Source organism: Rhipicephalus microplus, chromosome 6, assembly GCF_043290135.1.
Source record: "Rhipicephalus microplus isolate Deutch F79 chromosome 6, USDA_Rmic, whole genome shotgun sequence".
NCBI lineage: Eukaryota > Metazoa > Arthropoda > Arachnida > Ixodida > Ixodidae > Rhipicephalus > Rhipicephalus microplus.
This window is the reverse complement of record NC_134705.1, coordinates 189392989-189498883: the sequence shown is the minus strand read 5'-3', so window position 1 is coordinate 189498883 and position 105895 is coordinate 189392989. Positions and strand designations below refer to the sequence as shown.

General features: G+C 47.8%; 1 protein-coding gene across 2 annotated transcripts; it reads right to left on the bottom strand.

Moving 5' to 3' along the window:
- Nucleotides 1–4666: 4666 nt before the first annotated feature.
- Nucleotides 4667–94738, bottom strand: LOC142765747 (uncharacterized). Of its 2 annotated transcripts, none has more exons than XM_075867296.1 (2): nucleotides 94448–94738; nucleotides 4667–8469 (listed from the first exon to the last, which is right to left on the bottom strand). In XM_075867296.1, the coding sequence occupies exon 2, from the start codon at nucleotides 8433–8435 to the stop codon at nucleotides 7773–7775; it is 663 nt and encodes a 220-aa protein (XP_075723411.1). In that variant the 5' UTR covers nucleotides 8436–8469; nucleotides 94448–94738; the 3' UTR covers nucleotides 4667–7772. The 2 variants fall into 2 exon arrangements, with proteins under 2 accessions (XP_075723411.1, XP_075723412.1); XM_075867297.1 differs by lacking the exon at nucleotides 94448–94738 and adding an exon at nucleotides 15192–15565.
- Nucleotides 94739–105895: the final 11157 nt, after the last annotated feature.

The window sequence follows — 105895 nt, the reverse complement described above, 5'->3', positions numbered from 1 at the left end:
CGAGATCGGGTTGCCTTAGAACGCGTAGTTATAAAGCAAGATTCAGTAAAGAAGAAGAACAATGCACATGCTGCGGGAAAGATAAGGAAACGGCGGAGCATGTTCTGATTGAATGTGGAGATATCCACCCAGGTGTACGTTTGGGCACGAGCCTACAGGAAGCCTTGGGTTTTAGGGACAACAATGGAAAGCTGAACACACCCGCGATTGAAATAAGTAAGAGACGGTTAGAGTATTGGTGGCAGAAAATTAGAGAGAAAGGACAAAAATAAATATTGGAAAAATAAAATATGGACAGTGTGCCGTAAATGGCAGAGAACTTAAGCTGAAAATTTACCTTTTTTTCCATTAAGATAGAATTTATCAAAGTAGAGGCATTAGGCCAACATAAAAAAAGAAAAAAAGGTTTTTTTTTTTTTTTTTGTCGAGCCTGGTGGCATACTTGTCACCACCCCGTTATAAAGGGGACGCTCATAGCATCCATCCATCCATTCCATCCAGCTCGCGCCTCGCTTGCTGCAGCAACAGGCGCACACCGCTACGCCGCGGTTTTCCCGTCGCGCGCAAATTTGGTTTGGCGTGCTCGATGTAAAACTGTGCTTGGCCCATTGTGTTTTCTGCTTGCCCTTGATGTTTTTTCTGGCACAATAGTCTCTTCTTAACGTATACGCATAATCCAATGCAATGTAGACGGTTTCTAGACCGTCATAAACGCAAGCGTGCATAGGCCGCGTCGTCTGCTGTTATTATGGGATTGGTGCGGCATCTGGCGGCGAGCGCCAAAACTATAAGGGACGGATGGCGCGTATGTATTTAGCGCTAATGCGCGGGCACAAAAAAATATAGGAGGCTATGATACGAGTTATATTGCCAACAAATACATGAACGCATGCGGCCTTCACATCTCAAAGGCCGCGTGCTATTTATTGCGTCTTGCGTTAAAGCCGCTCGATGGCAGCAGTTGCTAAGCCACCGATAGGCGCGGGAAAACTGAACAACGTAAATTGCGACCTTCGGCGGTGATGTTCCGTACTACGCCGAAGGATACTAGTTCACTGTATTCATGGCACTGCGGCCGAACGCTCGCTAAACCTTTCGAAAACCAAGGAGGTTACGCCCAGCGAGTATGACGTAGCAAACTTTTTCAGTCAGATAGTGCTCAATGTACATGCCAATGGCTGCTAATGGGAAATGAGAGGCGGAGAATTCGGCTTTTACTTTCTTACGGCTTGCGCTTCGTATCTACTTCCCATTTTTAACCACCTCGAGTTCATTCATGGTATATACAAGTTCATTGTATTCATGGCACTGCGACTCAACGCTCGCTAAACCTTTCTAAAGCTAAGGAGGTTACACTCAGCGAGTATAACGTAGCAACCCTTTCTTGTCAGAGAGTGCTCAATGTACATGCCAATGGCTGCTAATGGTGATCGCAGCCTGCGCGTTAAATAAAAGCCGAATGCTCCTGTCTCTCATTCCCCATTAGCAGCTATTGACATGTACATTGAGCACTATTTTTTATTGTTCAACAACGCACAGAAGAAGTCTCTCACCGGCACCACCTTGGAGGTCAAAATGTTATACTTGTCACATTCTACGGGGGACGAATGGGTGCCGATATAAGGAGCTTCGCCCCTAAAAAATAGAGGGACTGTAGGACGATTTGCTCACTCCCGACATATGGACCAGATTTCGATACATGAAGCTTGTGGGGAGTTTTGCGATGAGTATGATTAAATCACTCTGATGAGAAAACGTCATCACTCCACTTTGATATTGTTCATTGATTTTTAAGCATGTTGTCATTTAAATTCGACTCCCCATAGTTGAAAACAGCACGAAATAAACACGGGCGAGAATTCACACAGAACCAGGGTACTTCCGGTTCGAGGCCTCGCCTCTCCGCTGGTTCAGGGTGTGTGCTGTTCGTGGTGGTCCAGGTTGTGTGCTGTTCATCTGGCACGCGTTTGAAACCGTTTCTCTAGTGGCTGTGTTCTTGAATTTTCTCGCAAACGGATACAGTATATTTCGCATTTTAAAGAACAAAGCGAGAAGTGGAAAGTTGTCAAACACGGGCAACAGTGAGACTGCGAGGTGTCTCGTGTCGAATCTCGAACGCAGCATGCGAATGTAGATATTTCGCCAAAATTCAATAATATTTCGCCAGTATCGCTTGACTTATTATCTTCCAGGACAAACGGTGCCCATCTCTGAAATTACTCACACGCGTATGGGCGTAGGCAGAATTTTTTTTTTTCAGGATGGGCACCACCTTGATTTCGGGGGGGGGGGGGGGGGGACACCAGCACGGTGGGCCATCCTCTGACTTCACCACTGCACACGAGCGCATGGTGCCACATCTCAACATACGTACAGGGCGGCGTCAAAAGTTCCCAGCCCACGCTATCATAGGGATACATGGCATTCGACCATTTCAGTGACTACATATAGGCGGAGCAGCGGAAGGTCGAAATGGCGGACAAGACGGCGATGTCGCGAGCGTTTGCGTCAGCGACGCAGAGCGTGAAAACGCGTTCATTGGTTCATCACTACTGAGAGACCGAACTGCGCCGCAGTTTTACCACCATGTGACAGCTTCCGAGCACGGCCACGTGGCGCCGCCTGCATCGCTGGAATGACCAAATAGCGGCCTGGGAACTCTTCACCACCCCTGTACATTCCCAAATCGCAAAAGTACGTGTCAGATCAAGTGCGCCGATTCCGTATTCTTGTAATTGCATATATCGCATTTTCTCTTTTTTTGTTACACTTGTGGTAAACTGATGAGGACGTAAACGGTCAACAAAAATAAACAAACAACCACTCGTTTAAGTATTTCAGGACGCGATGCGATCGACGTTGCTTTTGAAACAAGAAGTTCCGTGTAATAGAGTCTTTAGTATTTCAGACTTGTAAGCGCGATAGTGTCGACACCTACTAGTAAAACTTCAAAGACAAATCTACATCGAGTGAGCAGGACTTCAGGCGCATGGAAACAGGACGTGAGAGTATACGCGGCGGAACGACATCTCACTTAAAGTAAGTTCAGAGGCGCAAAATAAAAAACCAGAAAATTGCTAGAGTTGTTTACTTTCAAAGTAACAAATATTTTACAAATTACGTTCGTTATGTCGACCCCGAGATTACATCTTTGCAACAGAAATAAATAATTTTAGAAATTCGCAACAAGAAAACAGACTGGACGAATATTTCAAAGCACTATGATGTGGTGGTAACAACTTCATTAATAACTCCGGCAAATTCGTGGCCTGGGCCTAGGCCGCCCCCGTGGAGGACCGGAGACCCTTTTTCCTCGCCTTCTCGCGGTCTTGCTGGATAACCCGCAGTTGATCCTGGAGGTTGGAGCTGCGCAGCCGTCCACCTAGCCTCATCTGGGGAGACTGGACAGAAAATCTTTTCATGTCCAAAAACATGCGCAAAACACCCTTCGCTGCAAAACAACGTGCTCGTGTGTGGAGGTGCATGCCACTTGAATGAAGAAGCGGGGTACCTGGAAGGTTCATGGCGTCCTTTGGCAATTAAAAGCGCGCGAAGTTTGCTTGCGCGCGTTTTTTGAGACGTCAAGGTCAACTGACTAGGTGGTAGCGCGCGTACCAGCCATTCAGCGCGGCGAGAGTGATCCAGTGTGGCGTCGCGAAAGAGAGGGCGAAAAAAAAAAAGAGAGAGAGAAGGTCGAGGGCGCGGCGAGAATGTGGCGGCGTCGATAAAACAGTGCTCCTACCACTGATCTCCACTAGGGAGATCAGTGGTAGGAGCACTGTTTTATCTACGTTAGGAGCCACTCATCTTCAGGCTCCAACTTTTATAACCTAGGGGTTTTACACTCGGCATGGTTGTGGCGCCCTCTCTCGCGTCCGGCTGGAGTCAGCCGTATGTTTGCGAAAAGTTGTAGCGGTTTTGCGTTGGTTATTGAGATTAATTATTGGCTATTTCTGTTAATTATATTATTTGAGAACTTGCCAGTTCGTTTTAACCCGGGTTTGAGCACTGATAGCGTTTGAATGCCCTGTACTGAGCAGCTCACTGTGAGCGTGATCACCCCAAATGATTGATTGATTGATTTGTGGGGTTTAACGTCCCAAAACCACCATTTGATTATGAGAGACGCCGTAGTGGAGGGCTCCGGAAATTTCGACCACCTGGGGTTCTTTAACGTGCACCCAAATCTGAGCACACGGGCCTATACAACATTTCCGCCTCCATCGGAAACGCAGCCGCCGCAGCCGGGATTCGAGCCCGCGACCTGCGGGTCAGCAGCCGAGTACCTTAGCCACTAGACCACCACGGCGGGGCGAGATTAATTATTGGCTATTTCTGTTCATTATATTATTTTAGAGCTTGCTCGTTCATTTTAACCCAGGTTTGAGCACTGATTGCGTTTTAATGGCCTGTACTGAGCACTTTACTGTGAGCATGGTCACCCCAAATGAGGTGTATGAATGAACGAGAAGCCGCACTCCAGCAGGGGCGTAGGCAGAATTTTTTTTTTTTTTGGGGGGGGGGGGGGGGGGCTCGTTGAAAAGCGTCATTTTTCGCTCTGTATGTCAAGGCGAATACATTTCGGGGGCGAGAGGAGGGGGCGATGTGCCAGCCCTTGGCAACGCCACTGGGACACCTCAAGTGAAAAAGTAAGCAGTACAGAACGTTCTCAGGTATAACACTTTATTAGACGTGCTGCGTTGCATCAAGCACCTGTCAGCCAGAGTATCGAGCACCAAGTGCGACAGATGACGGTCGAAGACTAGAAAACCACTCGTCTATGTACAAAGTCAGAAGCGTTTTTTTTTCTACTGCTGTTCGTGCACACGTGTGTAAAAATATCATTCTAGCCGAGAGAACATTTGTGCGTGTGAGAGAGGGAAACAGCTGTTGCATTCTCGTCCGCTTCCCACGTTTGGCGTCATATGAAAAGACAATAAACAATATAGAGAAATAAAAATGAATACCACGATGCGCAGATAGCAGACGCGGACAAAATAAAATAAAATCACGAGACTAATACTACTAACGTGTGTTTAAAAAAAATGTTCAACCATTTGGAGCACGATGTACTTTACTATGAATGAGCTGTCTCGGCACAATGGCTTCGCAATAACCTAATAAAAATTCCTCCGATTTAAGGTTTCAAAACCATGTTGTGATTACTAGAGACGCCGTAGCAAAGGGCACCGTATATTTCGACCACCCGGTGTTCTCGTCTACCAAAATTTAGGCACACAAGTCCCGAGCATTTTCACCTACATTAAAAAAAAAAAAATCAGAATTAGCGTTCTAATTGCGCACGACTGCATGTCACGTTCATGCACGGAAGCCACGCAGATATTCGTGGCTTCAGACAAACATCATTTTGGTTGTGGAGTTGTAATACGTCTCCGATTGTGAGATGATTTATAACGAATACAATATAGTTGATCTTCATTTAGGTAACAAGTATAGCAAAGGCGTAGCCAGAATTTTTTTTTGAGGGGGGGGGGGGTCAATCAATTTTTACTTGTGTTTGTTGCGGGTGTATGTATGCGTATATATATATATATATATATATATATATATGCAAGACGGGTAGGACTGTAGGACAGATAGACGGAGACGGATAGACTGTAGAACGGATAGGACGGGTAGGAACAGTAAGGACTTTCCTCGAAATCACGTAGCATATGGAACTCTAAAAAATGAAAAAAAAAAAACACAGAAACGAACAGTTCGATGAGGCTTAAAATGTCCTACTTGTCTGGCGTCAACGACACGGCATAAAAAAACAAAAGAAACCGATACAGGTGATTCACAATGAACATCCCCAGTCAGTTGGAAGCCTACACAGAACTTCGCGACTTGCTTGCCAAATGACATCTGGCATTCCTTCGATACAAAAGCGAGATTCTATGATGAATTTCGCCTTACACACCCAATATAGTACCACAATGACGTAGTTATGAGTACGGACCTTTGGTTCCCTTATCGAAGACCCGCATGTCTTAAACGCACCATAACCACTTGCGGTCCTAAATAGCCACTGCTGAGTTTCGATACTGCATCCCATATGGACGTACGCGATTATGGATTAAATATGGCCGGAGTTGGCGCACCAGGATCACGTTTAGATTATGAAACACGCAGTGAAGATATAGCCCAGATGAAGCTTCACAACCTAGAGTTATGCAATGCATACTAGAGTAACAGCACGTGCACGAAAATCAAAGATTTTTGCTTTTTTTCCCACATCGATTTCCGGCCTGGAGTCGAACCCAAAACCTCGTTGAAGGACGTCGTGATATTCGTTAGCCACCAATATAATTATAATGACGGATACAGCATAGTCACACTTTGTTTACATTAGGGTGGAATGTACTTGTAACACGTTAATTCGTGCGTAAAATCAGCGAAATATGGGGAATATAATAAGGGCTCGTTTGCCTTGTTATAGACGACACAACTTGATTGAACCAACAGACATCTTACTCATAAATACATTCACCAGACATCGAACAACAAGAGACGGCAAAAAAACATCCGGTTAACGGTGGGATGTAGTCAGTAACAACCGAGCGCTAGAGCATACCATGATCCACGGTGCACTTCGTCAATGAGTCGTCAGCTCGTGCGTGAATCCGCCTGTACGTGGAGCTATACCATGAGCCAGACGTGACGACCCAGTTGCGCATGCGCAAGATTCTTAACGCAGCAATGATAAGCGGAGATCTCGCGCCCGAGTAGTTGGCTGAGAGGTGGTACCGGGTAGGAGTTTCACCGGTAGGCGGAGTCACACTAGTGCGGAACGCGACATCCAAGTAGTGGACCGGGGAAAGCTACAAACGGCGATACGTCTACGACGTGGCGAGAACATGAGGTCCCTATACTGCAGTGTAGGAACTAACGTCATGTCGCGCTCTTCATGCATTGATGAACGCATTGGCATATTCTTTCCGCGAAACTATAGCATACACGCGCAGAAAATATAAACTGATTCATACGCGGTAGATGTGATTTCACCATGAATGACACATGGCGCGCACTGCGCACAGTTTCCCAAAATACATTTTTTTAAAGACAAAAAAAACTATAGTAAGCATACTACAGCATTGAGGCATATTTGGCACTGACGCATGCACCGATCGATCACTGTTTTCTTTCTAACACTGAATCGATAAGACGCATCAATATCAAGTCCGGCCACATGACCATGTGCGATGTCGCTTTATCTCTTCAGACGATCGTCCATAGTGAGAATGCTGCTACAGTTCCAGTCACAGACGCGAATCACCGACTTTTGATATAAACATTCACACACGATCAGGCCGGCTACAGCATCCAGGTGACGTAACAATGACGTCAGCTTAAAACTCATGCGGTAAGTCCTGAATACACCGTTGCTCAAACGTAAAACTCCACTGGGTACTTAGAGGGACGTTCACAAAGGTACCAACATAAAACACATCCACTATTGCCGAGCCAACGAATCTCGTTAGGTCCCCACAAAAGGGTGACGTTGCAGTCTGACACAGACCATTCGTCCTTCACTGCTCGGAAATGTGACGTCGCAAAGAGGCGCCACCTAGGTATCATGTTCCGGCGCCACAAGGGTACTGACGTCACAGAATCACGGATCAGCCATAGTATCCTCTACTGGTAGCAGTGCAGCATTGGAAGCGACGTCACAAAGTCACAAATGATACGGCAGTCGTGTTTCGGAGAAATGACGTAATAGCTTCGCCCCGTCGACCATTCGTCCTTCATCGCTGACGGTGCAAGTGACGTCACGAAGTCGCATCGGCCGCCAGGCAGCGGCACCTGTGCACCCGCTGCAGCGTCCTCTTGCGGAGAGCTGGCTTTTGACCGGGACACACGAACGTCACACGCACCGGCCGGAACTTTACAGGCTTGCAGGCGGCGCACGACACGAACGCCCCTACACCGCCGCGTCCGATGCCGATCGCTTTCAGGGACGTGCCGTTGTTGTCGTCGTCCGAGGCGCCAGCAACGGCGACGTTGTAGCCGTGCGGAACGTAAAAGGACTTGCACTGTCCGTAGCAGTAGCGGTTGCGCAGCAACGCCGAATGGCAGCCTCGTTCCCAGACGCGCTGCATCAGAGGCGCCGTGCGACACCAGTCGCGTCGGGGTCTCTGGTCGTCGACGACCTCCTGTTTCTTGTTGTGCTGTCGTCGATGGTGGTGGTTCTTGCGGAAGTCCCCGACCAAGATGGCGCGACCCAGGACGAGTCCCGGACCGCCGTCGGAGCGCAGCACCCGCTCGACGGGCGATCCGTTGCCGAAGGTGTGCTGCAACTGCTGCAGCCGCGTGCGCCGAGGGTGGTGCGCCGACGCCGGCGAAGATGCGGCCGTTGATTGGCGAGGAGCGGGCGATGACGTCATAAGGGGCACGCTGGCAAAGAAGAGCAGCAGCCGCTCTGCAATCCGCATTGTTTTCGCTGTTTCCGGGTGGTGCCGCGTAAGCCTGCGGATGAAGTCAAATAATAAAATAGGTTTCAGTCAAACAAAAGGGGTATAACGGACGACTGACATAAAGTTTAAATCTATCTATCTATCTATCTATCTATCTATCTATCTATCTATCTATCTATCTATCTATCTATCTATCTATCTATCTATCTATCTATCTATCTATCTATCTATCTATCTATCTATCTATCTGTCTGTCTATCTATCTATCTATCTATCTATCTATCTATCTATCTATCTATCTATCTATCTATCTATCTGTCTGTCTGTCTGTCTGTCTGTCTGTCTGTCTGTCTGTCTGTCTGTCTGTCTGTCTGTCTTGTCCACGTCGTGATGGCACGCTAGCTTCGACCACAATGTTGAATCAAGCCCGATTGGGCTTTCAGTGTTTCGAAATATCGCTGGTGAAAGCTGCTCTAGTAGGTAGGTTTTTTGTTTGTTCTCGTTCCATTTGTCCATAACCGTACTTCACGAAACCATGATGACGTAAATTACACTACGCTGCTAAAGTTGGCGCGCCAATGTGCGCTGTGTCGCAGGATGGCGTGGTAGCGTCCACGTCAGCGTTCCTTCGTACGAAAGAAAGCTGGTAAGCGTGTACACCACGCTACTGTTTCGCCCGGGAATTCGGTCTAATTTAATTTTTCCGCAATTATTACCAGTGCCCGCTTCGAAATCTCGGTGCTGGATTTTTTTCGCACGAATAATTTCATTTCCCCCTTTTAACATGACCGCCGGCCTCCACAACTTAAGCATTCTAATTCCCTTATTTAGCGTTCTAGATGATGTTATTGGCCATTTTAATGACTTCTACGGAAATGTTTAGAGCACAGTGTATTTCCGCAATTTTTTTTTTTGAATTTCCGCTCACATTCCTTAACCATTCTGCGGGTGACAAGAGCCTTCGCCTGTCACTAACGCACTGCGTTGTGCCCCGCCACGGTGGTCTAGTGGCTAAGGTACTCGGCTGCTGACCCGCAGGTCGCGGGATCGAATCTCGGCTGTGGCGGCTGCATATCCGATGGAGGCGGAAATGTTGTAGGCCCGTGCACTAAGATTTTGGGTTCACGTTAAAGAACCCCGGTGGTCTAAATTTCCGGAGCCCTCCTCTACGGCGTCTCTCATAATCATATCGTGGTTTTGGGACGTTAAACCCCACAAATCAATCAATCAACGCACTGCGTTGAGTCTCGAAAAAAATGGTTGACGAGCTGGCACGAGACGCGAGCATGCGCAGTGGGTGTGTAGACGACACCGGCTACGCCGGACTTGCGAGTAGGTGAGGCTAGAAAATGCTGATCGACTGGTCTGTGAGGCTTAACGTTCCAAAACCATACCATACATACGACTGTGAGAGACGATTGTGAGATACATACGATTGAGGGCTCCGGAAATTTCGGCCACCTGGGGTTCTTTAACGTGCACCCAAATCCGAGAACACGGGCGTAGAGCATTTTCGCCTTCATCGAAAATGCAGCCGCCGCAGCCGGGATTCGATCCACCAACCTGCCACTATATTATTCTCCGCAATTAAAAAGCGGTTAACGATTTACAGCGCTCAATATCATACTATGAAAGAGGATAATGCCGTCCCAGTCAACGAACGTGTGCGTGCTCAGAACAAATGTTACACAATTCAGAGTACAAAGTACCCTATACTAGGGGGAAGGGGGGAGTTAAAAATATATTTAAAAAAAGTGTTCAACGACTTCGAGTACTTCGTACTTAACCATGGGAGAGCAGTGCACCGTCCCTAGCTAAAACCAATGGCGTACATTCCAAGAGCGCCTGTGTGTTTAGAAAAAAGTTTATTCTATCATGGGACGCAACAAACCTATGGAACGAGCGTCTGTACAACAAGTACAATAAGAAACAAATTCCAAAGCACAACAAACATGACACATTTAAACAAAAGTGTCCAAGTCCGTAGGGTGCCCATAGTCCATGGTACATACGCTACATGTATACACTAATCTCAATATGGACAGTGTACATGATGATATATGTGCATAATTTACAAGACTTGGTGAAGATGTTAGGAAATATGTACAACAGGTGTCAATATTCGTAAAAATTACATAACTTACAGCGTTAGAATGAAGAGAATATATACTAGAGAACTGACACCCATGCGGGGCATACTCAAACACATAGAAATAGTAAACACATAAGAATTACATGCACTAATCAGACATTGACAGGAGAGCGCCTGTGTTTAGAAAAAAGGGGTAACGATTTAGAGTACTTGGTACTCTATTATGGGAGAGCATGAAGCCGTCGCGTGGGTGTGAGCTCTATATTATGACAAACAGCTCTTCTCCAACATGAATTTACTAGCAATGGGGGCGTAAGCACCAAGTACTAAACACTGACATTTGATTGCACCTCACAAAGATACGCTGATAACGCCAGGTTTTAGGCCTCGAACTACAAGTCACGGCGTGTTTGGTGAAATATTCTGAAATCAGCTATGAGCCAAACGAAATATTTTAAACGGGAGCGTTGAATTTTTAGTTTCAAACGTGCCTGGAATTCACGTTGGTACAGAAAGAAGGAAGAAAAATAACATTTCGCAGGGATACCTGATACCTATACTAGTATAAACCAAAACCCAACGACAGGAATGTGTGTGCCACATGGGCAGAGAGGCAACCCACAGCAACCAAACCTCAACGAAATGGCTCACGATCGAGCGCGAGGACTGACCCACCGCGACGATCAATCAGCCACCGAAGAGCTGGGCCCAGACGTACAGTCTAATGATCCTTTACTCACATTTCACGAAATTACCTCCTACCGGAACGATAGAAGCCAATACCCTTTACCACATGCAAAGCTCGAAGACTCGCTCGCTCCATGGATTTCGTGCCGACCGGTTGTGCCCACGAGATCTCCAACGAAAGCGCAGCTATGGCCGGCTGGGCTCCCCCTACGCCATCTCCTGCCGCCGACAAGAACTCTCGCCGAATGGTGTGGTGGTGGTGGTAGTGGTTAGAATGAAGAGGAAAAAGGCACCTAATTTCTGTCTGCCTTCAGGCGACACGGCGCAGTGCCTTATAGGGTTGGGGGGAAGGAGGGATAAAAAGAATAGAAGGAAAATAGACGGAGAAGAAGACAGCCAACGAGAGGAAAAAAGAAGGAGATAGGAAAGTGGGGATCCGGTCGTAGCAGTCCAAGGGCGGGGTGCCACAATGCGAGAGCTGCACGGCGTCAGGAGACCGCGGAGGGCGAACCAGTCGGCGGGAGCTACGCTGAAGTCGGAGATCGCGAGGGCACAACCGTCCAGCTTGAAATCCTGCGAGCGAATCCCGAATGGTGTCCCGTCCTCGGACTCCTGCGACCGTGTCCATCTTTCCTATCTCCTCTTTCCTTAAGTCGTTTTTTGTCGTTCGCTGTCCCTGCGCCTCGCTCTCTCCTTCCCCATCTCTATCTCTATACCTAGCTGTATTCCTATCCTTTTGATCCCTACTTACCCCATCTCTCGTGAGCTACTGTTGAGGTGTCGCACTCTGATGCAGACAGTTACGGGGCTCACTTTTCTCTTTTTTTTTCTCTTTATGAATCACATAAGAAAGAAGAAAGCTCGAACGCGCGCAAGAGGTAGCGTTTCGCATGCTACAAACGAGCCGTACCCATCACGGGGCCGACTCAGCCGTTACAACTCAGACATAGGTTCACAATGCCCATGGACTGCTCAGAAGTGTTCACTCGAACACATTCTCTGGCAATGTCCCGCATTACCTCGAGGACCTCTCACCAGTGAGTCCGACTGGGAGGAGGCACTCAGGAGCCCCCGTCTTAGAAACCGACAAAAGACAGTCCAGAGGGCCCAAGAACTGGCGGAACTCCACCGCGTTTTCGCCCCGACTCGGACGTCGCCTACAGGTAGCGGCTGCTGGAATGTCCCTTGTGGACACCCTGGTGGCCTGAACTCCTCAGGAACTTTGAATAATGTTCTTGACTGACTGACTGACTGTAATGCGCGATCAGTGCACGACGTCACAAAAATGAAACGGATGCAATTGGACGGCCATTTCCACACGTTTCCTTAGAGTGGGGCAGCGACGGTAGGGGGCGGAGCTTCCGTGTATTCTGTACGTTGTAACTTACTGTATAGGAGGCATGTCTACTGAGTCCATCATGACGAATGTAAGAAAAAAAAAAAAACTAAGGAAAACCACGTGAACTACATTCTAGGCTCTAATGTGAATGGTATATGCATACAAACAATGCATCCAATCATTCAGGGTGCGAGCGAAGAAAGGCAAAAAAAAAACGAACAGCTTGCAGTAAACTTCTCCGACGCCTGGTGCGACAAAAAAGCAATCAATTGTCGGAGCAGTCAATTGATCTATTTGGCAATGTATAATCGCTTGTCAGAGGCCAGTGTGATGTGAAACTGCCCTTCCTATAGTGGGTATACACAGTCCTTACAAACGTGTGCGTCTTGTATCGTGAAAAAAGCCGCTGTTAAACAAAACATTTTGTATCGCGATAAGAAACTCTCTTATTTTCAAGTAGACAGCTTGAACTCCGGAATGGTGTTTAAGCTATTTACTTGAAAATATAATGGGCAAGCCAAATTTAAGTCATAAAGAATAAAAAGAATTTGGACGAAATTCGAAAACGAACCAATCCGGTGCGAATATTTGAAAATCGTTGACTTTTTAAAAAAAGCTTTTCGGCACAACCAGCGCATCGATTGACGTTGCATCTATACGATTCACATGCTTCATGACAGAATGACGTGACGTCAAACTGCGACTTTTTCGTGACTTCGTTGCTACGAAAACGATGGGTGCACATGATGATATGGGACTTGAGTGCCTAACATGTACTTACTACTTGTACCGTGCCCACCTGCTTGGACCTGTGAAGGTCTGCAGTATGCATTAAATAAAAATAAAAAAATAAAAATAAATATGTTGACCGAACGTCCGGATTTGCTGTTAATCATTTTCATAGAGCTCGGTATATAGGAAAACTTCGTTTGCTGTGTTTTCAGAAAGCCAGAAACGCTGATTTACTCGCTTTGCGGTAGCTTAATGACGTCATTGCCGTGCAACCACGTGACTAGGTCACTTGAGTGCGGTGGTAACGCTTATCAACAAAGCCGGTTCAGTCGCAATGCACATTGGTGAAATACTCGAGTGAGTATTAAATGTCGTTGCAATAGTTTGAACTATTGCTGAAGGTGTAGGTCCATAATCCAACCTAACCCGTGCACTGTGCCCAATTTTTAAAGTACGAGTAGCCGCCACGTTGTTCTAGTGCCTTAGTGCTCTACTGTTCAACGGAAGGTTGCGGGGTCGAATCCTGGCTGCAGCGGCGGCATTTCGATAAACGCAGAAAGCTAGAAGTCCGTGTGCTCATATTAAGGTGCCCGTTAAAAATTTCCCTTCGTCGAAATTTTGGAACCGTCTATCATAAGCTAATCGCTGTTTTGTGGACGTAAGACCCGTGTAATTAAAAAAATTCTCCGTCAGATCATACGAACAATGTTTTAGCTATAATAAACGCCTGATGAAGCTAAGGAGCTTTTGTTTATCATTATAATTTACCTGCAGTGCTTGCCCCGCCGTTGCCCCGCCGTGGTGGTCTAGTGGCTAAAATACTTGGCTGCTGACCCGCAGGTCGCGGGATCAAATCCCGGCTGTGGCGGCTGCATTTTCGATGGAGGCGGAAATGTTGTAGGCCCGTGTACTCAGATTTGGGTGCACGTTAAAGAACCCCAGGTGGTCAAAATTTCCGGAGCCCTCCACTACGGCGTCTCTCATAATGAAATAGTGATTTTGGGATGTTAAACCCCACAAATCAATCAAACCTGCAGTGCTTACGCCAGGATTTGAAGTCGGAATCGTAATCGGTGAAACTTATGATGCGAGCTATGCACGATATGCTTTTAGAATGTCCATGACTGCGACACCGCAAATTACGCAATTCGCGGAACGTGATAAGCTTATCTGTTCACGCGACCTTCAGTGAGTGCACCATTTCTATTACTTGCGTAGAAGTAGTATAGCAGTTCTAGTAGTGGTATAAGGTCCTGTGAAGTGTTAAAAAGACACCTTATTCCTTTGGTATAGCGTTCTCCGTTCGTTGGTAATTACAAATACCATCGCTAATAAAGCAAATAATAGAATGCTAACAAAATTTCTAATTGACAGAGATAATCTTAGCAGTTTGCTTTTATATACGATGTCCCCATTGATCAAACTATACATCAACTGCTCAACAAAGGTCTGAGGAGTTGCACTGACCTCAGCACGCAGATTAGTTTGTTCTAGCACCCCACATTGTGCAATATGCACCTGCTGTCACGGCCTCAAAAGTTTAGATATATCCAGGCTCGTAGTTTGGCAAGACCACAGTTGAAACCACTTCAGAATGCACACTAAAGCAAATCAAGCAAACTACAAAACAGGATAGTTCTAGTTACAAACAATAATGGAAACGACACAGTGACCTGCGTCACAGAGGTTTACTGCTTTTTGGTTTTTTAAGGGAATTATATTGCGTATGGTTGCGTATTGCATATTATACTGCGATGTGTCTGCACTCTGTCAAGTGTCTCCTCGGTCTGTTATTAATTTGTGCTGTCATACCTATAAACTATGCTTCACCAACAAGCCTGCCAGCAACTGTGACGGAAGATCACATTTTCTTTTTTGACAAGAAGTGAATAGCGGCGAAAATATTGTGCGCGAAACCACTCACCACAGAAGTCGTGTCGGGCGTCACTTCGGTGCTACTCTTGACAGTTTCACATCTTGTGTGCTGGTCCTAGTACCACGCAACTCTCCCACAACGGCAGCAGAACACACACTGATCAATCCAATAGTTACTGTTGTAGCTCGAAGTTACCACACGTCACAACGCCAATAATTGGGCAAACAGAAAGAAATGTTTGCAGGGAAAGGAAACCAACGCTGATAGATTGCCAAGTAGAGAGCCAACTAAAGGCGAAGCGAGGCTGGGAGCATCAGCATCTCATCTTCTTGAACAACAGTTTTTCCCAGAAGTAGGCCGGCCAACACACGGCGAACGCTGCGAATCGAATGGAGCAGACGACGCGGCAAAGTGCGGCGCGTCTCGTCGTCTGCTCGCTCGTGGATCAACCAATACCATCGTGGCGCCCCGAAGGAGAGGGGTCGCGTGGCGCCCTCTCCGAGAGGGCGTGGCGAAGTCGCCGCCGACGTTCAAGTTCACTTGGCGCCAGTCGGCCAAATGGCGTCGTCTACCTTGGCGTGGCGCGGCCCGCCGTCTCCCACGGGCCGTTCAAAACCCCGTTGCAAATCAAAAACGCTTTCTTGCGCCCCCCTCCCTCTACCTCCCTCCTCACAGCGGGGGATCAGTCGCACACCTTCTCTATCCACTATTACCTTCTCTTTCTTGAATCCCTCTTCCTCCATCGCTACGTGTATCTTTCGATGATTCTATGCTTGTCAAGGAAGGAGGAGCAGGGGGAGAAGGGGGATTGCCTGTTTTTTTTTTTTTTTGTACGTTACTGCGTTCTGCAAGCAGGCGTACCTGTGAGGATCTCTTCTTTTGTTGTTGATGCTGTTGTTGTTGTGACGCGCTTATTTCGCGGTCATTTCTGTTGCGCTCTTTTGTAGATGCTCTGTTACCCTCTCTCGCTTCATTTCCCGAGTTCCTTCCTGGACGGCCCCCAATTAGTTGCGTGCAGTAAAGGCGACAATGCTCCCTGCGACACCAATTCATTGACCTCATACCATGGACCTCTGTGCTTTCTCGATACAGGTAACTTCAAGTATTGCAGTAGCAGAGTAAAAGCGACCATAACCTGCTTCAACAGTGCCCTCTTAAATTAATTAAAACAATCATTGAACATTATTTCTCGTTATTTAACGTTACACGCATTTTATTGGTTTCAGCAAGAGCCCTCTGGACACAGTCACACTGATTTCGCACACTGTCTACAATATTGAACCGCCGTAGCAACACAACAATTGAGATGACTTTTTTTTTTTTTTAACTGCCGACGTTTTTAGGGCGGATTAGGCAAACGAAAAGGGAGCAATTGGAATTCCGTTGCCCCCAGTCGCTTCCTCGTGGTTTTGCTTTGTTAGTACGGTGGTCAGCTAGCGAGTTAGTTTTCGACGAGGCTGAAGAACGGAAGAACTGCCGTTTACCTGTGCAAGAAAAGACGCGATGTTGAGAGTAGTCTAAATACGCGTACAATAAATGAATAAATAAATAATAATAAAATAGCTATGATCGTGGCGAAATTGGAAGGGAAAGCGAGAGAAGTGATTGAGTACTTCTTGGCAGGTGATGTTTCTTGCAGCTTCCCCGATGAAACTGACAGAAAAACGAACGAAGACCGTACGACTGGAAATGAAGTTAACTGTCAGCAGCAGCAGCCCATTCCGTTAAACAGCACTGACTAAAAAGATGTAGAGACACGTAGGGAAGGGTGCTCCAACCTCACTAGCACGGAAACCGGAGGTGGGGGGGGGGGGGGGCTGAAACTTGCATTGTGCGCTGTTGTTTCCGACAGCAAAATCTTCCCTCTTCAAAAGCACCATCACTTTGCAGACATGTTTTTAAGAAGCCGTGCCTAAAATAGATTACTTTACCGCGTAGAGATGCACCTTTGATGTCTCCGATGTTGGGTAAGAAAGTTCAGCGCCTCGGTAAATTTCGTCGGTGATTCTGACACCGCTGGCAAGCCAGACAACTCGTTTCAGGCAGCAACGAGGTAAATACGAACCTTAAATTCATGTGATGCGTATTGTGAACTGGTGGCGAGTAGTGTTTACCCATTTTTCTTTCTTTTCTCGTGCATTGACGTTTGTAGTGTAATGCGAAGACGACATGACACGAAGACAAGCAGATGCTCTAAGGTGCTCCATCTCATACAAATAAATAAATAAATAAATTCGAAGTAGAAAGGACGAGCTTGGCCTAACTAGATTCAAAAAATTAAGTTGTTAATATGTCTAAGATTTACTTAATAAATCCAGATATTAGCAGTAGCTTGTCCTGTCTACTTCTACTGGTCTTCTTCTACACGTATACGGTCCCTTCGTGTGTTTGATGAGGTGTCTATACGATTATGTCATAAACGTCAAAAATTACTTGAATGTTAATATACCCCCCCCCCCTTCCCCACCGGTTTATGTATGGGCGTAGCTTACGGGGCAATCCTTGCGTTTCATGCGGCGCCCCGAATCGTGAAAAGTGCCGATTATTGTAATCAATCGCATTTTCTCGTAATTTTGTAATATAACCGATTACGCTACCGATTACTTCGGGTGATTTAAATTACATACTCTTGTAGTCAACTGCCGGTAACAAATTACTTATTTTCAAAATTGAGTTGCGATCATTCTGCTACGGTTGTTCTCACGGGAAAACAAGTGCGACCGTTCCGTAGTGGAACCTATAGGGGAACCCCGTTCCTTGTAAGACGGGGATTCCCTAGGCAGCCTTTTTTCTCACCCTTTCTTTGGCCTTGTCTGTACCATGCGTCGCTGTTGCAGCGCGTCAGCGCATATGTCCTTCTGACGCGGCACCACGTGCTCTTTTCTCTCCTAAGAGAGAGGGAACGGCACTGTGTCAGAAAGCCACGCGATGAAGGAGGAGGAATAAATGAGGAAGGACCACGCGATGATGTGCTGCAAAAGCTACATGGGGTTAAAGTCATGACAACACGCACCTGTTGCAGAGCGTCAGCGCGTCGAATTCTTACGCAGTGGCGCGCCGTCTCCCTATTAGGAGCGAGAAGCCACATGCCCTCTCTCCATATGGCGCGTCACTGCGTCAGAATTCCACGCGCCGCCATCTCCCTATTAGGAGCGAGCAGCCACATGCCCTCTCTCCATATGGCGCGGCAGTGCGTCATAATTCGACACGCCGCCATCTCCCTATTAGGAGCGAGGAGCCACATGCCCTCTCTCCATATGGCGCGTCACTGCGTCAGAATTCCACGCGCCGCCATCTCCTTATTAGGAGCGAGCAGCCACATGCCCTCTCTCCATATGGCGCAGCACTGCGTCAGAATTTGCCGCGCCACCATCTTCTATTAGGAGCGAGCAGCCACATGCCCTCTCTTCATTAGGCGTGGCACTGCGTCAGAATTCCACGCGCCGCCATCTCCCTATTAGGAGCGAGCAACCACATGCCCTCTCTCCATATGGCGCGGCACTGCGTCAGAATTTGCCGCGCCGCCATCTTCTATTAGGAGCGAGCAGCCACATACCCTCTCTCCATAAGGCATGGCACTGCGTCAGAATTCCACGCGCCGCCATCTCCCTATTAGGAGCGAGCAGCCACATGGCCTCTCTCCATGTGGCACGTCACTGCGTCAGAATTCCATGCGCCGCCATCTCCCTATTAGGAGCGAGCAGCCACATGCCCTCTCTCCATATGGCGTGGCACTGCGTCAGAATTTGACGCGCCGCCATCTTCTATTAGGAGCGAGCAACCACATGCCCTCTCTCCATAAGGCGTGGCACTGCGTCAGAATTCGACGCTCCGCCATCTTCTATTAGGAGCGAGCAACCACATGCCCTCTCTCCACATGGCGCGTCACTGCGTCAGAATTCCACGCGCCGCCGTCTCCCTATTAGGAGCGAGCAGCAAAACGCCCTCTCTCCATAAGGCGTGGCACTGCGTCAGAATTCGACGCTCCGCCATCTTCTATTAGGAGCGAGCAACCACATGCCTTCTCTCCACATGGCGCGTCACTGCGTCAGAATTCCACGTGCCGCCATCTCTCTATTAGGAGCGAGCAGCCACATGCCCTCTCTCCATAAGGCGTGGCACTGCGTCAGAATTCGACGCTCCGCCATCTTCTATTAGGAGCGAGCAACCACATGCCCTCTCTCCACATGGCGCGTCACTGCGTCAGAATTCCACGCGCCGCCATCTCCCTATTAGGAGCGAGCAGCCACATGACCTGTCTCCATATGGCGTGGCACTGCGTCAGAATTCGACGCTCCGCCATCTACCTATTAGGAGCGAGCAGCCACGTGCCCTCTGTCCACATGGCGCGTCACTGCGTCAGAATTCCACGCGCCGCCATCTCCCTATTAGGAGCGAGCAGCCACATGCCCTCTCTCCATATGGCGTGGCACTGCGTCAGAATTTGACGCGCCGCCATCTTCTATTAGGAGCGAGCAACCACATGCCCTCTCTCCATAAGGCATGGCACTGCGTCAGAATTCGACGTTCCGCCATCTGCCTATTAGGAGCGAGCAGCCACGTGCCCTCTCTCCACATGGCGCGTCCCTGCGTCAGAATTTGACGCACTGCCATCTCCCTATTAGGAGCGAGCAGCAAAACGCCCTCTTTCCATATGGCGCGGCAGTGCGTCAGAAGTCTACGCGCCACCATCTTTCTATTCGGAGCGAGCAGCCACATGCCCTCCCTCCATATGGCGTGGCACTGCGTCAGAATTTGACGCGCCGCCATCTTCTATTAGGAGCGAGCAACCACATGCCCTCTCTCCATAAGGCGTGGCACTGCGTCAGAATTCGACGCTCCGCCATCTTCTATTAGGAGCGAGCAACCACATGCCTTCTCTCCACATGGCGCGTCACTGCGTCAGAATTCCCCGTGCCGCCATCTCTCTATTAGGAGCGAGCAGCCACATGCCCTCTCTCCATATGGCGTGGCACTGCGTCAGAATTTGACGTGCCGCCATCTTCTATTAGGAGCGAGCAACCACATGCCCTCTCTCCATAAGGCGTGGCACTGCGTCAGAATTCGACGCTCCACCATCTACCTATTAGGAGCGAGCAGCCACGTGCCCCCTCTCCACATGGCGCGTCACTGCGTCAGAATTCCACGCGCCGCCATCTCCCTATTAGGAGCGAGCAGCCACATGCCCTCTCTCCATATGGCGTGGCACTGCGTCAGAATTTGACGTGCCGCCATCTTCTATTAGGAGCGAGCAACCACATGCCCTCTCTCCATAAGGCGTGGCACTGCGTCAGAATTCGACGCTCCACCATCTACCTATTAGGAGCGAGCAACCACATGCCTTCTCTCCACATGGCGCGTCACTGCGTCAGAATTCCCCGTGCCGCCATCTCTCTATTAGGAGCGAGCAGCCACATGCCCTCTCTCCATATGGCGTGGCACTGCGTCAGAATTTGACGTGCCGCCATCTTCTATTAGGAGCGAGCAACCACATGCCCTCTCTCCATAAGGCGTGGCACTGCGTCAGAATTCGACGCTCCACCATCTACCTATTAGGAGCGAGCAGCCACGTGCCCCCTCTCCACATGGCGCGTCACTGCGTCAGAATTCCACGCGCCGCCATCTCCCTATTAGGAGCGAGCAGCCACACGCCCTCTCTCCATAAGGCGCGGCACTGCTTCAGAATTCGACGCGCCGCCATGTCCCTATTAGGAGCGAGGAGCCACATGCCCTCCCTCCATATGGCGTGGCAGTGCGTCAGAATTCGACGCACCACCGTCTCCCTATTAGGAGCGAGCAGTCACATGCCATGAAGAGAGGGCATGTGGCTGATCGCTCCTAATAGGGAGATGGCGACGCGTTGAATTCTGGTGCAGTGCCGTGCCATCTGGGTCAGAAATCCCCCCCGCCGACGCGCTGCCCCGGGTACGTGTGGTTAGGTCTTCAGGCCTATCCACATGTATCCGTTGCAGTGCGTTAGTGGAGAAATTTATTGCATGGAGATAAAATGCCCGCGACCACATCGTCAGCAGTTGAGCACCCCAACCCCTGGATCTCCCCCCCCCCCCAGCTCCCGAATTCGATTACAGTACTATTGAAAAATGCCGAGCAGAAAATACAAAGAAACGCGAATAAGTTGGGGGGGCGGTTAAGTTAAAAGGTGTGCGCAGTAAATGAAACGCTGCGATAATGGAGGTGAGCTTAGTCAATAAAATGAATTCGGTGAGCTCAAAATCGACACCATGGGCCGAAAAAGTGGCTTAAAATGACATGACTAAAATGAATTTAAAACATTAGGTGACCTTTCACCAGTTCGTAGTTGTTGATGTATAACGTTGTTAGAATTTTTTAACCTCCTATCTTATGTGAGGCCCACAGGACGGCTTTAGGCTCTCCCATAGTCGAGTACCAAGTACTTGAAATCATTAACCACTTTTTCCAAACGCACCTCCTTTTTTAATCTGGGACGGCTTTATGCCCTCCTATAATAGAGTACCAAGTACTCAAAATCGTTCACCACTTTTTCAGACACAGATATTAGTGAAAATGATGTTTGTTTAAACAAACAGATAACGCGTATCGCGTCGGAATCGTCCAGTGAAGATGTACCCTGACTGGCTGTTCTGCTCCACTCATGTTGGCTTGTGAACTCATTCACGGCGTAATTTTACGGGTGAAGGTATATTGAACAAAATTCTTGCCGCCAAGATTTTCAGCCAGATCGATGCGTTTTTCACAAATCGTCGTGTCTAGCGGCAGTGCCGTGAACTAGGGGATGTGACGTTGGGTGACGCCAGACTCACCGGAAACTGGCAAGCCAACAATGCCAGCCATCGCCCGCGTCTCTCGGCTCGCTCATATTCGGCTTCGGTAACCGTTAAGAACAGTAACAGCCGCGAACAATGCTTCCGTCTGCCGCAAAGCACCAGCGCTTTTGTGGAGGGAATGAGTGGGATGAGGGATTGATGATATGTGGGGTTTAACGTCCCAAAACTACCATATGATTTTGAGAGACCCCGTAGTGGAGGGCTCCCAAAATTTCGACCACCTGGGGTTCTTTAACGTGCACCCAAAGCTGAGCACACGGGCCTACAACATTTCCACCTCCATCAGAAATGCAGCTGCCGCAGCCGGGATTCGATCCCGCGACCTGCGGGTCAGCAGCCGAGTACTTTAGCCACTGGACCACCGCGGCGGGCCAGTGGGATGAGAGGAGATGCGGAGAAAAGGGAGAGGAGGACAAGAACACGTGCAACCTGCATGCGCCTCGGTGAGTTTGATGTCACTGCTCGCGCTCGCGAGCAGCTGTCGCGCGCTCAAAATCCATCAAAAATACAAACAAATATTCAAAAATACGGGAAATAAACTCCGTTTATCAGAACAGTGGCATCTTCCGAGTGGCATTTCAAAGTTTTGTCAGTTTTTTAAATTTTTGTCCAGTATCCCTTTAAGCGTCTACGATGTATGTAGTAGTAGTAAAAGTAGTCCACGATGTATGTAGTAGTAGTAGAACTGGTGGTATTAGTAGTAGTAGTCGTTGGAAGCCACCTCTCGTTTAGTTCTTCGAATGTCCGCTGGATGGCGGTACTTCTGTATGATGAATGAGACTGAGACTTTAAGCGGGTAGACTTAACTGGAAGGAGGTTATCTGAATGGTGGCTAAAGTCAAGGCACGAGTGAAAATCAAACCCTTCACTGCAAAGTACGAATACTCAAACTCACTTTTTAAAGAAAAAAAATAAATGTAGTTTTTGGTTCATTAAGTAATAAGGCTTGGTGGCGCTAGCCACCGCCCGATCTAAAGGGTACAGCCATATCCATCCATCCGTCCATCCATCTAATACATGATGAAAAGATGCGAGATGGCGGTATTTGGAGTGTTCACTAGATGGATGGACGGACAGACAGACATATCCACGGACGGACGGAAGCGCGGACGGCCTGACGGACGCTTCGCCCCACTCATCATCATTCACTCCGTTGATATGCTGGGATTTTTTTTGTCAATACGGCCTCATCGAGTGGGAGGCCGACGGGACGGCCTTATGCTCTCCCATAGTCGAGTACAAAGTACTCTAAATTCTTAACAACTTTTTTTTCTAAACACATCGGTTAGCCTATTGTCCTCTCGTAGAGATGAACGTAAATTGCGCTCTGAAGCCAATTCAATTCCATTCGAATGCACATGTCTTCTTCCACCGAGTTTCAGTGCCGGGATAGCATTCTCCCATAGAAGAGTGCATCGCACTCAACTATGCGATACGATTATGGCGCATAGCTGAGTTCAGTGCTTCGGAAATTGCGAATATCTGGTATTTTGCAGAGTGCCTTGACATCGCACAATAGATAGGCATTTAGCGATTTGGCCTCCATCGAGAACCAGACGACATCGTCGCTTGGTCAGCAGTGGGCCGATCTCGGAAGCGCAGTAGCTATACGGAGGGGCAGAGAGCTGCTGATGACTGTGATCACGGAGGAAGTGTGAAATCACGCGGTGTTTAGGTTTGAGGTACAATCAGCTGAGAAGGAAAAAAAAATCACAGCATATCCATGGAGGGAACGATGATTAGTGAGGCGAAGCGTCTATCTATCTATCTATCTATCTATCTATCTATCTATCTATCTATCTATCTATCTATCTATCTATCTATCTATCTATCTATCTATCTATCTATCTATCTATCTATCTATCTATCTATCTATCTGTCTGTCTGTCTGTCTGTCTGTCTGTCTGTCTGTCTGTCTGTGTCTGTCTGTCTGTCTGTCTGTCTGTCTGTCTGTCTGTCTGTCTGTCTGTCTGTCTGTTCGTCCGTCCATCCGTTCGTCCGTCCCTTCGTTGATCCGTCCGTCGCCTGTCTGTCTGAGCGAAAAAAATAGAGACAGAAAAACAAACACCAAAGAAAAAAGAAATAAAAGCAGAGATGAAGACGGAAATTGGAGAAAAGAACAGAAACTGAGACAAGAAGAGATAGAGAAAGAGAAATCAAGAGTGCCGACAAGAAACAAAGCTCGAGAAAGAGAAACAAGGTAGGCTTCCCAGCTCCACTGTTCTTCGAAGCTTGGCACCACTAGTGGTAAGCTCTCGTAATTATTTTTTTCTTTTGCCTATAAGATTCCATTCCCTACATCTCATCGCTTTCGTGGTGATACAGGCGTTTACAGAGCCACAAATGTATGCGTCGACCTTCACGGAACAACGCTTATCGAAAAGCGTTATGGGATGCGTCCGCCGATACTGCCGCCTTTCCGAAATATACATACCGGTACTATAAAGAACAAAGTGATAGCCAGACATGTCTTTCATTGCCATCTATTACCTTCCTTTTGAAGCGGGTATCCTCTTGCCAATGCGGTCGGTGACACCATGGTCAACCCAAGGTCTTATCGACGTATGCATAGGCAAAACCCAAACGACGCTATACGTTTGCCGTAGCTGTAGACTCCGTACTGCTGCTGCGTCACAGACTACAAGAAAAAAAGCACAATAAAATGTTACCTGGACGGAAAGTACAAGGTATACACCACAAGGCTACCTAGATTGTGCTGTGCGGTTTCTACGCGTGTAGGGAGGGGGGGGGGAGACAAGCGGGGGCACCGATGGGGGGTTTAAGAGGTCGCGGTTGTCGCCGTGATGACCCACGGGAGGTCCTACTGTCTGGCCCCCTTCCACCACCCGACATCTTGTTTGTACTCGTATGCTACCTGTAACTACCCACTCCACCCCGCCCAGTCCCCCTTCCCCACGTCTTGCTGTCCTCTTGTGCTACCTCCGCCTCCCCTCCCCATTACTTCTTTGCTATAGGCGACAAGACTACAATGGCTCTTGTTAAGAGGTCGAGACGGCGGTAACTTTTTTTTTTTTGCGCGTCGCTGTAAGATGTTACCGCTGGGGGCGCTGGCGTCGGAGAGACAGCATCTCGGAAAGCAAGCCTCGTAGAACCCTGAGGCCTACCTTCCCCTACTTCGTTGTCGAACAATAGAAGTAGTGGCATTCTTTCATACCGTCCGAGATCGGCGGTGGCGCCGTGCATAGTGTCGCATGATCCTGACCCTGCTATTCACGGGACTTATTGTGTTGGCCGCTATACCCCATTTGCCTCCTTGTCCTCCCTCGTTCGCTCGATCGCTCTCGAGGGCTATAAAAGGTCGTGGGCGCGCTGGATATACGCGCATATATATATATATATATATATATATATATATATATATATATATATATATATATATATATATATATATATATATATATATATATATATATATATATATATATATATATATATAATGAGATATAACAGACAGTAATGCCAAGGAATGTACAGGGGAAGTTATTAACATTAATGGAATGTAAATAAGAAGAAAGAAAAGTGGATGAAAAAATTACCAACTGTAAGCAGGAATGGAACCTACGACCTTCGAATTACGCGTTCGATGCTCTAACCACTGAGCTATTACAGAGGGACAATTAATCAGCTGCCCGCTCATAATAAGTTCACGTGCTACGTGACGCCAAACATGCGCATAAGAGTGTTTTCACACTCGTTGTTTGGCTTATAGATGGCGCTGACTGTCGCTCCTACTTCTAAATTCACAGATAAACCCAAAAAGTGGATGGAGGGAGTGCCGCTGTAATAGCTCAGTGGTTAGAGCATCGAACGCGTAATTCGAAGGTCGTAGGTTCGATTCCTGCTTACAGTTGGTAATTTTTTCATCCACTTTTCTTTCTTCTTATTTACATTCCATTAATGTTAATAACTTCCCCTGTACATTCCTTGGCATTACTGTCTGTTATATCTCATTATTATTGTGTTAAAAACACGGAAAAACGAGCCCTTAGGTATACACTTCTTTCCCTTATTTTCATTGAACGAGGGTCTCGTACTGGCAGACTTGGTGTGTTTAGGTTGTATAAGAGGGACAATTAATCAGCTGCCCGCTCATAATAAGTTCACGTGCTACGTGACGCCAAACATGCGCATAAGAGTGTTTTCACACTCGTTGTTTGGCTTATAGATGGCGCTGACTGTCGCTCCTACTTCTAAATTCACAGATAAACCCAAAAAGTGGATGGAGGGAGTGCCGCTGTAATAGCTCAGTGGTTAGAGCATCGAACGCGTAATTCGAAGGTCGTAGGTTCGATTCCTGCTTACAGTTGGTAATTTTTTCATCCACTTTTCTTTCTTCGTATTTACATTCCATTAATGTTAATAACTTCCCCTGTACATTCCTTGGCATTACTGTCTGTTATATCTCATTATTATTGTGTTAAAAACACGGAAAAACGAGCCCTTAGGTATACACTTCTTTCCCTTATTTTATATATATATATATATATATATATATATATATATATATATATATATATATATATATATATATATATATATATATATATATATATATATATATATATATATATATATAGACACGCTCGCACGTCGTGGTGAACGCCGATTCTGGCGTGTGGCGAAGTGCGGACGATAAAAGGCCTCTTTGTCGAATACTTTCTTTCTTTTATTTTTTTACGCAAATCTTTGCGCGATAGATTTTTCGGCAGCCTTTACGTAAAAGTCTGGCGGTGTCTGGCCAGTTTATCTCTTTTTTTTTACATATATCAAAGACACACAAAACTGGAATCGGGTTATACGTATAGCACCGCGTTATAGAGAAAAAGATTACCGACGATACTATTTTAGCGAGTAGTTTGGACGCTTCCTCCGTTCTTTAGAGCATCTTCAATTCTCTCCATGTTATAGCTTCTTACATCGGACACCTTACGCTTATAAATCAACTTCGAAAGCTGTGCCGTGCAGTTCTATTTCGTTTGTTGTGTTTGAGGCTTTCATGTTCTGACGCCTCTTAAGCTGGGATAGCATGAAGCTGGGATAGCTTGATAATGTCCTGTCAAACTGCCACACCTCCAACTATTACTGCACACTCCGTAATGACACTCGTCACATTATCATTCATCGCGTCAAAGCAAAGGCCGGTGTCCTCCATAAGAGCCGAGTATCTCCTCTGAAGCGAGACGGAATTCCTGTACTTTTCCTCTCTGCACTAGCTCATTGATGGGCTTCTTGCGTATCAGTTTCTGCCGTTCCCTCTATAACTCTTGGCGAATTCAAAGCCTAACCATTCTATGGTCACTCACTGCATCGTACCTTGCCGATCACTTCCACATACTGCACGATAGATGTGTGTGGACTCAGTGTAAAGTATATTTCGTTCTTACTTTCTCCGATAGGGCTCCTTCATGTCCGCTTACGGACTATGTGCGTGGCTATAAAATGTGTCTCAGCTAGAAAGAACACTACATACTCACCTCTTCATCTCACCATCGTCATCCATTAACCTTTCTTTTCCCCTTTCCCTTCCGCCAGTGTAGAGTAGCAGGCTAGAGCAAGCTATCGCTCAGGCCGACCTCTCTGCCTTTCTGTAAATAAACTTACCTCCTCCTCCTCCTCCTTATGGTTCACTCGTTTTATGTAGAAGGTATTCAATATCCAATAATTATTGCGTTCAGCGAATTCTGCTAATAACTCCCCTCGGGCATTTCTAGTACCAATGCCATTATCTCCTACTACGTGGTCTCCAGCCTGCTCCTTCCCTACCTTGGCATTGCAGTCGCCCATCAGTATAGTATACTGTGTTTTCACCTTAATTATTGCACATTCCATGTCTTGATAGGAGCTTTCAAATAAATGTTATCATGGCTGGATGTAGGTGCGTTTAGGCCTGTACCACCCGGTGGTACAGGCATACACGCACCTACATCCAGCCTTGATGACGTTCATCTTGTACACAGTATTGAGCTTAATTACCATTCCTGCCTCGCTTTTATTAATGGTTGAGGACGACGCAGCGAGCAATGATAAGGGGGAAAATGATACGTGTAGCCCTACGGGACAAAAAAAAAGAAAGAGAGCAGAGCGTATGAGGGAACAAACGGGTGTTAAGGATATCATAGTCGAAATCAAGAAAATAGAAATGGTCACGGGCAGGGCAAGTAGCGCGAAGGAAAAATAACTGGTCCTCAAAGATCACAGACTGAATTCCAACAGAAGGAAAGCGGGTGAAGGGGACACCGAATGTAAGGTAGGCAGATGAGATTAGGAAGTTTGCGGGCATAAAGTGGCAGCATCAAGCACAGGATTGACTGGCGGAACATAGGAGATGTCTTTGTCCTGCAGCGTGCGTGGTCAGGCTGATGATGATGATTACTCTATTTTACCAGCTATATTTCTGTCGATGAAAACCCCACCCCCCGTTCTCTGCTGTCAGCCAAGCCGCGATAGCAAAGGACGTGCCCCTTCTGTAGCACTGCCCATTCTGTAGCACTGCCCATTCTGTAGCACTGCCCATTCTGTAGCACTGCCCATTCAGGACGTGCCCATTCTTTACATGTACAGGCTTCATCTGTCCTAAACTCACTGAGCATATTACATCCCACTTAACACTCTCTAGTTCCTCGAATAGCACAGCTAGACTTGCCTCACTATAAATATGGTTCTAGAGTTAAAAGCGTTGCCAAGTTCAGGTTCCAACGGCGGCCTGTCCTGAACCAGAGATTCTTAGCACCCTATGCTGCATCGCAGATCTGACCGCTGACGTGGTCAATTATTGCTCCGCAGCCACTGGGAACTGAGGGGCGAGGATTAATTGGCGCATCCATGTGGGAGGTTATAGTGGCCAGACGCTACACCAGGGTGGCCAACCCTTCTCTGATGAGGAAGTGATATTTATTGAAATTCCATCATATTTCACACCACCTGAAAGTATATATACTAGTAGAAAATGGGCTTGCAATTATTAGCACATGCCCTACAGTGAACAGGCAGTTTCACTCTCCACTGTGATCTCCAAGTGAACTTGAGCGCTACATTAAACGCCAACTGATAGATATCCCGATCACTCCGACAAACCACTCCACAGGTCTGGGAATATTGATCAACCACTTCCGTTCTGCAAGGTATACCTATATACACATATGTCTATTTTACACACCAATCGTTATATCGTTTACCGTCATCATAAATGTCGCATAAACACGACGACTTGCAGGACGCTGAGGAAGTCGTGTCAGTTTCGAATCGCGCCAACCCCGACTGCCATTAAACCCGCGCGTTGTTCCATGAGGGAAGTTCGCGCGCTTTCAATAAATCAGCAAATATGTGCTCGTCTACTGTCTGCTTCTATTCTTGTGTCTCGTCCTAAACGCCGTTTGAGGTTCCATAACATTTGAAAAAGAGTTGATGTACGTGGCAATTCGGAAGTCGGCAGAAGACCAGTTTAACAGTCAAGGTCCAGTTTATGTAGAGTGCACGCCTGAGCAACTTCCTTATGTGCGCTGTTTTGATGATTTCATTCTCTCGGCCCCATAACGACGCAGTAAAAGCGCCAAACGACGTCGACTATACCCTCGGACGCAATACATATTTCCAATAAAGTAGCCCAATGTTTTTCGTTAACAAAGCCAACCTCTCCATGCCTGTGTTTCAGGAAGTCTGCAATTGACTGGTGCCTCAAGCTTCTCGGTCCATCCCTCGCCTACCTACGAAGAGCTTTGAAAAAGAATAGTGACGTACACGAGGTGCGGTTCACGTTAATGACGGACGTGAACCAAGAACACATCGCTCCCGTTGTCTTTTTCCCCAGTCCGTGCCCATAGTTCCGTGCTTCGCCCCGGCTAAGGCACTAGGCTACTGACCAGCGAGTCGCAGGATCGAATCCCGGCTGTATTTCTGATGGAGGAAAAATTGCTGTTTAGGCCCATGTGCTCAGATTTGGGTTAAAGAACCCCTGCAGGTGGTCGAAATCTCCGGAGCCCGTCTCTCATATTCATATGGTGGTTTTGGGAAGTTAAACCACACACATGATTACATTATTACTTCCGTGCTTCACGATGTGAATCTTCACAACAAATACTGCCGCACCCGTTGAGTGCTCTATTCCGATATGCTCGGCGTATACACCCGCAAGCACGGTTAGCGATGCTCAACGCAAGCTCCGCCGCGGTGGTCTAGTGGCTAAGGTACTCGGCTGCTGACCCGCAGGTCGCGGGATCGAATCCCGGCTGCGGCGGCTGCATTTCCGATGGAGGCGGAAATGTTGTAGGCCCGTGTGCTCAGATTTGGGTGCACGTTAAAGAACCCCAGGTGGTCGAAATTTCCGGAGCCCTCCACTATACGGCGTCTCTCATAATCATATGGTGGTTTTGGGACGTTAAACCCCACAAATCAATCAAATCAATGCTCAACGCAAAACACGTCGCAATGCTTCACAACCTTCGCGATTGTTCAAGATAATTCTGTCAAGCTTGCGCGCAGGACGCGCATGGTCAAGTTAATTCGAGAGCGCGAAGCGAGCCCCAGAGATAGGGGTCGGAAGCTGAATTCATGCAACATGGACGCCGACGCACGTCATCGCAGATTCGATTACTCAGCGGCCGACGACTGTTGTTCATGCCGTTATCATGGGGCAGTGAGAATCGTTTAGCGCTGGTACTGCATGCGCTGATGAGTACGGCCGTTAACTAGCTGCAAGGAAGGTCTCTATACCCGTCACCAAGCTTGAATTCGGCAAGATATTATCTACCTGCAGCGTGCACGTAAAGGCGCAATGAAATTGCCACTGCGCGCGTAATACGCGAATGTTCAATTCTATGAAGAATATAGCCCTGGCGCCCACCGTGCCCTGGCCTCAGCGCTATTGTTATAGCCCATATATTATATAGCCGTGCCATTGTACCACTGTGTCGTTTTGCGTAATGCAAAAGCTGTACAAAACGAAGGAGGGTGGATTGATAGAGGGCTCGCATCTTTCGTGAGACGCACCTTGATGAAACAAACTCGAAATGAAGCTGAAGAAGGTTTAGTTGACATCACTTGCACGTTTTAACTGTAGCGTTCCCTACTGAAACGATCCGTATGCAATGTCCAATAATTCCGTACATTTCCGTAAAAGTCTTACGGAAATATATGGAAAATATAAAGGAAACATATGTATTCTTACGGAATTATTCTTACGAAACATACGGAATTATTGGACATCGCATACGGAACGTTTCAGTAGGGTTATGATTATGGTACAAATGGAAAGGCATTAAAGCGGATGAGAAATAAACTTGCTGCAGGTATACCACCAACCTTCGGATAACACGTTCGATGTTCTAGCAATCGAGCTACAGCCGCGCTTGGCATCAAGTGGTAGCTCATCGCGCTCGTCCTCGAAAGGTTGTGAGTTCGGCCCCTACACACCTGCTGATTCTTCATCCGCTTTGACTGCTGGGTGGGCACCAACCGGACCAATCATCAACACCGCATGCGCTCCTTGATTTATCTTTATATGGAGTGGACTCAACCGAATAGAGGCCATCCTGCTTTGTCGTATCTGGTTAGGACAATGGTTGTCAATGCTCTCTGCGATGCCTCTAATTGTGAAGAGACGCCACGCCGCAGACATGTGTGACTGTCCTGTATCTACAATGTGCAGATACAATCACTGGCGTCCATTATAGAGCGCCTTGACAATAGACAAATGTCTGTTGAATCTGTTTTAGCATGACGTCGACAAAAGACATTGCAGATATGAGCAAGGAACAGCTGAGGTTTTTTAGGAAGACGGACCTGGTCAAGCGGCTGTGAGTGGTGTTCCGTGCACGCCAAATTGATGGACCCTTACTGACCAGGTGCTTGTGCACGTCCAGTGTGATACGCTATCTTTCTGTCTCTTTCCTCTCCATCTTTCCATCTCCCTCATTCCTTTCCCACCTGTAGGGTAGCAAACAGCTTATCCAGGACTGGTTTACCTCCGTACCTTTGCTTCTCCACCGTAAATATTTTAATTCATCCACTTTAATGCTTTTCCATCTAACTGATGATTACTACAATACAGTTAAAACGTGGAGGTAACGTCCCATATACCTTCCTCAAACTCATTGTCCCTCGCCCTCATCAGATCAAACCTGCCCAGATTATTCGCCAACAACCACGCACACTGCGATCCCCGACAGTATAACGCGAAGTACAACTAAACTTTAGAGTTCATAAAATCTGCGGGTGGGGTAATTGGATCGCTGCAACACCAGGAATCACAGTGAGACCGTAGAGCCGCGTATATACGTAAGTTCACAGATGCTTGAATGCTGCGCGCGTACTTTTAAAGGGTCGTATTAGAAAGATTACGTACACGTCCGAACGCCATAACTTGGTCCATATGAACGAGCGAATTCTGTAAAAAAAAAAAAAAAACATCCGGGACGTCGCAGTGGGTGCAGATAGAGATGAAAAAGAAACGTTTAGGAATAGTCTTTATTTTGTGAGAAAAGGCAACGTGCTAGCCTATACCAGGCTGCGTGCAATCGTAAATGGTGCAGACGGAGGAAATTTAAAGCGCCTTTAAACACGGTAACTCGAATTCGTTTACGAAGTCGTTGCCTCTATAGGGTGCCACTCAAACTGTGGGATATCGCGGCTAGATCAGGTAGCAAGGGAAAGAATGAGCGTCTCCTATTTAGAAGGTCTTTATTTAGAAGGTCCTTATTTAGAAGGTCTTTATTTAGAAGGTCTTTATTTAGGAGGTAGCTCAGGAGAGGCGCCTTTAGTACGGGATCCAACAGCAACAAACAGGTATGACTTGCCTATACTGCTTCAGAACGAAGACGTTGGGAGGTTGCGTCGATCTAATCGCATCGATTTACAATCTTCAATAATCCGTCGCGGGCGGCGAAGGCCGCCATCACCGGAGTCGTCAGCGAGGCACGGGTGATGTGGTTGATGGCGCCAGTCCGGGGTTGGCGTTGCAGCGCGCGGGAAGAATAAGATCGCATCAGCTGCACAGGCGTGTTTGCGAGCGCGTGAGAGAGGTAGAGACAGAGCAGCCGCCGATACACGGCGCCTCGCCGTTTGTATACTGCACGGTATTATTACCTCGTCTGTATCGAACGTGCGCGCCCGCTTGATGGAAACAAACACTGCAGCGCGGCCGTGGCACGCGTGCCTCGGATCAGTGGTCCATTTAAAAGCGTGCACCGAGCACACTCCGAAAACGTGGGCCTCGCGACCGCTGAGTGGTTTTCATTAGGGCGGAGCGAACGCGTTTAAACAAAAGGTGTCGCTTCGGTATAGGCAATTGCAAGTACACAAGGGCCGTTTACAGCAGAGAGCCACGCCAGACGAGCACATTCGCACGCTTTCTTAAATGACGTACTGATGCGCCTCCGTTGTCATAAGGCTAATAAATATAGACCTTGCACCTCCTTTGTTGCAAAAAAAAGATGTAAAAATACACAAGAATATATACGCTCAGTTGTTAAATCTTTCTTTCATGAATGCCGTACTTGGCAAGTCTAGCCTTCAAAAACAACTCTCTTCAACTTTCACTCTTCTCTCGCATGTCTTGCCGTCTGGAATAGCTACCTGCACAACCACAGCGGTACGGTAATACCACTCTTGATACACGATAGAGCGTCATTTTTAAAACACCGCAATAATGGCTGCAAACGGTGACACTGAGGCTTTTTTTTTTATGTCGGCGGGGCCGGCCCTACGCCAACATCCCTACTGAAACATTCCGTATGCGAGTCCAATAATTCCACATGTTTCCATAAAGAATGCATATGTTTCCCATATGTTTTCCATATATTTCCGCGAGAATCTTACGGAAACATACGGAATTATTGGACATCGCATACGGAACGTTTCAGTAGGGATCGGCTAGCTTACTTAGAAACTGTTCTATAAACGTTGCTTGAGGTTCTATAAACGTTGGTCTCAATGGCGGCTGGCCAACGTCGGCATGACGCTGGTTAGCTGACAAAGTACCGATCACCGTGGTATACCGATGTAGGCGAAAGTTGCGCGCGAGTAATTTCCGGCACTGGACTAATGCCCGTGCCACACGGGCAGAGAAAATGGCATTTATCCCCGAATGCCTTCAGATTTATTGCCATTCGCGCGGTGCCACACGGGCGAACGAAATGGCATTCGTCCGAATGCAATTCGCCACCAAATGCCTTCGCCAGAACTCAGTTGACTGAGAAATGCCTACTCTCGACGACACAACTCGCGAAGTGCGATTTACCTTAACATAAATAAAAGAAATCATATTCAGCTAAAAATAAATATTCCCGTCTTTCATCTGCACTAAACTCTTGAAAAAGTGCTTTGAACGTTATACGAAGATCAGGTTGAAATGGTTTGAAATTAATTGAAGTTTAATGTCCTGAAGCTGGCGCATAATAACTCGTCTCTGCTCCAAAATCATTCGCTCTTGAGCACGATGCTTTGCACGGAAACAAACGAGTGCTGCCGTGAAAAAATGATCTCTGCGAACATCTTCTGAGAGATGCGACAGGTATACGATGCGACAGGCGCCATTTTCTATTTAAGCTGTGGATCTGACTATTGTTGGCTTAGGTTGCTACGGTCGGCTGCAACGTTGTAAAACAAAGCAAGAAACTAAAACTTAGGACAGCGTAATACGCTTATTTCTACATTTGATGATTATCTGATGTGTATGAAGCTTGTAAATCCTTCTTAATTTTTTTATTGCTATTCACTCAATGCTCACTTGGAAGGTGCTGTGATCGACATCATCAAGTCAAATGTCATTCGCTTTGGACGTGTAGCAGCGCTGCCGAAAAAAAATGTCATTCGGGAACTGAAGGCCTTCGCCACCGAATGTCATTTTCTATGCCCGTGTGGCACGGGTATAAGACACTCCACTGTCGGTCATCACATGGACTGACCATGCATGTAACCGAACAAATTGCTTCCCGGAATTCTGCTTGCGGTGTCTTGAAGTAGCTTCGACGAAATGGATATGCGTCCTAAAGTCTATTCCACATGATAAGCTACTGTCACGAAAACGCTATGTAACCAAATAAAATCATAAAATTGCTTTTAGAAACACTTGTGGTGTTGCTGCGGAGGTCTTTTTAACCGAAATACAGTGCTTTTTATCTTATAGGTATGTATGTAACTTGTGAAGGTACCCGACATACTCAAAAGTCGGGTATTATGCATTGGTTTGAAAGTGGCACCTGTTTTGAGTGATGCGTTCCTGACGGGTGTTCATGGCATTGTAGCAATTTCCACGCAAGGTATGGCGATGACAATGACTTCATCACTCCTCTTGCCCGCACAATAGAGCCAGCAGTGTGCGATCACAGTGTTAACAACTGCTACAAGGACACTTGTAGAGTATAGTGGGCAGTAGACTGTGGTGGTGGTGGTAGTGGTTAGAATGAAGATGAAAAAGGCACCTAATTTCTGTCTGCCTTCAGGCGACACGGCGCAGTGCCTTATAGGGGAGGGGGAAGGAGGGATAAAAAGAATAGAAGGAAAATAGACGAAGAAGTAGAAAGGCAAGCAGCGGAAAAAAGAAGGAGATAGGAAAGAGGGGATCCGGTCGAAGCAGTCCAAGGGCGGGGCGCCACAATGCGAGAGCTGCACGGCGTCAGGAGACCGCGGAGGGCGAACTAGTCGGCGGGAGTTACGCTGGCGTCGGAGATCGCGAGGGCACAACCGTCCAGCTTGAAATCCTGTGAGCGAATCAGTAGACTGTAGCGATACCACTCTGTTACGCAGTTACTGTATGTACAAATTACTCATTCCTCTCGCCACCATCACTTTTCGTCACTCCCCTTTTTTACCCCACTTGCATTTTTCCTTGTGCAGAGTATAGCAGGCTGGAGCGATAGCTCAAGATGACCTCTCTGCCTTCCAGTAATTTTTTTTCTCGCACACTTAAACCCAAAATAAATGTTGAAATGTCATTGTTGTGATCAATATTGCGATGTTTGAACAAGGTTCATCTAAAATGTCGGGCATAATTTGCTCCCACTATCGGGCTGCTAGCGTATGCCTCCCGCAATAGTGGTGTCCCAGTTCGTTTTAACCTCTTTGGGCAAAACCTCTTCCAGTGGACAAGTTAGGAGGGGGGGGGGGGGGGGGCTAGAAAAGATCGCGGGTGGGCTATATATGTGTATATGGGCGATTGTTATACATAAATTCTGTATATATGTGTAACATACGAGGCTTATATAAACGCACACGCATACACAACACACTCGCATGTTGCGGTGAATGCCGATCCTGTCGTGTGGCGAAGCGCAGACGACTGGACCCTGAGTCTGCTTTCTGCCATATCTTGTTTTTGTTTTTTATTGCGATAGCAATTACATGGACACTTTCGGCCGTATCTTGCCCCCGGCGTCGGCGTTGACGTCACTTACCGTATATGTATACGTATCTATATATATGAAAAAGAAAGGAAGAAAAATCATTTGGAAATATACTCCAGCGCGCGGAATCAAACGTGGGACCTCTGAAGTGTAAGTGCGAGGCGTTAACTAATGAGCCACGAAGGAGCACCTCCTTGAACGTTCAAACGTCAAGCTATTTATGTCTACCACTTAACGCAGCATTCCGGGGGGAGATATCGTGTTTTCAGCACTACCAGTAAGATGGCGCAATGAGCGCGCATCGCCAGCTCGTCACACCGTGACAACACGCACTCATCTCAAGCGAATACTTTGCCCCGCTGACGAGAGGGGGGGAGGGTAAACGCTCACGCGTGCGCGCGCGTATCTCGCGGTGGGGAGAATCATACGCCTTGGGCTTTCACCGAACCGATTATGCTGTAGTCACCGGGCGCACAAAGGTCACTGCACTCGCTGCACAGTCTCCGTTTACGAAAATGGCGTGCTTTTCAGACACAGCGAAGTAACAACTGAGACGCTTATTCGCGTTCATCTGTATCCGTGAGTACGTTTCGTGCGTCATTTGTGCGTGAGAAACGCGGGGCACGTTTCGATCTGCTTGCCATTTTGCGCGTAACCTTCCAATTTGTTGATATCGCGTTTATTGCTTCGCCTAGCTTTGCGGCAAAGCTGTGACTTTTTTTTTAATTTCTTGCGGGTGACAAATCTTTACGCGATGAATCCCTTGGCAACCTGCACCCAAGGTATCGCGACATCTGGCCAGTTTATCGCGGCTCATTTCTCACTAAAATCGAAGAGATATATAAAACATTACCGCACCTAGCTGTTCAGAAATCGTCGTCCACCTGACCTCAACATTGGTGCTAAACGTGTAGACATCGAACTGTATCATACACTTCTGCCACCACTCAGATATTATGCTACCATCCCTATTTCACCCCACTCCAACCAATCCCATCTCTTGCTACATGGACCTTCTTTCACGTCCCGCTCTGACGCATATGCATACGTCGGCGTGTGCGACGACTCGGAGCCAAGCCAAGACAAATGGTTGCACGCGGGACCATACAAGCGGTGAGCAGACGATATTATAGATGCGCACGTTGCATTATCGTCTGCTACAGGTTCACAGCGTCTTGTCACGTAGAGAAAGAAAAAATGTGAGGAGCATCGCGCAAACTCGTACTTCTCCTTTACGTGCAGGCTTTTTTTTTTTTTGTTGTTTTTTGAGTTTGATGAGAGTAAATGATGCTCTCAACTAGCATGCGCACACGTTATCGTTGTTTCAAAAAGGGAGCAGCTTATGACGACGACGAGAACAGTTCCTCGCGCATCCTCCACCGGCGCATTCAGTGGCGAGCAACGCCTCTGTCGGCGGCGAGGAAAAACAGCAATGCAAACGCAAGGGTCGACCTCTTGGTACGCCGCCGTCGCCGCCACTCCGGCGCCAATGCCCAACCCCTCGGCGCGAACACAGCTTCTTTGCGCCAGCGACCGTATTGCTTCGCATCGTCCATATTGCCGAAGCACCGCCGACGCCGACGCTACGCCCCGCCCACCGACGCAATCAGTCTCGCTAATGCGATCTTCTCGGCTTTGGCCCCAACCGCCGCCAGCCGGCGGCGAAGCGCAGCTATACGGGGCTGCTGCACACAACTTTTCAGCGCTGCACAAGCGGTCTTGCGATGCCGACACATTCGGTTGCCCAGCCGCGTAAGAAGAACTCACACAGCCACTTATGCATTTGCCTAAGACGGCTTCAAGGCGGAAGTCGTCTTTTATTTCTTGTCAGTCGATTGTATGGATCCCTCAACCCCTAAAGTTGTCTTTGCCCAGCGTGGTTTAGTGCAGTCACCCCGCCTGGCCCACTTTTGAAACAATCGACGGCGTCTTCTGATGACGTCACGAAACTAGGTACCAGTGAGGTCATCACATGATTTTTGCATCAATCGTGTTGACCAAGCAGACGGCCACGAATCTCAATAGGCGGCGCGAGCTACTTTTCTTACGGTCGATTCAAACTTCCACCATCTTGGCCAGTGTTCATTGTTCTCAAAAGTGTGAGCGAATGCACATCTAATAGAGTCCAGAACACTTTTTTTCTGGGGATGCATCTGCGGCGGTGGTGCGGTGAATACATCAAGCATAGGCAGTCTTTCGTTCACTGCCATGTCACGGTCGGCAAAGTTAGTCAATAGATAGTAACGTGCAATGTGTGCCGCCGGGAAAACCGAAGACAGTTTCATGCAGATACGCTGGACCTTTGAAGACTAATTAAGCTGCGCAGTTTATTGATACTGCATAGAAATGTATCAGCCAAAATTCTAGAACAAAATGCGCACGGGGGGGGGGGGGGGAGTCCTGCACGCGCCTTTAGATGTCCATGTGCGTCTCCACGACGAGCGGATGAACACGTCGACCCCCGTGAACAGACGAGCCTTGGGCGGGCGCACAAACCGACAAGTGCAGACGGATCGCATTGACACTCGTTTCTCCCTTCACACTTGCGGTGCCGCTCCCACAAGCAACATACCGTGTCCAGGGCCACATTACGCCGACTAATCAGCACTGCACGCAACTTACTCGCAAACGCAGGCCGGGCGCGCACTGCACGGAAGTTATTGCGCACACCCGAAGGGTGCACAGGAGGCGACGGGGCCGGCGGCTCTAACGCTTCCTATACAGCCAATGCAAGCGGACGCCGAACGTTCTCATAGAGTGTGTGCGCGTGCTTCATGTCTGATCGAGGCGTACACAATGCGTATCCCCTCTTCTTATAACCCAGCCCCCGCTTCCCCCTCCTCCATGTGTTCGACATCTCCCCCCCCCTTGAATGCAGCCCCTCACCCTATACACCACGACACCATCCTCCCCCTTAGCTTCCCCCCACCCTTCCTCTTGATCTGCCTCGGCGTAGAAGAGCATGCATGCTTACACGCCCAAATGCGGACCAAAGCGTGGGAAGCGAGTCTCTTTTAAGACCCGCGGCGCCAGGCGTCTACCTTGCCGGCGCCTTATGGTCAGTGGCGCCACCACCGTGTGTGGATATTAGAGAATCGACGTTGGCCGGGCCACAGAGAGCGGGGCGACATGCCCTACCAACCCGGCACTTCGTGTGAGAGGGGCGAGAAGACGTGGCATCGAGATGATAGACGAATGCGCGCGCCTCGCACATACACTGATCAGCTGGCACAACATCGCTTTGCTCACGTTCGTTTATCAACATTTCTTCATGGACGAGTTAGTTCATTACAGAGCGATGTTTATCAGTGTCGTCAGTCTTGTGGGAGTGTGTTGGTGCTGTTTCATTCTTTTTTTTTTTCATGGCAAATTGGGCTAGGAGACAAATTTTATTGTCACACTTTCTTAGTTCTTAGACAACACCAATGGGATCAGGGCTAGCGGCGCTAGCATGCGCCTGTCTGAGACCCTGACCCCTGTATATTCGGTGCTCGGTGAAGCAACATAAGAAAAACAACAACATACGTGCACATCAAACACATGATCGAGAAACAAACATATTCTACGTCACTAGCATCAGGAGAGTGAATAGCATAAGTAACGCATAATAAACACTACAACATGTTATTGAGTCAGCAGATGTTCACACTAAGAACACAACATTGTTCAACACACTTCCTTGCTTCATACATTAAAGTAGTAGCCACTGCTCTTTTTGGTCCTTGGAATGTCCGCTGGAGGGCACTATTTGTATATAATAAATATATTATGAAAATATGCTGAATGGCGGTACTTGGAGTGTTCACTAGATGGACGGACGGACGAACGAATATGCGCATTGACAGGTGGACGGATGACAGACACACAGATAGACAGATGAACGGACGGACAGACAGACAGGCAGACAGAAAGACCAACGAACGGACATACAGACAGACTGACAGACAGACGGGCGGACGGATGCGACCAGCGGATGACTCACAGTTGGCCGATAAAACCCTTCGAAGCTTCGCCCCACTCATCATGTTTCACTCCGTGTATATGTTGTGAATTTTTTTTCTACGTACGACAAAGCTCCCATATCCCCCCCCCCCCCGCCTCCTCCCTGGTGACGCCCATATTTTACCACTAGGAGATTTCATAGTTGCAATTGAAGAACGTCTTATTGACAGGTGAACTACTTCATTTCCGTTAGCGTTTTCTTGTGGGCGTGAATTAAGGGCTACGAATTACGGAGTTGACTTCTAGCGAATGCGCTTTTCTTTCGCGCTCGGTATGGGATGACGCCGGCGCGCTCCTGATTGGTTCGGCCATGGGCTGTATACACAAACACCACATGGAAGCTTGTCTGGGCATTTCTGTGAATATTATCTAAACGAGGCTACATTTCAGTCTAAATAATATTCCTGGACAAAAATTAAAGCAGCCTTGCGCATGGTGCCAATCTTAAAGGCGGTGTGGTGGTGGGAAACCTTTGTTTCCTTTTCGTTTCTCCTCTCTTCCTTTATTTCACCCCACCGCACTGGTCTAGTGGCTGAGGTACTCGGCTGCTGACCCGCCGGTCGCGGGATCGAATCCCGGATGTGGCGGCTGCATTTCCGATGGAGCCGAAATGTTGTAGGCCTGTGTGTTCAGATTCGGATACTCGTTGAAGTACCCTAGGTGGTCGAAATTTTCGGAGCCCTCCACTACAGCGTCTCTTATGATCATATGGTGGTTTTGGGACATCAAATTCCACGTATCAATCAAATCTTTCTTCTGCTTTTTCACTATTGTCAATGTTTCTTATTTCTCTCTTTCTTTTTATTCCTCTTCCTATTTTTCTCTTTCTATTTCTAGTTTGTTTCCTCCATTTTTAACACAAATGTGTTTTATGCCGGGGTCCACCACGGCTGCGCTGACGTACTTCCGTCACGGAAGTGACGTTGAAGATATATACTAAAAGATATTGCGAAGAAAATAAACAGAAGGCAAGAATTCGTCGCGCGAATTCGAAACAGCGACCTCTCGATCCTCAGCGCGCGGCGCTGACCACTACGCCACAGAGCGTACGTTGTCTGGAATGCTAACGGCAAGCCATTTATATATACCATACACCATCGAGAAGTCCTCAGAGCTTCGAAACTTTAGCGCGTTTTCGTTATTAGTGGCCAGACGGCGGGACAAGCTCGCGTTGGGCGCGCTCTAAGATCGTCGCCTCCACGAAGCGCCACCTCCGCAGAGCGTGGTCTGTCCTGCGCGCGCTTATTGGACTCGTAAAAAAAAACAAAAGGATGATCAACAAGAAGGTAAGCAAGCTTGTTTTAAAATCCAACCAGTGCACATGTATGCAATATACATTAGGGTAATTCGCAGATGGAAGGATTATGACCAAACGTCTCAAGAGCGCAACCACAGTTCCAATACTCAGGTGGTCCAATCGCGGAAAACCAGTGCAGCGAGGCAGCAGTCTTGAGGATATCACTGTGACGTACTGAACCCTGGGACGTACGTGCCCGAATCCCATGGTCAATTAAAGGTTTACCTGCACCACTGTAGAAACCGTAGAGTGCAGCGTTTCGACGCTCAGCTTGCCGCATTCACCGTCACCAAAGGCGAGGGCACGCCGGCCGTGTGCCAGCAAAAGCAGTGTGCAGTCGCAGAAGCGGTTATCTACAGATTTTGTGAGCTCGTTTAGCCTCTCACAAGTACCACTACGAGAAATAGCATATAAGAAAATAAATACCTAACAGAAGATACGTACGAAACCACCGCGCAAACGAGAGCGATGCCTCGTTTACAGACGATGGGCCGAATTAAACATAAGCACAATGCCTACATACGACCCCCTATTTATGACACTTGACCAAAAAAAATGAGGCATTCAACTATTTAGTCAAATGTCTGACAAAATCATGAAGTAAATTTTCAGGCTTTGGCCTAAAATTATGGACCATCTCCCCGAAGAAAACCCTGATAAGATGCGAACCAGAAGCGTTGCGCATGGACTTGACCCGGTTGAAACCGTTCTTCCAGCACTCGCGTCGACGAAAAAGCGTCGACGCGGGTGCTGGAAGAACGGTTTGAAGCGAAACTCGGTGTAGCGTTTACTCGAGTAATCGTTTGTTTGAAACACAAGGGCACGGGAGGCGGATTGGGTTTCGCGTAAGTTTCATCGCAGATAAACGAGCCGGAAGAGTGTTTCCACTCGACGTGCGGCCGAGCATTGCGGCCGGTGGAGAGGGTGAAGCGAGAGAGAAGTGTGTTGCGAGCGGGTGGAAGAGCCAGCAGCTGCGGGCGCTGCGGCAGCCGTGCTGCGGGCCCGAAACAATGCTGCGGGTGAGGGAGAGAGTCACGTAAGCGCGCACCTGCAAGGGAAGCGTGACGTCAGCGCACAGTTGCGGCTTGACCTACTTGGCACCACTCCAACACCTTTGACAAAGGGAACACGTTGCGGCGCGTTCGTACGCACGTACGGCGTTACGCACGTGAGTCAAAGAGACGCTTCACACCTAATAAAAAATTACTATTCGGAAAAAATTTTAATCATGCTTTTGGTTATTTGTTCCTTCCTAACGCAGTCCCGTTGCAATACGGCGGACGTTAATACCTGTGTCAGTTGGTTTTCGGCTGCTCTTCGTTCGATTTCGCGATCTGTATTAGACCTTGGGTTTGGACCAGTCTCCACAACATCCACAATTAGAACTCTACTGTGAATGAATGGTGAACCTTAGCTCAGCGTCCTGAGCAACGCGGCTAGCGCGCAATGGGTCACTCCCACGTAGTTATGGGCAAGCCACGGCCGCTGAATGAAAAAAGAAGTAGCCGCGGGAAGGCCAGAGCCTAAAAACGTATTTTAGAACTAATGTTCGACGATTTGAAGTACGATGCACTCTACAATGAGAGAGTGAATAGCTATTCCATATTTATGTATGTTTAGAACAAATGTTCGACAATTTCGAGTACGGTGTACACCAGTGTGGTTGAGCTGTTCCGGTATATCGAAAAAGATCGCGAAATCGCGCGTTCAACGATTTCGAGTACTTTGTACTCGACTGTGTTTAGAAAAATGTTTAACGATTTTGAGTACTTGGTACTCAACTACGGGAGATCAGTCAGCTTTCCCTAAAGAAAATCAACTCAGATCTGTAGGAGAGCGTGGGAGGGGGGAGGGGGCAGGAAAAGTGGGTAACCAATTAGAGTACAAGGGTACACTCTACTGTGGGAGAGCTTAAAGCCATCCCGTGGGCGAAAATTGAGATTGAGGTATAACGGATAACCATCCATCTCTACATTGGCAAAGCGCATAGTTTAACATACATCAGTGAGCCCTAAAAAATGTACAAGGACGCGTATTTGCAAAAAAAAAACTATTTATTTTAAGAAAACGCTTGTTGGACGAAAAGGTGTATTTAATTCCTACTTGAGATTCTTCGAAGCAAGTATCCTCTAACTAAAAATTTTAAATGCAGCCGCTTCCTTGTCGAGAAGGAGCCTATTCCACAGGGTACGCGGAGTGATTTGCGGTTCGAGGAAGTGTCTCAGCGTGGCCTTCTCGATTGGCACCGGCAGCGCCCCGTTGGCCAATCGCGGAGCACGTGGTCCGAAGGAATCGCTCTGATAGGAAGAGTGAGAAAAGTAGAAGGTACATTTTACAACGGGAGACCTACGAACCTCACAAAAGTGGCCCGGCCAGGACATGACTGTCTTCGTCTCATACTTTTTTATAGCGAAGCATTTCTTAGCGAACTTCGGCGGCTTTGAACGTGCGTATCTATCTATCTATCTATCTATCTATCTATCTATCTATCTATCTATCTATCTATCTATCTATCTATCTATCTATCTATCTATCTATCTATCTATCTATCTATCTATCTATCTATCTATCTATCTATCTATCTGTCTGTCTGTCTGTCTGTCTGTCTGTCTGTCTGTCTGTCTGTCTGTCTGTCTGTCTGTCTATCTATCTATCTATCTATCTATCTATCTATCTATCTATCTATCTATCTATCTATCTATCTATCTATCTATCTATCTATCTATCTATCTATCTATCTATCTGTTTATCTATCTATCTATCTATCTATCTATCTATCTATCTATCTATCTATCTATCTATCTATCTATCTATCTAATCTATCTATCTATCTATCTATCTATCTATCTATCTATCTATCTATCTATCTATCTATCCGCCCACGAGTTTTTGCTCTCCTGACCATGTCGTTGGTGCGATGTATACCAAAAATGGTATAGCATAACACGACTTTATGACCAACATAACTGAAATGCACGACTTAGTTATCATGAAGGAGTAGCTGTACGTGTCATGGCCTCGGTGCTCTTGCTCCCCTTTTGTTGACTTCTTCTATACAAAACAGGTACGACGAGACATTTCTGTATGACTATAAGACATTTCTGTATGACTGGTGGTAATATGAATATCATCGAGATTTACGTCATGTGCCGCATGACTTGCATGCCATGCTCATGGCATGCTGGCGGTCATTTCGCTAGCTTGATATACAAGATATTGGGTACTACGTAAGGTCACTGTATGACGATTATAAATAACAAACGGTAATATGAATATCATGACCAGTCATGTGCAACATGACTTGTATGTCGTGATCATGGTGCTCTCAAGGCCAGCTCGCCGGCTTAATATGGTCAAAAATTGATATTGCGCAACTTGACTGTGTGACGAACATACATGAAAGGTCCTAACATGCAAATGATGACATGCACTTCATGTACAGCGTGATTGTCTCCTTGCTGGCGGTTTCACTTTACATCGATTCCCGCAATTCCTGGGATCTGCCGGTTTTTATTTTCATATTAAGTATGTTCGTGTTACACATGTGTGACAATTGTTTCAGACATTAAGAACAGCTGATCTCGTGCGGTCATCGTGTGAACAAAACATAACTGCAGTACCAAAAACAAATACTCCAGAAACGGCGTCCAGATTTCAGTCGTTCGGAATATCAGTGTCGGTACGCTTCTTTAAACCTGACGTCAAATATTCTCAGAAATGACTCGCATGTGGTATTTGGGAGACACCTCCTGTCAATGTAAACTTTAGATTAGATGTAAATATATCCCCCTCCTCGATCCCCCCACAAGCCATTTCAACCTTCATTACTGCAAGATACTTTTGGGCTTCCCACAGAAGGCAAGCGGGTTAGGAGGAGACAGAAGGTTAGGTGGGCAGATGAGATTAAGAAGTTTGCGGGTATAAATTGGCAGCAGCAAGCAGAGGACCGAGTTAACTGGCGAAACATGGGAGAGGCCTTTGTCCTGCAGTGGACGTAGTTAGGCTGATGATGAGGATGATGACGATAATGATGATGATGATGACGATGGTTTGTTACGTTCAATGAAGCCATAGCGCTAATAATACAAGGACTACAGAACGTTTCAGCACACGTCCTGCGCTTTCTCTCCGGTCCCTGTCAAATCAGCGCTATGGCTTCATTGTTTACTGTCTCGATCCTCACGGGACGAAATTAAGTGACTGTGGCTAGTAACTGAGGTGAGCTCTGAACGCCTGATTTACACCGAAGCAATACATGCATCTCCTAAACCTTTGCGCCCACAACGTGATCTCTCATTGCCTCAAAGATCGGAGACACTGCAGGCTTTCTGCACGTCGACTGTTCTTGTTGTCTTCGGCGCATACCCACTGTGGGGTATTGTCCGAGAATTGAGTGCTTTTATAAAATATCGTGCAGTTTGAGAATAATGTAGATTATATAATAGAAAGATTACCGATGAGCTTGGAAATTGTGGTGCCGGTTTTTACACAGCCCCCCCCCCCCCCCCCCCCCGGGATCGGCCCACCAAGGACCAAGAGATCACGTCGTGTGACGACGTCATCATTTACCAGAGCGACGTCGTGATGACGTCACAAAATTTGGCAGTCTGTGATGTCATAGCGATCTCATCACGCCATGATTTCTCGCATCAATCGGGTTGGTGCTGATTCCGCATGACGTCGCGATTGATGAGGCGTCTAAAGTTCTCGTTATGAAGCGGTATGGCCATTTTTTTTCTTGTTTACCTTAGTTATTTCCTTTCGCCGCGAGCGCGCTGACCATTCTTTCCATTTTAGGCGCGAAAAATTTACCGCTTGACCATAAATGGGGTCTTTTTTTTTCGGTTTTAGAAACTAACATACACAAAATCAAGCAAACAAACAAACGATGAAGCACTGCCAAAAATACATAAAAAAACTGCCCCCCCCCCGGGTCTTTGTTCTGGAACTCATAGTGGCGGTGATGCCCGCTCCGGATAGCGCTGATGAGTTTTCCGCGAAAAAGAACGGGGCCGCCAAATGAAGAATTCCGTCTCTCCCTCTTCGCTCGTCAGTTCGCCTCCTTGCGGAGACTCGTAAGGCACGAAGATCCGAATGAGAAGAAGAACAACAAGCGTGCCGTGCACGACGGTTGCAGCCCACACGCATGCGCTGATCCAGTGCTCCGGACATTCCTGGCCCTAATGAACTATCTTAGTTCCGGGCTATAACCCCGGCCACCTCCTCAAAAGACGCCGCTGCAACGTGCGCGGACGTGTGTTCGCGTCGACTTTGCTCGATAATCTGCGGCGCGCCCTCTTGGGGAAACGAAAGAAGGAGAAAAAAGAAAGGGAAAAGCGTAACATTGTTTTCGCTTTTCGACCCGAGAAGTGTGGGCGGCGTATACACATCAACGCAAGCGCATCACAGCGCCTTAGTCACGGGTCAATGAACAAAAAAAGAATTGCACCTCGACCGGAGCGATTGTTTTGGGACTGTATAGATGATTTACTTTACGTGCGCCTCATAGACAGCGAGGATAGGGACGTCTTACTAATATGCTGTATGGTTGTGTGCTAATACTCACCGTAGATGGCTAAATAGACAGCTAAATGGACGGCGGCCATCTTAAGTCCTATTCCAATTTTCACGTAGCCGGCAAAGTAGACAGCTCCGAGAAGACCACATTGTAGACAAATACGATTAAGGCTACTTTGTTGCGCCCGCACGAACTTTAAAGTTCGTGCGGGCGCAGGCAAGTTTTTTTTTTTCAGAAAAATTCGACCACTCTAAAGAAAGCTAGCAGGCTTCAAACAGCCAGAAATCCCTCTTCCTGCAATCTCAAACATTGTTACGCGTCAATCATATTATAAACCGACCGAGTTCGGCGGGAAAATCATTAAATTGGCAACGCCGATGCTGCAGCTTACCGCTAAACTTGGCAGGAGCCTCGTCTAAAGCTCGTTCTCGCCTCTTGAGTACGTTATCGGCCTGCACATATGAACGTACTGACAGAAAAGGAAATAATGATACTTATCGTTATCTTTCTTTTTCATAGTACTTTCAGCGTACCTTGTTCTTCATACGAGAAACGGTCTTCATAACCATCTCTCTCAAAATTTGAGACGTAACGTACAACGCTTCGTCGTTGTGGGCGTCACCTTAAATATTTTGCTGTGGCGCGTATATTTCATCCCGTGCAGACTTACACAAATGTTTTAAGGGGCAAAGCTCCTCTTAGTCTGACCCTGTCACGCGTCAAGCGAAACCGACAGTATGCGAGATGGTGATACTTGGAGTGTTCACTAGATAGATGGACGGATGGACGCACGTACGGACAGATGCGCGGACGGACGCACGGACGGGAACAAGAACGAACGGACAGACGGAAGCACGGACGGACTGACGGCCGCTTCGCCCCACTCATAATCATTGACTCCGTGAATATGCTGTGACCTTTAACTCTTTGGAAATAGTTTATATACGCTATGAACGAAAAGTCCCGCCCTCTCCACAAAGTGAATGATAATGGATGAGCTTGCTCGGAACCCGGCGATTAGAAAGACTCGTGAATATATCCGTACAAGTCCTCTACCATTACATAAAGGTGTCAAACGTTGTTATAGGGGTGACTTAAACACAATACTTAATCATTTACATATCGACGCAGTTATACACAAGGATTACATTACCGATTACAAAGATGTGGGACACGTCTTGCTTTGAAGAATACAATTTCATGGTCGGCAAAGTATGTGGCGGAGGGATCTTGCACGAGAGGTAACAGTTGAAAGTTGGAGATGTCGATGCAGCTCTCGAGTCAAGGTTCTCTTGCCGCGCTTGCGTGCCACCCCTGCTTCGCAGGCAACCACTCCGGGGTCTGCCTGTCGACGAGCCTTCTTCGCGGCACAAAGGACACACAATGTCTTGCAGATGTGCAGTGGGCACCTCGCTTATCAGCAGAATGACCAATGACAAGGCGTTTGCTTGCCGATACTGCATGAAAGTTATGATGGGAGTGTAGTGGGTATCTTGCACAGCTGCGCCTCTAGCGTACACACCAAGGGACGTGCACCGAGCCTAAGAAGCTTGCCGAGCAACCTCCCCCCACCCTAAAAAAATAATCACAGCATATGTATGGAGTAAATGATGGTGAGTGAACGAAGCTCTAGGGGTTTATTGGTAAAACCATGAACTTTGCTCAGCACATCATAAAAGACGACTGTCCATCCATCCATCCATCCATCCATCCATCCATCCGTCCGTCCGTCCGTCCGTCCGTCCGTCCCTCCCTCCCTCCCTCCCTCCCTCCCTCCCTCCCTCCGTCCCTCCGTCTGTCTGTCTGTCTGTCTGTCTGTCTGTCTGTCTGTCTGTCTGTCTGTCTGTCTGTCTGTCTGTCTGTCTGTCCGTCCGTCCGTCCGTCTGTCTGTCTGTCTGTCTGTCTGTCTGTCTGTCTGTCTGTCTGTCCGTCCGTCCGTCCGTCCGTCCGTCCGTCCGTCCGTCCGTCCGTCGGTCGGTCGGTCTGTCTGTCTGTCTGTCTGTCTGTCTGTCTGTCCGTCCGTCCGTCCATTCTGGCACTGTCAGTGGAGACTGTGTTTAGAAAAAGTGGAAAACGATTCAGACTACTAGGTACTCAAGTATCTGAGAGCATAAAGCTACCCCGTTAAAACAAACCGCCTCAAAAAAAAATGTTGAGTGTGTTTAGAAAAAGTGGCTGACGATATTGAGTAATTGGTGTTTCAAAAAAAGCTTATTTACGGTTTAAAGAAAGTTTATTTACACTCTGAACAGAAAACAAAGGTATTATAACATAGCAGTAATAGGGCACATACACTTCGGCACGTCGATGTACCACGATAACCATCACTGCGTTGCAATGAAGATATCATTGCTCTAATACACTATTAGTAATAGGGCACATACACTTCGGCACGTCGATGTACCACGATAACCATCACTGCGTTGCAATGAAGATATCATTGCTCTAATACACTATTAGAGCAATGATATCTTCATTGCAACGCAGTGATGGTTATCGTGGTACATCGACGTGCCGAAGTGTATGTGCCCTATTACTGCTATGTTATACTATTAGAGCAATGATATCTTCATTGCAACGCAGTGATGGTCTTTTGATGACATGATGGTCACGCAAAATAATGACTCCGACGCCAGCCGAACGCGGGCTGGCGTACGAAAAGAAACAATCCATGTTGAATGCGCGCTTGAAAGCGAGTACATCGGGAAGCTTAAAAAAATTGTTTCTTACACGAACAGCAAATCACAGTGCACTGAACGCGCGAGAGCCAATACCTCAGCCTGTTTTTAGGAGCGAAGCTCCTTAAGGCGTGGGCTGTGCGTCCCCTGTATGTAGCCACCTCTCGTTCAGTTCTAAGTATTACGCTGGCCACCGCCCGATCTAAAGGGTACAGCCATATCCATCCGTCCATCCATCCATCCATCCATCCATCCATCCATCCATCCATCCATCCATCCATCCGTCCGTCCATCCATCCATCCATCCATCCATCCGTCCGTCCGTCCGTCCGTCCGTCCGTCAGTCAGTCCGTCCGTCCGTCCGTCCATCCATCCGTCCGTCCGTCCATTCGTCCGTCCGTCCGCCCGTCCGTCCGTCCGCCCGTCCGCCCATCCATCCATCCGTCCATCCATCCGTCCATCCGTCCGTCCGTCCGTCCATCCGTGCATCCATCCATCCATCCGTCCGTCCGTCCGTCCATCCATCCATCCGTCCGTCCGTCCGTCCATCCATCCGTCCGTCCGTCCGTCCGTCCATCCGTCCGTCCGTCCGTCCGTCCGTCCATCCATCCATCCGTCCGTCCGTCCGTCCGTCCGTCCAAAAGATGCAAGATGTTATAAACTAGACGGCGGTACGTGTAGTTGATTATGAAAGATGCGAGGTGTTATAAAATAGGAATGATGCCACATATGGCGCGTGTCATCGTTCGATATAGTGCGGCGACGTACGCTAGGGGGAGCGTTGCAATAAAATCGAGTGGGCAAAATGTACGGAGGATTCATGGTTTACCAGGTTTACCTCCAGAGCTTCGCCCACTCATCATCATTCACTTCGTGGATATGGCGGCATTTTTGTGGATTGCGGAAACCCTGAACGTTAAAAGTAATAAATTTTAGAGTACGAGCCATGGTGAAAATTCAAGCATAAGATCACGCAAAGGCAGGGGTATCTTTAGCAGGCGCGTGAGCAGGTACCCCGCGAGCGGCTGAGTCATTTTTTACTGCCAGGCGATCCAACGGGGCTTCCGGTGGATCTACTGGGGCTTCCGGTACTGCTCAGGGCTTCCGGGACCGCGTCGAAGTACGCAGGGGACTTCTGTCTCTGGTGGGGGATTCTGAGTCACTAGTAGATATCCGGTGGCGTTTGGTGTCCGGGTTCTTGAACGAGGATGGTACAAAGCCGTCTACCCTGTCCTGGCTTATGTCACTGGGGCTAGTGTGTTCGTCAATTTGTAGGGGCGCCTCACTCGTGGTGCTGTTGGAGTCCTCGTAGATTCAGGCGTCATCGTCTTGGGATGTAGTCTGCTCGATGTCATCTGAACTTGTGGTCGACTAAGCAGCCATGCGAGGAGTGTCAGATGTGATATTTCCGAGACACCTTCCTCACGCGGTGCCCTGTCTGACGAGGCGTCGGCCTGCGGTTCTTCAGAAATGGCCACCGGACGCGGGGAACTCGAGTTTTCAGAACCTGGAAGAATTACCAGGTCCGGAATCGTTGGGGACGCAGTGGAAGTCTGGTGCAGCGTCGCGATTGGCGAACCTTGGTCGTGGTCGGTCACCGCGGCATGCGTTGACGAACCATCACACCCGTTCTTAGACGGCGTTCGTGGCTGAAGTGGAGGGAAATCCTTGAATGCCGCCTCCAAGTATGACCGTGTCATCGCGCAAGCGACAGTGCCATGTGGGTCACCACAGCGGCGGCACGGCCGTGAACAGCCCCTCCAGGCATGGCCATAGACTCCACACTGACCACAAAAGCGAGCGGTGCAGTTCATACAAAAGTTACCACTGTCACCACATCAACGGTCCACCCGCTTTATTCCTTTATAGTCGCAAGTCACACGGTGGCCAGCGACATTGAGGTAGTTGGGTACAGGTGACGATGCCTTCATTTCCATGCGAAGGTATCACGTCCCAGTGGTCACGGTTGGGTACCACCCCATGAGTCCTCTGGTGATATGCAACACCACCCAATAGGGGGACAGTGCTTGTGCGAGGACTTCGGTGGGGACGCGGCACGGCAGGAACATGACAGTTACCAGGGTGACTTGGGGTCCTAGGAGTACGATGGCGACGCGCTCTCCTCGGATGGTGAGATGTGACGCGTCCGACGATTTGAGCCAGGGCGGCTTCGCTGTTCACGGTAACTTGGTAATTCCGGCCTCCGAAGTGCTGGGCACAGTATACTTCTTCGATTCCTACTATTGAAGACGTCGCGTCAATGACGTCTTCCGGACTTGCCCCTTCAGCGACGACGACATCTAAGGATAATGCCTTTTTGGGTGGCTGGCTTGCCATGATGGGCGCCCACCAGCCTAAGGACGCCCTTTAACGTGCTGCATAGCACGTCACCAAACTAATGGTGGGTTTAGAAAAAGTTGATAACGATGTGTCTAGAAAAAAGGGTTAGCAATTTAGAGTACTTAGTACTCTACTATGGGAGAGCATAAGCCGTCACACGGGCCTCACACTTGGTTCATAACAACGCGACCCAACCTAACCAACAGGTCTATGCTAACCAACAGGTCTATGCTCTAGAAGTCTAAACAACGCCGTGGAGTGAGCGCATGCCAGCGTACACTAATTCAAAGACTCTCCGTACTTGCGCTAGTTTACCTTCAGGTTTTACAAGCACAATATACACTTAGTGATGATACCTTTTGCAACGCAAAACCCTGCCCATGAAGTCCCTTTGGTGTTCTCAATATCCTTTAAGCTAACACCATCAAACGCGAGGTTAAGTATGAAAATAGAAAAAAAAAAAATCAACCTCGAACAGAAGACCATTCGACATATACCAGCCCGGCATCGAACAAAGGGTAGCTGAAACGTGCGGTTACGGTACGGAGCGCTTGGGTGGTAATAGAGAGTTTTAGTACTGCGGAATGGTGCTACGTACGCATCACGCAAGTGCCTTGCGTTACGTGGCGTCGTTTGCCACTAATCGGCTTTTAGTACGCCGTAGTACCCGCGCACGTAACGAGCGCATGAAGCGTGTTGCGTCATCTGGTAGATCAAAATAGAAGCACGTGTTGTTGACAGCCAATGTGAGCCAATCCAAGTGTTATAGCCAGATTATGGCCATATTTTAAGCCACAGAGCCGGTCGGTGCTTGCCTAAGTTGCCTTCGATGCCGCCATTTTGCAAAACGAAGTCTCGCGCTGTCGCGAACTTGTTCGAGAGCGGCGCGATCAGCTCATACGTACGCACGCACGCATCTCATGCGTGCGTACGTAGCGGCTGCGTACGTAACGCGATACGTGCGCGCTGCGGTCTGCGCATGCGCACTATGCAGAACGTGGCGTCCTTACGTACGCAACGCCGCCACGTACGCAGCGTACGCAGTACTAAAGCTCTCTATTATTCAGTTTTTTTTTCTATAAATACACGAGAGGAAACTCTGGCACTAGCCTTAGGCTTGGGTGCTAGTGGAGCTTCAACGCACGGCGCTTCAGCGAGCTTGGGAATGATGGGTACTACATGGATTTGTATAACCGTACTTTCTACTCCGTTTGATTTCGCGTCGCCTGTAGTTGCTTCGTCACGAGACAAAAATCTGTCAAAGTTCACCAGTTACGCTTCACTAGCCTAATCTTTTGTTCTCACCAATTCGGGTCAAGAAGTTTACAACGGTCCAATTTTTTTTTTCATTCGGATCAGAACCGAAAACATTGCTAAACTATGGACCATCTGCCCGAAGGGAACCCTGATGGGATGCGAACAGGGGCGGCGCCAGGATGTTTTTACTGGGGGGGCCACCACGAAAAGTGAGTTCCTCCGGGGGGGGCAAGCTAGCTCTGCTCCTACTAGGTTTTCAATATATGCTTCCGGGCACTTGGGTTATAGGGGGGGCAGGCGAGAATTTTGGGGGGGCTCCAGCCCACCCTTGCCCCCCCCCCCCTGGCGCCGCCCCTGGATGCGAAGCAGCTGCAGTGCGCACGGCGTTAACCCCGTGGAAACGGGCGTCAACTCAGCCCCAGGGTTTCTAGACATAACATGTCGCGCCATCTTTCGGCGGTGGCCGGTCGCTCCACCGTAACTGAATGGGAAGCGCACGAAAAAAAAAATCATATCTCACGAACAAAACACACTATTGAAAACGACTCTCCGTTTATGATATTAGGGAACCACTGGAACATTTCATGCGTAATTTCAATAACTTGCCACTAAGTGCCTTCCTTCCCAGAGAATGTGAATATTTTTCCACACATCGATTGCAAAGCTTAGAAAAGAGATTTCAAAAACGACTGCCGGTTTTACATTGGCCAATAAACGCTCTTTTTATTGATACACTACGTTATTGTGCAGCTAAAGCTATGTAGCTTCCTGAGTCGTGTTTGTCGGCCTTATACACCCTTTTCATAAACCTAAGGTTGGCTTTTCTGCAATGCACTAAGCATAACGGAGAAGCCAGCTAACAGCCAGTAGACAGCGTGTCCCGTTTTTCGCTTCCGCTCTGACTAGTGAGTAAAACGCATACATGTGCAACTAGGACCTCATTTGCACTTAAAGGACGACATGTGCAGCCTACAGTTGGACGAATATGCAGTGCAGGGAAGCGAGATTGCGGATTACGAAAGGGGCCTATTTGTTGTTTCCATGGCCCACATCTGAATCGGGGTGTTTAAGATCTGCTCACGGCTCTGAAAATCTTTTTTTTTTCAGTGCATGCAGTTTGTCTCGCGTTTACTCTCTCACGTATCACCCATATCCAAAATCACGAGGCATGAACAGCGGTTCATGCGCCAGATGGAGGACTCAGGATTGCTTCAGTGAAAATAGAATGGGTCGCGGGTAATATCAATCGGAAACAGCATGTCATGTAAGAATACCTTAAATCCGACGCTTTTCTTAATGAACTTCGGCAACTATGAGCGCCTACGACTTTGCAACTATGAGCGCCTACGACTATAGCCGCTTACGACTTTGCAGTCTCCGGATCATATCGTTCAAGAGGTTACTATTAAAATTGGTGCGGCATAGCATGACTGTATGCCGATCATAATAACAGGTCATATTAAAATCATGACTTTGCCTGTCATGAACTCCGCTGTTTTGTACACAATGGTCATGGTGCTCTAGCGGTCGTACCGTTTACTTGCAATATCCCAAAATTGGCACGGTGAGACATTTGTGCATGACCACCAACATGCATGTCAGGTATCATTGTGCAAATCGTGACGTGCACGTCCTGTACCCCCCCCACACACACACACATATATATATATATATATATACACACATATATATATATATATATATATATATATATATATATATATATATATATATATATATATATATATATATATATATATATATATATATATATATGTGTGTGACGTAAGAAGGCAGGGATGGTTAGGAGAAGTAGAGGAGGAAGAAGTGCACAGTAGAATAAACATGGGGTATGAGCCACGCCACGTCGCCCAGTCATCATAGCGTCACACAAGTCGACAGGATGGAGACCTGCATGCCCCTTCATCAGTCGCTCATCATGAACGCAGTTCCCCACAAGACACCCTGACCATAAATCATCTACCGATTCATCTTCAACGAGGACACAACGACCAGCACCATGACAGATTCATCGGCCGACCTTGACATCCCCAAGTACACCGGAGCAGCGGACGATGGACCCGTGCAGGACTGGTTCTACCTGTACGAGCTCCATGCTAACGCTGCATCATGGTCGGAACGGGAGATGATCACCAACTTTACCGACTACATCTCCGGTGAGGCTTTCAAATTCTACCTCACTCACATATTTCAAAATGACGAGTCATGGAAAAAGATTAAAGAAGAAATGACCATCCGATTTCAAGAATACAATGACGATTATGACGAAGACTCGCTTATAACCAACCATCCACATGCAATCGCACTCGGTTGTCAATTTCACAAGCAGTCTTCAAGCTCACGAATGCTCAGCATGAATCGACCACTGCCACAACAAAAAGTAGAACATGAGTACACTTACAAGCGACCAAGCGTATTTCGGGAAAACCACAGCCATCGCTCGGGCCTCCGTTTTACACGCAAGACGGCACTTCCAAAATCATCGCTTCAGCGTATGACACGAGACGTTGCCCAACCACGCCATGACGACTCGAAAAGGTGTTTTTCATCACAAGACTTTATTTCGATGGCTCAGCCAAGCTCTGGCCCTTCTGTGCAGATGCATGCACCAGTAGAGCATGCATCGTTTGTTGCACAGAAAGACAGCCATTCCCAACTGGAATTTGACCAAACCACGCCTGATGCGGCGTCGCCATTGAAAACAAAGCCATCTGAAAGCCCAAACACAGGAGGCTCGGAAGCGACTCCAACAGGTTGCCAGGTGCCAGAAGACTACGTAATCAATGCTGCCGAAGGCGCCTCTGATGTTCCTCCAGTCAAACCTGTCTTACCAACTTCGCTGCCTGAAAAGCTTTGTAACAGCTGCCAACTGAACAATACGTCAAATCGCCAAGAAAAGCATTGTCTAATTGCAAAAAGGCTGCCACCTCATCAACACTTATCGCAACATCAGCAAGGTCAGAACAATGAAATCGCCCAGATTAAGCGTCTTGTTATTCGACACGGACAACTTGAGACGTCGGAAGAACACACATGGTGTCAAGAAAAACGTTTACAAACGACTCAACCGAAACGACAACATATTCAAGATGCCTCACTCGAGACAAAGAAAGCATCGAATCCCAGACGTTTTCCCAAGGGACGTCGAGTAAGTTTTCTCAAGCTGAGATCAATACTCAGGCAACATGACATACGACGACAGAAAAGGCGCAAATCAACACCCTGTAGCCCGGAAAAACGCGGAAATCACCGGAACAACGTTGGTCAACAAACATGCAGACGGGTGGCCCTGCATGTGTACCAATCAAGGCAAAGAGCACGACGCCTACGCAAATCAAGCTGCTGGTGCTCCAAAGCCTTCACACTACGTTCATTCCTTGCCAGAGTACAAACAGTTTCATCATCTGCAGTTTCTACGTTAAAGGTGTACTTGTGTTCTATAGTACGCAACAGTCAGCCTCGCCCACCAGAACTCTAGGACAAACCGGACTGCTGCACTCTCCCGTGAAGCTAGTGTGTTTACGGAAACTTCCTGGGACATGGAACAATCTTCCCTTTTTTGACTGTGTTCACTTTTTAGTCCTGCATGTTCAGTTTGTAATTTCTGTTAGTCTGACGCAACTTCTTTCGGGGGGAGGGGGAATCCTGTGACGTAAGAAGGCAGGGATGGTTAGGAGAAGTAGAGGAGGAAGAAGTGCACAGTAGAATAAACATGGGGTATGAGCCACGCCACGTCGCCCAGTCATCATAGCGTCACATATATATATATATATATATATATATATATATATATATATATATATATATATATATATATATATATATATATATATATATATATATATATATATATATATATATATATATATATATACAAGGAGCTGACAGCTAGGTGGTTTCGTTAACTTTTTCATACATGCGCGCATGTCTTCCCAGTGAGCCGCAACTGTGTGGTGACTGTCCCGGATGTCGTACAGTCTTCCCCCCCCCCCCCTGTTCTTTTTTTTCTTCTTTAATTTTTAACGCACATTCTGTTTCTTCACTGACAAGGAGCCATTGCATATAATGAACATCGATGGCGGCGCCTCAATCACCGGCTTTTTCATTCCTCCCGACGCCACCAGCACGCACTCGAAGCGCTTAAGCCCTCCCCATTAACTTGTCCTGAACTTCAAAGAGGAACGAGCCGTCAGCGGACTACACGGAAAGGTGAAATACAAGAACGGCGGCGCACTGCTCACTTGGGGAACAGTGGGTGCGGGGGAGGTATTGTTGACAATGATGACATTGCTCATCTACCTCTGCCCTACTCTGATGAGATGCTGCCCCTTTCTAATTACGCCGTGTCGGTCTTGCTTCTTCTAGATTTTCTATATTTTATGTGATGTTTCTCCTCCCGTTTCGCTGTTCCTTCTTTTTTTCTCTCTCTCTTTTCTTTTTTTTACTTTTCTTTTGACCCCTTCCCTCCTGTCTCGACAGGCTATAAGAAGACACGGAACATGTGTAAATATTATTATGCCTTGAAAAAGACGGGGTTCCCGTCGAAACGTCGGCACAATAAACAGTTGTTATGTGAAAGCGCATCTACTTTCACACACACACACACACACACACACACACACACACACACACACACACACACACACACACACACACACACATATATATATATATATATATATATATATATATAATGCCACGTTTCATTTCACAAGTTTTTGTTATCGTTCCGAATCGGCGCAAACCGCGCCTGCAGGTTTCGAGAAGGTTCCGGACTGTAGTAGATCATTTCGATAAGATCACGCCCACTGTGCGAACGGTACAGATTGTTCTGGAACCTACGCCACCGCCAGCGATAACGCTAGAACATTCGACGGCAAGGGTATAAATGCCGACGCGCTTCGCCGCTTGTCAGTTGTTGATCGAAGGCCGACGCTGCGTTCGCCGCTATCAGTCCGAGACTGCTATCTGTGCAAGACTGCTGCTGTAATTAGACTTTCCCTTTACCGGGCACAGGTTCGCCCAAATAAACAGTTAAATCCCAACACGAAGTTTTCTGTCCTTGGCCACGTCACGACCCCGTGACATCTGAGAAAACTTGTGTCAGTTGTCAGTTGTTGATCGAAGGCCGACGCTGCGTTCGCCGCTATCAGTTCGAGACTGCTATCTGTGCAAGACTGCTGCTGTAATTAGACTTTCCCTTTACCGGGCACAGGTTCGCCCAAATAAACAGTTAAATCCCAACACGAAGTTTTCTGTCCTTGGCCACGTCACGACCCCGTGACATCTGAGAAAACTTGTGTCAGTTGTCAGTTGTTGATCGAAGGCCGACGCTGCGTTCGCCGCTATCAGTCCGAGACTGCTATCTGTGCAAGACTGCTGCTGTAATTAGACTTTCCCTTTACCAGGCACAGGTTCGCCCAAATAAACAGTTAAATCCCAACACGAAGTTTTCTGTCCTTGGCCACGTCACGACCCCGTGACATCTGAGAAAACTTGTGTCAGTTGTCAGTTGTTGATCGAAGGCCGACGCTGCGTTCGCCGCTATCAGTCCGAGACTGCTATCTGTGCAAGACTGCTGCTGTAATTAGACTTTCCCTTTACCGGGCACAGGTTCGCCCAAATAAACAGTTAAATCACAACACGAAGTTTTCTGTCCTTGGCCACGTCACGACCCCGTGACATCTGAGAAAACTTGTGTCAGTTGTTGATCGAAGGCCGACGCTGCGTTCGCCGCTATCAGTCCGAGACTGCTATCTGTGCAAGACTGCTGCTGTAATTAGACTTTCCCTTTACCGGGCACAGGTTCGCCCAAATAAACAGTTAAATCCCAACACGAAGTTTTCTGTCCTTGGCCACGTCACGACCCCGTGACATCTGAGAAAACTTGTGTCAGTTGTCAGTTGTTGATCGAAGGCCGACGCTGCGTTCGCCGCTATCAGTCCGAGACTGCTATCTGTGCAAGACTGCTGCTGTAATTAGACTTTCCCTTTACCGGGCACAGGTTCGCCCAAATAAACAGTTAAATCCCAACACGAAGTTTTCTGTCCTTGGCCACGTCACGACCCCATGACATCTGGTGGAGGTGCTGCTTCGTTCATGTACCGGACGCCCCCGTCAAGCCGTGAACCCAGCCCCCTTCGCGGAGAAGACACCGACGCCAACCAAGAGCAGCGAACGAGCCGCCGACAGCAAGGTCTCCCACCGGAGTACGGCCTGCTACAAGACAAGGCGCGGAAGACCAAGACCATGACCTCGACTGCAGCGACAATGACAACCGGAGCGTCCCAGCCCGCGATCGTCATTCATCAACCCAGGGAACCACCAACGTTCCATGGCTCATCCTTTGAAGACCCGGAAACCTGGCTAGAAACAGACGACCGTGTGGCCGCCCTCAACCACTGGGACAACGAAGAAAAGCTCCGTCGTGTGTACTTCTACCTGGAAGACACCGCAAGGACCTGGCTAGAGAATCGGGAGTCCACGCTCCGAACGTGGGATGTCTTCTGCGGCGCATTTCTTCAAACGTTTGCAAGCATCGCTCGCAAAGAGAGGGCCGCTGCTCTACTCGAGACCCGGGTTCAGCTACCAAATGAAAAGGTTGGAATTTTCACAGAGGAGATGACCCGCCTATTCCGTCACGCTGACCCAGACATGCCTGAGGAAAAGAAAGTTCGTTTCCTCATGCGAGGGGTCAAACAGGAGCTCTTCGCGGGACTAATGAGAAATCCACCGAACACCGTCCAAGAATTTGTATCTGAGGCGACCACCATCGAAAAAACGCTGGACATGCGCACCAGACAGTATAATCGTCGCCTGACTCCAGAATGCGCTGCTGCTCAAGCCAGTGACTCCGACGACCTGCGTGAAACGATCCGAGCGATCGTGCGGGAAGAGCTGCGCAAACTGTTGCCTTCGGCGCAGCCTCAAGTGGATTCGATCGCCGACATTGTGCGAGAAGAAGTCCGGCAATCGCTTCGAATTCCCGAAACACCGCCGCCCGAGCCAGAAACTATGAGCTACGCCGCTGCAGTGCGCCACAACGCTCCTCCCCGTCCACGCCAAAACGCCGCCCCGTCACACTTCCGTCGCCAGACGCCACCGCCGCCACCACCCCAACCGACGTCCTACCGTTCCCCAGCTGGCCAGCGCAGTGCACCGAGGAAAACGGACGTTTGGCGTGCACCTGACAACCGCCCGCTCTGCTACACTGCGGCGAGGCCGGGCACACATACCGCCGTTGCCAGTACCGACAGATGGGACTGCGTGGCTTCACCGTCAATGCACCGCGTCCGCAGCCAGGAGATCGGCCACGTGACATCGCCGACTGCCTGGCAGGAACTCAATGGACACCACGAAGTCCTTCCCGTTCGCCGTCGCCCAGCCGCCGCATGTCACCGCACCCCCGGCAGTACTCTGGTCCAACGCCGGGCCGGTCTCCTAGCCCGTATCCGGGAAACTAAGGGCAGCAACCGATGGAGGTGCGGTTGCTGTGCGACGAACTACCGAAGATCCTCCGATGACGACGCCGACGCGACGGAGCTTTTTGAACACAACCACAACCAGGCAAAGCCCTGAAGGCAAAAGCTCACTTACCGAAGGTGGCCGGACGACGCAACATGGAAGCAGCGGAACAAGCCGACGCAGCCGTGACCCGACGCCACGCCCTAACTGTAATGCGAGACGGCGAACTAGCGCCCTCGACGTTCTTATCGACGGCCACAGTGTGACTGCTCTCGTCGATACTGGAGCCGACTATTCTGTCATCAGTGGGTCGTTCGCCGCGAAGTTAAAGAAAGTTAGGACAGCTTGGAAAGGCCCTGAAATCCGCACAGCCGGAGGTCATCTCGTAACGCCTGCAGGAATCTGCACAGCGAGAGTCACCATTAACGGCCGTATTTATCCTACAGACTTCGTAGTTCTACAGCGTTGCTCGAGAGATGTCATCCTTGGCATAGACTTCTTATGCCTCCATGGTGCTGTCATCAACCTAAAAACAAGGTCGATTACGTTATCCACAGAAGAAGCACTACCGCCGCGCACGCTGTCAGGACACCATGCCTTGAATGTGCTGGAAGAACAAGTCACCATTCCGCCTCGCTCAAGCGTCATTATTTCAGTCGGCGCTCCTAAATCACCTGACTTGGAAGGCGTCGTTGAAGGCAGTCAGCATCTGTTGGTCACCCGAAATATTTGCGTCGCAAGAGGAATTGCAGAGCTGCGGGGAGGCAAAGCAAGGGTTATGCTCACGAATTTCAGCAATGAGTACAAACATGTGAACAAAGGAACAACGGTCGCATACATCGACGAAATTGTCGAAGCCACCAGTGCTTTCGCCCTCGCCGATTCTGCGGAACCTGCTCAGAGGAACCAAGTCCCTCCCATAGCTTTCGACGTCAATCCCAGACTTCCGAACGATAAGCAAGAACAGCTCAAGGCCCTGCTCCTGCAATACGAAGATTGCTTTTCGTCGTCATCGAAAATTCGGCAGACCCCAATCACGAAACATCGAATCATAACCGAAGAAAATGCCAGACCACTCCGTCAGAGTCCGTACAGGGTTTCGACGCGAGAACGTGAGGCAATGAAGAGACAAGTTGATGAAATGCTGCGAGATGACATTATCCAGCCGTCCAAGAGTCCGTGGGCATCCCCCGTGGTGTTAGTGAAGAAAAAGGATGGGACCCTACGTTTCTGCGTCGATTATCGCCGCCTGAACAAAATCACAAGAAAGGACGTGTATTCTCTCCCACGAATAGACGACGCCCTTGATCGGCTCCATAACGCCAAGTACTTCTCGTCAATGGACCTCAAGACTGGCTATTGGCAAATCGAAGTCGACGAAAGAGACCGAGAGAAGACGGCGTTTATAACACCGGACGGCCTCTTCGAGTTTAAGGTGATGCCCTTCGGCCTTTGCTCAGCGCCTGCAACTTTTCAACGCGTTATGGATACAGTACTGGCAGGATTGAAGTGGCAGACTTGCCTTGTGTACTTGGACGACGTCGTCGTGTTTTCCTCGAGTCTCGACGAGCATCTTCGGCGCCTTGAAGCGGTACTTCAAGCCATCAAGACGTCCGGACTCACACTGAAGCCAGAAAAGTGCAGATTTGCGTATGAGGAGCTCTTGTTTCTGGGGCACGTTATCAGCAAGTCTGGAGTTCGTCCCGATCCACGGAAAACAGCCGCTATCGCCGACTTCCCGCCGCCCACTGACAAGAAAGCCGTGCGCCGATTTCTGGGCCTGTGTGCCTATTATAGGCGGTTCGTGAAAAACTTCGCCCGCATCGCCGATCCTCTCACTAACCTTACCAAGGCCGACGTGGAGTTTAAGTGGGAAACGCCGCAGGAACACGCTTTCCAGGAGCTTAAACATCGCCTCCAGACGCCTCCGTTACTTGCCCATTTCGACGAATTCGCCGAGACAGAAATACATACTGACGCAAGCAGCGTAGGTCTTGGCGCCGTTCTTGTGCAGAGGGCTGACGGACTTGAAAGGGTTATTAGTTACGCCAGCCGATCGCTATCCAAAGCAGAAGCAAATTATTCCACAACAGAAAAGGAGTGCCTCGCCATCATCTGGGCTACGTCGAAATTTCGCCCCTACCTCTACGGCAGGCCCTTTAAAGTTGTGAGCGACCACCACGCCTTGTGTTGGCTAGCCACCTTGAAGGACCCTTCAGGTCGCCTCGCACGATGGAGCCTGAGACTTCAAGAATATGACATTACTGTCATTTACAAGTCCGGCAAAAAACACTCCGACGCCGACTGTCTCTCTCGTGCGCCTGTCGACCAACCGCTACCCGACGACCCGGATGACGACTACTTCTTGGGAACGATAACTACAGACGACTTCGCTGAACGACAGCGGGCCGACCCGGAACTTAAGGCCCTAATAGAATACCTCGAAGGCAGGACCGCCGAAGTCCCGAAGGTATTCAAGCGCGCACTTGCGTCGTTCTTTCTACGAAACGGTCTTCTACAAAAGAAAAACTTTTCACCGCTTCGAGCTAAATACCTCCTTGTGGTGCCTTCAGCTCTGCGACCAGAACTCCTGCAGGCCCTGCACGACGATCCGACGGCAGGGCACCTCGGTGTTTCCCGCACGCTCGCGAGGATACAAGAAAGGTACTACTGGCCACGTCTTACCACCGACGCCACTCGTTATGTGAGGACATGCCGGGACTGTCAGCGACGCAAGACACCGCCGACAAGGCCAGCGGGACGTCTGCAGCCAATTGATCCACCTTGCCGACCTTTCCAGCAGATCAGTATGGACCTACTGGGACCGTTCCCGACGTCGGCTTTCGGAAACAAGTGGATCGTGGTAGCTACCGACTACCTCACCCGCTACGCCGAGACAAAAGCCCTGCCAAAAGGCAGTGCATCCGAGGTAGCTAAGTTCTTCGTCGAAAATATCGTCCTACGTCACGGCGCCCCCGAGGTCCTTATCACCGACAGAGGAACGGCATTCACTGCCGACTTAACTCAAGCGATCTTGGCATACAGCCAAACAAACCACCGCCGGACGACAGCGTACCACCCACAGACCAACGGCCTCACCGAGCGGCTTAACAAGACGATCGCCGACATGCTGTCAATGTACGTCGATGTCGAACACAAGACGTGGGACGCCATTCTTCCGTATGTGACCTTCGCATACAACACAGCGATGCAGGAGACGACGCAGATATCTCCATACAAATTGGTCTACGGAAGGAGCCCGGCAACGACGCTCGATGCCATGTTACCCAACGTCACCGACGAAGAAAACCTCGATGTGAGCGAGTACCTTCAACGCGCCGAAGAAGCCCGACAACTTGCGCGTCTTCGTATCAAGAATCAACAGACGACCGACAGCCACCATTACAACCTTCGACGACGCTTCGTGGAATACCAGCCGGGTGAACGTGTTTGGGTGTGGACGCCGATACGCCGACGTGGACTAAGTGAAAAGCTTCTGCGACGGTACTTCGGACCGTACAAGGTGGTTCGACGTCTCGGCCCACTTGATTACGAGGTTGTCCCCGACGGCATCACGAACTCTCAACGACGCCGATCGCGACCTGAAGTCGTCCATGTCGCGCGCCTCAAGCCGTTTCATGCACGTTAACAAACTGAAACAGTGTTTTTTTTGTATTATTGTTGTATTGTAATTTATTCATTGTACTTTCTTGCATTATTATTGTACCTTCATCTTTAGTTAAAGCATCGGGACGATGCCTTTTTTCAGAGGGGAGCAATGCCACGTTCCATTTCACAAGTTTTTGTTATCGTTCCGAAACACCACACGATTCTCGGCGCAAACTGCGCCTGCAGGTTTCGAGAAGGTTCCGGACTGTAGTAGATCATTTCGATAAGATCACGCCCACTGTGCGAACGGTACAGATTGTTCTGGAACCTACGCCACAGCCAGCGATAACGCTAGAACATTCGACGGCAAGGGTATAAATGCCGACGCGCTTCGCCGCTTGTCAGTTGTTGATCGAAGGCCGACGCTGCGTTCGCCGCTATTACCCCCCCTCTGTGGGATAAACTTAAGGAAGAATGGAAGGCTCTGTTACAAAAAGAAGGCAAAGCTAGAAAAAGACGTCATACACAAAAGATGAAAGAACTTCTTCGCCGAATGCAGATCATCAAGGCAGCCGACACGTTGACCTCATGTACAACAGAGTACCTGACCTCGCTCGAGGAGCAATACAATCAACTCCTCAGAGATACCATGAGGCGACCTAAAAGTGAGCATGGACTGTTGGGCACGGCGACCGGAGTTGATGTGAGGGAAGTACGCGGAAATGGCTGTTTGCGGATTACAGAGGCAAAGCGCTTAGACGGTTCTGTAACCGACGACCCAGCAGAAATTGAGAACATCTTCAGAGAGTACTTCAGCATACAGTTCCAAGACACCGAACCAATAGACACCAATCGGGGACCCGACCATGTCAAAGAACTTTGCAAACATCTGCAGCGAATTAAGGAGGAGGAGGAGCCAGCAACCCTTAGCGCTGAAGTCTCCCCTGCAGAGCCTCGCGAAGCCATAAGAAGCATGACCCCCAATTATGCCCCAGGCGCTGATGGCCTGACTGCAGCCTTCTATGTGACTTTTCTCGAAGTTCTCGAAGAACCCTTGCTCGCGATGGTAAATGCGATCTTCAGGTCCTTTAAGAAACCCGATTCCTTCGGAGTGGGTAAAATTGTCCTACTACACAAAGAGGGTGCACAACCAAACGAGCCCACGGCGTGGCGTCCAATCACGCTTTTGAACACCGATTACAAGCTGGTAGCCACTATACTAAACAACAGGCTCAAGCTCCTGTTACCGGACATCATTAGCCCGTACCAAACGTGCGCGATTCCAGGAAGGTCGCTTTTTGCGAACCTCACAGTGATCCGTGACTCTTTCGAATACGCGACGACAAGAGGTTTCAATGGTGTTTTCATTTCCCTAGACCAAGCTAAAGCTTTTGACAGGGTACGACACCATTACCTCTTCGACGTGATGCAGGAGTTTGGCTTACCGGCAAGTTTTATAAAACTGGCAAAAACTTTGTACGAGGACCTAACCTGCACCATTCTGATAAACGGAGTCGCAACGCCGGCATTCAAGTATAGCAGAGGCATAAGGCAAGGATGCCCATTGGGCCCGACCTTTTTTGTCATGTCGTGCGAGCCGCTGATCACAAGTGTTATTGCGCATGAAGGCATTCGGGGCTTCCCACAGACGGGCCAGGAGCAGGTGAAAGTGCTGGCATACGCGGACGACATTTCCCTGTTTGTTCGGGATGAAAGCAGCCTCCAAGCCTTCAGTGCGACGTTCACAAGATACGCGCAGGCATCCGGAGGGGCGATAAATGCGGACAAGAGCAAGGCGATGCTATTTGGAACTTTCCCTAGAGAAGCTTTAGGAAACATCGAAGTGGTGTCCATCGTTAAAGTACTGGGAATCTACTTCTCCAGTGAAGGGGTGGCACCAGCCACGTGGCAGAGAGCCCTCGAGAGGGCAAAGCAGACAGCTGCCCGCATTCGCCTCCTAAACCTTACGTTACGCGAAAAAGCGCTGGCAGCAAGGACCACCGTTTGCGCGTTTGCGTTCTACGCCAGTAGGGTAGCGGTGATCCCTAGGAAAACCGCGAGCCAACAGAACGCCGTGATCACCGATTTGCTATGGGAAGGGAAACCAGCACCAGTCAAGCGACACCTCCTTCAACTACCCGAGGACAAAGGTGGCCTCGGTCTGCCACACGTGCAAATGACCAGCCAGATACTGGCCCTCAAGATTACCCGCATGCTTTATTACGCAGCCAGTTACATTGGGAAGAATCTAATCAACTACTGGACAAGCACCATCACGCACTATCTGGAAAACCACAAACACACTGGCCCGCGCGCGGAAGCGCCCTCACACTTTTACAGGATGGTGGCAACTACGACAAAGATCATAGAAAAAGAAGCCCCGAACTGCGACATTGACAAGGACCCACCCGCCCGAATTGTCGAAGCGATAACAGAAAACCAGTTGTCCGAAGAAGAAAAGGAGCACATCAAAAGCTTAGGACTGTGCAAACAAAAAATCAATAAGTACCGACCGCGCGAAGTACATGACTTCGAGTGGAAGCGCAAGTGGCAAGTTTTGCCCACGAGACATCGCCTGCACCGTTTCGGCATCACGCCGAATAGCCAGTGTCCTAATTGCCGCGCTGAGGAAACGATCTCCCACGCGTTGTTAGAATGCGGGGCGGCCAAGTCGGTATGGCGCCTGGTTGCGAGGTGCTTCAGCATCCGCCCTCCCCCGGCCCTCGAAAGGAATAGGGGCTGCTTCGCAAGGCTGGTGATTTCCATCACACTCTTTGTGATTTGGAAACGCCGGTGCCTTGCTGAGGTAAAGAACACCCCAGTGAGAGCGGCCTACCCAGCACTAGCCATGATCAGGCAGAAAATAGTGCAGTACTTGGCCAAGCAACTGGAAGCTGGCGGGGAGGACCAGTTCCTTCGCCGCTGGCACACAAAGTTTTTTTTCGTCAGAGGTGCGAAACTCCGTACCCCCTTAATCCCCTACTAACCCCTTCTCCCCAAAACATTGTGTTACAAGTGTATGTATAGCGCCAGTCGAAGCATTGTAAATATGCCTACCCATGTTCACGATCTGTTGTAAATATATGTATATGTGATTGTAAATATATATTTGTGGTTTTTTTACGAATGTATGCGTAGTTTAGCACAAACTTGTATGTATGTATGTGTACATGTATATGTATGTATGTGTATGTGTATGTATATGTGTGTCTATGTATGTGTATATATACATATATGTATAGATCTGTGTATGTGCCGCTAATTTCCTCTATGGATAATGGAGTTTGTATGCCCCATAGTGCACAAGAGGGGTGTCTAAACGAGCACTGTATGAATAAATGATGTAAAGAGTTTTTTTGAGTTTGAAGTTAATAAACTTCTCTTTGTATCAGTCCGAGACTGCTATCTGTGCAAGACTGCTGCTGTAATTAGACTTTCCCTTTACCGGGCACAGGTTCGCCCAAATAAACAGTTAAATCCCAACACGAAGTTTTCTGTCCTTGGCCACGTCACGACCCCGTGACAATATATATATATATATATATATATATATATATATATATATGCCATGTGCATAATGCCTACGTGGCCGTTTGGCAAGCTTGACATGTTCCGAATTTGGAATTGGGCGACGTGACTGTATAACATCTATTACAGGCGTCAACATGACAATCCTGAAATCCATGTGTACAACATGATTTGCGTGCCCTGCTCATGGTACGCTCACGACCATGTCAATAGCTTGCACAACACGATTGATATTGCGTGATATCCGGAGAGACAAACTAAATAACATGTCTAGACATTTCAATTATTTATTTATTTATTCATTTATTTATTTATTTGTCTATTTATTTATTTATTTATTTATTTATTTATTTATTTATTTATTTATTTATTTATTCATACTGTTAGCATACATGCCAAACCAGGAGTTGCTCATCTGGGCACACAACATTTCAAAAGTCAATGCAAAAGTGGAACATCTCACAATTTGACACACATTGTGACACGCATGTTATGTAAAACATGACACTCCTTTCACGCCGCCCCGCCGCGGTGGTCTAGTGGATGAGGTACTCGGCTGCTAGATATATGTGGATATATATCTGCTAGATATGTGTACTCGGCTGCATTTTGATATATGTGGAGCTAGCGAAACGACCGCGAGCGCATCATGAAGGGCCCACAATACTCCGATGTAGCGCTGACACACGCGCACGCTGGGCACAGCGACGCTACGTTAGCAAAACACGAGCACTCTATAGTCTGACCATAGAGTGACATAGTAAACACGGTCTGACGCCACGCGCGACCAGGGCGACCAGCGTCCGTCGGCGCGGTCTGACGGCAACCGGCGTGGCCCGACGGCAACCGTCGCGAAATGTGACATGCAGCATTTCGTGCTGATGCGTTATCCAGACAACACTGCGCCTTCCTCTTTTCGTGACGGAGGGACGCTGGACGCACTGAAACGCGCATGCGTCAAAGCAACGCCGCGCGGCGCGCGCCTGCGAGTGTATGGCAGGACCGGTGCCTGGTGTGGCAACGCCGGCGTGACCCGACGAAATGAACGCCGGTGAGCACGCGCACCGCGTCACGTCGAAATGTACTGGCGCCTTGACTGTGGCATGTAGTCATGTTCTCACATGACACGCATCTTATGATTATCATGTTTGCACCACTCGCGTGCCTTCGTCATCCAGTGACGTCACGTAATACCAAATTTGGCATATGTGAAGCTAGCGAAACGGCCGTGAGCGCATCATGAGTGTGGCATGTAGTCATGTTCTTACATGACACGCATGTCGTGATTATCATATTTGTATGTGTCATTTACCTGTGTCGTCCGTTCGCGTCGCGTGATACCGAGTGTGGTACACGTGAAGCTATCAAAACGACCGCGAGCGCATCATGAGTGTATCATGTAGTCATGTTGTTACATGACACGCATCTCATGTTTATCATGTTTATATGATACTGATCATACCTTCGTTAACCGTTCACGTCCTTAGATAACAAATTTGGTATAAGTGAAGCTAGCGAAAGGGCCACCAGCGCATTATCAGCGTAGCATGTGGTCATGTTGTTACATGACATGCATCTCATGATTATGGTGTTTGCACCAGTCACATGCCTTAGTCATCCATTCACGTACCGTAATACCACATTTAGTATATGTGGCGCTAGCGGAGGAACGCCCGCGAGTGCATCATGAGCTTGGCATGTAGTTGTGTTGTCACCTGACACGCATATCATAATTTTCATGTTAGGGTCTGTCGCTTGTATTCGCCATGCAATCATGTCATACCATACCAGTTTTGCCACATGCCATGTGAACAAAACCACCACAAGAGCTGCAGAACCATGGAATGTAAATCATGACATTAATGACATACATGTCATGATTTTCATGTTAAGACTAGTCAAATATGTTCTTCATACAGTCATGTTATGCCATACCAAGTTTGGTATCGATACCATTATCGAAACGGCCAGGAGAGGTAAAAGTAGTAGGCGGCTAGATAGATAGATAGATAGATAGATAGATAGATAGATAGATAGATAGATAGATAGATAGATAGATAGATAGATAGATAGATAGATAGATAGATAGATAGATAGATAGACAGATAGACAGACAGGCAGACAGACAGACAGACAGACAGACAGACAGACAGACAGACAGACAGACAGACAGACAGACAGATAGATAGATAGATAGATAGATAGATAGATAGATAGATAGATAGACAGACAGACAGACAGACAGACAGACAGACAGACAGACAGACAGACAGACAGACAGACAGATAGATAGATAGATAGATAGATAGATAGATAGATAGATAGATAGATAGATAGATAGATAGATAGATAGATACGCTCAAAGTCGCCGAAGTTCGCTAAGAAATGCTCCGCATTTAAACAAAAAAGCTCACCAAAGTGATGTGTTCACTGTGGACCATCACTGAAAGCGCGGCTTGTGCCACGTATTTTCACTAAAAACTTCGCGTCTCGCAAGAACGGTTTAACCGTTGCGGGAAACATGCGAAGCCGTCGTGTTTCTTTCCTGCCAACACTTCAACCATTTCAGCGGCACACACGAACGAGGGAAATGACAGCCGGAGCTGACAAACTGGCGGCAGGCCTTCCCCGAGGCGGTTCTCCTGACATCTGCTTGGTGGCGTGACAGTCTACGAGCACGGCGGCGCTGATCCGCGCTGATCCAAATCCCTGGCCGCCAGTGCTCATTCGCGACAAAGTGGGACAGAAGATTACAACGTGGAACGCGTTCGCAAACACCGTGCACGCCTCTCAAACTCCCAGAGGCCACACAAGGTTTAGTGGTGCACGCCTGCGCGCTTTTTACGCGCCCGCGATGGCGTCACAGATAACAGCCGTCTCGTAGTAACAAGGAGCTACTATACGATCCGAGCGTTATCTACAACGGCAGCACCTTGCTGCCGTTGTTGCGTTGTTCTCCAATAAATAACCTGCAGCCGCCAGCTGAGAGAAACAGAGAAAGAGGGTAAGCATCGGGCACGAGAGTGAGCAGATCCTTGAACAGACGGGCGAGAGCAGACGACGCCGGCGCTTTCTTACACTGTATGGACGGATGAAGGAAGGGAAGGTGGTACTACTACATTGCGGACACGCGGCTGCCGTCTTGCTGCTGCACTAGATGTCTTCGTGTTTCATCATTTAGACCTTTTTTTCTTTTCTTAGATGCTCATTTATCGTGCGCGCGAGGCGACGGCGCGTCGTCCGTTGGCGCCAGCGAGCGACGACGCTCAGCCGTCCAGCCGGCGGCGTGAGGGAGGGGTCCGGCCCCTGCCTGCGTCGGTCAGTCTGACCCCCGCGGCGACCCCGTCCGACCCCGCTGGCCTGTCCGATGCCCCCTCTCCACTCTTGCGCCTTCCTTTCTCGTGCACCCAGAGAATCGTGCCTCCTCCGTAGTGACTACCGCGTAAGAAGGAACGGCTGCGAAAGCCTCCTCTGCCGAAGGCCGCCAGACGCCGGCCCCATCCGCGCTCCCGTGACGATGAGAAGTGTATCGCGTAAAGTATGCAGATTAAAAGACAAAAAAATGTTGGCGTAGGGGGGGGGGGGGGGGGATAGGGGCAGCTACGCAAGTCTGAGGCAACTGCGGAGTTGGGTGGCCTTCTTTTATATCTCTTTATTTTTCCATTTCGTTATTACTAGTTTTTTTTCCTCTTGTCTTTATTTTCGCAGTATTCTTGTATTTCTTAACTTTCTCTTTCTTCCCTTGCTTTCTTTCCCTCTCCCTCTCTATTTCTCCCTTCCTCTTTCTATCACTTCCACTTCATGTGTGTTTCTCCTTTTCTTTGATTCTAACTTGTTCTTTCTATTTCTCTTTTTTTCTTAACATGCCACAAGGCTTCCTGTTTACCCTGCTCCTCAACTTGACCTACCGTCATGCCTGCCCCTCTGCTCTACTATACTTTACTACACTATACTATACCAGGCTATGTTACATGAAACGAGATGACCTGCTGCGGCTGCGGAGCGCGGCCCGCCGATACCTCAAGGGATGCTGCGCCTCCCCAGCCTGCAGCCGCTGCGGCGACCCCGACACCTTCAAGCACTTCCTCTGTGCCTGCCCTGCCTGGACACAGGAACGCTTGAAGGTCGATCGCCATGGCCTACCGGAGACTTGGCCTTCCTGGCACCAACCCGGAGCAGCTGATCTTCCCATTTCGTCCACATGTATACCAGGGCTCTGGAGCCTGGCGGAGTTCCTGAACGAGACTGGAATGGCGGCCTACCGCTGAGAACGGGACCCTTGTCACCCCTATCCTTTCTGACTGACTGCAGTTCGTGCTGAAGACGCCTGCGTCACTGCTTACCTAACCTTTTTTTTTTTTCTCTTCTATCCACTTTTCTCCCATTCCCCCTCCCTGCAGGCGCTGCGCCGTGATCCCTACCGGGCGACAGAAATTAGGCGCCTTCTTCCTCTTCTAACCACCACCACCAGGCTATGCTACGCTCTGCTAGCGCGCCTGAGTGGCCAAGTGCTCTCCACATCGCAGGTGCGCGGGTTCGAATATCACCGCATCAAGAATCCTTTTCGCCCTTTCAGCCCTCTTTCCATCTTTCTCCCTCTCTTTCAGTGCTTGTTCCCTGGCCCATCAAAATTAGCCAAATTATTCTGGGGTCGAAGAAGCGGACGAACATAGAAATAATGTTCAATACCTGTAAGAAGGGAGCCTTGCTATTACATTTAACCGACGAAAACACACGCACACTTTTCTAAATTGATGCGAGTTTACATACAAGAGTCTTTGAAACATTAACTTACGCCTGGAATATAGAAGTGGCAATAGTATTCATGGTGGCGCTTTATCAACAGCTTTTGTTTAAAGCTGATATGTGAATGCTACAAATGATATATCGATGAGTACAAATACCAACATAAGCACAGCCGCTCAATCTCCCGTGGCCGTGTCATAAATATTACGATGATGTCATTGAATTCATGACACTATCGTTTCGTTCAGCGACACTGCAGTTCTACGTTTCAAGAACAAAAAAAAACGCTTTCATTCGGGACAAAAATTAGTCCCCTCCCCCTCCCCCCGCCAGATGAAAACTGCTGGACTTCAAAAAAAAAGTTTATTCGTTTAACAGCTTTTGTTTAAAGCTGATATGTCAATGCTACACGTAAAATATTGATGAGTATAAACATCAACATAAACACAGCCGCTCAATCTCCCATGGCATGTCATAATTATTACGATGATGCCATTGGATTCATGATGCTATCGTTTGAGCGATACTGCAGTTCTAGGTTTCAAGAACAAAAAAAAAAAGAACGCTTTCATTCGAGACAAGGGTTAGTCGTCCCCCCCCCCCCCCCCCCGGCCAGATGAAAACTGCTGGACTTCTAAAAAAAGTTTATTCGTTTATTGATTCATTCGGTAATCAGTGCAGCGCCGATATAGCTTCATGAAACCTTGGACTGCATACACGGGTGATTCGACGATAATTATCCCAAACGGTACTCCTCTTGGTGCTAACGTTTCGAACTTATTCAGTATTAGGAGCTTGCTCCTTTTACTGGGGGGTTGTCTCTCGTCTTTGCGCCGGCGTGTATACTAGTGCTCATTGCTTCCGCTAGAGGCACAGCTGTGCTCTTCGTTTCAAGAGCACTCACTAGATGGCACGCCGCCACTCAGACGACGCTCGCTCCACTCTCGGCGCGTGCTCTAGTTTGGTAGGAGACCGCTAGGTGGCCGCGCCTATAGATATAGCGCTCGCTCTTGGCGCGCTTCCTTTCTCTTTCGTCGGACGTCACACAGTGCGCGTCGATACCGCTACCCGCAATGAACACCGCAAAAGCCAAGGTGGTGGCGCGGAGGGCTCGCCATGCGGCTACAGCGCGGGTTTGCCGTCAGGACCCTTTTCGAAGTTTTCACTACATCCTTTAACACATGACCATCTGGCTTTGTACTTTAAGGACCACAAAATCATTATACTAAAAGGAAAACGTTCCTCCGAGCTTATGTGATCCGTAAATATATAAGCTCTTGGACAAATGTATATACTGCATCAGTATGTAATTATATGTACATGGTTTCCGATGGAGGCGGAAATGTTGTAGGCCCGTGTGCTCAGATTTGGGTGCACGTTAAAGAACCCCAGGTGGTCGATATTTCCGGAGCCCTCCACTACGGCGTCTCTCATAATCATATGGTGGTTTTGGGACGTTAAAACCCACCTATCAATCAATCATTATGTGTACATGGTACATAAATGTGTAAATAATAAACATTGTGTATATAACGTGTGCATACAATCACGCCACAACAACTCTCGTGTCACGTCTTTATATGATGATGATTGAGCATATATGTACAGAGGATTCACGGTTTACTGGATTTAACCTCTGGTGCAAGCTCCTTCACCATCATTCACTTCGAAGAAATACGCGAATTTTTTTTATTAAGTCGAAAGCCTTTAATGTCTAATGCTCACGTCCATCCGTCCGTGCCCTGGCACGGTGCCAGCTGGCGCGCAAACGAAACCCGGTAGCTTTGGACACTGCAGCGCTTCGCTTTCGTAGCGTCGCTGTGGTCAGTACATGGAAGGTCATTACGGGCAATTTTGAAGTCGGGAACGCCGAATTCCAAAACTGCATGATCGCGTAATGGTTCTTTCATAATAGCTGGGGTTTTACGTCCCCCCCCCCAAAAAAAACCACGATATTAATTATGAGAGACGCAGTGCAGGGGAGGGCACAGGAAATGTCGACTGTCTGGTGGTCTTCACGGTGCACGGGCCTCTGTACAGCATATCTTCTCCACCGAAATGCGATCGCCACGGCCAGGAACGAACCCGCGACCTGCGGTTCGACAGCCGAGCACCGTAACGCGTTACGTCTTGGGCTTTTCGTTGAGAGGCTGACAAACGCTGGTGAGAGAATGAAAAACGACAAGCCGATTCTTCCCGAAAACAGCGTTGCGGAAACGGCCGCTAGCTGTAATTGAGCCGTTACGTTAAGAGGGGCCATTACGCAATGAGAAAAAAAAAGGAAAGTCAATAGATCAGCCTCTATAAAGCGAGCCTCGTTTCTACTATAGTGAACTAGAATGCGATCATATTCTAATTCACTGCAGTTTCTACCAATTTCCTCGATAGCGTAATGGCTTCTGTTTTTTTTAACTTGCCCCTATAAAACGGAGGTGGAATCCTTCAGGAGCCCAATAAAAGTTTTTCATCTATCATCCATCCATCCATCATAGAAAATGACGTAATTTTTATAACCTGGAATACTCCTCGGCGCCTCCGAGAATGCCCACAAAGTTTCAGCCATCTCAGAGGACGGATCAAGCATCAATGCTATAACGGCTATGGTCGGTTACATTATGAAAAGTTGCTGAGCAAAAAAGAAAAACAAGAAATAAACATGAGAAAGGGGAGTGAATGTTAGTATATAGGCGCACGTTCAGAATGCAACACCATGATAATATAAGTCAATTTCAGATCACTGTGAAAATCTAATAAATATATTTGTTGCACTTGAAGCAAATATCTCGAGTTCCAATGGTGGCTCATAACGATGTGTTCCGACTCCCTTCAGAAATTACGGCGTGCAAATCGGTATCAGTTTGCGAGTGCTCCGATCATGGTTCATATTCGGGTTTGGAGCTGTAATCGAAGCTTCTGCTGATATGATGTAAGGCCCATGGGACGGCTTTCAACTATCCCATAGTAGAGTACCGAGTACTCTAAATCGTCAACCACTTTTTCTAAACAAATATCCATCGTCGTTTCTTTTAGCGGGACGGCTTAGTGCTATTCCATAGTTGTGTACAAAGAACTCGAAATCGCTAAACATTTTTTTCCAAACACAGTTTTCCTACAAAACAACATAGCCACGGGACGGCTATAAGCTTTCTCGTAGTAGAACGTAGTCGAGAGTTCGACGGAATGCCGTCTGGTCAGGTAAAGGCATTGTTAAATAAAACAGGTCACTGACCAATGTCAAACAAAACAATGACGTTTCGGGACCCGTACGGATCCCTTGTTCACAATGGAATCTTGTTCATCAATGGATTCCATTGTGAACAAGGGATCCGTACGGGTTCCGAAACGTCATTGTTTTGTTTGACATTGGTCAGTGACCTGTTTTATTCAACAATTCCCGTAGTAGACTAACTAGTACTCTAAATTGTTACCCACTTTTTCTAAACACATAATGTTGTGCAAGCGTTGGTTGCATCATGTGGCGTCTCTGAAGCGGTCACAACTTATTCCACACACACGACTGTGACGTACGATTGTGTCTACCGTTCGTACAATTCAGATACAACTTATATTGGTGTCATCCATTGGTAGATTCGGAGCGCTTCCGGTAACAGTTTCCTCTGCTCCATGCGGAGGAAGTCTATTCTATTGGCAGATTGAGGGCGCTCCCCGTATATTCCATTAGTAGATGTGTAGCGGCTCTGTCTTGAGAGCCACTCCACGGAGCAACTTTGTCTACTACGCGAAAATCTGTGAATTCGACCGGAAGTCGAGGCAACCATTTCGGAGTGGGGGGATACTCTTCTCACTTGCAACGACATTCTTCGTCACTACTGGAACGTCCGTCGCACTCAGAGAGCCTCACTGCCATCTTTGTCGCAAGTGGAGGCAGTGGCGTTACGCTATAGCTATACAGACTAAAACATTCCCCAATCTATAGTATCACTTTATAAATATTACCCGCAGTGCTATGCAGACCGTTGCCCCGGGCTGTGGAAACTCGCCCACGACCTTCCATGTCTCGATCGAGTGTACCACGGACATCTTTCCTCCCTTACCTGCTTTCCTTCACGCTTTACGTAACGAGGAGCTGTGGGATGATGCTCTCCGCGACGGACCTCCCGAGGTCCTCCGAGCTCTGATAGACCGAGCCCGACTAGTCGCTGGAGTCATCCTAGGGGACCCCGGACTAGGGGTTCCTCCCATGCCCTCCTTCTCCGTGCTTTTGTGAATAAAGACGTTTCTCTCTCTCTCTCTCTCAAACGCCCCGTGCCTTGAAACGGTGCCAACTTGGGGCGCGCCAACGAACGCTGGTCACGTCAGTTGCGTGTCTCGTCGGAGGTGGTCGGTGGTGGTGAAAAACTTTGTTCGTCAGAAGGCCAAAAAGTAAAATAATATTTAAAAAATTAAAAAGCAGCATTGTGGGCGGCCTTCGGGCTGCCGGTTGTGGCGTCAGGGCAGTGCCTGTAGTCACGACGTCCTCCGCCCAAGTCACCAGCTGAAGTTGCAGGTCCGGCCTTGTGCTGGACAAGCGTCTCGTCGGGGCTCACGCTTTGCTAACGTATAGCGTCGCTGTGTCCATCGCGCCTCTCAAGCAAGAAGCTCTCAAGCATACATCGCGTTCCATTCAGACCCTGCCATTTGCTCCACAAGGAGCGCGCGTGTTCCATGGGTAGACTTCCTTCTGTAGCCCTCCGCCAGAGTGGAGTGCTCCGGCGCAGAGTTGGTGGGTCACTCCACATCCGCCATTGAATGACGCCATATGTGTTTATTGAATATGCGCCTCCACGGAGCACTTGTGTATATTGGGAATGCACACAAAACGAGAACAGTGGCTTTTGTAGATCCAATGCAGCACTGCGTTCGATCTCTTCAAGATCTCTATTGGTCAACTCCAAGTGCAATGCTGCGTTGTATCTACAAAAGCGACAGTCTGGGAGGTGTAAGCAGTGTACATCGTTATTGATTCGACCAGACACGCGATGACAATACCGTTGTCCATATATGTAGTAGGTTGCGTATAGTACTTTAAATCGCTAACTAATTATTCTGAACACACTAGTGCAGGTTTTTGCAATGTGAATGTATTCCTCAACACATGGTTTGTCACGCATAATTTATACTCTTTACATACTGTTAATATTTTTTCTAAGCAGTACTTATTCGTTGCGTGTGTGTGTTCATTGCTGTCCTTGTACAGAAACTATGTCCATTTGGTTATTACGTACTATACGTCGATACAAAATCTTTCTAAACACCGCGATTGTTTAGCATTGTCACCCGTTTCTTTCAAACATATCAAATGCCGAAAAATATTTATGCTACTGACCAGGCACATGGCCTGCAATATTTTTCGGGGGGGGGGGGGGTACAATTTTTATTTCGGGACGGACACCCCCTTAAAATGGCCATTTTTCGCTGTCTATACCATAGCGAAAAAATTTCGGTGGTGGCGGGTGGGGAACGCGCTCGGTGTGCCACCGCCTGGCTATATGCCCCTGTTGCTGACCCATCCAAGTGCTTTACAATCAGCAAAATCCCATGCACAAAACGCTGCCCGTGCACATTTAATTTCATTTGATGATAATGATGAGTTGACCTCAGATAGATGGAGGCTCACACGCAAAGCGGGATGGGCCAAGAAACGGTCGGCAGGATTTTTAAAGTAATGAAACTAAAGCTAATCTGAAAAATTTGTTTCATTTCATTTGTTGCCCGGCCAGTAGGTTCTTGGCTCTTTATCGAATGCAAAATATTTTATAGCAAACTGCAGGCACTTTGAGCGCTTCTATCTATCTATCTATCTATCTATCTATCTATCTATCTATCTATCTATCTATCTATCTATCTATCTATCTATCTATCTATCTATCTATCTATCTATCTATCTATCTATCTATCTATCTATCTATCTATCTATCTATCTATCTATCTATCTATCTATCTGTCTGTCTGTCTGTCTGTCTGTCTGTCTGTCTGTCTGTCTGTCTGTCTGTCTGTCTGTCTGTCTGTCTGTTTCTTTGTCTGTCTGTGGGAGGGTAAGAGGGTTTGATGAATACATCTGGCTGCCCTATTGAAAATCCTGGGTTGGTGGATGCTGGAATCGCTCGTGGATATGGTGGAAAGAATAGTGTATATGGTGGAAATATTAGTGGATAAGGTGGAAACTGTAGTGGGCATAATGGCTGATGGCGGCGAGAGTGGAAAAAAATGGTGGCAGATGGTGGTGGTGGCGAGCCAATGGTGGTGACGGTGGAAAATGCTGGCTTATGGTGGCGAGGCAAAACGTGTTTGGTGGAAGGCTTGGTGAGCAAGGTGGATGACGGTGGCATGATGGAAGCTTGGTGGATGACGGTGGCATGATGAAAAGCACATGACACTATACATGTGAAATCGCTTATTTGTGGTGTTTCATTCTTGAATGCGCAGAGATATATGTTTACAGTCAAAAGAAACCAACGCGGCTCATTATGATTTCTAGTACGTTTTTTTTTATTCCTGTGGTGTCAACAATGCTTCAATTTTTGTGGAGCATAGAATATGCGGCCGGGAATATGTTTACATTTCGCGCACGTACTTACATCAGTTTGACATCCGCGATGTGTTTCTTTGTTGTGATGTTTAGAAGACTAGAGTTGTCACTGTCAACATGACAATAAATGTTTTACATCGGCGATCAGTTGTCGACAAATAAATGGGCTCCAGTTCGCAATCGCCCCTTCAATGTTAGAGCAGAACACAGCGGTCACTTGATGTCGCCACGCTAGAAACGCAACTCTGGTAATTCTTGCACACTCTATTGTTTGAGCCGTACCTTTAAGTTAACAAAGTGCGTGCGAATATGCATACACTTTCACTTTCGACATGCGTCGAGATGAGCCCCAGCGAATTTGACTTTCACCCTTCTTTTCTACCACCATGATTTCAACCAAAGGTTAGTCATACCGACCGAGCCCGTACAAGTGTTATCGGCGCTTCTGGGTTTCAGAATACACGATTTTGACGAGTAAAAATGTCAATACAGCACAGCTGTGGCATCATTTAGCCTAAATGAAGCCTTTTTTTATTGTGCACAGTGTCCGCACAAGAAGCGACAAACATCGATGCGACGCGCTTGCAGCACTTCCACCGAATGTACGCCTCGCCTCACCGACATCCGCCGGTCGCACTCCCCGGCGCTTCACTGGCTCTTATGCGAGAACATAGACACGTCAATTCGTATGCTTACTGAACCAATATGATAGCTTAATGTTTCTGGCTCACTGCATTCGTTTTGGACAAGCCGTTATGTAGCTGTTCCTAACGACAGAGCAACAGCGGTGCGCTAGCACGACTGCGGTGTGCGTTGCGCGAAAAACATCAAAATCAATTGTGTGGGCTTATCTATCGAATGAGCATAGAAGCGTTATAAAGCCTGAACTGATATCGCCCTTTGAAAGGAGCGAGAAACGGATAATAAACTTGGCAGTAACCGCCGATAAACTCTACCTGCTTCTCAATCCACTGAGTTGTTTTTTTCCTTGCGGTTGTAAATTGTAACAAAAACATAGCGCTGTTACCATCCTCGAAGAGGCAATCGTTACAGGCAGCAGTTGTTTGTGTTTATCAATTGTGCAAATCTTAGTAGCAGGTGCAGATCCCGTCCCACCCAAGTAAACGACAAACAGAACTGAAGTTAAAGAGTGAGTTTGTGGGTTGACTACTTCTTTAACACCCGTACCGCCATCTGTCGGCGTGGTGCAGTGGTTAGTGTCAATAAAGAAAGAAAAAGCGCAGTGGTTAGTGTTCTCAGCTCGAAATTCGGAGGTGCCAGGTTCGATTCCACGCTGGCGTGCATTTTTTTTTTGCAGGTCCTTGCTACATTCTTTTCTTTACAATTATTTTTATTATTCCTTTAGCGGCAGCTCGTCACGGTGGTTCTGAGGCTGCTTCGCGCTCCAGCATTGCCGGCTGGAGCGCGCCATCCACCATAGCCACCATACACCATGTGCCACCATATCCACCGCCATATTCCACCAAAATGGTGGATTGTGGAATCCACCATTCCTATAGTGGACGTTTTTTCAATAGGGTGGTCATGCCATGAAACGTGAAAATGCCGTCACGTGCATGGTCAAACATGCGTTTCCACCAGACATGAACTGCGTATGCCCGTACGGGCCGATGTATGCGGGTATGCACCACGTGCACTTGTGACTTATGCGAGTTGGTACATAACTGGATAGGCTTCAGTGCAATTTAGACGAAGATAAATGGAGACAGTCGTCTGTGTTCTATGTGTCCCCATTTGTCTTCGTCTAAATTGCGCTGAAGCCTATCCAATTATGTGCAACATGTTATTGACAGTCTATGTCTGCCCGCGAGAACGGCATGCACTGACAATGGTAATTTAAATGCGAGATCGTTAAGAAAAAGGGACATAAGAATGCGTTAAGACCATGAAGGCAAATACCATGGGTCCCAGCAGGAATTGAAACCAAGCGTTCTGCGTGATAAGCAAGTATTCCACCACAGAGCCACGCCAAGTCTCGGCGCTGTTTTTCCGCAGGTCACGGGATCGAATCCCAGCCGTATTTTAGATGGAGGCGAAAATGCTCCAAGCCCGTGTACTCAGATTTACGTGCGCGCTAAGGAAGCCCCGGGTGGTCGAAATGACATCGTGTTTTTTTGGGACGTTAGACACAAAAAATTGTTATTATTAATATTATTATGACCGAAACTGTTTTGGAAATAGACCCTATATATGCTGTGTGAAACGTCAATGCTGGCTGTGCAAGTTTTTAAGCATTACGTATGAACTCCTATGGCATAAGCGTCACGTCGAGTTAATGTGAATGGTATTCTTAACCGCCGTCCACTGGAGTTTGATTTTTACATATATCATTACCATTAGCCAGGGCTGCCATCCACGCTAGCACAAACACTACATATCAGCTCACCCGTTCTGGTGTTGGTAATACATATATTGCGGCTGGCATCGTTGCGCAATGTAAGCAACTCGCTTTATAAAACATACGACTGTTCAACATATGAATGCGCGTATATTTGTTCACACTGTGGGCATTTAGTATACCTACGAGTGTTGAAGATTGGGCGAGTTGGTTCGTCGTACTTGAACTTGTATAGCGCATTACGGGGAAGAAGAAACGGCCGAGCAGACCGACACAAGAGGACAGAGCGCTAACTTCCAACTGAGCTTTATTGTCAAATTTCATCAAATAAGTAGACCGGCGCAAGCATACAAAACCACCCTAACGCAACGACAAGATAACACACAACATCACACCATCACATATCACACATTCATAGGCGGTTACTCTGATTAAGGAAGGCCACTTCATGTTCAGATAAACCCAAAGAAGGGGCGCTAATACACGTGCTGCCAGCTCTTGCTATACAATGCGCTTCTATAATTTCCCGAGTTAATTGCGACGGGTGCTTTTTTATCACTTCACACTGGTCAAACATGGGGGTACATCCACAATCGCGACAGTGAATTCCAATGTGGCCCTGGATTGCTTTGTGAGCATTATAATGGTGCTCTTTTAGCCTTTCATTAAGGCATCGTCCCGTTTGGCCGAAATACCACATACCACATGAGAAAGGAATCGCGTAAACAACCCCCACTACACATGGCACAAACCGAGTTTTGTGCTTAGTTGCGCAACCAGTGGTGTGTGATTTGAGAGGGTTGACAGCTTTGCAAAGCCGCTGTAACTTATCCGGCGCTGAAAACACCACTTTGACGCTGCATTTCTCCCCTATCTTTTTTAGCCGGTGGGAAATGTCATGCACGTAGGGTAAAACTACGGGTCTTTTACGGTCGTTAGATTCCGGCTGGGCCTCGGAGTTGCATCCTTTCTTTATCTGTTTTAATAGCTTTTCAGCTATAGACGCCAGTAGGATAGCTGGGTACCCAGCACTCAAAAGCCTTTCAACTTGAGCAGCAAAGCTGCGATGCATGACATGATGACACGATTTTCTAAGAGGATTGATGAGAGAAAGATTTGTGATGCTGCGCTTAACTAACTTGGAATGGGAAGAGTCATAGGGTAAAAGGGGTTTTCCATTTCTAGGTTCAAATAGCCAGCACACATGGTCAGGTGAAAGAATTAAATTCAAATCTAAAAAGCGTAAGCTGTTGTCAACTGGCAACTCATGAGTCAATAAAAGCGGTTTAAAACATTCCTTAAAAGTCATTACAATACCGTCGGTTAGGTGCGTCATTACAATACCGTCGGTTCATTGACTGCAGCGACGCTGCTTGCCGACGTACCTATGGCTACACTAGTGGTAATGCCAGGCTAAGAAGAGCGACTTCGAAGGCGGTCGTATGTGTTTTGTCGTAACCAAAATGACCAGCAGTTGAGTCGTCATGAAGCGCTCTGAGGTTCCGATGGAGGCGGAAATGTCGAGGCCCGTGTGCTCAGATTTGGGTGCACGTTAAAGAACCCCAGGTGGTCTAAATTTCCGGAGCCCTCCACTACGGCGTCTCTCATAATCATATGGTGGTTTTGGGACGTTAAACCCTACAAATCAATCAATCAATCATCAAAGTCCGTTGAGACTCCAGCGAAGAGCAATCGAGGAGGGCAGTCTCCCATCCCTCTCGGGAAGGGGTAGAAGAAGGGAGCAGGTGGGGGATTTTTGCACATGCCCACACCATGTGGAAGATGTCACAGGCCTCCCCACAGTGTGGGCACCGCCCATCCGTCTTAGAGTGTCGCGCGCCCAGCCTCTCGGAGGCCATGCGCCGTAAGAATACGCGCCGTGCAATCCAAGATGGCTGAGGAAAGATGATCAACCCGTGAACTCGCATAGAAAAAGAGGTAGGACGCACGGACGTATGCACATTCCGTACCGCTTTCACCGGACGAACTCTTGGTCATCGAATAAATTTGTATAGGACCAAAGTACCTTCCCAAAACGATAGGTCCTCATCGCTACCAAGCCTGCGCGCGGTGTGCATAATTCGTAGCGCGCATGCGCGTGATGAACAGTCCTCGACATTCTTGGGGTCTACACGGCGCCCCAAGTGCGCATTATTCAACGGCTCTCGCTACCGGCATTTCGGGCCAGCGGTGATGAGCCGGACGTCGCCAGCTTGGCGCCCGCGCACGATACTCTTTTTCCAGGGTGGCCCAACCAGCCTGGCGAGGGTGAGGCAACTGCAACGACCGCGAGAGTGCAGCATGGTATGTACCGTATATTCTCGAGTACGGGCCGCACTCACGAAAACGCCTCACCCGGAGCATTGTCAAAGGAACACAACGATGAAAAGAAAAATTAGTTTACAGTAAAAAAAAAAGTTATACTTTTGAAACTCTGTGTTTTTAATTTTACCGGAATCGGCGTATTAATAGAGGCGAAAATTCATGCAAAAATGGCCCGAATCTACATGTTACGCTGTATATGTCGTCGAAAGGCGATAGTCTTGCGTCTGGAGAGAGTGAACAAAACGTTTATTTGATGGTCTCCGCAAGAAAATCGGTGAATGGTATTCGGCAGGTGCTGCGTTAGAGTGCCTCGAGCGTGTGGTGGAGGCGAACGAACGCATCTAGGCACTTTAGACACAAGTGTCATCTGGCAAATATCTTCGAAAAGGAAGGCGTGCCGCCCGCGGAAAAAGATGCGCGCCAGTCTCGGAGGTGATAAGGTGTAGAACGCAAAGCGACGGGCAGGTGCCACCACCGTGACGTCGTAGCAAAGCGTTGGAAACACCTTTTTGAGCATCGCGTTGCACTGTCAGCGCAGCGCAATTAAACGCTACAGCTCTTAGAGTTACTTGTGTGTGCCTCTTCTACTATAAAGGCAGACTTACAAAACGTAGACATGTTGTTATAGCGGCTCATATATGCGCAGTATTTCCTTTTTAATTGAATATCGCACAACTATGAACACTAAACCTTGAGCAATATTGGTGGGCGCTGCGGCTGGGATTGGCCGTTTGGTGCCGTTTGAGGTATCGTTAGGGCAGACAAACAGACAAATGTACAGCCAGCCAGCCAGACAGACAGACAGGCAGATCAAAATTTTTCCGTCGAAGGTCCCCAAGAAAGACTATCGTCTTTAATAACATACGTCGGTAACCTCGCCCATGAGACGACTGATTTGGACTAACGCAGACCCAGACTGAGCCACGAGTCTGAGTGATTGCTGGAGAGTAACGTTTCGGTGAGTCAGTGCGGCTGAAGAAAATTTTCGTGATGGGGAGTCTGAACGAGTCCGTGCAGGAAAATGTTTTTAGCTCGAGTCCGAGCGAGTCCAAAGCACAATATATATTTCTTGAGTGAGTCGTAGCGAGTTCCTCTTTTTCCTTGCCTACATATGGCTCCTATCTACTCATATTCAGCAATTACTATCAGCCTTACCCGAATTCATGTTTACACTCACAGGTATTCCAAAGCATTATCGTTCATACAAAATTTACATAGTGGTTGATAAGAGGCGGGAAATACATGGTAGGGGGGGGGGGGGGGTTGATCTTTTGTTCTCAGCAACTCTTCCAGGGAAGTTCACGATAAATATATATATCATGCTGTCATCTCTTTTTAGAAAAAAAATGTTCTTACTCCTTTGCAGCCACTCATAAATGGTATCCCAAGGTAGAAAAAAAATATAATCCACGCATATCGACGAAGTGGATACTGATCATGGAGCGAAGCTATAGATTCCAAGGTCCCTAATGTCGGCGTTGAAGTCGCCGACTAGTATAAATGACGGAAGGATGTACAGACCAATGGATGGACAGAAGGACATATGTACGGACGGAGGGACTTATTGATTGGTTGATATGTGGTGTTTAATGTCCCAAAACCACCAAATGATTATGAGAGACGCCGTAGTGGGGGCTCCGGAAATTTTGAACACCTGGGGTTCTTTAACGTGCACCCAGATCTGAGCTCACGGGCCTACAACATTTCCGCCTCCATCGGAAATGCAGCCGCCGCAGCCGGGATTCGATCCTGCGACCTGCGGGTCAGCAGCCGAGTACCTTAGCCGTTAGACCACCGCGGCGGGGCCGGACGGAGGGACTGTCTATTTCTAAACCACAAGAGCGCTCTATAAAGACGGTTTTCGCGCGCGAGCGTTTTGTGGCTGCAATTCGAGTGCGTACGGCGCCCGGACGGATTGACGCTAGATGGACATCTTCCGTTCTTGAGGAGCTTCAAAACCCGCTCCTCGGAAACTGCAGAGGAAGCGGCAGTAGCGCTAGCTATAACTAATTCGCAGTCGGATTTGATTTTCAGTGATTCGAAGACAGCCATCCGAAATCTGGCGAGGGGCAGAATATCGGCGACCGCCGCACGATTTCTGCATGGGGCCACGGGACGATAAATTAGAGAAATAGAAATTGTCTGGGTACCAGCACACTCCGGGAACCCTGGGAACGAGGCGGCTCACCTGAATGCTCGAGGTTTCGTCAGCCGGGTAGGTGAGCCGCCAGTTCCGGGGAGGTCCGCGAGAGATGGGCTGGTGTCCTTTCATGACATAACGAATCATTATAAACTAGAGCGGAGGTTTTATCCGCCCCCGCACAAGCGGTCGACTAAGGCGCAGGAATGCGTCTGGAGAAAACTGCAGACGTGATCTTTTCCCAACACTTACGTGTTGAACAAAATGTACCCGGAGGAGATTAAGCCGCAATGCAAATGGTGTCAGGCTGTGGCAACATATGATCACATACTTTGGGAATGTAGCATAGTGCCACCGCCTGTGGATATTATGCGTGATCCCTCTCTTGAGCACTGGGAGGCCGTGTTGACCAGCTCAGACCCAGTCGTCCAGTTAAGGGTCGTGGAGTGGGCCACACAGGTCGCCGCCAACCTTGGGTTGATGGCCATCTAACACGGAATCATCCTCAGTTGCTTTCTGACGAAATAAAGTTTTACCGTCCATCCATCGCTCCTGAACAGACACTGCGGCCATTACACGAGTGCATACGGTATACTGCAAAAAAAAAAAAACTGTAGCGAAAGGAGGCGCGGAAGAAGAGGAGTCAACCGCGTGATCCGCGAGTAGTAGTAGCAGCAGTGGCAGCGTCGGCGTCGTACGGGCGCATCCGCAGCGGAGGAGCGAAACTTTCGGCGGCGGCGGCACGCGAAGAAGCAGCGGCGACGCCACGATGAATGAGCGCCGCCGCCGCACCCAGAGAGCCTCCGAGGGTGCGGCACGGAGCTTCCCTTTTCCTGGCGTGGGAGCGGGCCGCTTAATCCGTCGGGAGGTACGGCAGTGTCTGGAACGGCACTAGGCGGATCTCAACATTGAAGTTACTGCATGTGTTATTTAGATCAGGAGCGTAGGCGTGCCCGGGGGTTCACCACTAACAAAGGGTCAAAATCATCTCTATTAGCAGGCCAAAGTGCCGAAAGTTGACTCCTGCAAGAGTGATAGTGAGGAAAGTAGAAGTTAGGAGGGAAGGGGGGGGGGGATTGTCATTTGTAGAAATATCAGCTGACGTTACCAATTGAGAGGCCCTTCACATATATCATATATATAGATCATTTCTGAAGATAGATGCGAGCAACGTATCTACAACAATCTCGATCTCCAAAATGACTCAAATCTGGACACCGATTTCAAGTTCAGTTGAGCGGTTATGTATCAATACATGGTGACCGCAGATGGTGCCTTACGAAAAAAAAAAAAAAACGCTCGAGACCAGTCATGCATGATTTGCTCATAAATGTATTTATTAATTTTTTTTTAAAGAAAGACGGGCGAAGAGAGCCATGAACGGGACGCAGGTCGCTAGTGAAAACCATGCTGCGAACTAGGGCTGCACAATTTGCGTCTTTTCTCCTTCTCATCTTCTCTTCCAAACACTTCAACACTACGATCACTAGCAGGTGCGAACACTGTAAATGAAGTGACTGATGCCCATACCACATAGTGTGGGCCTGCCAGAAAAAATGGCAGCATATCCACGGGGTGAATGATGGAGAGTGGGGCGAAGCATCCGTCCGTCCATTCGTTCTTGCTTCCGTCCGTCTATGCGTCGGTCTGTGTGACCGTCCATGCGTCCGTCCCTGCGTTCGTCCATGCATCTGCCCCTGCGTCCGCCCATGCGTTAATCCGTCCATGCAGCCATCCGTACGTCCGTCCATGCATCTTTCTGTGTGTCCGTTCGACCATCTAGTCAACACTCCAAGTACCACCATCTCGCATCTTTTCATCATATATTCCGCATATAGAAGCACCGCCATCCAGCGGAAATTCCAAGGACTAAACGAGAGGTGGCACACGCACACTTTCTTACGGCTTGCGCTTCGTGTCTACTTCCCACCTTTAAGCATCTCGAGTATATGGTATATACTAGTTCACTGTATTCTTGGCACTGAGGCCCAACGCTCGCTAAACATTTCTAAAACCAAGGAAGTTACGCCCAGCGAGTATAACGTAGCGACCCTTTCTTGTCAGGTAGTGCTCAATGTACATGCCAATGGCTGCTAATGGGGAATGAGAGACCGGAGAATTCGGCTTTTAGTTAAAGCTCACACTGCGAATTTTTTATTGTTCAATAACGCACAGGAGAAATCTCCCACCGGCACCACCTTGCAGGTCAAAGCGTAAGACATGTTACGTACTACTACGAGGCACTAACGGGTGCCGCTTTAAGGAGCCTCGCCCCTAAAAGTGTTTATTGGTTTAGAGCACAGGACTCGTCCTCTAACCAGGGGCGGGGCCCCCTACCGGGGTGAACGTAACTGGATGATGAGGGGTTGATGAGTGATATGTACTCTGGGACGCGGCACTTTCGGGTGCCAACTCCCCTTCCTTTCTGACAACGGTAGAGCGCTTGGTACTCTACAATGGGAGAGCAGAAAGCCGTCCCAGCAACGTCACTCACGATGAGTGCATTATGGTCCAATCTATTTTTCGAGTACTAGCTACTATACTATGAGAGAGAAAAAAACCCTCCCGTGGGCCTCGGTGAAAGGAGTTGATGGTGAAATGATGCTAAAAGATACAAGGTAGGCTGCTGCATAGTGAACTTATGTGACCACGATTCTTGCGCGAAGAGCATGCCACGTTTACTGTAAAATGCTAAAATAGAAAATGAACGAATGTGGTCGATTACCGGCTGTGGCTATTAGTATTTGAATTTACGCGTGCCTTTTATCTTAGATCTGTCAAACTGACGCAGTGAATCACCACGTTGGTGTTTTGTGCACTACTATAGCGAGCGCTCAAAACAGTAAAAGAGTATACCGCTGAAACAAAGAGTGACGTGCGAGCGGCGGCCAAAAAAATTGGCAGCATATCCACGGAGTGAATGATGGAGGGTGGGGCGAAGCATTCGTCCGTCCATTCGTTCTTGCTTCCGTCACTCCATGCATCCGTCTGTGTGGCCGTCCATGCGTCCATCCGTCCGTCCGCGCGTCTGCTTGTGCGTCCGTCCCTGCGTTCACCCATGCATCCGCCCCTGCGTCCGTTCATGCGTCCATCCACGCATCCGTCTGTGTGTCCGTTCGTCCATCTATTCAACACTCCAAGTACCACCATCTCGCATCTTTTCATCATATGTTCTCCATATAGAAGCACCACCATCTAGCGGACATTTCAAGGACTAAACGGGAGGTGGCACATGCACACTTTCTTACGGCTTGCGCTTCGAGTTTACTTCCCACCTTTAACCACCTCGAGTTCATGGTATATACTAGTTCACTGTATTCATGGCTATGCGGCCCAACGCTCGCTAAACCTTTCTAAAACCACGGCCGGACTTTCTAAAACCACGGCCGGTGTACAATATACAGTACCTCTTATTTATGCAGCAGCGATCACACGTTAAGACACCACAGCGTGGTAAAAGAAATGTACGCCAGGGAAGAAATCTTGCATTCCAATTACTCCCCCGGAAAGCAGTGATCCGAAGGAAGGCCGTGAGGCGGGGGAGAAAAGCGCTGCCGTAGCCCCCCCCCCCCCCCCCCCCCACCGCGCGACTCCATGCCCCAGTTCAGTCTCGTTTACGTGAGCTTCGCTCAGCGCCGTGCAAATCGGCGCACGGCCGCTCCCAACCGCGGGGACTGACGCCGTTCCCATCACTTTGCTCACCTCCGAGCGGCGGGCGGCCCGGCCGGCAGGCTATGCGGCCGTAGTGTGCCCACCGGCACACGGAACGCGGGGTACCACACCCTCGAACATCGAGCCAGCCACCGCATCAACGGTAGGGAAAGCGGATGAGGGATGAAAAAACAAAACGAAAAGGATAGTAATACCGAACAAGTGATGGCATCACACATAAAAAAACAACAACAAAGATGTGAAGTAGAGGCTGCGGTGGCATTATAACTATGCGCTTGCTCTCTCTTGAAGAGCGCCGGATCACCGCCGCTGATAATGCGACGGGATCGGCGCAGCACTGTTTGCAGCACGGAGCGGGCGAATATGCGCGCAGGCCCCTAATAGAGGTGCGCCACCAATCGGGCCGTAGGAGGAACACATCCCGGACGTAGTTCGCCGACGCGTCGGCGGCGGCGCCGCTGTGTCGGCGAGCGCGTCGCGCTATGCTTCTTCTTCATGTGCATTCATTTACTTCCCACTGTCTACGGCTGTTGTTCTCTCGAACATTCCGAGCGATTTTTCTCCCCGCCTGTCTTGAAGGCACGTACCTGCTCCTGCTCGCGCGATAATTTTGCTCGTGCCAGGTTTAACGAAACGTAGCGCATGTGAGCTCGACTCAAGGAAAATTTATGAAGTTAGTTTTAGAATCTTGCAATAAGGTACAGGGGATATTTTGTGGGCGTCCCAAAACCGCGATAAGGACGCCGTATTGGATGGCTCCCGAAACTTTAACCATCTCTAACGTGCATTCACATCGCGCAGGGCCCGGGCCTCTCGTCTCAGCGCCTCAACCGAAAATGCGACCGCCGCGTCCAACATCGAGCCAGCGACCGAACAGCCGTCGGCATCCGAGCATGTCAACGTCCCAGCTAAGTTTGCAGCTAACTTCGAAGTCCGTAATGATTACAGCTTCACTGCATGTGTAACAAAATGTACTATACTGTGGTTTTTGTGTTTAAAAGGAACGTTTAACAATTTCGAGTACTTCGTACTCAACTATGGGAGAGCAGAGCAGTCCCTTAAATTTCGGAGCTTACATATTTAGAAAAAAGTATTTAACAATTTCGAGAGAGAATTATTTTAATGGGTACTTCGTGCTCAATTATGGGATTTGAAGGGGAAGTACCATCGTACACGTAACGTATACATACACACACGAAACATCGACAGTAAGTAAAGACAGCGTTTACATCTTAAGTGATCACTAAAATCCAGTTTATATCTGTGCGTACAAACGTTACAAGGGTTTGGAAAAAGTGGTTAACGATTTAGAGTACTCGGTACTCTACTATAAGAGAGCTGAAAGCCGTCCCTTGGAAGTGTGGCAGCTTGGGCTAGTTGGTATGACATGTCGATAGTTATAGCGCGAGGACAAAACTACGACACCGAGACAAGAAGGACACGAAGTGTCCCTCGTTCTTCTGTTCTGGCGCTATAACTACTGTTCCTTGGGCCGCACAGCTATGGCCGCATCGACATAATCTACACACGGGCCGAAATTTCGAGATGTTTAGGACAATCGATTTAGAGTAGTACGTACTCCAAGGAGGTTACAACCTCCTTGACGAAACTCGACTATGGGAGACCATTAAGTTGTCTCAGTAGAATGTGTTCGGAAAAAGTTGTCAACGATTTAGAGTACCTGGTACACTACTATGGGAGAGCAAGATGCCGTCCCTTCCTGGAGAATAGAGGGGGGGGGGGGGGGTTAGAAAAAGTGGGTACCGATTTAGAGTACTTGGTACTCTACTATGGGAGAGCAAAATGCCGTCCCTGTCTAAAGAATGTGTGTTTAGAAGAAGTGTTTAACGATTTCGAGTACTTCGTACTCGACTATGGGAGAGCCTAAAGCCGTCCCTCAGGTACTACATTACCGACGAGCTTAAACTAGTGGGCCGTACACAGTGTCTAAAGAATGTAAAGGAGAACTTAATTGCTATATTGTAGTTGCCTGTTGCAAATCGCTGCTGCATTTATGTCATCTTCAAAAGCCACCGTTCTCGTTCTAGGGCAATCCGCAGTTATGATCCAAGTTTTTTTACTAATGTTAAATTATTCTCTAACAACTAAAGCATTATTGTGGTGTCCTTATCGATTACTTGACACCCTTTAAGCTAAAAACAAATATAAATACCTTTTTCAAGCTGAGAGCGGTAGAAAGTCAAGCTATGTAGTTGTTGAGCGGTCGTCATAAAGGATGGCGGGTGCGCAAGGATGGATTGGATTGGATCAACTTTTATTTGGTCCTCCAAAACACAGATCACTGTGTTGCGGGCAGCTCCCACGTGGGGACTGAGATCGCAAGGATGGATCTAACGGAATATAACGGCACAACAAAATGGAATGCCGAAAATGAACTTAACAAGGCACGCGGTGGCGGGAAAGAAGGAGCCGTGAGGGAGGATGCCGTGAGGGAAAGAATCACCGTGAGGGAGCATGCCAATAGTTTAGGCAAAAGTGAGCATGCGCATCTTCCAGCGCACTGTAAAGCCTGCGGATGCGTGCCATTGTTTGAAAGGACGGTGATTCTTGGTAGGAGCAAAAAAACAAACAGCTAGAGAGCTTTTGGAAGCCTATTACATCAAAAAGAAAGGGCCCGATTGTATCAGTGATACGTCTATTGTGTTGTACGCAACATAAATGCATTTTTTTTTGGATAACTTAGTGCCTTGTTCATGACGCTGTGCGATGTTTGTTGGTTGTGCACGCATGTGCCGTTTTGTCTACTTTCCAGTGCGTTTCCTAGACGGTGATTAAACAGTTGGTGGTTGGTGCTGTTCTGTCTTCTCTCCTGCTCTTCCTGCTTCACGTTATGTTTTTTTTTTTTTGCGCCTCAGTCTTCTGCACCAAAATGATCTAAGTTTCTTGGTAGCTTTAGATAATTTACATGCAACTTAAGAACTAATGGTGGTTCGTTTTTTCACTCACTTCATATATTTCAAGGTGAGAAAAGGTTAAATGCTTTTCTGGAGGTTAGAACGGCAGAAGGATCGATCTACTAGGTAAGTATACCCAAGAAGAAATATGGCGGGCACGCAAAGAAGGACCGAACAGAAGAGCAAATTAGAGAGATTGCATGTGTGCGCCTCGCAGGCGCGTATACGTGAGGGCTTTCCTGAGCAAATCAACTCCCGAGAACTGTCTGTTTTTCCCGAGAACTGTCTCTGATTGGAATGCTCTGCCCCATGATTCCCTTATGCTCGACACGCCGAGATGAAACTATTCCCCTTTTCTTGTCGCCTAGGTCTGCTTCTTTGCCTGTATTTGTCCCTTGTTTTTCACGAATTTTTAATGTACATGAATTTTGTTCTGCAGTGAATGTATACTGCAGAACATGGTGTATGTATGTAGAAGAATTTTTGAACTGTATTGCCCTCTCCTGCATGGACCATACTTGGTCCGCAGTATGTGATAAATAAATAAAACTGAAGGCGGCGCGCAGTTTCGCACAGTAGCGCGAAAAAAGTTAGACACAAAAACTCATCTGCGCATGTTAAGACGAGGCACTACCAAGGTGGAATTTTTTAATCCTCCTTGGGCACTGCCATACTTTCTGCGCCAACTTTCGCACGAGAGATCGCTTCACCGCGGCACTGATTTACGATAGCGCAACAAACGCTCCTTTGCGAGAATGCGCGGGGATTGAACCTTTGGCCGCTTTGATGGGGAAACCACGATTGATTGATTGATTGATTTGTGGGGTTTAATGTCCCAAAACCACCATATGATTATGAGAGACGCCGTAGTGGAGAGCTCCGGAAATTTCGACCACCTGGGGTTCTTTAACGTGCGCCCAAATCTGAGCACACGGGCCTACAACATTTCCGCCTCCATCGGAAATGCAGCCGCCGCAGCCGGGTTGATGGGGAAACCATGTACATGCACGTACGTACACTCGACCACTCAATGTCATCGACAAATACGCTTTTAGTGAACGGCAAGTGGGCATTCGTGAACGTGATCATCGCTAATGTTACCATTTCTGCTGTAAAAATGCAAATAAGGAAAACAAAAACGGGACAAGTGAATGGAAAATTGCACAAGGGACTCGACGAAAAAAAAAATCCCTACTCCGCTTATTATAAGCGGAACTGGTACTCTGGCGTGGCGGATCATGCCGTTGTATTGGATGTGTGTTGGAATGTGCGATGTTATGAATATATCATACCCCTCATCTGGCGCCAGTGCAACATATAGATCCAGGAGAACAGAGATTTGGGCAAATTCATCGGTGTTATCCTTGAAAACAGCGCAACAATCACATTGTTCATCCTCACACACTCAACGAAATGATCGAGTAAAACGACAGGCGTCTTTTTGTGCTACGACAATAATCGCCATCTTGCATTCCTTTCCTTGCATTATCGCCGCGCGCCCAGTATTTTCAGGCCACGAACGACATGCTCTTTATCAGCGTGACAACAGTGCCCAGCGCCAAGAAAGTACCCCCCTTTTCCCACTCATTCTGAAGGGGAAAGCTGCGCCCTTCTATGGTCGTCCTCCCACGGTTTCAAAGATGCAACTGTGTAAGGTCTCCCTGTAGTTGACAAACCAGCATAGGAGCTGCAGACGGCAAAACACGGAACAAGTTCTCACCTGCGGTTTATGGCGGACAGAAAAGTCCTGCCGACGGCGCCGAGTTGCGCAAGGACGAATGCGTGTCCGTTTCATCGATTCGCGCTCACTGTGCGACGCCTCGCAAACTTTGCGGCTTCGTTTCTTTGGCACCGTCGCACTTCGTGAACGATTGTAAGGACCGGGCACCGGGATTGTAAGCCGAGCACCAACGCGACACGAACAAACCACATAACACCCATGAATAAACTGGCGAAACGGGCAAAACAGACGCGCAAAAGTGATACGCGACTTCCACTCGACCAGCTTCAGTGTCAAGGCGCTTTTTGGAGTGAAACCGAAACTGTATAGATCTAATATCCATATTCAAGATCACAGACCTTCGTTTAAAACACACAACAAGGCCGTAGCAACAGCACCGATTCATCAGAATAAAAATTGATCTATCTTTTTTTTGTATTTTTCACAAGGTTTGATTTTAAAGGAAGCCTTAGTTAACTGCGACCAATGCAAAACTTTTTCGACATGGTCAGAAAACGCCACCGACCGGTAGTCGAGGCTACCGAGAACTCGCACGCGGCCAAGAACTCACAATAACTTCTCGAAGTCAAGTAAAAAACACTTTCTCTTCTCTCGACGAATGACGCTTAGGTTAAAAAATCACTACGTCACGCGCCAAGAATCAGCCATTGGCTGATTTGTGCATGGCGCGCTTGGTACTTATACTGGGACCGCCACGGGAGGCCGCGACTTTTCCACACGTGCTCGTGCGATCACACCGAAAATTAAGACGCGCATTCGAAGAAAAAAAATAAATAAAACGCACTCAAGCTCACGTACGAGGCGCCCCTGACGCATTTTCTTCTATTCGACGCAGAAATTTGCGCTAGGGAGCAGAACTTGTGCATCCTAGAAAGCGTTGCGGAACAAACAAGACAAGAGACACTTAATCAGGACGGGCGTTTTTCTTCTGCCTTGCTTTTCCTCTCTGCTCTCAAATGTTGGTAACAGCTCGTACTATATATATATACTGGACAGATTGTGAAAATTTTCGCGGCGGCGAATTCGTGAGGCAGTGAACCCATTTAGTGAATCCATTTCATGGCTACTCGGAAAAGTATTGCAGGGCCCGCTTAAGTGCGGAGCAAACACTTTAAGGGGCCGCGATCTGGAATGTGCTGTATGCTCTAATATGATCCCACGTTCGCGCCAAAAATTCTTCTTCCTCTCTTCGGGGGGGACGGGCCTTTTTGTAACTCCCTTCCTCGGGCGGCGGCCAGGCCTTGAATTCTGGCGGCTCCTTCGGCCAGCCGGACAGCCCAGAGCACAGAACTGCCCAGAGCACAGAACTGCCCAGAGCTGGTCCTCCGGGGAGGAGAGCGCACTCGCGCCTAAAAGGTCTTCTTCCCCTTGTTTTTTGAGCACCTAAACGATGATCAGTTATCAGCAAAACAAATTATTAAATAAACTAGTGCGCTCAACGTAACGCTGGCAGAACCATGGTTAAAATAAGAAAAGGGAGGAATCGAACGCGATATAGAAAGCAAAATATAGAAATGTGAAGAAATAGAAAATTGAAATAAGGAAAAAAAACAAGGAAATGGGAAAAAACCAGAGAAACAAACAAGGCCGCCCAGCTCCACACTTTCGTCAGGCCACTATTTATGGTCCGAATATGTCATAACATTTCTTTTGAGTGATACGTGTGTGACTGAATTTCCGGGGACGTCTTTAAGCTCTCCCATAGTAGAGTACCGAGTACTCTGAATCGTTAACTACTTTTTCTAAACACACATTCCTGGCACTGTACATACACATGATCATCATTGCCCATATTTTTGTGTGCGCATAAGCTATGTAAGACATATAAAATTCTCTTAAACCAGCTTTTAGCGGGACGGCTTAGTGCTCTCCCATAGTTGAGTACGAAGTACTCGAAATCGTTAAACGTTTTTTTTTTTTCTAAACACATGCTCTCCCATAGTGGAGTACCAAGTACTGAAAATTTAACCACTTTTTCTAAACACGCATGCCGAGCTCTAAATCGTTGAACATTTGTTCTACACGCCTGCCGAGCCATCCATGCGGGACGGCTTTATGCTCTCTCATAGTAGAGTACCCACGTGCTCAAAATCGTTAACCACTCTTTCTAAACACATCATATGACCCTTCGGCGTTACGCGACGGCTTGCAACCCACCCATAGTAGAGTACCGAGTACTCTAAGTCGTTTACTACTGTTTCTAAACACACGTCACATGTTCGTCGTCTTTTTGTGCAATCACGACACGGTTTCATGAAATGCGAGGCCCATGGGACTGCGTTTTGCTCTCCCATAATTAAGTACCAAGTAATCTAAATCATTAACGCTTTTTCCTAAACGCACACACCTCCAATAGTAGAGTACCATGTAGATATAAATCGTTAACCTTTTTCATAGTCTGAATCGCCAAAGATTTTTGTCTAAACACACACGAAAAAAAAATTGTTTCTATTGTTAGTTCTTTAAAGTTTTTTTTTTTTTTACTATTGGGACGACTTGTAGTTCTCCTATAGTGGAGTACCATGTACTCTAAATCATTAAACACTTTCTAAGCGACCAGCCTTATTGATCTGGTTTCTGCGTTCATACGTGCTGACCTTTTCAATCAAAAAACAATTACGCATATTTTGGCGCAACATCGATACGCGGTCATTAAGTAGTGCGTTCTTTATTTCTAAAATGCATGAACAGAATCATAAATAGCACACTGCTCAGTACAAGGCGCTGGCAATGCGATGCTACGACCGAAAAAAAAAAATCAGGTGCTTAGGATGGATGGATAGATGGATGGATATGGCTGTGCCCTTTAGATCAAGCGGTGGCTAACGCCACCAAGCCGTAATACTAGGGTTCTTCGATGTGCGCGCCCCCCTCCGCCGCCTTGAGGTGTGGAGACAACCGCGTCGTCTGCTACGGAGTCGGCCATTACGATGCCCTCTTCGCAAGCCGCCAATATCCACGATGGCCAGCCAACGAGTGTTGCGTGGCTGCATACAGAGTTTGTTGTGTCAAAAGGTGTGGTACTCAATCAACATTAGAGAAATGCAAATTTTTCGTATCGGGAGTGTGAAAGTCTTTGATTTATAGTCCCTAGAGAGACATATTTATAGTCCCTAGTGAGAGAGAGAGAAAAGACTTTATTCGCAGGATCCTGCGTGCAGGTAGTTTGCGGCCGCGCAGGGCTCGGACTACCCTTCTAATAGTCCAATAGAGTCTTAAGAACACTGGCCCTAGATCTCGAGGGTTACGTCTGGCCTAGCATCAGATACCTGGGTCTCTTCGGTCCGGTTTGACGCACCGTTGGTTCTCGTTCTCTTCTGCCTGGCCAGCGCCTCCTCAAGTCGCTGGATCACCCATTTTTTAGGGAATGGCAGTAGTCTTCACTTTTAAAGCAAGATTAGCAGCTGGTGTTGCTCGCAGCAGAAAAATACCGTTGACGCCAGCCGCGTTAACACAATAAATTAGCGTGTTTTTGCGCTAGTCGGTAACGACTTACGATGTGAAAATGTGATGTGATGTGTGATGTGTTAAAGATGTGAAACACGCGCACCTATGTCGGGTAACCTTTAAATGTGTCTGTGTGTTGTGTACCTTTCACAAAAATGTAGAGAGAGAGAGAGAAACGAGAAATAAGGACGGCAGGGAGGTTAACCAGATGCTAGTATCCGGTATGCTACCCTACACTGGGGTTGGGGAATAGGGGGTTGAAAAAGAAAGGGAGAGTAAAAAATAAATAAGAGAAAAACATCGACACACACGCACACACAAAATCGGTCCACTCAGAGGCGTTCCGACAGGCCAGTAGTTCGTAAAAAGCCCAGTAGCGCTTGCACGGCTTTCTTCTGTGACGATGAGTCATGACGATGGCGCAGTATACTTTCTTCTGACAGCGGCTGGTCATCTAACCTGTTTAGTTTATTAGAAAGGTGTTGTCTTTCCAGCTTGTATTTCGGGCAGTCACACAGGATATGTCGAATTGTTTCTTCATCTCCGCAGTGTGCACAGTCGGCAGTGTCGGCCATACCTATGCGGAACGCGTACGCACGGGTAAACGCGACTCCCAACCATAGTCTGCACAGAGCAGTAGCGTCGCCTCGTCGAATTTTTGTTGGAAGCTGCATGCTTAACGTTGGATCAAGGGATCGTAATCTTGCATGCGTAAAGAGAGGCTCATTCCAAAGAGCCAGGGAGCGTTGGCGAGCAAGCATGCGGAGCCTCCTAGCAGCGTCCGTCCTTGAGAGAGGTATTGACTGGTCGTTGTCTTCTGTATGGGCTGAACGGGCAGCTTGATCAGCTCGTTCGTTACCGATAATTCCACAGTGGCTTGGCAACCATTGAAATATAACGTGGTGCCCTTTCTCTGTTATATGGTGTAGCATTTCTGCTGTTTCAAATCCCAACTGCTCGTGTGGACCACGGCGTAGATTTGACAGAAGTGACTGCAGTGCCGGCTTGCAGTGGCAGAAAATCGTCCACCGTTGCGTGCTCTGGTCGTTAATGAAACGCAGCGCAGCGCGAAGCGCTGCAAGCTCTGCTGCCGTTGTTGTGGTTGCATGAGCTATCCTAAATTTGATGGTTGTGGCGTGCGTTGAAATAACGACCGCCGCTGTTACAAAAATGTAAAAACAGTTTGCTGTTTGCCAGCTGGCTGAAGAAAACAAAAACAACACGTGCTGTCATGAGAAAAGAGAAAAATCGCAGCATATCCATTGATTGATTGATATGTGGGGTTTAACGTCCCAAAACCACCATATGATTATGAGAGACGCCGTGGTTGAGGGCTTCGGAAATTTCGACCACCTGGGGTTCTTTAACGTGCACCCAAATCTGAGCACACGGGCCTACAACATTTTCGCCTCCATCGGAAATGCAGCCACCGCAGCCGGGATTTGAACCCGCGACCTGAGGGTCAGCAGCCGGGTGCCTTAGCCACTAGATTAACAGCATATCCATTGAGTGACTGATGATGAATATGGCGAAGCGTCCGTCCGTGCGTCAATCCGTGTGTCCATACGTGCGTCCATCCGTCCAGCATATCCACGGAGCACAGAATAGCCCGGTCAGATGGATGGACGAACGCATGGACGAACAGACGGACAGACGCACGGACTAACGCAGGGACAGGCGCTCGGATGGACGGTCAGACGGATGCATGGAAGGACGCACGGATGGACAGACGCACACAAGAACGCAGGGACGGATGGATGGTCGAACGTGCGGAGGAAGACATGGATGGACGCACGGACATGTGGACAAGCGAACGCAGGGATGCACTAATGGACGGACGCATGGACTGGCGGTTGGACGGACGGACCCACGAAATCATGGACGGGCTGGTGGACGCTTCTCCCCACTCCGTGGATATTCTGCGACACCGTTTTATTGACATGCAATGCGACGCTACTGGCTACTACGACTACGACGACACAGGACATACGACCCTAAATGAATAAAGGCTTTGCCCCTAAAAGAATTGTAGTTGAAGGCGCCGGTAGCAACAAGCGCACAACGTAGGCGCAGATCTTCGCGCAATTTGTGTTCAACAAGCGATTAAGAATAACGCATTTTGTGCTATACAAAATGAACTAGGTAAATACGCATGTACACAGCATGCAGATGAACGTGTATTGCACCCGGTGCACTAGTGGTCGCAATTAAGCCCGATCGGGATCGAATTTCTTTACAATGATTGGCGTCCTTCTGTAGCTGGCGCAAGAGAGTCAATCACATCAGGCCTGACCGTGATTGAAAGTGCTCGTTTGACAGTGCTTCAAGTTATAACTCTCGAAATGCTGAAATGGCATAACCAATGCTGCACGAACACGAATGTCTGAGGGTTGCCACTTGTCGCGCTTGATCATTACAAGCCACAATACTCGCTATCCTTTTGGAATTCGAACGTCCTGTAGCCATTTCGCGAGAGGTTTGTGCACTGTGGCACGCAACACTCGGACATTTCACCCAAGAAAACTCCGCGCACGTGTCTCTCTCAACCAGCCGCGACGAGACGGGGGGGGGGGGGGGGGGAGGGGGAGCCGAATGGCGGCCGCTGATCGGAAGGCGGCACCAAGGAGGATTTAAAAAATTGCTGGAGTGGAAATGATTGCGCAGAAGTGAAGCCGTTCCTCTGGCAAGATGGTGGTTGTGGCGGTCATCTTACTAGGGGCATGATAAAGTGTCACCGTTCAGCGATTAAAAACGAAGCGTTTCCCTCGCACGCCCAGCGAGTTTAATCTGGGAACTTTTTCGGGTCACATAGTGTTCCAAGTGCGTTTTACAGTTGCTAGTTTTCCTTAGTGAGCCTGTGATTAGAGGCAAAGTTCTTTGAAAATTCAGTCATCCATACTCGTTTTTGCGTGTTATTTCGTCGGGAACAACTATCTTTTAATATAGAACTAACGTAGCATTTACATAAAATATCAAAGCCACTTGATCTTTAAGTGGGCAGTATCAGAAAAGAGCACGTTTTCGCCATCTTGGCAGTGGCAAAAGGTGGCTTCAGTTCTGCTGGAGAGGCGTTGCGGGAGCTTCCACTCCAGCAATTTTTCTTTAATCCTCTTTGGGCGGCACTGACCCCTTCAAAGATTGTCTCCACCCTCCAAAGGGGCGCGCACAACGAGGAACCCTACAGATGCTTCTTACGCTTCACTAAAACTACATGCGGGGCTGCCACCTACCAGCGACTTTGCGTTCTGGAAAAACTTCGTTTTTTTCAAATAACTGCTAGATGGTGTCCATCTCGCGCAGCACCTACTCGCCGATTTTCCCGCACGAAACTCTCAGACTATCGTTTACTAGAATCTTGCTGTACACTACATATATACTGATAATGATAATAATAGCAAGAATTTGAGAAGTCTTGCATGCCAAAATCACAACAAGATTTTGTGGCACACTGTAGTGAAGAATTTAGAAAATTTCATCCTCTTGGGAGTTCTTTAACGCGCACCATCATTGCAGAGTAGACACAAGCAAACTGGCATTCCGTCACCACCAAAATGAGACCACGGCAGCAGAAACCGAACCCACAGCTATCGGGTCAGCAGCCGAGCGCCATAACCACTGCACCACTGCAGTGGACAACATACAATTTGAGAAATAGATTCAGGCACAACGCAAAGCGTGTAAAGAGCTTTATTTGTCTCTAAAATATCATAAATAAATATAAATTAAATAAATACATCTCGATGGAATGTACCTCGTGCATAAAAGAAATAAAGAGGAATGTGCGTGTCATCAAGGTCAATAAGTGCTGCCTTTAGAAGCAAATATAAGCTTTCGTCACCCAGGGAGCTCGTACAAGAAGAATCCGTTACACAAACTACATTCCCCAACCAAAAACTGCACTGCACCAAGTGGCAAATAAAAAACGGTTCAGAGTAGAACATCTTTGGCAGAGGCCACCAACGTCTCATCAAAAACGGCCAGCCATACTATGCAATTGCAACGCCTACACAAGCGTATAACAGCTGCTGCAAGACAACTTTTGCATACGATCGAAAATCGATCCATAGCACGTTGCTCGTACGTAACAAAATATCCCTTATACTATATAGAATACGCTGTACAGTGTTAAGGGCCCTTCATTTTCGAGCTTTGAATTTTATCTATTAAGTGGGAAGTAAGACGGACAAGCCTTATTATACTCGTTGTGGTGTTGACAAGCAACTTCACTATCCCGAAGGAAAGTCTTTTTTTCCGTTAGAGCTTTGCAGAAAAGTTTACCAAGGAACCAAAATTGGTACTCCTACTGGACATGACAAACCTCACCACCCTTAAGTGTGTGTGTTAAGCGTGATGCTACAACTGTAGTAAAGATAAGAAATTTGACCTCCGCAAGTAATATCCTTCAAGGAAAAGCTGTGTGCCAGTTAACTTTATCCCTCCAAAAAATCTCACTCGGAACACTCTGTGGGTATAATAAACAGTCACTCTTATGTGTACGTTAAGCGTGATGCCACTTAATAGCTAGTAGTAGGGGCAAGACATTTGACTTTACCGAACAATCCTAATCAGGAGAAATCTGAGCAGCAGAAGATTTCACAAAGGTAATTCGCATGCACCACTTATGCGTATCACGAACTTCACCACCCCTAAGTGTGCATTAAGCGTGCTTTTAAGAGTCATTTCCAAAGACGACACCAGTTATAGGGATCCAAACATGCTGATGTGTTACTGAACCATTTAAATGACTACAAATACGTATCGACTCTCAAATTCTTATCAAGCGGGTTGAGTGTGTGCACGCATTGATGAAAGAAATTGGGTCTTGCCCCGAAATGAAGGACCCCATTTACACTTCTAAGTACCACTCAAACTCGCACCATCAAAAAATACAAAATGAGGGAAATCAACAGGAGCAATTCACAGTTGCCTCGAGAATGATATGTGTCACCCATTTCAAAAAGCGGCCATGATCTGGCGCTCATTATAGCAACGGTAACAGACAAATCTACATAACGTAAAGTGATCACAGTATGGGGAAAAAAAGCATTTTCATACAAGAAAATGTAACTTTGATCGCAGCCCGCAACATGTCTTTCACAATCGTAGCAATGAGAGTATTATTGGAGACGCACTACAGGCATTTCTGACTGAAAAAAAAAAAAAAAGCTCCAAGTGAGAATGCTGCATTGCATTGAGCCAAACTATAACTAATTACAGAAGCAGTTGATTACGCAGTGTTAAAACTTGGCAACACATTCTCGTTCATGGATTCAATTTGATGCTGTTCAGTCAGACACAAATTTAGGTATACAATAAATTGAATCCCTTCAAACAAGGTATGTTTCAAGCATAATAAAGGCCATTTTTCCGCATTCCATTCTTTCCATCTCTTGTTTCCAGTCATTTACAGCAATATTGCGTCTGCTGTAACCACCATTAACAAATGAATAAAACTCACGGAAGGAGATCCTTACACATTGCGGTCGCCCTGTCTATTGCACCAATACAGGTGCGTCACATAAGAACAAACATAACTCTGAGAAAGGAACCGTTACGCGCTGCGATCCCTTCATCTAAGAACATTTTAGAATACAACTTTTTATGCGTGCAAAAATTTGTTTGCAAACATATAAACTGTAAGCATGCCCTTTAAAAACTATTCCCAAAGCATTATAACAGTGAACTGGTGAAATAGAAAGAAGAGAAAAATGCATTTTTTTGCCTACAAACTGCTGGAAAAGACATTGTACCGATTTTTATTCCAACAAACTCAGGCCACGACAAGAAGACTGACAAGCCCTCGCCCAAGACAATAAAAGAAGAATTATGAAGCACCGCGGCTTCTTACTGGCTCTTGGTTTCATTAGTTCAAATTAAATATCTTCACACTGACATATTCGTAGTAAGCACAATTGCAGATGTGGGGCTGCAATGGATTAGGAAATCTATGCAATGGCAGATGAACAATGAATGTTTGCAGTGGCATTTCATACTGCTAGACACTCTTGCCTGGCTGGCAGTTCAATCAATACAAAGAGGGTACTGTTTTAGGGACAAGTGTTGCTAAGAAAAACTAGCATTATTAACTGCACACATTCACACTATTTGCATCAGAATAGATGACAGTCAAAATGAAGTTCGTTTCAGACTCTCAACAGATGAAAATGCAGATAAGAAGTGCAGATTGTGGCGCAGTGTTTTTGAAGAAACAGGCGAATCGGTGCACGTCCCGGTGCTCGCAAAGCCGCGCGAAGTGAACGAATAACCCGCCTTTCAATCCTGCGCCAGCTTCGCTTAATGCAGTCGAACCTCGGTACAATGAATATGAAAAATGAATACTCATAATAAACAAGACCCTGAGACCCTCTTTTCATCACTTTTAGACACTCGGCATTGAAAAAACTTAGCTATAAATGACACAAAAGAAACGTCAGTTACAACACAAAGATGGTGGCACTGTTTACCCAGTAAGCCATTTTGTTCCCACTACTTTGAAAGAATACATTTAATACTACACTTTTAACGAGACGAGATTGCATGACACATTAAAGTACCAACACAGGAGCAGCTCTTATTCTTATTCTGGCAGCTAGATAAGCGAAAACGTATTATCCTAGCTTTCTTGCGGGAGATTATCGCTTTGTGCACCTTCTGCGGAGCTTCAGCTGCTGCTGATAATTCTATTGAACCTTACATAATGAGTATGACCAACAAATTCTTTAACAGAACAAACCAATTTTTGTTTCAGATGCACTTTGTTGTATCGAGGTGCATCATGATTGCAAATTTATGAAATATCAGACTTTTTTTAGGCCCACAAGAGAGGGACGAAAATTTAACTACGATAAGGAAGCCTGTCATCACTCTTTTTCTCGAGCGTCATAGCATAGGCAGTTTGAAGCATGTAAATCTTGGCATGGATTACGTATAAAACCGAGAAATGCATTTGGAGTATAATGTTCAAGATAGAAAATGCACATGTTATGGCGGACTGATGATTTCAGGACAATTATGCCCTTAACCTAAGGTGTCCAGTAAAAATTACAGTTAAGCAAATGAAAACATTATATATATATATTCTGTCACAATATACAGAATAATCAAGAGACTCTTTCAGATAAAAAGTTGGGAATTTCTAACTAAAAATACCTCCAAATAATTTCTGGAGAGTAAGTCATATCTAACCTTGCAGAATAGCCAACAACATAATACAACAGTTAATGTGCAATAGCGTACTTTAAAAATATTTGTAGCCTCAAGGTTTTCTTGCATATTTGGTCATAAAAAGTTCTCAACGCACGACATTGCCTTCTCGAAACCACACGAATGCACTTCCGAAGTAAATCTGAATTTCCCATCAAAACCCTTCTGTATTCAGAGGAAAATGTCCGTACATAATCTGCAAGATGTTCTGTAAAAATCTTTACCTGCATTTTGTATAAACTGCATACTAGATACTACTGTACGGAAAACTAACACATTTGGCAACATCCAGAAAATGCTGTCTACGCAGTTTAGAGTGTCCACGTTGTTTGCCTTAATAAATCAATCTAGTAGTTTACAATAAAATTTACGTAATAAACTCCCATCCAGCTGAGGCAACTTTTCTGATTGCCACTAATAGAGTAGCTTGTGCGCGAAATTTGTTTTTTTTTTTTTTTGTCTACACCCGCCTTGCCAGCCGTGTACCACCACATCCAAGACATCCCCAAAAATGCATCCTCAAAACACTCCCATTTTCAAAAGGATTTTTTCCGCATTCCATTCTTTCCATCTCTTGTTTCCAGTCATTTACAGCAATATTGCGTCTGCTGTAACCACCATTAACAAATGAATAAAACTCACAGAAGGAGATCCTTACACATTGCGGTCGCCCTGTCTATTGCACCAATACAGGTGCGTCACATAAGAACAAACATAACTCTGAGAAAGGAACCGTTACGCGCTGCGATCCCTTCATCTATTGCAACTATGTATGTG

Excerpts from the sequence above, each read along its gene's own strand:
- LOC142765747 (XM_075867296.1), bottom strand. The coding sequence starts at position 8,435 with ATGCGGATTGCAGAGCGGCTGCTGCTCTTCTTTGCCAGCGTGCCCCTT.